Source organism: Aquarana catesbeiana, linkage group LG01, assembly GCF_042186555.1.
Source record: "Aquarana catesbeiana isolate 2022-GZ linkage group LG01, ASM4218655v1, whole genome shotgun sequence".
Taxonomy (NCBI): Eukaryota; Metazoa; Chordata; class Amphibia; order Anura; family Ranidae; genus Aquarana; species Aquarana catesbeiana.
The window spans coordinates 485988485-486132663 of NC_133324.1; positions in this window are offsets into that span (position 1 = coordinate 485988485).

A 144179-nucleotide genomic window follows, 5' to 3' on the forward strand; every position below is an offset into this window, starting at 1 on the left:
TTAGCTGAACACTGTGAGGAGGACGCACTACCCTAACTTGTAGCTTTAGCTGAACACTGTGCACTACACTAACTTGTAGTTTTAGCTGAACACTGTGAGGAGGACGCACTACCCTAACTTGTAGCTTTAGCTGACCACTGTGCAGAGGTCACACTAAACTAACTTGTAGCTTTAACTGAACACTGTCAGGAGGACGCACTACACTAACTGTAAATAGTCTAGCTGCCTGACTGTAGTACTAATAGGATCAAAAGAACACCAGCAATTTTCTTGAGGTAGCTGTAAATACTGTAACAAGACAAGCCTGCCTGTCAGTAGGAAGATAACAGGAACGGATCTAGCTAGACTGAATACAGTATATATATATATATATATATATATATATATATATATATATATATATCTATACAACACATGGGATGCACATATATACACAATACACTGTAAGTGCAGCTAACTCACTGACTGTCCTGCCTAATCTAGCTAACTCAAATGAAATGACACTGTCTCTCTGTCTATCTAAGCACGCTGGAACACACTACACAGGACTACCGTGCAGGCGGCCTTATATAGTGTGGGGCGTGATCTAAACCCCCTGAGCCATAATTGGCCAAAGCCACCATGGCTTTGGCTAATTACAGCTCTCTCTACTGAAGGCGCTGTGATTGGCCAAGCATGCGGGTCATAGTGCATGCTTGGCCAATCATCAGCCACCAATGCACTGCGATGCCGCAGTGAATTATGGGCCGTGACACGCCACACGAATTTGGTGCAAACGGCCCATAACATTCGCAATTCGGCGAACGATCGAACAGCCAATGTTCGAGTCGACCATGGGTTCGACTCGAACGCGAAGCTCATCCCTAATTCAGAGCATACCTTATAGTCAATATATAGTCAATATCTAAGACTGAGGAGAACTTTCAGCTTGGATGAGAACTAGGAGCGGGAGGCGAAGACACTTCAAATTTGTCTTCTACGAAGACTTGCCTTAAAAAAGCCTACCAGTGAGTGAAACAGAAGGCTCAAAAAAGTTTGATCCACTCCAAAAAAATTGCTAAGAGTGGACAACCTGTACGTCTTATTACCAGATTTGCAGGGGAACATAAGAAGGTTCGTAGAATCGTTAAAAAATATTGGTACTTACTTGCTACGGATGAAATTTTGTCTAAATATGTAGGGGAGAATATTCAAATCACCTACCATAAATCAAGATCCTTGAAAGATCATTTAGTACATAGCCATCTTAATCCTAGAATCAAAACCAAACGCAAAGGAAGCTATGCCTGTGGAAGATGTGACTTCTGCCAAATTTTTTTGCTGACTGTAAAACGGTGGGCGTGGTTTACTATATGAAGTGTGTATGTAACGCATTTTATGTGGGTAAAACCAAGAGGTCCCTTTTTTATAGGATAAGAGATCATGTCAAGTTATTATCTAAAAAAAAGAGGGAAACTCTGATCAGCAGGCACATGGGGCTTCACCATGCCTTTGAGGCCTCGAAACTGCAATTTTTTGCACTTGAACATGTACCAGATTTCAGTAGGGGTGATAATATAGACAAAACACTTATTCAACATGAATCAAAATGGATACACAATTTATCTGCTACTGTGCATCCAGGCCTGAATGAGTCTTTGATCTTTAAGCCTTTTTTGTAAGGATTTAGCCATTGTATATGGAGGAATTTAATATCTCTCTGTATTTATTAGTATCTTTGTATATTTCTTTATTTGTTTGTTTTTGTTCATTTCTTTATTGAGGTCTTAACAAACTTTATGTATAATTGGACTGAAATTGCTGTAAACATTTTGTATGTCTGACTACTCATGGTACCGTGTCAATAACAATAACCAAATTTATTTATCAAACTTGTTTCTTTATTTTGGATTCCCACAGTTGTGTTTTGGAATCCTTATTCCACATTTTGTGGATATTCTACATATTATTTTGTGGTTTAGCTACAGACTAGATGCAACACATGGACACCCAAGGCGTTTATCTATCTTGGTGAACATCAACCTAGCTGGTTTATCTTAGATCCCTGTTTGTATTTTCTTTTTTCCTAAGTGATTTTTCCATCTTTGCAACATTTGGCTTCCTTTTCCCCGTTCCCAGCTACCATAGGTTTCCACACTGCTTTAGAGGAAGTGGATGGATTAATCTATGTGATTCCTCACTTCCTCTTTTGCCTCCTGTTGCCGCCGTGATGTCATTTCCGGCACGCTTGGTCAGAGCAAAGAGTAATTTCCTGTGCGACTGGCTTCTTGGTAATCCAGCAAATTGTGTGTCCTCAGACCATTCTTTGGTGCCAATTTTTTGGCGCCAAATGGTCTGGAGGGGGGGTATAAGAGGAAGCAACTTTCATTCACTGTCAGGTTCAGTCCACAGAAGGAAGTAAGGCATGCAGCGCTTCAGTGAACAATAGGTAAATAGTAGTATAGATCGGGCTTTCTTTATCTCCATTTAAGATTTTTTGTTTGAAACATAGCTCCTGTTTTTTCTTCCTAAAGTGAAGTCCGGATTATGTCAATATGGACCAGAAGCTCTGAGGAAAGTTTCCAATACCTTGTTGAATCTATGCCACAAAAAATGAAGGCAGTTCTGAAGGCAAAAGGGGGTCCAACCCAGTAAGTACACCATTCCTACTGTGAAACACAGAGGTGGATTGCTCATGTTTTGGGGATGTGTGAGCTACAAAGGCACAAGAAATTTTGTCAAAATTTATGGCAAGATGAATGCAGTATGTTGTCAAAAAATACTGGAGCAACATTTGCATTCATCAGCCAGAAAGCTGCGCATGAGACGTACTTGGACATTCCAACATGACAATGATCCAAAACACAAGGCCAAGTCGACCTGTCATTGGTTACAGCAGAATAAATTGAAGGTTATGGATTGGCCATCTCAGTCTCCTGACCTCAATAACATTGAGCCACTCTGGGGAGATCTCAAATGTACAGTTCATGCAAGTCAGCCGAAGAATTTACAGGAACTGGAGGCTTTCTGCCAAGAGGAATGGGCAGCTTTACCATCTGAGAAGATAAAGAGCCTCATCCACAAATACCACAAAAGACTTCAAGCTGTCATTGATGTTAAAGGGGGCAATACACGGTATTAAAAAATAAAAGTGATCTTGCTCAATCAAATGTAATCATACATAGTAAAGGTACTTGAAACATGTGTAAGGTGCATAAACATAAATTGCATCAAAATAAAGTGCATAGTATTTATACAAACAAGAACAAGTAGTAAAATATTAATAAATATAAAGGTGCTCCACAAAGTTCTCTCTATCCGTGCAGTGAGAGTAAGAAAATAGAGAATCACAATTTTCTGAAGGGCACAGTTCAAATGGTGGAAAAATATAAAGTGGCTAAGTGAAGCAATACATAAGCTGTCAAAAGTTCATAGATGTCTTCACAGATGATCTCTTAATGACACCAGTCTCTCAGAACTCTCACCTTAATATGTGTTGAAACAAGCATCGCTAATTGGCATCCGATTGTAGATCTGTGTACAGCGTCGCAATGGATCCCAAATGTTACTCATCCAATCACCATGCTTTGGCAATTTCCTCTCTGCTCCCAATATTGCTCATATGTCTGTCAAAATGTGCTCCACCAAGGCACGAATGACCTGTGGGTCAGGAAAAGAGAGGAAGAGAGGAAAATAAGTCTTCAATGGTGTAGTATATTAGGGTAAATTAAACTATATTTATTAAAGGCTACAAGGTGGACTCTTACATAAAAACATTTAAAAATTGGCAAAAAACAGATGGAGCGGCATCTAGAGTGCCTTCTCACGTGACTTCCGGTTTACGTCTGCTCTCGGCCACTCCCTACACGTTACATCATGACCCGTGACTTCATCTGGGGAACTGGATTGGCTGTAAAATAGGTGAACGAATTAAATACCATTTAGGGATTGAAAACTGAATCCTATAGTGACCAAAAAAGGAACAACCAATTAGATAATTAAAAATGATTTAAAATATATGGGCCACATCAGTCGTATACCGCAGTACGTCCAAAAGGTACCTCAATGGGATAATAATTCCTGCACAAAGTATATGCACAAATAAAGGGGATAAGGTATATATATGTACAAAAAAACAAAAATGTAAATGTATGTATATATAAATCCACTGAGAGAAAAGTCTCTGTGCATAGTAATATAATTTCTATAGAATAAAATAAAATAAATATACTAATACAGATAAAATAGGAAGAGTGTGCTGGTCAATAAGATCTATTAAAAATAATAATTAAAAATTGCTAAGGAAACAGTTGAAGTCGAACTCTACGTTCATACCTCTAGGTGTTAATGTACACATAGTATGTATCCAATAAGACTCTTTCTGGCTTATAGTCCTTATCTTGTGACTGCCTCTCCATGACCCTTTGTATTTTTCTATACCCCAGAATTGGAGGTGTGTGGGATCCTGATTGTGTATTAATGCAAAATGTTTTGATACATTATGTTTGGGATATCCATTTTTAATATTTTGAATATGTTCTTTTATTCTGACTTCGAGGGCTCTCTTTGTTCTTCCAACATATTGGAGATTACAGCTACATTGTAGTACATAGACTACTCCTTCAGTGTGACATCTAGGACATCTAGGGATGAGCTTCGAGTTCGAGTCGAACTCATGTTCGACTCGAACATCGGCTGTTCGCAAGTTCGCCGAACAGCAAACAATTTGGGGTGTTCGCGGCAAATTCAAATGTCGCGGAACACCCTTTAAAAGTCTATGGGAGAAATCAAAAGTGCTAATTTTAAAGGCTTATATGCATGGTATTGTCATAAAAAGTGTTTGGGGACCTGGGTCCTGCCCCAGGGGACATGGATCAATGCAAAAAAAATTTTAAAAACGGACGTTTTTTCGGGAGCAGTGATTTTAATAATGCTTAAAGTGAAACAATAAAAGTGTAATATCCCTTTAAATTTCATAGCTGGGGGGTGTCTATAGTATACCTGTAAAGGGGCGCATGTTTCCCGTGTTTAGAACAGTCTGACAGCAAAATGACATTTCAAAGGAAAAAAAGTCATTTAAAACTACTCGCGGCTATTAATGCATTGCCGGTCCGACAAAACACATAGAAGTTCATTGATAAAAACGGCATGGGAATTCCCCACAGGGGAACCCTGAACCAAAATTTAAAAAAAAAATGACGTGGGGTGTCCCCCCTAAATTCCATACCAGGCTCTTCAGGTCTGGTATGGATATTAAGGGGAACTCCGCGCCAAAATTAAAAAAAAAACGGCGTGGGGTCCCCCCAAAAATCCATACCAGACCCTTATCCGAGCACGCAACCTGGCAGGCCGCAGGAAAAGAGGGGGGGAGGAGAGAGCGCCCCCCCTCCTGAACCATACCAGGCCACATGCCCTCAACATTGGGAGGGTGCTTTGGGGTAGCCCCCCAAAACACCTTGTCCCCATGTTGATGAGGACAAGGGCCTCATCCCCACAACCCTGGCCGGTGGTTGTGGGGGTCTGCGGGTGGGAGGCTTATCGAAATCTGGAAGCCCCCTTTAACAAGGGGACCCCCAGATCCCGGCCCTCCCCCCTGTGTGAAATGGTAAGGGGGTACTTTTTGTACCCCTACAATTTCACTAAAAAAGTGTCAAAAATGTTAAAAATGACAAAAGACAGTTTTTGACAATTCCTTTTTTTAAATGCTTCTTCTTTCTTCTTTCTTCTATCTTCCTTCATCTTCTTCTTCTTCTTCTGGTTCTTCTGGCTCTTCTGGTTCTTCCTCTGGTGTTCTCATCCAGCATCTCCTCCGTGGCGTCTTCTTCCCTTCTTCTCCTTGGGCCGCTCCGCATCCATGGCATGGAGGGAGGCTCCTGCTCTTCTCTTCATCTTCTTCTCTTCTTCATCTTCTTCTCCGGGCCGCTCCGCATCCATGCTGGCATGGAGGGAGGCTCCCGCTGTGTGGCGCTTCTCCTCTTCTGACGGTTCTTAAATAATGGGGGGCAAGGCCACCCGGTAAACTCGCCCCCTCTGAGAGGACTTCCCTGTGGCATTCCCCGTGATGCCACAGGGAAGTCCCGTCAAGTCATATTCATTCTGGTAATGACGTGCATCATTGTGGTATTGGTCCTGATAGTTTCTGATAGGGTCAAATCTGTTCTGGGTTGGTATCTGGGTTCTATCCGGTCCCCTGTATATATCATGGGGATATGCTGATCTACTGTATTCTCTCGGGTTGCTTTCATTGTTGTGCCAGTTGTTTTAAGGCCTTTTGAATGGTTTCTTAAATGGTTTCTTCCACTGTTTTTTTGGGGTATATTGTCCATAGTTGTTGGTGTTCCATTGCTCGTGTTGTGGGATTCTGGTTTCGTATTGTGGCCTTGTTGTTTCATTATATGGATCCCTATTATCCCATCTTGGTGGATTCTGTGCATGAGCCATTGTTGGATCTTGTATTCTGTCTTCTCTTTCTGGTGTAGAATATGTTGAGCTTGGTGGTAATTGGTCTGTTTTCTTTTGCCATTTGAAGACGTGTTCCGTTTTATAGTCTTCTATGTCTCGTTGATATTTCTTCATTTTCCTCTGTTGTACTTCAAGATCTTTAGCGATCAGGTCTTTATTTAATTGTGTGGCCAATTTCTTAAAATCTGAGGACTCTTTATAAAGTTCTAATTTCAGTTTGATTTCTTCAATTTGTTGTTCTATCATTCTAGTTTTCTTTTGTTTCCTTCCTAGTAGAAATTGTAGGCCTTCCACACTTTTGCTATTGAAGAATTCAAAGCATTCTTCCATTGATTCTTTATCAGTTAAGCCATCATTCGGTGGTAGTTCCCAACGTAATCTCCTAGGTACAATATTTTCCCTGATGTACCTTTCAAAGGTGTTAATATCCCACCATAGAGTGACTTTTTTCTCCATGTGGTGTCCTAGTTTTCTAACTAGGCTTTCTAAATCTGTGTTGCGTGTCTTATTCTGTGCATTGAAAATGTCATCTAGATTGACATTTCTGTTCTCCATGAATGTGAATACATCCATTGTAGCAGCAAAGGTAAATGAATGTGAATATCTAGAATAAAGGTGAAAGTGTCCTTCGCGCTACTATGAGTAAATACAGTGAATGTCTACAAGGTGAAATAATGTGTGATGATATCTATAAAGAAAGCAGCAAAATCTGAAAGTGTTCACATTACACCATTAGGTAATAATAGAAATTATATTGCTATGCACAGAGACTTTTCTCTCAGTGGATTTATATATATATACATACATTTACATTTTTGTTTTTATGTATAATTTTTCATTATCTAATTGGTTGTTCCTTTTTTAGTCACTATAGGATTCAGTTTTCAATCCCTATATGGTATTTAATTCATTCACCTATTTTACATAGTTTATTTTTATCTATCTTTGCCATATATGAGCATTAATTTGAGTTGCCGTTTATCCACAAGAAAATGGCTGCTAGCGGCATTCATAGACCACCAAAAAAATGGCTGCGCTGCTAGATGCGAGCAGACCACAAGAAAATGTCCGTCGTAGAACTTCCGGTCTAACGATTTATAAAGAATATCTCTCCAGCCAATCTAGTTCACGGTCGTGATGTAACGAGTAGGGAGTGGATGAGAGCAGATGTAAACCGGAAGTCACATTAGAAGGCGCTCTAGACGCCGTTCCATCTGTTTTTTGCTGATTTTTAAATATTTTTATGTAAGAGTCCACCTTGTAGCCTTTAATAAATATAGTTTAATTTACCCTAATATACTACACCATTGGAGGCTTGTTTTTTTCCTCTCTTTGCCACCGCGTCATTCGTGCTTCGGTGGAGCACATTTTGACAGACATGTGAGCAATATTGGGAGCAGAGAGGAAATTGCCAAAGCCATGGTGATTGGATGAGTAACATTTGGGCTCCATTCCGACGCTGTACACAGATCTACAATCGGATGCCAATTTGCGATGTTTGTTTCAACACACATTAAGGTGAGAGTTCTGAGAGACTGGTGTCATTAAGAGATCATCTGTGAAGACATCTATGAACTTTTGCTAGCTTATTTATTGCTTCACTTAGCCACTTTATATTTTTCCACCATTTGAACTGTGCCCTTCACAAAATTGTGATTCTCTATTTTCTTACTCTCACTGCACGGATAGAGAGAACTTTGCGGAGCACCTTTATATTTATTAATATTTTACTACTTGTTCTTGTTTTTATAAATACTATGCACTTTATTTTGATGCACTTTATGTTTATGCACCTTACACATGTTTCAAGTACCTTTACTATGTGTGATTACATTTGATTGCGCAAGATCACTTTTATTTATTATTATCTAATGGTGTAGTGTGAACACTTTCAGATTTTGCTGCTTTCTTTATAGATATCATCACACATTATTTCACCTTGTAGACATTCACTGTATTTACTCATAGTAGCGCGAAGGACACTTTCACCTTAATACGCGGTATTAAGAACTGGAGTATGTAAACTTTTGATCAGGGTCATTTGGGTAGTTTCTGTTTCCATTATGATTTAGAAAGAGCAAACACAGTTGATTGATAATAAATGGCTTCAGCCAAACACTAGCCATGAGTAAAAGAAAAGTGTTTGTGTTATCATTCATATTCTCTGAAAAATGGCCAAGAAATCATAAATTCTGCCAGGGTATGTAAACTTTTGAGCACAACTGTATCTGCAGCAACTGCGTGATGCTATCATGTCAATATGGACCAGAAGCCCTGAAGAAAGTTTCCGGGGTGGTCCAACCCGGTAATAGCAAGGTGTACCTAATAAAGTGGCTGGTGAGTGTTTATTGAAAGTGAACTAATAACCATAACCGTGGTAGTTAAAGATAAGTGAACCAACCTGTGCCAATCCAGATTTGACACAATTTACTTACACTGGACTGGGATACCAGTATACAACATCTAAGAGAGTATAAGAGCATTTAAGAGAGACAATAGAGTAGAAGAGGCAAAAGGCGGTCCAACCCGGTACCAGCAGGATGTGCCTAATAAAGTGGCCAGTAAATGTATATTAAACCCTTCTCCAGCTTACTTCATAATTTGTCAGTTCAGAATTTATATTTGTTCTCTCTATTGTAATATTTCTTATGAAGTTATTTCTAAAAAGTTGAAAGTTTGACAGAAGATATAAGGATATAAATAAACAATATTTCATCATTTAAAAATACCTTCAAAAGGGGCCCCACTGAAGCTAGCTGAGAACTATTTAAACTATTTGAGATATCCCACTTTATAAACACTTTAGTTCCAGAAAAATTATTAAATTAGCAGCACCTAACTGTAAGGTAATAAGCTTAAGGTAATTCCAACTTTAGTACTAATCTTAAAGTGAAGTTCAGGGTTTAAAAAAAAAAAAAAACACTTATACTCACCTAGCTGGATGCAGCATCAATCCGTACTGCCAGCTCTGCAGAGAGAACTAAGTGACCAAACACCGCTGATCGCTCAGTTCTCCCCTCCAGCACTCACTGGAGTGCTGAGCTGTAGAGGGTGCGGGAGGGACTTCTGGCTTCTGGGCAGATCCCAACCATCTTTTCAGAGCCTGGACTGGCTCTGGGACGTCAACCGACAGCGGGCTTTGGCCATACTTATCCTGTAATGCCAACCCTAATGGTAATGCTTGTGCTAACCCTCATTCTAACCCTAACATTAAGCTAAACGGTAACTCTAACCATAGAAATATTAATGACTCGAAGGGTTACTCTAAAATACACTGTAACCTTTTGTTAATAAACAAAGTCAAGTGATTGCCATGACAGTGGTCACATGTTGATAATGAGTTTTTATTTAAAGCTAATGTTATCAGTGCTGCATGGTCAGTAATTTTTTTTAGCAAAATCTAGTTTGAATAAATTAGCTGCTCACCCTGATTCCCTACCATTAAAACCAATGAGTGAAGAAACATTTGAAATAACTGATAGCTGGAAGTTATATTCACAATAAAAGGTATTCAATACAAATAACACATAGTTTAATTAGTGCTCTCAAGCTATTCACTGATATTTTTATGTAACTGTATTCCCCATAACACCTCACCTGGTGTACCTTTGTCCAAGTTTATTGCAACAAAACAGTACGTTTACAAGCCTATGTTATTAGAGCTGCAAAAATTATTTCATTTCTCTCTGCGTAACCCAATGTTAGGCCTCTATTTAACTACTTCAAAATCTTGGACATAAGAGATACTCCTTAAGAAAATATCAACACAGTTTCTGGAGCATATCTTTTACTCCCTGCTCCTTTCCCCCTGCCGCCACTCCTCCATCACTATTACCTGCAATTCCCAGCTGTAAAACAACAGCCGGGTGTTGCTACTGTATGTATTATGTAGCAAGAGCAGCTGCCAAAATGCACAGTAAAATGACACTTGCAGATAGTCTCCCATATGAAAGGACACTTACAGATAGTCTGTAAATGTTATTGAGTAGTACAGTGTAACAAGATGTTTTATCTGCATGTGAATAAGTTAAAGAAAAAAAAGTTATATAAAAAAATATATACGTATATATATTTCTATTTAACCTTACTTTTTTGGGAATGAGTAGGGGTACTATCTACTCTTACTCATTCACAAGGGGGGGACCAGTAAATGGGTGCCTTCTTATTGTTAAAGGGAGCTTTCAGAGTCCAATACCCTTTGCTCACAGACCACCACAACCACCGGGCCAGGGTTGTAGGGAAAGGGCTTGTCCTCATCAACATGGGGACAAGATATTTTGCCTGGCAATCTCCCCTAGTAAGGTACCCCCTCCATGTTGAGAGCATGTGGCCTGATATGTTTCCGGCATCGGGTGCACACTTATCCTGCATGCATGGATACAGGCAGTGGCATCGCTAAGGGGTGGCTTCTGGGGCTATAGCCCGAATCTGGGGCCCATAGCCCTGAGTCTCTTACCAGGTGCAGCAGTGCGGTACTCCAGCCGTGGCAGTCCAGGTTCCTGCTTGCCACTGACTGACATTCCAGCGGTGGTTGGTTGCTAGGACCGCCCAGAATCTAGCAACCAACCTCGTGACTCCGCCCCCAGCATTCAGCAGAGAGCGGAACTTTCCTGGCTTGCAGTCCTATCCTGGGCTGGCTGCTGCCACACCTCCCAGCTCACTGTCTCCTCAGTGGTTCATTGCTATCAACCAACTAACCAACCACAATTAGTCTAACTCCGCTCCCTCCCAGTGTGAAACCTTCTTATTTAGACCTGACCGCTGGCAGTTCACTGCCTCCCCCTTCACACGTTGTGAATTTAAAGAAGGTAAGACACTTTAGGAGACTTATATTTAATGTTAAAAGAGGAGCAGCTCTGGGGACCCTGATGTAAGGGGGGTCTCTCTGAGGTCCCTGATGTAAGGGGGCTCTCTGGGGACCCTGATGTAATGAGGGGGGCTCTGGGGACTCTGATGTAAGTGGGGAGAGGCTCTCTGGTGACCATGATATAAGGGGGGATTCTCACTCAGATATGTAACAATATTTTATATATATATATATATATATATATATATATATATATATATATATATATATATATACACAAACACACACACATGTATATTATATACATTTGTATGCCCGCCAAAGCGTATGACTTTCTTTACTTCGCTGCTATGGGCTCTAGCCCCAGATCTTTTGTAGACCTAGCAACGCCCCTGGATACAGGTTTGGTGTAGGTTTTTGGGGGGGCCTCACTTTTGTTTATTTTACAGGACAAGGACCTGGTATGAATTATAGGGAGGAACCTCGTGCCATTATTTTAATCACTTTGGCTCTCACACCTGTTTACCCCCTATGGACCAGACCATATTTTCACATTTCTGCTATGTGTTTATTCATGAGTCTATAACTTTGTAATTACTCATGATAAAGAATTTATATTGTTTTTGGGGGGACAAATGGGGCTTTCTTGTGACCCTCTGAGAACATTTTTTTTTCAAGTTTGATCAGTAATATTTTGAACACAAGTACCATTCCTGTGGGTAAAACATACATTTTATTCTGCTGCTTGTTCTATTTACTGGAACATTAAAACTAAAATGTTGGTACAAAGCATGTTAAAGTTTTTTATAAAAGAAATAAAGGTTTTTTTGCATATATTTAATTGCTCTCATAATACATCAGTAATTTAAAGTTCTTACTGATTTACAATAAAACAAATATACCCTAAACCACATATTTTTAACAGTAAATCCTTAAAGATAACAATGTACAGTCAGGTCCATAAATATTGGGACATCGACACAATTCTAATCTTTTTGGCTCAATACACCACCACAATGGAGTTGAAATGAAATGAACAAGACATGATTTAGCTGCAGACTTTCAGCTTTAATTTGAGGGTATTTACATCCAAATCAGGTGAACGGTGTAGGAATTACAACAGTTTGTATATGTGCCTCCCACTTTTTAAGGGACCAAAAGTAATGGGACAATTGGCTGCTCAGCTGTTCCATGGCCAGGTGTGTGTTATTCCCTTATTATCCCATTTACTAGGAGCAGATAAAAGGTCCAGAGTTCATTTCAAGTGTGCTATTTGCATTTGGAATCTGTTGCTGTCAACTCTCAATATGAGATCCAAAGAGTTGTCACTATCAGTGAAGCAAGCCATAATTAGGCTGAAAAAACAAAACAAACCCATCAGAGAGATAGCAAAAACATTAGGTGTAGCCAAATCAATTGTTTGGAACATCCTTAAAAAGAAAGAACGCACCGGTGAGCTCAGCAACACCAAAAGACCCGGAAGACCACGGAAAACAACTGTGGTGAATGACCGAAGAATTCTTTCCCTGGTGAAGAAAACACCCTTCACAACAGTTGGCCAGTTCAAGAACACTCTCCAGGAGGTAGGTGTATGTGTGTCAAATTCAACAATCAAGAGAAGACCTCACCAGAGGGAATACAGAGTGTTCACCACAAGATGTAAACCATTGGTGAGCCTCAAAAACAGGAAGGCCAGATTAGAGTTTGCCAAACAACATCTAAAAAAGCCTTCACAGTTCTGGAACAACATCCTATGGACAGATGAGATCAAGATCAACTTGTACCATAGTGATAGGAAGAGAAGAGTATGGAGAAGGAAAGGAACTGCTCATGATCCAAAGCATACCACCTCATCAGTGAAGCATGGTGGTGGTAGTGTCATGCTGTGGGCATGTATGGCTGCCAATGGAACTGGTTCTCTTGTATTTATTGATGATGTGACTGCTTTGTCAGCAGGATGAATTCTGAAGTGTTTCGGTCAATATTATCTGCTCATATTCAGCAAAATGCTTCAGAACTCATTGGACAGCGCTTTTCACAGTGCAGATGGACAATGACCTGAAGTATACTGGAAAGCAACCAAAGAGTTTTTTAAGGGAAAGAAGTGGAATGTTATGCAATTGCCAAGTCAATCACCTGACCTGAATTCACTTGAGCATGCATTTCACTCGCTGAAGACAAAACTGAAGGGAAAATGCCACAAGAACAAGCAGGAACTGAAGACAGTTGCAGTAGAGGCCTGGCAGAGCATCACCAGGGATGAAACCCAGCGTCTGGTGATGTCTATGCATTCCAGACTTCAGGCTGTAATTGACTGCAAAGGATTTGCAACCAAGTATTAAAAAGTGAAAGTTTGATGGATGATTGTTAATCTGTCCCATTACTTTGGGTCCCTAAAAAAGTGGGAGGCACATATACAAACTGTTGTAATTCCAACTCCATTCACCTGATTTGGATGTAAATACCCTCACATTAAAGCTGAAAGTCTGCAGTTAAAGCAAATCTTGTTTGTTTCATTTCAAATCCATTGTGGTGGTGTATAGAGCCAAAAAGATTCGAATTGTGTCGATGTCCCAATATTTATGGACCTGACTGTATATATGTGCTTCATAATATTGTTTTTCCAACAAATAATTTAAGATAGAAACATGGAACAAGAGATGAAACTACTGTTAAATAGTGCTTATACATGTTGAAATGCATGGGTTAAGTAGTAAAATAACAGCATGTCTTGATTAATTAAGACTCCTTTCACACTGGAGGTGATTTTCAGGTGCTTTAGTGCTACAAATAGCGCCTAAAAAAATGCCTCATCTGCAATCCCAGTGTGAAAGCCCGAGTGCTTTCACACTGGGGCGCTGCGCTGACAGGACTTCTTTGGGGCACTTTAGGAGCGGTGTATACACCGGACCAAAAGCACCCCTGCCTATTGAAATCAATGGGCAGCGCCGCCTAAGCACCTGCAAAGTGCTGATGCAGCAGAACTTTGAGGACAATTTTAACCATTTATTCGGCTGTTAGTGGGGGTTAAAAGCGCCCTGCTAGCGGCCGCAAAGCGCCTCTAAAACTACGGTAAAGCGCCGCTAAAACTAGTGCTGCTTCACCGCCGACGCCCCCGTGCTGCAGTGTGAAAGGGCTCTGAGTGTTAAAACTCTCTGTATACACAATAAACATTCCTCTGTCAATTACAGTTCTCTCTGACAGGGAACTCTAGAGATAAGACAGCTACTGTATTACTTTTGTTTTGGTTTACACTTGTTAAGCTGACTGCTCACTGTGATTGGCTGACAGAGTGATCATTCAATGAGGAAGGCTACTGACTGGCTCCCCAGGAGCTCATCTTTCTACAGACACCGGATCTCATGGGGCTGTGCATGGAAGGGAGCAGGGGGAGATAAGAAACTGCAGGACATACAGGAGATGCTTTGTGTACAGAGGGGGTTTTATGGACGTCTGTAAGAAACTGAAGGAAAGCAACTGGTTAAAAAAATAATCCAGCCACTTTGCTTGCATTGCCTGGTGTTGCACCAGCACCTGTTGCTTCCAAAAAAAACATTGAAAATGGAAGAAGGAAACTGTCATATATATTAGTGGGAGAAATATATATGCTGCTAATATATATGATGTTTGGCTCCTGCTGGAAACTGTTTAACGTCAGATGAACGCCTGAACAAGCAAACTTCAGTACAAACGTGTGTTCGGACCAGGAGCTCATCCTTAACAAACTTGTAACATTCTGATGAATGTAGTCTAGTTTACTTTATACATTGTGGGAATTTCTCATAAATAATTTTATAAAAATGGTTTTAAAGGAGTAAGATATTTCTGTCTTGTGTTACTCTTATGCTATGTACACACCATCGGACATTCCGACAACAAAACCGTGGATTTTTTTCCGACGGATGTTTGCACACTTGTCTTGCATACACACGGTCACACAAAGGTTGTCAGAAATTCCGATCGCCAAGAACGCGCTGACGTACAACGCTTACGACGGCACTATAAAAAGGAAGTTCAATAGCCAGTGCGCCACCCTTTGGGCTCCTTCTGCTAACCTTGTGTTAGTAGAAGTTTGGTGAGAGACGATTCGCGCTTTTCAGCCTTGTGCTTTTCAGTTGGTTTCTGCTTTTCAGGTTGTGCTTGCCGGTTTGTATCTGTTCTTCAGTGTGTGCTTGTGGGTTCGTTCCTGTCTTTCAGTGTGTGTTGTCAGTTCGTATCTGTTTTTCAGTGCGTTCTTGTCTGCTCATTCCTGATTTTCAGATCGTTCTTCTCAGGTTCTTTCTGATTTTCAGTGCATTCTTTTAGTTCGTTCTGACTAGCCGCCTGTTTTCTAGCCATGTTGCAGGTACGTACTCGTCGTAGAGTTCGTGCTGTGCAGGGGCTTGGTGTTGGAGTTCTTTCTTTGACCCAAGTCCAGTCCATGAACAGAGCGAGGAGAACTTCATGGACCAAGAATTGGTTGCTCCAGCATGACCAATTCTCTCACATGCCTTTGCTGTGGGAGATCCAGGAGAATAATCCTGATAATTTCAGGAATTATCTCCGGATGACAGACCCTGTTTTTCACCGTCTGCATGTGGCAAGCCATCACTCCCAAGCAGAGGCTTGTCACCACCTTGCGGTACTTGGCGACGGGGAGAAGTCTGCAGGACATCAAGTTCTCGGCATCTCCCCCCAGGCTCTGAGAATCATTATTCCAGAGACCTGTTCTGCCATCATTCAGGTCCTGCAGAAGGACTATATTAAGGTAAATTTTCTCCTTTGACATCACATTCTATGTATTTAATGTTTGCTAATGTATTGTATTTTTTTCATCATTCCCTAATTACCATGTTGTAATATGCTGTGAATGTCCTCTTTATCCTCATGCATGCTGGAAGCTTTTAAAGTTCCTTTTTTGTCCTTCATGCATATTTGCCTTCACTAACCTCCCCAGCATGCTATCCTGGGCCCATACGCACCTAGCCTAGTCACTTAACAATGTATTTTGTCAGCTTCATTGTAGTGCTTACCCTAAACACCCCCTAAAGTGTGTACAAATGTTATTGTTGTCCTTACATTTAGGCAGAGTGCAAAAGGCTTTTTTTTGGGGGGGGCAAAACTCATTTGGAACCCTCCCTCCCCTCAACCGCTAAGTCAGCCAATACCAATCCTCTGCTGACTTTGCCAAACCCATACACACTATACCTACCTCTTTTGTGGTCAGATTTATAGATTAATTCACCAAAGCATGAAGTGCAAGGGCCTGCCTGAATACTTTCAAATGGTACTGTTTAAAGTTTTGTTATACAGCGGGACAACCTTGTGGACCATACCTCTACCTTTCAACCCTTTTTCTTCTTTCTCTTTCCTTTTCTCCACCTTACGATTAAAGCTCATTATCAGAATTTATTTGTCCTATATACACTCTACTTGTAAACAATATGTATAGTAGGTATAAATCATTTAAATACCTACAAAAGTAACTAAGGAAATGATATATATCTTTAATTTAGGTTTACATGAACCCAATGTTTAATATTTGAAATTTCATGATATTTACCTATATAAACCCTACTGTAAAACAATGAGCTTACTTTATAGATCCTTGTAAACTTACTTTATGTATCTTTATAACATTGTATACTCAATAAACTTCTTTTGACAAGGAAAGTTTTGTTATACTATTATCCTGATAGGTAATTGCAGAATGTAAAAATGTGCTTCAACTTGCACAGTGTGTATTCATATTTTTGTATTATGACACTTCTTACCTGTCCAGTGGGCTGCCAATAGTGTAAGTAAGGAGGGGCTGGCCAAAGTAAAACACATTATTTATGCATTCAGCTCTCAATGAAGTGGAGAGGGTTACCTGTCCAAAACACCCCCCCCCCCCCTAAAATTTGTACAATGGGCCATACTATTGTACTTTTGTTATACTTTTGTCTTTAACCACCTCAATACTGGGCACTTTCACCCCCTTCCTTCCCAGACCAATTTTCAGCTTTCAGTGCTCTCTCACTTTGAATGACAATTACTCAGTCATGCTACACTGTACCCAAATGAAATTTTTATCATTTTGTTCACACAAATAGAGCTTTCTTTTGGTGGTATTTATTCACCACTTCATTTTTTATTTTTTGTGATATAAGCGAAAAAAGAGCGAATATTTTGAAAAAAACCCAAAATTTTCTTCTTTCTCTTTTAAAAGAAACCAAAAAAATTAAATTTTGTCGAAAATTTAGGCAAAAATGTATTCTACCACATGTCTTTGGTAAAAAAAATCCTGATAATTGTATGATCATTGGTTTGTGTGAAAGTTATAGAGTCTACAAGCCATGCTACGCATTATTTCAAATGTATCAATCCTAATGCACTGATGGCCTAATGCACTGATCTCAATTCTTGAGGCCCTAAAATGTCAGGACAGTACAATAACCCCCCAAAAGACCCCTTTTTGGAAAGAAGACAGTCTGAGGTATTTAGTAAGAGGCATAGTGAATTTTTTGAAGTTGAAATTTTTTTCCCACAATGCTTTGGAAAATTAAGAAATATAGATTTTTTTTTTTCTTCACTAAATTGTCATATTCACAAGTTATTTCTCACACACGGTGCAGGCATAATTGCAATTACACCCCAAAATACATTCTGCTATTCGTCCTGAGTATGGCGATACCCCATGTGTGAGACTTTTCCACAGCCTGGCCACATACAGAGGCCCAACATCCAATATAGCACCATCAGGCGTTCTAAAGGCATAAATTACACATTTCATTTCCTGAGTACCTATCACATTTTTGAAGGCCCTGGAGCACCAGGACAATGGAATTACCCACAAAATGACCCCATTTTGGAAAGAAAACAACCCAATGTATATTCTATGAGGCATACTGAGTCGTTTGAACATGTCATTTCTTTCCACAAGTTTTTGGAAAATGTGGAAAGAAAATGAAAACCTATTTTTTTTCTCACAAAGTTGTCAATTTAGAAGATCTTTCTAACACATAGCATGTACATAGCCAAAATGACACCCCAAAATACATTCTGCTATTCGTCCTGAGTATGGTGATACCCCATGTGTGAGACTTTTCCACAGCGTGGCCACATAGAGAGGCCCAACATCCAATATAGCACCATCAGGCGTTCTAAAGGCATAAATTACACATTTCATTTCCTGAGTACCTATCACATTTTTGAAGGCCCTGGAGCACCAGGACAATGGAATTACCCACAAAATGACCCCATTTTGGAAAGAAAACAACCCAATGTATATTCTATGAGGCATAATGAGTCTTTTGAACATGTCATTTCTTTCCACAAGTTTTTGAAAAATGTGGAAAGAAAATGAAAACCTATTATTTTCTCACAAAGTTGTCAATTTAGAAGATCTTTCTAACACATAGCATGCACATAGCCAAAATGACACCACAAAATACATTCTGCCACTGGTCCTGAGTATGGCGATACCCCATGTGTGAGACTTTTCCACAGCCTGGCCACATACAGAGGCCCAACATCCATATAGCACCATCAGACATTCTAAAGGCATAAATTACACATTTCATTTCCTGAGTACCTATCACATTTTTGAAGGCCCTGGAGCACCAGGACAATGGAATTACCCACAAAATGACCCCATTTTGAAAAGAAAACAACCCAATGTATATTCTATGAGGCATAATGAGTCTTTTGAACATGTCATTTCTTTCCACAAGTTTTTGGAAAATGTGGAAAGAAAATGAAAACCTATTTTTTTTCTCACAAAGTTGTCAATTTAGAAGATCTTTCTTACACATAGCATGTACATAGCCAAAATGACACCCCAAAATACATTCTGCTACTCATCCTGAGTATGGCGATACCCCATGTGTGAGACTTTTCCACAGCCTGGCCACATACAGAGGCCCAACATGCAAGTAGCACCTCCAGGCTTCTAACACATAGCATGTACACACCAAGAATTACACCCCAAAATAATTCTGCTGAGCAAAAGGTAAAAAAAAAGCTCACCTGTGGTTTTAGCAGGCAGGAATACCGTTCCAGAGCAGCCAAAGCATTTGTCCAGACAGCCAAAGGAAATGTCCAGGAATTGTCCAGGCAGCAGACAGATATGGAAAAGTATGAACATGGTTCAGTACAGTCCAAGGTTTAGCAGGCAGTTCAGGTAACAGGCATAGGCATGGCCAGTCCAGGTGGCAGGCAAAGGCATGGCAAGGTCATGTGGCAGGCAAAGGCATGGCAAGGTCATGTGGCAGGCAAAGGCATGGCCAGTTCAGGTGGCAGGCAGAGGCATGACCAGTTCAGGTGGCAGCAGGCAGCACTTTGTACATTGGGCCTTGGTCAGGTAAGACCTGAGGACAGGGGTAGAGGCTTCTTCCCACCCAAATCTCTACGAAGCCTCCGAGTCTCCAGACCCTAATCCGAGAAAGCTAAAAAAGAAAAATGTTTTCTCAACTCGGAAAACCTTTTCTGGAGCCCCTCACATATGTGAGACCCCTGTGCTGTACAGTGGCAGGGCAAATGATCAGTTCAGGAGGCATGCAAAAAGCATGGTAATTTAACAGTCCGGGTCAATTCACATTGAAGGCAGAAAGATGTTTGGCAGAGGCATAGTCGTTAACAGTCCGGGTCAATTTACGTTGAAGGCAGAAACATGTTTGGCAGAGGCATAGTCGTTAACAGTCCGGGTCATTCACAGAAATGGCAGATAGTGGAAAAAAATCATCTTCACTGTACTAATAGTGTAGTGAAGTATGATAGCTCTGATAGCACGTTCCAATACAGAGGCCTGGCTGGGAGGGACATTGGGGACAGTAGTATCGGGTGTCACGGCGAATTCCTCTACTTGCACATACACAACATTTTTTGGGGGGTTTGCGACCTGTTTGGGTAAGAGGGAGGATTTCTGGAAAGTGCCTTTCATGGAGTCTGGCTAACGAATCGGAGCGAATTAGTTGAGGGGCTTGGCCTTGGGGATAGAGAAGGGCTGTGACAACGTCTTCTTGGAATTTTAGATAGGTTAGGGAACTTTGCACTTAGAAAAAATGATATAGGAATTAAATAGGGCAAGTTGCATCAAATAAATGGCGACTTTCTTGTACCAAAATAGTGATCTCCTGGTGGCCAAGTAGGGCTGCATCATCTGGTCGTTCATATCCACCCCCCCCATGTATAGGTTGTACTCATGCACACATTTTGGCTTCTGTATGGGGCCTCCTCTTCTCTGAAGTTCCACCAAGGTGTCGTCATGTATTGTTGAAAGGATGTAGACATCTCTTTTTTTATCTCTCCACTTCACCGCTAGTACTTCTTCAGTCCGCATACTGGCCATTTCACCCTGCTTCAATTTCTTGGTGACCAATCTTTGTGGGAAGCCTTTGCAGTTGGTCCGTGCTGTCCCACAGGCCACAGTGTTCTGTAGGTACAAATGGCGGAAAAGTGGGAGACTAGTGTAGAAATTGTCTACATAAAGGTGGTAACCTTTCCCAAGTAATGGTTGGATCAGCTGCCAGACAATTTTGCCACTTGTTCCCATGTAGGTAGGGCATCCAGGGGGGTTTAGCTGTCTGTCTTTTCCCTCATAAATGATAAAATCATATGTGTAACCCGTGGCCCTGTCACACGCCTTATAAAATTTTACCCCACATCTGGCTCTTTTACTGGGGAGGTATTGTTTTATTCCCAGTCTTCCGGTGAAGTGCACCAGGGATTCATCCACACATATGTTTCTATCAGGGGTAAACATCTCCTTGAAGCTGGCGCAAAAAAAATTGATTAGGGGCCGAATTTGAATAACTTATCGTAACTGGGATGATTTCGAGGGAGGCATTGGGCATTGTTATTGAAGTGTAAAAATCTCATGATCATCTCATAACGGGTTCTGGGCATCAATGACAAATAGACCGGCATGTGGTGGATAGGTTGGGTAGACCAGTAGGAATGGAGTTCATTTTTTTTGTCAGCCCCATGTTGAGGGTTAGGCCAAGGAAAATTTTAAATTCTTCTACGGTGAGGGGTTTCCAAACAAAAGGACGGGCATATGAGGAACTGGGATTGTTGGCTATATGTTGGCTGGCGTATAGATTACATTGCTCCACAATGTAGGTTAGGAGATCATTGGTAAAAAATAAATGAAAATAATAAAGTGGGGTTACATTTTCCATCTGCATCTGAGGGCCTGGCTGGGCTGTGAAAAGGGGTATTACAGGTTCTACTGATGTATCGGGCAGCCATGTTGGATACAGTAGAACATCTGGGAGGCTAGTATGGGCACTGCCTCGTTGATGGGATCCGTTGCTAGCATCTGGCCTATCTTCTAGGAAGGTTGCAGAACTGCTGGTGGATGCCTGCATATCCCGGAGTGCTGCGCTGCTGGTGGATGCCTGCTGGTGGATGCCCTGGAGTGCTGCGCTACTGGTGGATGCCTGCATATCATCCTGGAGTGCTGGGCTGCTGGTGGATGCCTGCATATCATCCTGGAGTGCTGCGCTGCTGGTGGATGCCTGCTGGTGGATGCCCTGGAGTGCTGCGCTGCTGGTGAATGCCTCCTCCTGCTCATTTCTCCTGATTCTCCTTGTTAGGATTCTATCTTTCTCTGTTTCCAACTCGGAGCCACTGCTTTCCACTGGCTCATAGTCGCTATCCGAGTCTGACGGAGGGAATTCCCCGCTACTCTCGTCCGACATACTCTGGAGTATTTGGAGAGCCTCCTCTGCTCTGTAAGACCTTTTTGTCATGTTGGCGGGCAGATGTGTCAGATGGCAGGCGGTAGATGTGCCAGATGGTGGGCGGCTGTGCCAGATGGTGGGTGGCTAGATGTGCCTGATGTTGGCGGGCAGATGTGCCTGATCGTGGGCAGATGGCGGGTGGCAGATGTGCCTGATGATGGTGGGCGGCTGATGTGTCAGCTGTTGACGGGCTGATGTGCCAGCTGATGACGGGCTGATGTGCCAGCTGATGACGGGCTGATGTGTCACCTGATGACGGGCTGATGTGTTAGCTGTTGACGGTGTCAGATGGCGGGCGGCAGATGTGCCTGATGGCAGGCAGCAGATCTGCCTGATGGCGGGCGGCAGATGTGCCTGATGACTTACGGGCAGATGTGCCTGATGACTGGCGGGCAGATGTGCCTGATGACTGGCGGGCAGATGTGCCTGATGACTGGCGGGCAGATGTGCCTGATGACTGGCGGGCAGATGTGCCTGATGGCAGGCGGGCAGATGTGGCTGATGACTGGCGGGCAGATGTGCCTGATGGCAGGCGGGCAGATGTGCCTGATGGCAGGCGGGCAGATGTGGCTGATGACTGGCGGGCAGATGTGCCTGATGACTGGCGGCAGATGTGCCTGATGACTGGCGGGCAGATGTGCCTGATGATGACGGGCTGATGTGCCTGCTGTTGCCGGACAGATGTGCCTGCTAATGGCGGACAGATGTGCCAGTTGTTGACGGGCAGATGTTCACTGACAGGTGTTTTCACTGTTTTGGGGACACTGTGTTTTGGGGACACTGTGTTTTGGGGACACTAGCTGGGTGATCAGTGTGTAAACAGCAAACAAACAGCTATATAACTCACTGATCTCCCGGCTGCAGCACAGATCTCTCTTCCTCTCCTCACTGACAGGCTCTGTGTGAGGAGAGGAAGAGATGAGAGCAGTTACAATGCTCTCTATTTACATTACATGACGACTGTGATTGGACACAGTCGTCATTTGATCAGGAGGGCCAATCACAGGGCCCTCTTGTGTTGTGCTGTCTCTGGGGGGCACAGGCAGATCAGGATCGCGCCGCTGCGCGGGCACGTGGCGGCGCAATCTCCTGTCAACTGCCACCCCCTCCCCCTTGTTTACTATACGATGGCTGTGATTACACACAGCCATCGTGCGGATCAGGAGGGCAAATCACATTGCCCTCCTGCCGCTCCGAGATGCGGCGTGTCCGAGTGACATGCGCGCATCGGGATCGCGCGGCTGCACGCCCGCGTGATCCCGCTCCTTCTGAAGGACGTTCGGGAACGTCCAGTCAGAAGGAGGGAGCTCCCACCCGGCCGTATATGTGCAGTTGCCGGGTGGGAAGTGGTTAAATACTCCTTAAAATAAATGTTATACTGATGTTGGCCAAGAATGTTTGTGTCTAATCTGCTTGCAATGTTTATGTGCAAAGGTACTATTTTTTTTTTATTGTTTGACTTCACAGTTAGTTTCCTTCAGTTGTTGGACTTTCCCAACTATGCAGGGGCAATCGATGGGAAACACGTCCATATCGTCCCACCCCCCAACTCGGGGTCATACTAATAATTACTAGGGGTTTAATAGTATAGTGATGTTGGAGGTGGTGGAGTTGGAGGCGACATACAAGTTTTTGTATGTGGACGTGGGGAAGAATGGCCGGATGTCGGATGGTGGAGTCATCGCCCAGACGGAGTTCTACAGATGACTCCAGAATGGCAGCTTGGGCTTGCCACCTGTGGAAGACAATGGATCATGAGCATACTTCTGGAACGGAGTATGCTCGTAATCCGAGGTTCCACTGTATTAAGGGTCGAATGCTACTTAGTGTGACTGAACAATGTTTACTGTGAACTAATGATGTTTACTGTGAACGACGATTACTGTCCCAACGCCATTTTAAAATGTACAACGGTAAAGAAAAGCACATGGAGCAGCATACAAGTAATAATAATAATTAGAACACACGACAAAATACTTACTTTTTTGCAGCACTCTTTTGATCCTTCTGTACTTATCCTGCTCCCTCAATTTGAGGTCTGACCAGCGTTTCCTCAATTGCTCCTTGGATCATCATACCCCAAAATTCTTCTGCAGACTTTTCACAACTTTAGTCATGATTTTGGCCTTTCTCACATTTGGGTTGCTGTACGGTCCATATTTCCCGTCATAGTTGGCCCTCTTCAAGATGTCCACCATCTCCACCATCTCTACAAAGGACATATTTGAGGCCTTAAATCTCCTCCTGGATTGGGATGTTTGTGGCTCCGGGCTTTCCTCCTCCTCCTTGTTGCTGAGATTATCATGCACCTGTTGTCTCTCCACCATGTGCTCTCCCACTACGCCGAAAGAGAAGGAGCGGGGAGTATACTAGAAAGAAGGTCAGGGGCGGAGTTTCACGCATGCACAGTGTAGATAAAGCGTAACACGTATGAACTGTGAGCGGAGGACAGAGTAGCGTAAGCGCCAATCGTGCAAACGAAGGTACCATTTTAACTTGGGGCATCAGTGGGTAGTGGCCTATACTGCTAATAGATTGAGGCCTATATTGGGACAAGATTAGAGTTTAGCCTGATATTAGGATTTGTCTTGTGTTGTGTCTTGCAGAGAAAATGGATACATTTAATGACCATGACTTCCTCCCCAACTTTATTGATAAGTACAGAAAGCTGCCCTGTCTGTGGCAAGTGAAACACCCATTTTATAATAACAAAATAAAGAGGAAGGCAGCACTGAATCAACTGTTGGAATTGGTGAAGCCGGTGATTCCCAAGGCAGACATCACCTATTTGAAGTGCAAGATTGGTGGCCTGAGGAACATGTATAATAGGGAGCGCAAAAAGGTCCAGGATTCCATGAGATCAGGAGCAGCCGCAGATGACATATATGTCCCCAGGCTGTGGTACTATGACAGACTGTGGTTCTTGTCAGACCAGACTGAACCCAGGCCATCACTTTCCACACTTCCTTCCACCTCAGATGAGGCTTCAGACATACAACCTGGGCCTTCCACCCAGGAAGATGTGGAGGAGCCCAGCTTGAGCCAGGTATAGCATTGTTCAACATATTTCTTGTCAAAAATGTAATTATGTTAACTAGATGCTATTATTGATCACTAATTTCTGATTTAACAAAGTGGTTTACATATCACTAGACAATAGTAGCCAAAAATGATTGGGACAAGAATGAAAAATGCTGGGGTCAGAATGATAGTCTTTTCTATTTGATAACATTCAATTTGCAACAGTCATGAACTCAAAATTGTGTGTGATTGATGACCAAAAAACTAAAACTATGTCCCATTTTTATACACAGGAAAGTCTCAGCCTGGAGGAGGCCATGGAAAGTGGCAGCCAGGAGGAGGCGGGGGAAAGTGGCAACCAGGATGTGGTCATGCCCAGTAGCCCGACCGAATCCCAGGTTCCTACCCTCCACCTTCCATCAAAAAGGCCCAGGAAGGGGAGGAACGTGGAGGAGTCAGCGCTTGGCTTGACTCGACAGGCTACTGCCGTCCTCACAACCACCCCTTATGTCCAGGAGGCTTTTGCGTGTATGACGGGCAGTAAGATGCAGAAAATGGAGGTGAGTCAATGCCTCGTCAGTGAGAAGCTCATATTTCAGGTCCTAAATAAGGGGGTGAGGGGCGAACTCACCAAGAAAAGTCATGTATGTGAGTTGGACCATACTCCTCCTCCACCTCCTGCCACTCCAACACCACAGCCACAGCCTGGAAGGAAGCATGGAAGGAAGTCAAGAGAGTGATGGCCTGGGTTCGGTCTGGTCTGGCAAAAGACACAGGCTGTTGTAAGACCACAGCCTCGGGACATATATGTCATCTTCTGCTGCTCTCGAGCTCTCGGAGTCCTGGACGGTATTGTGCTCCCTATTAAATGGACTCCTCAGGTTACCAATTTGGCCTGTCAAATAATTGATGTCTGCCCTGGGGTACAAAGGCTTCACCAATTTCAACAGTTTATCCAGCGTTGCCTTCCTCTTTATTTTGTTATGACCCCTAATAAATCTCTATTTTTTTTTAAATCCTTGGCTATGTGTTTTAGTTCAAAAAGGATAGTTTGTTTGTGAGTAGGCAGTTACATTTCAAAAATACAATGCCAAATTAACAAGGGGCACCAACACCAACCAACCTCTTTGAGGTTAAAAAATACAAGATAATAATGGTGTTGTGGTAACTTGACACAAAGCGAAAAAAATATTATGGAGTTCACTTGAAAAATTTTTTTTAAAAATCAGGAGATCTTGATAAAAAAAAAAGTAGATCACTATTATAAACATTATTCTGGAGATCTGGCAAAAAAATAAAAAAGATTATTCAGGAGATCACGAGAAATAATAAAGAAATCAGTTTGTCAGAACTCTGTGTGAATATCAGCAGCAAAACAACTTCAGTATTCTAGCATTATAAAGAAGAAGAGAATGCGCTGCATTGAAATTTTTAAAAATCTGCAGCGTGACGAATGTGCTATCTCCAATACGAAAGCTAGTTTTACTAGACTGAGCGCTTCTGTCTTGTAGTTGATTCTGAGCATGCATGGAATTTTTGTGCCTCGGGCTTGTGTACACACACTTGCAATTTCCGTCAACAAAGTTTTTTGTCGGAAAATTTGAGAACCTGCTCTCAAACAGTTGTTGTCAGAAATTCCGACAGCAAATGTCCAATGGAGCATACACATGGTCGGAATTTCCGACAACACGCTCACATCGAACATTTCCCATCGGAAAACCCGATCATGTGTACGGCCCATTAGGCTGGCAATACATTACACAATTTCCTAATTCAATTTCCTTTAGATTTACCTTCAACTATGTAGTGCAAGGACCTGCCTGATTGCAAACAAATTGAAAGTGTTTAGGTTTGACCTCCTATCATATGGTCTTGGTAAATCTATAGGAAAATTGTACAAGAAGATTGTATAATGTATGGCCAACCTTAGTGTTTCACATTTATAATTCTATTCTATTTTGTTCATCATAATTTCTCATGAAATAGGCCAAATAAATGCACAACAATGCATTTGAGAATGTAGCAGAGGACAGAGCTAACACATTTGGCTTACATTTGGTCGGTTATTTAGGATTACAGGGAAGAAATGTTTCACACAAAATAAGACTAAAAACTTCCTTATATCTGTTTCTGTCTGTGAAAGCCTTGCTTTGACAAAGGTGCTGTGGAATATAGGTTAAAATATTTTTTTTATGAAAGGCAGGTATGTGTCAGTAGTATATACAGTACAAATTGCATCTTGTAACAGTAACAACAACAAAAACAACAAAAAAATGGGAAATGCCATAACTTATACAAAGCATCTAAAAGATGTTAACATTAATTGAGCATGGCCAGAACATTTTCTCCAAAATAACAGGATTTCCAGAACATGCCCTAAAACTGCAACAAGGGATTTAAAAGGAAAGGAGCAAGCCATTTTTTTATATCTGTCAACCCTTGCGCATAAGATTCTGGATGCCAAAGGTAATTGCTGTCAATTACCGCCTCTCCTTAGGAATACACCATTCCAAACCATTCGAGATTAAAGTGAAGTCATTCTTATTTTGCTAAATGAGCTGCTAATATAAAAACATACATGTTCTTGTGGTTAATTTTATGCTTTTTCACCTGTGAGCTTCTCAACTCATATTGCCCCAGTCACACTGCCTGACTCCAGGTATGTGGGTTCCCCATGTGCTTGCTGGGACATACACTATATTACCAAAAATATTGGGACGCCTGCCTCTATACACACATAAACTTTAATGGCATCCCAGTCTTAGACCGTAGGGTTTAATATTGAGTTGGACCACCCTTTGCAGCTATAACAGCTTCAACTCTTCTGGGAAGGCTGTCCACTAGGTTTAGGAGTGTGTCTATGGGAATGTTTGACCATTCTTACAGAAGTGCATTTGTAAGGTCAGGCACTGGATGGATGAGCAGGCCTAGCTTGCAGCCTCCGCCCTAATTTATCCCAAAGGTGTTCTATCGGGTTGAGGTCAGGACTCTGTGCAGGCCAGTCAAGTTCCTCCACCCCAAACTTGCTCATCCATGTCTTTATGGACATTGCTTTGTGCACTGGTCCAAATAATTTGGTGGAGGGGGGATTATGGTGTGGAGTTGTTTTTCTGAGGTTGGGCTTGGCCCCTTAGTTTCAGTGAAGGGAACTCCTAAGGTGTCAGCATACCAGGACATTTTGGACAATTTCATGCTCCCAACTTTGGGGGAACAGTTTTGGGATGGCTCCTTCCTGTTCCATGACTGCAAACCAGTGCACAAAGCAAGGTCCATAAAGGCATGGATTAGCGACTTTGGGGTAGAGGAACTTGACTGGCCTGCACAGTCCTGACCTCAACCCGATAGCACACATTTGGGATAAATTAGAGCGGAGATTGTGAGCCAGGCCTTCTCATCCAACATCAGTGCCTGACCTCACAAATGCGCTTCTGGAAGAATGGTCAAACATTTCAATATACACACTCCTAAACCTTGTGGACAGCCTTCCCAGAAGAGTTGAAGCTGTTATAGCTGGCTGCCCAACTCAACATTGAACCCTACGGACTAGGATGCCATTAAAATTCATGTGCGTGTAAAGGCAGGTGTCCCAATACTTTTGGTAATATAGTGTAGGTATTCAAGCTGGAGTCCCCACTACATGCACACTCCTGTTTAGAACTAGAATCTTATGTGCAGCCCTTCCCAACACTGAACACACAGGCGGAGTGAGGAGGAACAGAGCAAGAATCCATTCCTCCTTTACAATGTTTTTTGACAGAGGTTCCCAAGTCAGCATAGCTTTGGCTCTGTGTTCCTTTTGGGAACAGCTTCACATAATGTTGTAGTCCTAAATGGAGTTGGGCAGTGTGGTTGAGAGACAGTATGAGAGGAATCTCAGAAAATAAAAATTATAAAACCAATGGCAAAAGCATGTATGCTCTGCTGCTTTCAGCTCATTTAGCAAAAAAAAAAAATACTTTATTTTCACTTCAAGAAATGTGATTCACTCTAACTTATCTAATGAGGTTTTAACTTGGAAGTCCCAATCTTTTTTTCATAGCTCTCATTGACTCTTGGACATGGTCCATGAAACAGCACAATCAATTCCACCCAGACATAGGACCAGATACAGTGTATACTTGATTGGCCCATCACTGTACGACAGCCGCATACATGAAAGATCTTGCCCTTACCCAGTATTGACATGTACTTTAGCTACAATATCATAAGTGTGGCTCCCTTTTACTCCATTTATTTCAAGTTGTTAAGGTCAATGTCTCTTGTATTATACAGGTGGTTTATCGTGAAAGGGCATAGTTATTTGTGCTTCTTTCTCTGTAAACTTTAGCTCAGTCCCAAGATCTACCAATTGGACATCTAATTTATTTTACTTTATTGGACACAAGGGTGAGCATAAAGAAAGAAAAAAAACTGTTTGTATTTTTCTGACTGGACCCCTTTTAGGTCTTGTTTATTACAGGGGTCTCAGAGATGTTGCAAGCTTTATGACCATGTTCCACGAAAATACTTTAAAGATGACTTAAGGGTTTTAAAAGTATTTATTGTTTTTCCTATACAAATGCAGTGATTGACTATAATGAATTGTCTAATACAGCTTCAGAGTATGCAAATAATTTTGAGTGCATAGAAAGAAAACACATTTACTTTAAGCAATATTTGCATATAATGCATTCTGTATTTGGTTGAGCATCCTTAAATGCATTAAAAGTTCATTTAGATAAACAGAATTATTTATCAGTACTAAAATTGAATGATAATGCTTTGCAGTTGGTACTCAAGATTTTTTTGAAGCTAAAGTATAATAGTCTTATCCTCTGTTGGATAGAAGGAATACTACCAATCTCAGTTGTAGATGTTAATAGAAAAAAAATCTACAGATTCATTTTGTGTGTAGGCTTAAACATATCCGTTTCAAACAGTGTGAAGTCAAAGGAAACGGTTATGGAAATGTTCAGTACTTTTATCAAAGTGCCACTCAGTTAGGAGGCAGCTCTTACAACCTGGAAAGCCTTTTTACAATGCTGTTGTGAGATTCCCTGTTCCAATTGAATCTAATTTCTGTTTCTTCTTTATCACTGGATAGCATTTGAGCTCCCAATAATTCCCCCCTCCTTGATTTTCTTGTGAAAATCAGTCAGCATGCAAGTTGATGTACAGTGCCCCAAAATTTCATTTAATTTCATGTACCCTCATTTGGGATATACTCAGGCTCTGCTCTCAGTAGGCCAGTACTTTTTTTCTTTGTTTGGAATGCCTTTGTCTGCCTCAAGTGACTGTTGAGTTTTACTGAATTGAATGCCTGTTCAAATGAAAAGTTCCTCTTTCGTTGTAATTCTTTATTATTTTTTTTAATTAATTTTCCATTGCTATTAGCTTTTTCTCTAGTCTGATCATGATGCAAGAAAAATGTTTTGTGTTTATGAACCCGGTTTACTATGACTTTTTAACCCTACCCTCCCTTTCCCTGCAATGAAAAAAGAATCTTGAATATATGTGTTTTATATGTTATGTTCAGGATGTAAGAGTTTTTGGGCAATTGTATTAAAAGAGTGCTACTGTAATAAAGGAAACAAAATGTTTTTTTTTTTAATACAGAAAATGTTTAAAGGCACCAGCACCTCTGTTACATAATTAGATTTTCACATTTCTGCTATAGAAATTTCAAGTTAACAAGCAATGGAGTTGATTTATTAAAACTGGAGAGTGCTAAATCTGGTGCAGCTATACATAGTAGCCAATCATCTTCTAACTTCATATATCATATACAGTATGTTAACAAAGTAGAAACAAATTGCTAAAAACAAAAGTCCATATTAAAATGAAATCTGGCAAAGTTAAACTAAATAAAGTATATGAAATAGTCCAAATCCAATATGTGTCTTGAGTAGGGATGAGCCGAACACCCCCCGGTTCGGTTCGCACCAGAGCCTGTGAACGGACCAAAAGTTTGCGCAAACTTTAGAACCCCAATCAAGTCTATGGGACTCGAACGTTCAAAATCAAAAGTGCTAATTTTAAAGGCTATTATGCAAGTTATTGTCCTAAAAAAGGGTTTGGGGACCTGGGTCCTGTCCCAGGGGACATGTATCAATGCAAAAAAAAGTTTTAAAAATGGCTGTTTTTTCGGAAGCAGTGATTTTATTGGTGCTTAAAGTGAATAAAGAGTGAAATATTCCTTTAAATATCATACCTGGGGGGTGTCTATAGTATGCCTGTAAAGTGGCGCGTGTTTCCCGTGCTTAGAACAGTCCCTGCACAAAATGACATTTTTAAAGGAATAAAAGTCATTTAAAACTGCTTGCGGCTTTAATGTAATGTCGGCTTCTGGCAATATGGATGAAAATCAGTGAGACAAACGGCATGGGTACCCCCCCAGTCCATTACCAAGCCCTTTGGGTCTTGTATGGATATTAAGGGGAACCCCGAACCCAAATGAAAAAATAAGGTGTGGGGCCCCCAGGCCCTATATACTCTGAACAAACAAAAAAAGAAAGGGAAAACAAGTCCTGCTGAAACCAAAACCCACGATAGAGGGTGATCTATATACACCCTAGTACAATTTACCTAAATATGGTACTGTTGCTATAGCCAAAGAAACTATGCATATAAAATACTATATACTCTGAACAGCAGTGTACAGGCGGTGCAAACAAGACAGGGACTATAGGTTTGTTGTTAAGTAGAATCTGTTTGTAATTTTGAACTGGTACATTTTTAAAGTGTAGCTCCAGCCAAAAAATCTATTTTTAAGCTTTTTGGAAAACATAGGGAAGGGTTATCACCCCTGTAACATTTGTTTTGCTGTCTGTGCACCTCTTCAGAAGATTTCACCTCACTTTCTGTCCCAATGACAAATGTTTTTTGAAAATTTGGGGTTTTTAGTGAAACAAGGAATGGTGATAAAGCATCAGTGAAGAGTTGAGGAGACACGTTTTTCCCATATTAACTCTTACAGGACAGAATTTCCCTTCCTAGGGGTAGATTTCATCTCACTTCCTGTTGTCTCCTTCCGTTTGCAAGTAGGAGTTGTTTGTAAGTTGGATGTTTGAAAGTAGGGGCCTGCCCTATATACTCTGCAGAAATTGGGGCCTTAGGTGTTAGTGTTTGTGCCACAACACTGTAAGCCCTCACAGTTACTCTTGGTGGGTGCAGGAACGGGCCCTGCTGTGAAATATTAGATCAAGAATTGTAATTACATGCCATTGTTGAACAGTGGTAGAAAAATTGGGCCTTTGGTGGTGGTGGTGCTGGTGCCACAACACTGTAAGTCCTCACAGTTACTCTTGGTGGGTGCTGGAACGGGCCCTGCTGTGAAATATTTTATCAAGAATTGTAATTACATGCACCTGTTGAACAGGGGCAGAAAAATTGGGCCTTTGGTGGTGGTGGTGTTGCCACAACACTGTAAGCCCTCACAGTTACTCTTGGTGGGCGCAGGAATGGGCCTGCTGTGAAATATTAGATCAAGAATTGTAATTACATGTCCCTGTTTCACAGGGGCATAAAAATTGGGCCTTAGCCACTGCTGCCACAACACTGCAACCACTCACAGATGCTATAGTTGGAGCGCAGGAATGAGCCCTGCTGCAAACTATTGCAGCAAAAATTGTAATTATACGCCCCTGTTAAACAGGGGCAGAAAAATTGGGCCTTGGGCACTGGTGCTGGTGCCACAACACTGCAACCCCTCACAGATACTATAGTTGGAGCGCAGGAATGAGCCCTGCTGCAAAATATTGCATCAAAAATTGTAATTACACGCCCCTGTTAAACAGGGGAGGAAATATTGGGCCTTGGCCACTGGAGGCGGTGCCCAGAACCAAAAATGTTCTTACAAGCTATCAGCATGAAAATTGAGGAGGAAGAGCATAACAGGATAATCACTCAGCATCAACATAGGCAGTTTTGAAGGGATCTCACAAAAATCAATCGGTTACATCAGCATCAGGTGCTTGGTAGCTGGTGATCCAAGACTGATTCATTTTTATGAAGGTCAGCCGATCAACCGATTCGGTAGACAGGAGCACCCTGTGATTGGTTACAAAGCCTCCAGCAGCACTGAATGTGCATTCCGAAGGAACACTGGATGCAGGACAGGCCAGTAGCTCCACTAGTAGAATTTTGGAGGCGTGGTGGCGGAACAACCTTCAACACTACTGCACCCAACCTGCATCCTTCCCAGCTGCCAGAAGAGTCACCCAGTGCACGGTGAAAGATAGGTAATGTCCCTGTCCATGTCTGCTGGACCATGAGTCAGTGGTAATATGCACCTTACCACTGACCGCCCTGTTCAGCGAGGCCAAGACATTTCCCTCCACATGCCGGTAGAGAGCTGGAATCGCCTTCCATGAGAAAAAGTGGTGTTTGGGAACCTGCCACTGAGGAACCGCACATTCCACAAACTCACGGAAGGGTCTACCAACTGAAAAGGCAGCAATTAAAGTGGTAGCAATTTAGCCAAGCTAGCATTCAACCACTGGGCATGTGGATGGGTGGGAGCGAACTTCTTTCGGCGGTGCAGCAGCTGGGGCAGGGAAATTTGCCTGGTACAATCTGACGTCGGTGTACCGATAGCAGGTGGCCCGCAAGTACTTGGCTGTGACACACGTAATTCTACACCTTCATTCCTCTCAGTGCAGGTTTCAGAGAGGACTGAAGGTATAGTGTGGTTGGAGATCCCAGCTGATGAGGAGCAAGGAGAGGCCTGCTTTGTTCTTTGGTGTGGGTCTTTAGGTATGCTTGCCAACTAACTGCATGGCAGGTCGACATATGTCTGGTCAAGCATGTGGTACCCAAGCGGGTGATGTTTTGGCCATGCGAGATACGCTTGAGACATATGTTGCAAATAGCAGCAGTGGGATCTGATGCACTCGTCTCAAAATGCCCACACCAAAGAACTTTTGGAATAACACGCAGAGACAGCAGCGCCCTGCACATGAGGAGCTCTGCGGTGTGATGCAGTCGGTGTGCTGCCCTTAAGCTGGTCCCTGGAGGGCATCCTGCCTTGTAGGAGATGTGCCTCCTCCTCCACCTCCTCTCTCCTATCAGGCACCCATGTGGAGTCAGTGACCTCATCATCCCCTCCCTCCTCATCACTGGAGCAAACCTGGCAGTATTCTGCAGCTGGGGGAACATGATTGCCAGATTGCTGTCCTTCATGGGCACCCTCTCTCTCTGGGGTCACGTTATTGCCTTCCTCTAGCTGGGTACCATCATCAGAGCCTTCAAAATGCTGGGCATCCTCCTGGAGCATGTACCCAACACTGTGGTCAAACAGTTCGGGGGACTCCTCAGGAGGACATGGTGGGGCTAGGGAAGGAGTGACTGATGCCATTGAGTTGAAGGAAGAGGCCGCGTTGGCAGCTGCTTTGCCAGACAAAGTACCCAGAACCTGGGTGAGAGAGGATGAGGAGGATGAGGACGGCTTGGTCATCAACTCTACCAAGTGTTCCGCATGCTCAACACGGCCAGCTGCCGAATAAAAGGACAAGCGTGTCCCACAGCCACTTGCTGATGAGGATGCACCGTCTCCACGACCAGCACTGTTGCCTCTAGACACAGAGCCTGCTTGCCCTCTTTTATTGGCTTGTGACTGTCTGTCTCTCCTTGTTGGCCTTCCAGACATACTAATGGCCTGCAGTGAGTTGTAGCTGCACAAAGCTGGGATGTATATATACTGCAGATAGCAGAATCAACTGCCTGCCTGTAGTATTATTAGTATGAGAACACCAGCAATTGTCTTCAGGTAGCTTTAGGTGCATACTGTTCAGAGGACACAGTACACTAACTGTAAATACTGCAGCTGCCTGCCTGTGGTACTAATAGGATCAGAAGAACCCCAGCAATTTTCTTCAGGTAGCTTTAAGTGCACACTGTGCAGAGGACACAGTAGACTAACTGAAATACTGCAGCTGCCTGCCTGTGGTATTAATAGGATCAGAACAACAGCAATTGTCTTTAGGTAGCTTTAGGTGCACACTGTGCAGAGGACACAGTACACTAACTGTAAATACTTTAGCTGCCTGCCTGTGGTACTAATAGGATCAGAAGAACACCAGCAATTGTCTTCAGGTAGCTTTGGGTGCACACTGTGCAGAGGACACAGTGCACTAACTGTAAATACTTTAGCTGCCTGCCTGTGGTACTAATAGGATCAGAAGAACACCAGCAATTTTCTTCAGGTAGCTTTAGGGGCTCACTGTGCAGAGAACACAGTACACTAACTGTAAATACTGCAGCTGCCTGCCTGTGGTATTAATAGGACCAGAACAACAGCAATTGTCTTCAGGTAGCTTTAGGTGCACACTGTACAGAGGACACAGTACACTAACTGTAAATACTGCAGCTGCCTGCCTGTAGTACTAATAGGATCAGAACAACAGCAATTGTCTTCAGGTAGCTTTAGTTGCACACTGTGCAGAGGACACAGTACGCTAAATTTAAATACTGCAACTGCCTGCATGTGGTACTAATAGGATCAGAAGAACACCACCAATTTTCTTCAGGTAGCTTTAGGTGCACACTGTGCAGAGGACACAGTACACTAACTGTAAATATTGTAGCTGCCTGCCTGTGGTACTAATAGGATCAGAAGAACACCAGCAATTTTCTTTAGGTAGCTTTAGGTGCACACTGTGCAGAGGACACTGCACTAACTGTAAATACTGCAGCTGCCTGCCTGTGGTATTAATAGGATCCGAACAACAGCAATTCTCTTAAGGTAGCTTTAGGTGCACACTGTGCAGGGGACACAGTACACTAACTGTAAATACTGCAGCTGCATGCCTGTGGTACTAATAGGATCAGGAGAACACCACCAATTTTCTTCAGGTAGCTTTAGGTGCACACTGTGCAGAGGACACAGTACACTAACTGTAAATACTGTAGCTGCCTGCCTGTGGCACTAATAGGATCAGAAGAACACCAGCAATTTTCTTCAGGTAGCTTTAGGTGCACACTGTGCAGAGGACACAGTACACTAACTGTAAATACTGTAGCAGCCTGCCTGTGGCAATAATAGGATCAGAAGAACTCCAGCAATTTTCTTCAGGTAACTTTAGATGCACACTGCGCAAAGGACACAGTACACTAACTGTAAATACTGTAAATACTGTAAAAACACCTGCCTGCCTGTCAGCAGGAAGAGAATAACAGGATCGGATCTAGCTAAACTGAATACAGTGCATATATATATATATATATATATATATATATATACAACACCTAGGATGCATATATATATATATATACACTATACACTGTAAGTGCAGCTAACTGACTCGCCTGCCTACTCTATCTAACTTAAATCAAATGACACTGTCTCTCTGTCTATCTCTCTCCACTGCAACACACTTCACAAGGCCGCCACGCAGGCGGCCTTATATAGTGTGGGGCGTGTACTAAAGCCCCTGAGCCACCCTGGCTTTGGCCAATTACATCTGTCTGTACAGACGGCGCTGTGATTAGCCAAGCATGCGGGTCATAGTGCATGCTTGGCCAATCATCAACCAGCAATGCACTGCGATACTGCAGTGAATTATGGGCCGTGATGCGCCACTCGAATTTGGCGTGAACGGCACATAACGTTCACAATTTGATAACCGATTGAACAGGCGATGTTCGAGTCGAACATGGGTTCGACTCGAACTCGAAGCTCATCCCTAGTCTTGAGGAAAACACCACTGATAGTGTGCGGAGGTCGTGCTACTCCATAAATGTAGTCACCACACGAGCCATCGCGATTGTAAGAAATGCACTCTTACCAAACATTTTATCAGAAAATGTTTAAAGGCACCAGCACCCCTGTTACATAATTAGATTTTCACATTTCAGCTATATGAATTTCAAGTTACCAAACAACAGGGTTGATTTAATAAAACTGGAGAATGCAAAATCTGGTGCAGCGGTGCATGGTAGCCAATCAGCTTCTAACTTCAGCTTGTTCAAGGACGCTTTGACAATAAAAACCTGGAAGCTGATTGGTTTCTATACAGCGCTGCACCTGATTTTGCACTCTTCTAAGTTTAGTAAATCAATGTTTAAATGAGGAGGTTTCAACTTCTTCAAGAGTAGGGATGAGCCGAACACCCCTCAGTTCAGTTCACACCAGAACATGCCAACAGACAAAAAATTTGTGCGAACATGCAAACACCTTTAAAGTCTATGGGACACAAATGTGAAAAATCAAAAGTGCTCATTTTAAAGGCTTATATGCAAGTTTTTGCCATAAAAAGTGTTTGGGGACCCGGGTACTGGCCCAGGGGACATGCAATCAATCATATAATCATGTATCAATGCAAAAAAAACTTTTTAAAACAGCCGTTTTCTTAGGAGCAGCGATTTTAAGAATGCTTAAAGTGAAACAATAAAAATGAAATATTCCTTTAAATATCTTCCGAGGGGGAGAGGGCAGGGGCGGGGGTCCCCTTAGTCTGCCTGTAAAGTAGTGCATTTTTCCCATGTTTATAACAGTACCGCAGCAAAATTACATTTCTAAAGGAAAAAATGTCATTTAAAATTGTTCGCGGCTGTAATGTTTTGCTGGATCCCAGTGATATACATAAAAAAAATCATTGAAAAAATGGCGAGGGTTTCCCCCCAGTCCATTACAAGGCCTTCGGGTTGGAATGGATATTTAAAAAAAATGGTGTGGGGTCCCCCCCAAAATCCATACCATGTATTCCATATCCATTCACATAGAGGGGGGCAGAATCTGTTAAAGGGGGCTTCCAGATTCCAATAAGTCCCACGCCCATAGACCCTTACAACCACTGGCAAGGGTTGTGGGGATGAGGTCCTTGTCCCCATCAACATGGTGGGGAAAGGTGCTTTGGCAACCTCCCCATGTTGAGGGCAAGTGGCCTGGTACATTTCTCTCATCTCCCCTTTTCCTGTGGCCTGCCAGGTTGCATACTCGGATAAGGGTCTGGTATGGATTTTGGGGGGACCCCACGCCATTTTTTTTTACATTTTTGGCATGGAGTTCCCCTTAAAACCTATACCAGACCCAAAAGGTCTGGTATGGATGGGGGGGGACCCATGCCATTTTCTTTCTTAATTCTGTCATAGGGCTCCCCTTAACCACTTTAATACACTATATTATTTATTGTACACTGCACTATATACCCTGCACTGTATTATATATAATTACTACTCTGACTGCACTATATACTCTAAACTATATATACTATACACACTGCACTATATACTCTGAATTGCAGTATATATACTATACAGACTGCATTATTTACTCTGCAGAAAAAGTGGGCCTTAGGTACTGGTGGTGCCAGAACACGGTAACCCCTCACAGTTGGGTGCAGGAATGGGCCCTGCAGTTAAATATAATTTCAAAAATTTTAATTACATGCCCCTGTTAAACAGGGGCAGAACCATCGGGCTTTAGGTGTTGGTGGTGCCAGAACACTGTAACCCCTCACAGTTACTCTTGTTGGGTGCAGGAATGGGCCCTGCTGTTAAATATTATTTCAAAAATTGTAATTACATGCCCCTGTTATACAGGGACAGAAAAATTGGGCCTTGGATGGTGGTGGTGTCCTAAACCAAAAATATTGAATATTGAAAGCTAGCATCATCATAATTGAGGAGGAATAGGATAGGAAGCATAGGCAGTCTTCAAGAGATCCCAGATCCATAGCCAATTCAGTTACATCAGCATCAGGTGCTTGATAGTTGCTGATCCAGGACTGATTCGTTTTTATAAATGTGAGCCTATCAATGGAGTCTATTGACAGGCGGACTCTTTGATCTGTTACAAACCCTCCAGCAGCACTGAATGTGTGCTCAGAAAGCACGCTGAATGCAGGAAAGGCCAGTAGCTTAATTGCATATTGAGCAAGTTCTGGCCAGTGGTCCATCCTCAAGACCCAGTAATCCTGTGGATTCTCAGTTGGAAAGGTCTCCAAGTCTGCTCTTGCCCCTAGATATTCCTGCACCATATAATGCAGACGCTGCCGATGGTTGCTTGAACCTATCAGACCTTGGCTCTTAGGACTGAAAAAAAGTTTAAAGGCATCGGTCAGCTGATTACCTTCTCCATCGCTCTTCCTCTGACCGAACAAAGCCTCAGAAACACATTGTCCAGCACCAGGAAATGGTAACCTCCCAGGGTCTGGAAATGCATTACACAAACCTTACTTCAAGGCCTCTTGAAGATGTTTCATCCTCTGCTCCCTCTGCGAAGGCAGGGTGAGTTCTGCAACCTTTCCCTTGTAATGTTGATCAAGAAGGGTTGTCAGCCAGTAATGATCCCTCTCCTTCCTTGATACCACAAATCTAGGGTCCTTTCACGGGCTTTGCAGAATCAGGGAGGCCATGCAGCGTAAGTTTGCAGTAGCATTCGATTCTGAGTCCTCTGGGTCACTAAGGATCACATTATCCTTAACTACCTCTTCCCAGCCCAAAACGATCCCTTGAAGACTGCTGCATGTTATCCATGCTGACACAATCCTCCTCTTCTTCCTGTGTGTTTGGCGGGCCCACAGGAAGGCTATCTGGATAAAGGGGGCCTTGAGAGGAAAGGAAGTCCTCCTCTTTCTCCCGCTGTTCTGCCTCCAGTGCCTGGTAATGATACCACGAAGTGTGTGCTCCAACAAAAAGACTAGAGGGACAGTGTCACTGATGCATGCATTGTCGCTGATCACCATCCTTATGGCCTCCTCAGATGGTGACAGGACAGTGCATGCATTCTTGATCAGTAGCCACTGGGGTGGCAAAAAGAAGCCAAGCTTTCCTGACCCTGTCCTGGTGCCATACTCACACAGGTACTTATTGATGGCCCTCTGTTGTGTGTGCAACCGCTGCAGAAATGCCAACATTAAGTTCCACCTGGTGGGCATGTCACAAATGAGGCAATTGGTGGGCGGGTTGCATTCCCTATGAATGTCAGCCAGCTGAGAACTGGCATTTTATGACCGGCGGAAATGACCACAGACATTTGTAGCCTGGGTACCTGGTCAAGAAATGCTGCACCACCAAATTCAGGACATCTGCCAAACATGGAACATGGGTCAAGTGTCCCTGTCGGAGGGCAGAGAGTATTCAGACGCTGAACATGTGGATGGCTGGGACCGAATTTCTTTTTACAGTTAAGCAACTGGGGTAGTGAAATTTGCCTGCTGAATTCAACTTGTGGTCAGGGGTGAGCTTTGTGTTCAAATCGAACATCGCCTGTTCGGTTGTTCGCCGAATTACGAACGATATGGGCCGTTCATGCCAAATTCGAGTGGCGCGTCACGGGCCATAATTCACTGCAGCATCGCAGTGCATTGCTGGCTGATGATTGGCCAAGCATGCACTATGACCCACATGCTTGGCCAATCACAGTGCCGTCTGTACAGAGAGACGTAATTAGCCAAAGCCAGGGTGGCTTTCGCCAATTATGGCTCAGGGGGTTTAGTACATGTCCCACACTATATAAGGCCGCCTGCACGGCGGCCCTGTGTAGTGTGTTCTGGCGTTGAGAGAGCGATAGATAGACAGAGAGATAGACAAAGAGACAGTGTCATTTGATTTAAGTTTTAGCTGCACTTACAGTGTATTGTGTATAGATAAACATCCTAGGCAGCTGTAGTATTTACAAGTTAGTGTAGTGCGTCCTCTGCACAGTGTGCACCTAAAGCTACTTGAAGAAAATTAGTGGTGTTCTTCTGATCCTATTAGTACAGTACCACAGGCAGCTGCAGTATTTACAAGTTAGTTTAGTGCATCCTCTGCACAGTGTGCACCTAAAGCTACCTAAACAAAATTAGTGGTGTTCTTCTGATCCAATTAGTACAGTACCGCAGGCAGCTGCAGTATTTACAAGTTAGTGTAGTGCGTCCTCTGCACAGTGTGCACCTAAAGCTACCTGAAGAAAATTAATGGTGTTCTTCTGATCCTATTAGTACAGTACCCCAGGCAGCTGCAGTATTTGCAAGTTAGTGTAGTGCGTCCTCTGCACAGTGTGCACCTAAAGCTACCTGAAGAAAATTAGTGGTGTTCTTCTGATCCTATTAATACCACAGGTAGGCAGCTACAGTATTTACAGTTAGTATAGTGCGTCATCTGCACAGTGTACACCTAAAGCTACCTAGAGACAATTGCTGTTGTTCTGCTCCTATTAATACCACAGGCAGGCAGCTACAGTATTTACAGTTTGTGTACTGTGTCCTCTGCACAGTGTGCACCTAAAGCTACCTGAAGAAAATTAGTGGTGTTCTTCTGATCCTATTAATACCACAGGCAGGCAGCTACAGTATTTACAGTTAGTGTAGTGTGTCCTCTGCACAGTGTGCACCTAAAGCTACCTGGAGACAATTGCTGTTGTTCTGCTGCTATTAATACCACAGAAGAAAATGGGTTTTGCCTGGATCAACCACCAACAGTAAGAAAATATGTAGTAATAAAATCAGATATTCATCCAAATAAACCAATTAACGGATGCAGTTTGGGTTGCCCTATAGAGCATACAAAACAAATAGGAGAGAAAGATTCTCCCAAGAAGGCAACACCACCCAAACACTATCTGCAAAAACCAATAAATTTTATTAGTACTACAAAACACCACACAATAACAACAAAACTGGCAAAGATAGGGAATAAATCATGGACCCAGATTAAAATAGATAACGTTATCTTTAAAAACAACGGAGCCACGGCCAATCATACCCCATACACACGCCAATCACCACATCAAAATACTACTAAGGGGACGGTATTGTATTGGAAGCTTAAGTCCTTTGAAAATCAGAATATAGGTGGTATGACGGTTTGTGGGTGCAGGTGGATGAAGCAGAAATATTTGATAATCACTGGGGACTGATTCAGCACATCAGTTTGGATTGTACAGTCCGGGACTAAGCCCAAAAGGTAAGGCAACAGGGATGACCGGCAATACTTGACTAAATAGTCATTCTTATAGACACAGGAAATGCAAATAGATCAGCTGTAAGATAGCGGGGGGGGGAGCAATGGCAACCCAAGCTGTGTATAAAGCATAGATCGGAGTGATACTTCTCTCACTGGTTTTCTCTCACTGGTTTCTTCAGAGCTCTGAAGAAACCAGCGGTGATTGGCTGGTGAAATGCGTCAGCACGTGACGTCAGCACGTCACCTCGGAGCCGCGCGCTCACAGTGGATGAATGTTTGACCGGAAAAAGCACAGCTGACGACCGGCCTTCTTCCCTACTGCACGATCACGCATTGAGGTGCTGGGTACAGCGAGGACACCTCCAATCTGGCAGCTAGCTGTTTTGGACTGACACCTACAGCCATCACTTGGGGGTAGAGCTCCACGCTCTCAGAGCTGCTGAAGCCATCTATCCGGTGAGAGAAGTATCACTCCGATCTATGCTTTATATACAGCTTGAGTTGCCATTGCTCTCCCCCACTATCTCTGCCATATTACAGCTGATCTATTTGCATTTCCTGTGTCTATAAGAATAACTATTTAGTCAAGTATTGCCGGTCATCCCTGTTGCCTTACCTTTTGGGCTTAGTCCCGGACTGTACAATCCAAACTGATGTGCTGAATCAGTCCCCAGCGATTATCAAATATTTCTGCTTCATCCACCTGCACCCACAAACTGTCATACCACCTATATTCTGATTTTCAAAGGACTTAAGTCTCCAATACAGTACTGTCCCCTTAGTAGTATTTTGATGTGGTTATTGGCTTGTGTATGGGGTATGATTGGCCGCGGCTCCTTTGTTTTTAATGATAACGTTATCTATTTTAATCTGGGTCCATGATTTATTCCCTATCTTTGCCCGTTTTGTTGTTATTGTGTGGTGTTTTGTAGTACTAATACAATTTATTGGTTTTTGCAGATAGTGTTTGGGTGGTGTTGCCTTCTTGGGAGAATCTTTCTCTCCTAGTTGTTTTGTATTAATACCACAGGCAGGCAGATACAGTATTTACAGTTAGTGCACTGTGTCCTCTGCACAGTGTGCACCTAAAGATACCTGAAGAAAATTAGTGGTGTTCTTCTGATCCTCTTAATACCACAGGCAGGCAGCTACAGTATTTACAGTTAGTATAGTGCGTCATCTGCACAGTGTACACCTAAAGCTACCTGGAGACAATTGCTGTTGTTCTGCTCCTATTAATACCACAAGCAGGCAGCTACAGTATTTACAGTTAGTGTACTGTGTCCTCTGCACAGTGTGCACCTAAAGCTACCTGAAGAAAATTATTGGTGTTCTTCTGATCCTATTAATACCACAGGCAGGCAGCTACAGTATTTACAGTTAGTGTAGTGCGTCCTCTGCACAGTGTGCACCTAAAGCTACCTGGAGACAATTGGTGTTGTTCTGCTCCTATTAATACCACAGGTAGGCAGCTACAGTATTTACAGTTAGTGTACTGCGTCCTCTGCACAGTGTGCACCTAAAGCTACCTGAACACAATTGCTGTTGTTCTGCTCCTATTAATAAGACAATTGCTGGTGTTCTCATACTAATAATACTACAGGCAGACAGTTGATTCTGCTAGCTGCAGTATCAGTATATATATACATCCCAGTTTTGTGCAGCTACATCTCACTGCAGACCATTAGTATGTCTGGAAGGCCAACAAGGAGAGGCAGACAGTCACAAGCCAATAAAAAAGGGCAAGCAGGCTCTGTGTCGTCTAGAGGCAACAGTGCTGGTCGTGGAGATGGTGCATCCTCATCAGCACGTGGCCGTGGGACACGCTTGTCCTTTTTTTTGGCAGCTGGCCGTGTTGAGCCGCAACAAGTGGAAGACTTGGTAGAGTTGATGACCAAGCCGTCCTCATCCTCCTCATTCTCGCTCACCCAGGCTCAGGGTACTTTGTCTGGCAAAGCAGATGCCTACGCGGCCTCTTCCCTCGGCTCAATGGCATCAGTCACTCCTTCCCTAGCCTCACCATGTCCTCCTGAGGAGTCCCCCGAACTGTTTGACCACAATGTTGGGTACATGCTCACAGAGGATGTCCAGCGTATTGAAGGCACCGATGATGGTACCCAGCTAGAGGAAGGCAGCAAAGTGACCCCAGAGAGAGGGGGTGCCCAAGAAGGACAGTAATCTGGCAGTCATGCTCCCCCAGCTGCAGCATACTGCCAGGTTTGCTCCAATGATGAGGAGGAAGGGGATGATGAGGTCACTGACTCCACGTGTGTGCCTGATAGGAGCAAGGAGGAGGAGGCACATCACCAATGAGGCAGGATGCTCTCCAGGGGCCAGCTTAAGGGCAGCACACCGACTACATCACACCGCAGAGCTCCACATGTGCACGTTATTCCAAAAGTTCTTTAGTGTGGGCCTTTTTTGAGACAAGTGCATCAGATCCCACCGCTGCTATTTGCAACATATGTCTCAAGCGTATCTCTTGTGGCCAAAACATCTCCTACTAGGGCACCACATGCTTGACCAGACATATGTTGAACTGCCATGCAGTTCGTTGGCAAGCGTACCTAAAAGACCCACACCAAAGAACAAGGAGGACCTCTGCTTGCTCCTCACCAGCTGGGATCTCCAACCCCACTATACCTTCAGTCTTCTCTGACCTGCACTGAGAGGAATGAAGGTGTAGAATTAGGTGTGTCACAGCCAAGTACTTGGGGGCAATCTGCTATTGGTACACCGATGTCAGATTGTACCAGGCAAATTTCCCTGCCCCAGCTGCTGCACCGCCAAAAGAAGTTCACTCCCAGCCATCCACATGCCCAGCGGTTGAATGCTAGCTTGGCTAAATTGCTAGCACTTCAACTGCTGCCTTTTCAGTTGGTAGACTCTGCCCCCTTCCATGAGTTTGTGGAATGTGCGGTTCCTCAGTGGCAGGTTCCCAAACGCCACTTTTTCTCATGGAAGGCGATTCCGGCTCTCTACCGGCATGTGGAAGGCAATGTCTTGGCCTCGCTGGACAGGGCGGTCAGCGGTAAGGTGCATATTACCGCTAACTCATGGTCCAGCAGGCATGGACAGGGACGTTACCTATCTTTCACCGTGCACTGGGTGACTCTTCTGGCAGCTGGGAAGGATGCAGGACAGGGTGCAGTAGTGTTGGAGGTTGTTCTGCCACCACGCCTCCAAAATACTACTAGTGGTGATTCTGCCACACCTCTCTCCTTCACCCCCTCCTCTTCTTCTTCCTCCATGGCCTCTTCCTGTGCTGATTTGACTTCGGAACCAGCAGTGCTCTGTAGGCGTTCAAGGGGCTACGCAAGCACGCAGGCCAAAAGATACCATGCAGTGCTTGAGCTGGTGTGCTTGGGGGACAGGAGCCACACTGGGGCAGAGATTCTGTCAGCTCTGCAGGGGCAGGTTCAGAGGTGGTTGATGCCACGCCAGCTTAAGGCAGGTATGGTGGTTTGTGATAATGGCACCAACCTCCTCTCTGCCCTCTGACAGGGACAACTGACCCATGTGCCCTATTTGGCTCACATCCTTAACTTAGTGGTGCAGCGGTTCTTGGGCAGGTACCCAGGCTTACAGGATGTCCTGAGGCAGGTCAGGAAAGTCTGTGTGCATTTACGCAGGTCAGTGCTCTGCTGGCTGACCTCCAAAAGGAATTTAACCTGCCCAAGAACCTCCTAATCTGTGACATGCCCACCAGGTGGAACTCAACGTTGGCCATACTGCAGCAGCTGCACACGCAGCAGAGGGCCATCAAAGAGTACCTGTGTGACTATGGCACCAGGGCAGGGTCAGGGGAGCTTGTTTTTTTTTCCCCACGCCAGTGGGCCATGATCAGTGATGCATGCACTGTCCTGTCACCATTTGAGGAGGCCACAAAGATGATGAGCAGTGACAGTGCATGCATTAATGACACTGTCCCCCTTGTCCACCTGTTGGAGCACACGCTGCGTGGAATAATGGACAGGGCACTTGAGGCAGAACAGAGGCAGGAAGAGGAGGACTTCCTTAGCTCTCAAGGCCCCCTTTATCCAGACAGTGTTCCTGCGTGCCCGACGATCACACAGGAAGAGGATGAGGAGGAGGAGGAAGAGGAGGATTGTGTCAGCATGGAGGTGGAGCTTGGCACTCAGCATCTGCAGCAGTCTTTAAGGGATCATTTACAGTCCCAAGAATCCCATAGACTTGTACGTGGCTGGGAGGAGGTGGCTGAGGATCATGTCATCACTAGTGACCCAGAGGACTCCGGACCAAATGCCTCAGCAAACCTACGCTGCATGGCCTCCCTGATCCTGCAAAGCCTGCGGAAGGATCCTCGTATTTGTGGTATCAAGGAGAGGGATCAATACTGGCTGGCAACCCTCCTTGATCCACGTTACAAGGGTAAGGTTGCGGACCTTATCTTGCCGTCGCAGAGGGAGCAGAGGATGAAACATCTTCGGGAGGCCTTGCAGAAAGGTCTGTGCAACGCGTTCCCAGAGACTGTGAGGTTACAGACTCCTGTTCCTGGACAATGTGTTGCTGAGGCTTCGGTTAGTCAAAGAAGGAGGGGAGGAGAAGGTGGCCGTCTAAACGATGCGTTCAGACAATTTTTTAGTCCGCAGCCCCAAGGTATGATTGGTTCCAGCAACCATCGCCAGCGTCTGTTTTACATGATGCAGGAGTACCTAGGGGCAAATTCTGACTTGGACACCTTTCCCACCGAAAATCCTATGGGTTACTGGGTCTTGAAGATGGATCACTGTCCAGAGCTTGCATAGTATGCAATTGAGCTACTGTCCTGCATCCAGCGCTCTTTCAAAACGCACATTCAGTGCTGCTGGAGGTTTTGTAACCGATCACAGGGTGCGCCTGTCCACCGACTCGGACAATCGACTGACCTTCATAAAAATGAATTAGTCTTGGATCACCACCAGCTACCAAGCACCTGATGCTGATGTAACCGAATAATTTTTTTGAAATGTCAGATCCCTATGCTGAGTGACTATCCTCTTCCTCCTCAATGATCATGCTGATAGCTTGTAAGAATATTTTTGGTTCTGGGCGCCGCCACCAGTGGCTAAGGCCCAATTTTTCAGCCCCTGTTTAACAGGGACATGTAATTACAATTATTGATGCAATATTTTGCAAGGAGGTTTCGTTGCTGCACTCAATTACAGTATTTGTGAGGGGTTGCAGTGTTGTGGCACCAGCTCCAGTGCCTAAGGCCCAATTTTTCAGCCCCTGTTTAAAAGGGGCGTGTAATTACAATTTTTGAGGCAATACTTTGCATCAGGACTCGTTCCTGTGCTCCAACTAAAGTATTTGTGAGGGGTTGCAGTGTTGTGGCACCAGCACCAGTGCCTAAGACCCAATTTTTCAGCCCCTGTTTAACAGGGGCGTGTAATTACAATTTTTGATGCAATATTTTGCAGTAGGGCTCATTCCTGCGCTCCAACTAGAGTATCTGTGAGGGGTTGCAGTGTTGTGGCACCAGTGACTAAGGCCCAATTTTTCTGCCCCTGTTCAACAGGGACATGTAATTACAATTCTTGATCTAATATTTCACAGCAGGGCCCATTTCTGCACCCACCAAGAGAAACTGGGAGGCCTTACAGTGTTGTGGCACCAGCACCACCACCACCAAAGGCCCAATTTTTCTGCCCCTGTTCAACAGGTGCAAGTAATTACAATTCTTGGTGTAATATTTCACAGCAGGGCCCGTTACAGCTCCCACCAAGAGTAACTATGAGGACTTACAGTGTTGTGGCAACACCACCACCACCATCAAAGGCCCAATTTTTCTGCTCCTGTTCAACAGGGGCATGTAATTACACTTCTTGATCTAATATTTCACAGCAGGGCCTGTTTCTGCACCCACCAAGAGTAACTGTGAGGACTTACAGAGTTGTGGCACCAGCACCACCACCACCAAAGCCCAATTTTTCTGACCCTGTTCAACAGGGGCATGTAATTACAATTCTTGATCTAATATTTCACAGCAGAGCCCATTCCTGCGCCCACCAAGAGTAATGCCCTGTACACACAGTTGGACATTGACCGGACATTCCGACTACAAAATCCATGGATTTTTTTCGACGGATGTTGGCTCAAACTTGTCTTGCATACACACGGTCACACAAAGTTATCGGAAAATCCAATCGTTCTGAACGCGGTGACGTAAAATACGTACGTCGGGACTATAAATGGGGCAGTAGCCAATAGCTTTCATCTCTTAATTTATTCTGAGCATGTGTGGCACTTTGTGCGTCGGATTTGTATACACACGATCGGAATTTCTGACAACGGATTTTGTTGTGAGAAAATTTTATAGCAAGCTCTCAAACTTTGTGTGTCGGAAATTCTGATAGAAAATGTGTGATGGAGCCCACACACGGTCGCAATTTCCGACAACAAGGTCCTATCACACATTTTCCGTCGGAAAATCCGACCTTGTGTACAGGGCATAACTGTGAGGGCTTACATTGCTGTGGCAACACGAACACCTAAGGCCCCAATTTCTGCAGGGTATATAGGGCAGGCCCCTACTTTCAAACATCCAACTTACAAACGGAAGGAGACAACAGGAAGTGAGATGAAATCTACCCCTAGGAAGGGAAATTCTCTCCTGTAAAAGTTAATATGGGGAAAACGTGTCTCCTTTCCACCGATGCTTTATCACCAATCCTTGTTTCTCTAAAAACCCCAAATTGTCAAAAAACATTTGTCATTGGGACAGAAAGTGAGGTAAAATCTTCTGAAGAGGTGCACAGACAGCAAAACAAATGTCACAGGGGTGATAACCCTTCCCTATGTTTTCCAAAAAGCTTAAAAATAGTGGCTGGAGCTGCACTTTAAAAATGTACCAGTTCAAAATTACAAACAGATTCTACTTAACAACAAACCTACAGTCCCTGTCTTGTTTGCACCGCCTGTATATTGCTGTTCAGAGGGCCTGGGGCCCCACACCTTTCCTTTTTTTAATTTTGGTGCGGGGTTCCCCTTAATATCCATACAAGACCCAAAGGGCCTGGTAATGGACTGGGGGGGGGTACCCATGCCGTTTGTCTCACTGATTTTCATCCATATTACCGGGACAGGACATTACATTAAAGCCGTAAGCAGTTTTAAATTACTTTTATTACTTTAAAAATTTCATTTTGTGCAGGGACTGTTCTAAGCACGGGAAACACGCGCCACTTTACAGGCATACTATAGACACCCTCCAGGTACGATATTTAAAGGAATATTTCACCTTTTTTCACTTTAAGCATCATTAAAATCACTGCTCCCGAAAAAACAGCCATTTTTAAAACTTTTTTTTGCATTGATACATGTCCCCTGGGGCAGGACCCGGGTCCCCAAACACTTTTTAGGACAATACCATGCAAATTAGCCTTTAAAATTAGCACTTTTGATTTTGAACATTCAAGTCCCATAGACTTCAATGGGGTTCTAATGTTCGTACAAATTTTCAGTCCGTTCGCAGGTTCTGGTGCGAAACAAACCGGGGGGGGGGTTCGGCTCATCCCTACTGGTGGTATACTGCTATCAGATTGGCTGCAAGTACTAGTGATCCCTTTAGCATTACCTTCATTCCTCTCAGTGCAGGTTTTTGAGAGGACTGGAGGTATAGTAGGATTTGAGATCCCAGATGAGGAGCAAGGAGAAGTCTGCCTTTTTCTATCATGTGAGTCTTTCAGGTGCTGCTGCCAATGGACTGCATAGCAGGTCTTTATATTTCTGGTCAAGCATGTGTGCCCAAGCGGCTGCTGTTCTGGCCACACTTGATCCACTTCAGACATAGCTTGCAAACAGCAATGGTGCGATCTGCTACACAAGAAAAAGGCTCACACCAAGGAACTTTTCAAAGTCAGCGGGAGTCAGCAGCGCCCTGCACCTGCGGAGCTCTGCCATGTGATGCAATAGGGTGGCTGCCCTTAAGCTGCCCCCTGGAGGACATCTTGCCACGTTGAAGTTGTGCCTCCTCCTCCTCACTTTCTTCCTCTCTTCTCTCAGGCACCCAAGTAAGGTCAGTGACCTCATCATCCCCTCCCTCCTCGTCACTGCAGCAAACTTGGCAGTATGCTGCAGCTTGGGGAACATGACTGCCAGTTTCTTGTTCTTCTGTGGCACCCCCTCTCTCTCTAGGCTCACATTACTCCCTTCCTCAACCTGGGAACCAACGTCTGAGCCTTCAAATCCCTGTGCATCCTCCAGCAGCATGTAATGGACACTGTGGTCAAATAATTCTGTAGACTCCTCCGTGCATGATCGTGGGGCTATGGAAGGGGTAACTGTGGACAAAGAGCTGGTGGAATAGGCTGCTTTGGCAGCTGCATTGGAAAGCAAACTACTATGAGCCTGGGTGACAGAGGATGAGGAGGATGAGTACGTCTTTGTTATCCACTCCACCAACTTTTCTGCATGTTGTGGCTCAATAAAACGGACAGCAGCAGAAAAAAAAGACAAGCGTGCCTCACGGCCACCTGCAGGGGATTGGAACATGTCCACAACCACCACTGTTGACTGTAGACACAGAGGCCGCTTGCCCTCTTTTAGTGGCCTGTGAGTGTCTGCCTCTCCTTGGTGGTCTTCCGGACATGATGGGGATTTTTTTTTTTCACAGCACACTACACTGTATTGTATACTGTGTACACTGCCTGCACTGTATTCAAAACTGTACACCAGCTGCACTGTATTATATACTGTATACACCACCTGAAGTGTATTAGAAACTGTACACACTGTATTATATACTGTGTACACCGCATGCACTCTATTAGAAACTGTACACTGACTGCACTGTATTATACTGTATACTGTGTACACCTCCTGAAGTGTATTAGAAACTGTGCACACTGTATTATATACTGTGTACTCCATCTGACGTGTATTAGAAACTGTACACCGGGGTATAGAATACATCACTGCGCTAAAACCTAGTTTGAGTCAAGAGACATTACACTATCAGGGATGCTCACAGGTGTGATGCTGTGAGCGTCTAAGGGCTCCTCCCCGAGCGGACATGCTGCTAGACTGAGCTCCTGTGTTTAGAGCTGCTGAAGCCGCTGACGATGTTAACCAGAGGCTGATGCCTATTACCCACTGAGAAGTCCGGACGCTCATCGATCAGCTGATTGATTACCGGCTCTTGTCTCTCCCCGTGTCTGGGGGGGAGCAGCCGCAGCGGTTGGGTTGGAGGGCGGCATCAGCACACAGATTGAAAAACCGATGTTATGCGCCTGTGCTGTGAGAGAGCGGGGGTGGAAGATACCGGAGGAGCTTGGAGCCCGGAGCCCTGGAGGACGGTTGGTCTGACAGTACAACGGCGGCAGGGACAGGATGGGACGGCATCTTCTACACAAGCCTGGAGAAACCTCACACCGCTCAGCCTTGCCAGAGAGACGCCCGGGAGGGTGAATGCCGGGTAGATGAAAAGTAAGGACGCTCCTGTAAGAGCATTTAAAACTGCACCTTTAAAGCATGCTTATACACATTTCATATACTAAAAGCTAAGTACTGCTAAGGAGGCTGACCAAGTGGAGTAGGTTCAGGAGGAAGTGGACTATTGATATGACTGAGAAATTGTCCGCTTTGATCCTCTCTGGTCAATAGCAGTATAGCGGCGAAAAGACTCTGGGAAAAAAAAAATATATATAATAAAAAAAATTTTCCCTTTTTTTTTTTTGTTTGACTGAATATGACTAAATAGGAGTGAACTGATTGAACTGATCCACTAGCTTGCCTTATCTGTCCATTGCTTGTCAATTCCACATAAAAACCCCTCTTCTCTTTCCTTTGAGAAGACTTGCAAAGGAAGAGAGGGATTAAGTACACATTTGCAAGCCCCCACGCATACATCCATCTGCATACTCCCATGTAAAGTTAAAAAAGGGGGAGGAACACTCCATCGTGAACAGGAGCAGCCTGTCCAGGGGAGCAAAGGGGAAAAGGAAGGAAGGAAGAAAGAAGAAAAGGGGGGAGAAAGAAAAGGAAAAAAAAGGGGAAGAAAAAGAAGGAAGGAGAGTAAGAAGAAGGGGAAAAAGGATATAAGGACATATACGGCCAGCAGCTTCATCCCCTCTACCCCTTCTATCCTAGTTTAGTCTTACTACTCCACTGTATATCTACACAACTTTACATTACCGATCCGCCCTCCCCTGAAAATTATATAGGAGAAATTGATATTAGCAATGACCACACGCCGACAAGCTGCGCAGCAACCGGAAAAAGGAAACTGGAGTGAATCAGGAGGGATACGATTTCATCTCTCCCCCCGTGCAGAACAGAGATACTACATGGGAGGGCAAGAAGAGAGAGGTAGTGGGGCAATGGAAGCTAAGCAAGACAGTGGAAAGCAAATGGACCGAAAGTCATTGACATCAGGCCGTGGTGTACAACTAGCTGGACGAACCCACATAGCGCAAGGAAGAGGATCCCTGACAATAGGAAGAGGGAGGAAGCTAACTGAGAGAAAAATCCCTAATGTTAAACAACACTCTCCAAGCATGGGAAAAGATACATCAGAGTGGGGACAAGATAATTTGGGGCCTGAAGAGGGGGTGCCTAATATGGGAAGGGTGGAAAAGGGCCAAGAGGGGGGCGAAAATAAAGATGGAGATATGCAAAAAGTGGACACCCTGATATTAGAACATAGTCCCCCCGAACACGCAAATAGTAGGGCCCGGGACGCTTCATCTTTAAAAGCAGACCTGGCCTTGGTTGAGAGAGGAGCCCCATCTGCGGAGGGAGAATTAGTAGCGAGGGAGGAGAAACAAACATTGGCAGGTCCCAGCTATTTCATAGAGCCCCCATTGGAAGAAAGAGAGACGCAGCCCCCGGTATCAAGGGGAGATGCGGGAGATGCTGAGAGAGAAATTAGGGTAATTAAAGACCTACTGAGTGCCCTCCCTACAAAGACTGCTATCCAGCAATTAATCAATACAGTGGAGCAGGCTTTCCAGCAGGCGGTAGAGGACTTAAAAGAAGATACAAGGGCATTGGGGTATAGGGTGGAAAGTCTGGAAGAGAACCACAAGGTAATGATACAGGTGGTGACGGAAGTTCAAGACTTGATTAAAGAACATGAGGATGTCCTAAATTTATACAAGGATCAGTTAGACGACTACGAGAATAGAGACAGAAGACAGAACATCCGTATAAAAGGGTTACCTGAAACAATTCAAACAACTAACTTAACCTCAGTAGTCCAAAAAATTTTTTCTCAGATTATGGGGGCATCCGCACCCGAATGCATTGAGATAGAACGGATCCACCGAGTCCCCACATATTCTATTCAAAATAGGGAGAAATCCAGGGATGTTATATGCAGAGTACATAAATATACAATAAAGGAAACCATTATGAAAATGGCCCGCAGCAACCCTGAAATCTTAATTGACGGTATGACTCTATCGCTATACCCAGATTTAACATGCAGGACTCTGTACCAACGCCGGGCAGTTCGGTCTTTGCTTGAAGCCCTGCGTTTAAAAGAGGTGAACTATAGATGGGGGTTCCCATTCAGCCTGACGGCTTCTAGAAATGGTAGAACAGCAATACTACGTACCAAGGACGACCTACAGTCATTTGTGGAAATATTGGATCTTCCGGCAGTAGATTTTACAGATTGGAGGACACAAAAAAAGGGGACCCCCTGCAGCGGCCTGAACAATGGCATCAAGTCTCCCCTAAGGGCCAACGTAAAAATCGTCATGGGAGGCATAGTCCCACTTAAAAGGATAGATAGCCTAAATGTATAAAATATAAGGGACTCAACTCTAAATGAATGGAGTTAGGGAGTGGCATGAGTTGTGGACCCTGGTATATGAAATATGTACAATAGGTGACATATAGGTAATAGGTGTATGTAGAGGAAACCAGTTATTACTATGGAGGGAGGGGGGAAATATGCACTGATCTTATTAGTGTAAGATATAATATAGAATGTGGTTACAAGGTGCTCGTTAACATTAGAAGGGAGAGGAAAAGGGAAAAAAAAGAAAAAAAAAAGGACTTTTAGATGATATAGTTAAGACTTAGACACCGGGAAAATACAAGAGAAAGGAGCTCGGGGAGGAGGGAAATAGAGAGGGGTATCTAGAGTTATTCTGGACTCTTAGGCAGGTCCCGAAATAATGGGACTGGTTGAACTGGTATTAGTGAGGGGGTGGAGGGGACCAGGCACAGGGCGTGTGCATGGACCCCCCTACCAGTTAGATAGGATGCTTCAAATGGGGAGATATATTTGGGGGGCGTCTTGGGGGGGAGTACAAGATTGTGGGTATTTTTTTTGTTTGGGGGTTGTGTGGGTTTTTTTTTTTTTTCTCCCTGGCAAATGGCAGAAAACACAATATATTTCTTATCTTTTTTTTTTTTTTTCTTTTGAGAGATGGCTACACCATTAAAGATTGTATCATATAATGTGAAAGGATTGGGCTCACAACACAAAAGGGGCCAACTCTGGCATGAATTACAGTATTATGCAGCGGACATAGCATTTCTACAAGAAACGCACTTCAGAGAGAGGTCTACACCTAGTATGCCGGGACATATATTCAGCCATTGGTATCATGCAACACCACCGATTGCTAGGGCAAGGGGAGTTACAATAGCAATTAAGAAAACTTGCCCATGGGCACTGACGTCTGTCCAAGCAAACAGGGAAGGTCGTTTTTTATTTGTCAAAAGTGTAATACATGGCCAGGGATACACATTTGCTGCAATCTATGCTCCAAATATGGGGACAGTCAAGTTTCTTGCTGAAATGTTGAGGATGCTGGAGAAATTTAGGGAAGGATGTTTGATCCTGGGTGGAGATCTTAATATGGTGCTGGACCCAGGTCTGAATACAACATCAGGGAAAACCTCTATATCTTTTAGAGCCCTAAAGTATTTAAAACAACTTTTACACACTCAACATCTGGTTGATAGCTGGAGGGTATTGCATAATGAAGTAAAGGATTATAGTTATTATTCTAAAGCACATAAAATGTATTCGCGTATCAATGTATTTATGGTAGATCAATTCTATCTTGAAAATGTCCGAAATTGTACCATCGAGGCCATAACTATTTCAGATCACGCCCCAATAACGTTAACACTTTCCCCGATCCAGACAGCTTATATAGAACATACTTGGCGATTGAATGAATCATTACTAGATAATAAAAGGATAGCTGAGGAATTAACAGTTAAAATAAGGGACTATTTCGAGAGGAATACGCCGGGAGAGGTATCAGAGCAGTCAGTGTTGGTGGCCCATAAAGCAGTTATAAGAGGAGAATTAATAGCTTATGGATCCCATATTAAGAAAGAAAGGAAAAAAGAAATAAACAGAGCTATTGGAGAAAATTAATGTATTGGAGATCAAACATAAAAAAAACTTAGAACCCTCAGATATTCAACAACTAGGGAAACTCCGAACAGAACTCGCACAATGCCTAGATCGAAGAATAAACAATAGATATAGGTACTTTGCTCATAGGTTCTATGAGCAAGGGAATAAATGCGGGCGACTATTGGCTAAACAACTTAAAAAGCAACAGGAATCCAGACATGTCCATAACCTCTTAATTCATAACAGAAAGGTAGTAGAAACACAGGCCATAGCAAAAGAATTTCACAGATTCTACGAGACCTTATATAATATTCAGATACCGGAGACAGCCTAATTAGAAGATAAAGAGGATCAAAGAAGGGAGGTAATACGAGAGTATATTAAGGAATCATCAATGCCGACCCTATCGGAGACAATTAAAGAGAAATGGAACACCCAATCACAGTAGAAGAGTTGAGCAGAGCAATAGCAGCCTTACCGACAGGGAAAAGTCCTGGCCCGGATGGCCTGACAAATATTTACTACAAAAAAATTTCTTCGGAGCTGATAAAACCGATATGCAGTTATTTTAACTCAATTAATGAAGTTAACCCATTGCCCCCAGAAGCCCAGGTGGCGTACATAACTATAATCCCAAAGGAAGGGAAAGACCCTCAATACTGTGCCAATTATAGGCCTATTTCTCTGCTCAACTCAGATACTAAACTGCTTGCTAAAATCATAGCTCTGAGATTGCAAGAACATATAGGGGACTTAGTACACCCGGATCAGACAGGTTTTGTAAAAGGATGCGAGGCAAGGGATAATACCATCCGGGCACTTCACCTACTCCACTGGATACAACACGGCCCAGAGAAAGCCCCAAAGATCGTACTATCGATGGATGCAGAAAAAGCCTTCGATAGGGTGAACTGGGGCTTTATGAATGAAGTACTGAAGGGAGTGGGTCTAGGTGACTGTATGATGGGATGGATAATGGCCCTCTATGCGGACCCAAGAGCAAGGGTGAAAGTGAATGGTACAATTTCAGACTATTTTAACATATGAAACGGAACAAGGCAAGGGTGTCTGCTCTCCCCATTAATATTTGCCATAATATTAGAACCATTTCTCTGTAGGATTAGAGACAATGGGGAGATATTGGGAATAGGTGTTGGGGACGTGGAGCATAAGGTATCGGCTTATGCTGGTGATCTGCTGTTCTACCTCTCAGCACCTCAGACATCCTTAATGGCTCTCATGCAGGAAGCAGACAGATATGGTCTTCTATCTAATTTTAAAATTAATTATGAAAAATCAATACTCCTCCCCAGTCACGTCCCTCAAGAGATGGCAAGGACGCTGAGAAGGGAGTACCCCTTTGTGTGGAAGAAGGACTCATTGCTTTATTTGGGGGTGTATATTACCTTGGACCAAAAAATGTTATATGATCTCAATTATGCCTCCCTAATGGTAGGGCTAAAGGAGGATTTAAAAAAAATGGACAGGACAATATCTAACATGGTTTGGAAGAGTGAGTGCCATCAAAATGTGTATACTACCTAGAATTATTTACATGTTATATACAGTCCGAATTAAACTGCCAGGAATCTTTTTCAAACAGATACGGAAAGCTTTTGTAGCATTTGTGTGGAATGGTAAATGACCAAGGTTGACATATGACCTCCTGCGTAGAAGTAAGGCAGATGGAGGACTGGGCCTGCCCGATATAACAGTATACTATAAGGCAATGTCGCTGGTTCGTATTCTGAATTGGTGCCATGACTCCTCTAGTAAAATATGGGTCCCATTAGAAAAAGCTATAGCAGGGAGGAATTTGTCAGGAGCCCCCTGGATTCCGAGTGAGGCAAGAGGACTTTCGAAGTGGACGTCCCCCCTGACCTGGAATTCTTTGAAAACATGGGATAACTTGAATAAAACAGGAGAGTACTCCCCACAGGTGTCCCCTTTAGCTCCACTGGAGGGATTCCCATGGTTTCCACCGGGGGAGGGAGGGGGGGTTTCTGGGGGCATGGGGAAGTGATGGAGATGTCACTTGTGGCAAGTTTGCTCCGCGGGGAACCTTAGCAACTTACCCAGAGCTGGTTACAGCATTAGGGAACAGATCCATATCAGGATGGAGATACAACCAAATGACAAGTTTTTTTAAAAAGATGAAACCCTCATTAAGTCCAATAAGTTCAACTACTAGGTTTGAGAGCCAGTATGTATGCCTGGGGGGAAAATAAACATCTGCTGTCTCAGATGTATAGCCTGATATTGGGTACCCAAAAGAATACAGTCCCATACTTTATTAGGGAATGGGAAAGGGAGTTAAATAAGGTATTGTCAGACGAACAAATTTAAAAAATGATTAAATCAACCTATTTAACATCCATAAGTTCGTATGTTCAGGAAATGGCCTATAAATTCCTGACAAGGTGGTATAGGACACCAGTAAGACTAAACAAGATGTACCCGGCAGCGGATGCCCGGTGCTGGAGATGATGTGAACAAAGGGGTACATTTCTCCATTTGTGGCGGGAATGCCCCAAGAGCCAAGAATTTTGGGTAGCAATCGCTCCATGGATCGAGAGGCTGACCCCAAGATTTATAGAACGTACACCTTTGGATTTCCTGTTTCTTGGAACAACCAGCCCAATTAAAGCCTATAGGAAGAGCATTACACCACACCTATTAAATGCAGCTAAAATATTAATCCCCAGATTCTGGAAACAGACCGCTTGCCCAACACTAGAGGATTGGAAAAAGGAGGTGAACCGAATTATGGAAGCTGAAAGATGGATTCATGTAGTAAGGGACAAAAAAGGGGAATTCGAGAAAACATGGGCAGGCTGGACACAGTGTGTACATGAGATAGATTAAGAGGAAATATGGGAAAGGCGAGGGTAGCAATGACTCTATAAGAACCTTAGCATAACTGTACTGTATATGGTCTTAGCTATAAAGGAATAAGGTGTTAAAGTGTGAAATATGAACAGGATAGATATAAGCCGGGGCTCCCCCTTTTTTTTCTTTTCTTTTTTCTTTTTTTTTTTTCTCTCTTTGCTGCTGTCTCCCTCTTCCTCCCCTTTCCCTTTACCCCTTTAACTGGATGCCTAGTCCTGGTGAAGGGGGAGAGGGAGAGGGTGTGTTGAGTCAAGTGGAGGTGGAGAGTTTGGCACTTGAAGGTGGGGAGTAGTGGGTTGGGAAGTTTGTTTATTCATAACTAGGGTCCTTTTTTTTTTTTTTTTTAGGGACCTATACTGGCTTCAATTAATTTAACTTTCCCTCTCTTTTTTTTTTTGTTTTTGTTTTTTTCTGACACTTAGAATTGAGGAATTAGGCCAGGAAGGCCGATATACACAATATGGGTAAATAATAATAATCACAGGGAATGTACGGTGGGTTTTTTTTTTTTTTTTTTGTGTTGTTTGGGTTTGTTTAATGCGTTGACTTGTGGCTGTAGGTGTTTGGAGTGTCACTGAGGAGCTATATCATATAGACTGATATACACAATCATTGGGAACTATATTAATCACAGGGTATATGTATGTATGTATATATATGTGTGTATGTATATATATGTATATGTACATTTTTTTTGTGTTGTTTGGGTTTGTTTAATGCGTTGACTTGTGGCTGTAGGTGTTTGGAGTGTCACTGAGGAGCTATATCATATAGACTGATACACACAATCATTGGGAACTATATTAATCACAGGGTATATGTATGTATGTATATATATGTGTGTATGTATATATATGTATATGTATATATATATATATATATATATATATATATATATATATATATATATATATATATATATATATACTAGACTGTGTATATATACAGTATATATATATATATGAATACACCGCCTGAAGTGTATTATATACTGTACACCACCGAATGAACTGTATATATATATATATATATATATATATATATATATATACGCTACACTGCATGCAGAGTATATGTATATTTATGGTCGAAGACCTTCAACTGGGACAGATATGAACCACATAAACAGTCCACAAGACTCACAACGTAACATAGACCTGAAGTGTGCCCTGGTCTGCTGGCTGGTATATCAAAAAGGGAGCATACCCAAGATAAGTAATGGATGACTGTGGAGAGAAACATGCTGAGAAGTGCCCTTAAAAAGGGGAATGGGAGAGAGGGTATCACGCACCGGAACCGACATTGACCACAGGTGAGTGGTCTGCTTAAATACCCCCCGGGTTCCCCCCATAAATTCTGGCCACCATACTGACCTTCTTATTTATGGTCGAAGCCCTTCAACCGGAACAGATTTGAACCACATAAACATGCCCCAAGTCTCAAGACCTGAAGTGTGCCCTGGTCTGCTGGCCAGTATACCAAAAAAAGGTCAAAAATACTCACATAGGGAAGTAACTCTTTATTACATAGTTACCTAGTAGGTGATGTTGAAAAAAGACACAAGTCCATCAAGTCCAACCTATGTGTGTGATTTTATGTCAGTATTACATTGTATATCCCTGTATGTTGTGGTAGTTCAGGTGCTTATCTAATAGTTTTTTGAAACTGTTGATGCTCCCCGCTGAAACCACCACCTATGGAAGTGAATTTCATATCCTTGCCGCTCCTACAGTAAAGAACCCTCTACGCAGTTTAAGGTTAAACCTCTTTTCTTCTAATTTTAATGAGTGGCCACGTGTCTTATTAAACTCCCTTCCACGGAAATTTTTTATCCCTATTGTGGGTATGGTACTGTATGGTATGGTATGGTGGGTATGGTACCACTCTCAAGTGTCTCTTCTCCAGAGAGAATAAGTTCAGTGCTCATAAGCTTTCTTTATAACTAATATCCTCCAGTCCCTTTATTAGCTTTGTTGCCCTTCTCTGTACTCACTCCATTTCCAGTACATCCTTCCTGAGGACTGGTCCCCAGAACTGGACAGCATGCTCCAGGTGAGGCCGGACCAGAGTCTTGTAGAGTGGGAGAATTATTGATTTATCTCTTGAGTTAATCCCCTTTTTAATGCATGCCAATATTCTGTTTGCTATGTTAGCAGCAGCTTGGCACGCCATGCCATTGCTGAGCCTACTAGGACCCCCAGGTTTTCCATCCTTGATTCCTCCAGAGGTTCTCCCCTAGTGGGTAGATTGCATTCATATGTTTGCGACCCAAATGCATTATTTAACATTTTTCCACATTAAACCTCATTTGCCGTGTAGTTGCCCACCCCATTAATTTGTATAGATCTTCTTGCAAGGTTTCCACATCTTACAGAGAAGTTATTGCCCTGCTTAGCTTAGTATCATCCGCAAATACAGAGATTGAACTGTTTACCCCATCCTTCAGGTCATTTATGAACAAATTAAATAGAATTGGTCTCAGCACAGAACCCTAGGGGATCCCACTTTCCACCCCTGACCATTCCGAGTACTCCCCATTTATCACCACCCACTGAACTCTCCCTTGTAGCCAGTTTACATTCCATGTACGCACCCTATGGTCCATGCCAACGGACCTTACTTTCTACACTAAACGTTTATGGGGAACTGTGTCAAAATCCAGATACACCATGTCTATGGGCCTTCCTTTTATCTAGATGGAAGCTCACCTCCTCGTAGAATGTTAATAGATTGGTTTGGCAAGAAAAATTCTTTATGAATCCATGCTGATTACTGCTAATGATACCGTTTTCATTACTAAAATCTTGTATATAGTCCCTTATCATCCCCTCCAAGAGCTTACATACTATTGATGTTAAGCTAACTGGTCTGTAATTCCCAGGGATGTATTTTGGCCCTTTTTTAAATATTGGAGCTACATTGGCTTTTCTCCAATCAGCTGGTACCATTCCAGTCAGTAGACTGTCAGTAAAAATTAGTAACAATGGTCTGAAAATTACTTGACTGAGTTCCATAAGTACCCTCGGGTGCAAGCCATCTGGTCCCGGTGACTTATTAATGTTAGGTTTTCCAAGCCTATTTCTAATTCTGTCCTCTGTTAGCCATGAGGGTGCTTCCTGTGGTGTCATGAGGATAAACAGTGCAGTTTTGGTTACAGAAGCCCCCCAATTCCCTCGTGAAGACTGAGGAGAAAAATAGATTCAAAACCTTCGCCATCTCCCCATCCTTTGTAACCAGATTTCCTTTCTCATTCTTTATGGGGCCCATATGGTCTGTCCTCCCTTTTTTACTGTTTATATACTTAAAGAATTTCTTGGGATTTTTTGCTCTCCTCCCCTATGTGTCTTTTGTGTTCTATCTTAGCGGCCCTAATTGCACCCTTACATTTCTTGTTGCATTCTTTGTAATGTCTGAATGATAATGATGATGATTCCTCAGCCTTGTATTTTTTGAAGTCCTTCTCCTTTGCTTTAACCACTTGCCAACCAGCGAGCGCCGATTTACGTCGGCAGAATGGCAATGCAAGGCAAAAGGGCATACAGGTACGTCCCCTTTAAGAAACAGTGTCGCGAACGTGTGCACGCTGCAAGAGTCCGTGACCGTGTGTCCCGCGGACTCGATGTCTGCTGGGTGCCCGCGATCGTGTCACAAAGAGGAAGAACGGGGAGATGCTTTTGTAAACAAAGCATTTCCCCTTTCTGCCTAGTGACAGGACAGTGATCACAGCTCTCTGTCATCGAAAGCAGTGATCACTGTTCTGTGTGTTGAAGTCCAGCCCCCTCACAGTTAGAATCACTCCCTAGGACACACTTAACCTCTTCACTGCCCCCTAGTGGTTAACCCCTTCACTGCCAGTGAAATTTACACAGTAATCAATGCATTTTTATAGCATCGATCACTGTATAAATGACAATGGTCCCAAAATAGTGTAAAAAATGTCTGATGTGTCTGCCATAATGTCACAGTCCCAATAAAAATCACAGATCGCCGCCATTATTAATAAAAAAAAATAATAAAAATGCTATAAATCTATCCCCTATTTTGTAGATGCTATAACTTTTCCACAAACCAATCAATATACACTTATTGTGATTATTTTTACCAAAAATATGTAGAAGAACACATATCGGCCTAAACTGAGGAAAAAATGTTTTTTTATATATTTTTGGGGGATATTTATTATAGCAAAAAGTAAAAAATAATGCGTTTTTTTCAAAATTGTCGCTATTATTTTGTTTATAGCGCAAAAAATAAAAACAGCAGAGGCCATCAAATACCACCAAAAGAAAGCTCTATTTATGGGAAAAAAGGACGCCAAATTTGTTTGGGTACAACGTCGCACGAATGCGCAATTGTCAGTTAAAGCGACGCAGTGCCAAATCGCAAAAAGTGCTTTGGTCAGGAAGAGGGTACATTTTTCCGGGGCTGAAGTGGTTAATATGCATTTTTACACTGGAGTTAAGCCATCCAGGACTTTTGTTTGCGCTTTTAAATTTATTTCCCAATGTAATGCACTGGCTAATGCCCTTATTTATTAGGCTCTTAAAGCAAACCCATCTCTTCTCCGTGTTCTCTGTTCCTAAGATTTTATCCCAATTTATATCTTCTAGCAGGGTTCGTAGTTTAGGGAAGTTTGCTCTTTTGAAATTCAATGTCTTTGTATTCCCCTTATGTTTTCTATATGTGTGATTTATAATTGTCAGGAAAGGCATGTCTGTGCAGCAGGAATTGCATGACAGGCACGCATGGTCACTGCGTACACGCACACGCACAAGCGCACAGGCGCACGCACGCCTGTGGATAATGCTGGCACCAAAGGGGCTATTTAAACTGGGTGCACCAAGGACTTTTTGCTGTTTGGTCTGCAGCTTCTGTGTGTTCTGACCTGTTACCTGTGCTGACCTCTGATCTTGTTCCCACTAACTCTGCCTGCTTGATACCCTGAGCCCGGCTTGTTTTGGACTTCTCTTCTGCCTGCTGCTCTGCTTATCTGCCTGAACATTACTGACCCGGCCTGCCTGACCCTGCACCTGCTCATCCAGCCTGCCGCGGCTCAACTCTGCCAATCGCATATGGTTTCTGCTGCTGCTGCAATTCCAGCCTGCCACGACTCTGGCTTGCCTAACCATCACCAGCCAGCCTGCTGCACATCTGGCCATGGACAACCAGATATACTGACTACTGGACTGATCTCAGGCACTCCTACAGCACCGTGCTTCTGTGGTTGCTGTCTCACCTCCAGTGATCCACAAGCTGGTGAGGTACGAGAGGCTCTCCTCTACAGGCTCTCCTCTAGCGCACAAACCAGGTACATGACAATACTGAAGCTAATTGACCTGTTTCCTAAATTGCCCCTTATTTCCACATCAGGTCTGTATTCTTGGTAGTCAGTAGGGATGAGCCGAACACCCCCCTGTTCGGTTCGCACCAGAACATGCGAACAGGCAAAAAATTCATTCGAACACGCAAACACCGTTAAAGTCTATGGGACTCAAACATGAATAATCAAAAGTGCTATTTTTAAAGGCTTATATGCAAGTTATTGTCATAAAAAGTGTTTGTGGACCTGGATCCGGCCCCAGGGGACATGATTCGGGAGCAGTGATTTTAATAATGCTTAAAGTGAAACAATAAAAGTGTAATATTCCTTTAAATTTCATACCTGGGAGGTGTCTATAGTATGCCTGTAAATGGGCGCATGTTTCCTGTGTTTAGAACAGTCTGACAGCAAAATGACATTTCAAAGGAAAAAAAGTCATTTAAAACCACTTGCGGCTATTAATGAATTGTCGGTCCGACAATACACATAAAAGTTCATTGATAAAAATGGCATGGGATTTCCCCACAGGGGAACCCCGCGCCAAAATTAAAAAAAAAAATGGCGTGGGGTCCCCCCAAAAATCCATACCAGACCCTTATCCGAGCACGCAACCTGGCAGGCAGCAGGAAAAAAGGGGGGGATGAGAGAGCGCCCCCCCCTGGCCACATGCCCTCAACATTGGGAGGGTGCTTGGGGGTCCCCCCAAGCACCTTGTCCCCATGTTGATGGGGACAAGGGTCTCAACCCTTGCCCGGTGGTTGTGGGGGTCTGAGGGCGGGGGGCTTATCAGAATCTGGAAGCCCCCTTTAACAAGGGGACCCCCAGATCCCGGCCCCCCCTGTGTGAAATGGTAAGGGGGTACTTGTACCCCTACCATTTTACAAAAAAAGTGTCAAAAATGTTAAAAATGACAAGAGACAGTTTTTGACAATTCCTTTATTTAAAGTCTTCTTCTTTCCATCTTCTTTCTTCTATCCTCTTTCTTCTATCTTCCTTCGGTTTCTTCCTCCATCTTCTTCTTCCTCTGGTTCTTCCTCTGATCCTCTGCTTCTTGCTCCGGTGTTCTCATCCGGCATCTTCCTCTGCGGCGTCTTCTTCCCTTCTTCGTTCTCGGGCCGCTCCGCATCCATGATGGGAGGCTCCCACTGTGTGACACTTCTCGTCTTCTGACGCTTCTTAAATAACGGAGGGCGGGGGCCACCAGGTGACCCTGCCCCCTCTGACACACGGGGACTTGACGGGGAAGCAGAGGATTGGAGGAAGAACCAGAGGAAGAAGAAGATGGAGGAAGAAACTGAAGGAAGATAGAAGAAAGAAGATAGAAGAAAGAAGATGGAAAGAAGAAGACTTTAAAAAAAGGAATTGTCAAAAACGGTCTCATTTTGAACATTTTTGACACTTCTTTGTGAAATGGAGTACCCCCTTAACATTTCACACAGGGGGGGCGGGATCTGGGGGTCCCCTTGTTAAAGGGGGCTTCCAGATTCCGATAACCCCACAACCCGCAGACCCCCACAACCACCGGGCAAGGGTTGTAGGGATGAGGCCCTTGTCCCCATCAACATGGGGACAAGGTGCTTTGGGGGACCCCAAAGCACCCTCCCAATGTTGAGGGCATGTGGCCTGGTACAGTTCAGGAGTGGGGGGGCTCTCTCATCCCCCCTCTTTTCCTGCAGCCTGCCAGGTTGTGTGCTTGGAAAAGGGTCTGGTATGGATTTTTAGGGGGACCCCTACGCCATTTTCTTTTTAAATTTTGGTTCGGGGTTCCCCTGTGGGGAAATCCCATGCCATTTTTATCAATGAACTCTTATGTGTATTGTCGGACCGACAATTCATTAATAGCCGCGAGTAGTTTTAAATGACTTTTTTCCTTTGAAATGTCATTTTGCTGTCAGACTGTTCTAAACACGGGAAACATGCGCCCCTTTACAGGCATAAAAATAAATAAAGTGATGCGCTCGTATTATCTAATTGGTGTTATACTGCCTCTTGTGCTTAACATACACTTCTAAAATAAGTGAAACATTGTACACCAACTTTTTGTTTAAACAATAAACAGTGACAACTAAAAATAAATAGACACATATGTAAAAATATTTAGGAGATATTGTGTTCTGAACCAATTTATAAGGTTCCCTTATTAAACACTTCCAAGACCTTCTTCCAGTGAATACTAATATAAAAAATGTGATCAAAGTAAAATCCACCTCAAATAATAATAGTGATTAGTCCGCCAATTAAAGTTAAAATGATACCGCCTCTTCTTTTGAACCCAGGCTTAGTGAGTCTGTATCAGCGGTAGATCGGCTTATTTCTAATCAGCCGCCGGCATAGATAGGTTATTTGTCAGCTTCTACTGGTCTCCTCTTCTTTTGAAACCAGGCTTAGTGAGTCTGTTTCAGCGGTAGATCGGCTTATTTCTAATCAGCCGTCGGCATAGATAGGTTATTTGTCAGCTTCTACTGGTCTCCTCTTCTTTTGAAACCAGGCTTAGTGAGTCTGTATCAGCGGTAGAGCGGCTTATTTCTAATCAGCCGCCAGCATAGATTGGTTATTTCTAAGTTTCTACTGGTCTTCCCCCATATAAGAGATAAAATTTGTAGGTTAATGGTCAGTCACATTCAGCTCCGTGCTGCTCCGTGCACGTGTCATCACTGGGTTCAAAAGAAGAGGAGGTATCATTTTAACTTTAATTGGTGGACTAATCACTATTATTATTTGTGGTGGATTTTACTTTGATCACATTTTTATATTAGTATTCACTGGAAGAAGGTCTTGGAAGTGTGTAATAAGGGAACCATATAAATTGGTTCGGAACACAATATCTCCGAAATATTTTTACATATGTGTCTATTTATTTTTAGTTGTCACTGTTTATTGTTTAAACAAAAAGTTTGTATACAATGTTTCACTTATTTTAGAAGTGTATGATAAGCATGAGAGGCAGTATAACACCAATTAGATAATACGAGCGCATCACTTTATTTATTTTTATACAAAAACTGTGGGGTGTCACTAATTGATTGCAGCTGTATTACTTTTTCACAATCTATATATTTTTTCCACTTCAGCGCTTTAGTAATTACATGCCTTTACAGGCATACTATAGACAACACCCAGGTATGAAATTTAAAGGAATATTACACTTTTATTGTTTCACTTTAAGCATTATTAAAATCACTGCTCCCGCAAAAACGTCTGTTTTTAAAACTTTTTTTTACATTGATCCATGTCCCCTAGGGCAGGACCCAGGTACCCAAACACTTTTTATGACAATACCATGCATTTAAGCCTTTAAAATTTGCACTTTTGATTTCTCCCATAGACTTTTGAATTTGCCGCGAACACCCCAAATTGTTCGCTGTTCGGCGAAATGGCGAACAGCCGATGTTCGAAGCATCATCCTTAGTAATCAGTAGGCCTAGTAACGCTTTGTTTCTAGTTGGTGCGTCTACCATCTGACCCATGAAATTGACTGCAAGACATTTAGGAACTGGCGAGCCTTAGACGAATGCTTGGTTCCTTCTGCCCAGTCTATGTCTGGATAATTAAAATTCCCCATTATGATGACACTTCCCATCCTTACTGTTAATCCAAATTGTGATAGGAGATCCATATCCCCCTCCTCCCTCAGGTTAGGGGGCTTATAGCATACTCCAAATATGAATTTCCTTCATTCCCTTTGTGCTCTACCCATAAGAATTCCACCTCCTCCCTAGCTCCCTTAGTGATGTCATCTCTCACATTCACTTGTACATTATTCTTGATATACAGGCATACCCCTCCCCCTTTTTTACCCTCTCTATCCCTGCGATAAAGGGAATACCCTTGAATGATTGCCAGCCAATCATAAGATTTGTTGAACCAAGTCTCTGAAATTCCCACAAAATCAAAATCCTTCTCGTACACCAGTATCTCTAGCTCTTCCATCTTGTCCACCAGGCTTCTGGCATTGGTGAACATGCCACGTAGTTTAGACCGGTCACATACTGTCCTCTTATTGGGTGTTCTGAGATTGCAAATAGGACTTGTTACTATACTTACCTCAGGTTTATGTGTTTTAGTCAACCTACCACTAATGCCCCCAATACTACCCTCCGGAATATGTTCTATTCTATGACTATTCCTACCTCTGGACCCTATTGGTCCTGTGACATTTATTGAGCAAGCTTGGTGAAAGCAAAACAGGTAGATTTCCAACTGCTCACCTTTTAAAGACATGGTCAGGCACTCACGTGCTGAGATGCGGCCGAGGCCACTCCAATCTGAAAGGAGTGGCTGGAATAGAGGCCGGGCTCAAGGCCTAGGTTAACCAGGAGGATCCTAACATGCCTGATGCACTGGCTGCCACTCAGGGGGCTGGTCAGAAAAGGCAGCAAGGGATGGAGTTTGACTGGCTGAGTAGATGAGACAGTAACTGGTTGAGTATCGCTACTGGGCACCAAACATTGTTGGTCAGGAAGAGCTTGATGACGACCCCCAGGGCCGGATTGATGGGTTTAGACATTACAAGGTGTTAACAAAATGATCTTGACAGCGAGCCAGGTGGCGTGTGCAGAGTATCTGGCCGCCAGGTCCACTAAGGTAAACTCGCTAGGCCGCAAAAGTCGTAGAAGGCCAGGTAGATGGCCACTTGGATAACCAGGCTGAGCAGAAACCCAAACGGGGAACATGAAAGGATGGTCAACATGTCCCTGAAGATGGCACTTGTGATGGGTAAGAGTTTGCAGTTGGCTATGGGCTGATGCTTCTTGATGCCGCGTAGGATGGATTTTGACTGTATGGGCTGCAAACAAAGGTGGCTTTCCAGGATCCTGTAAGGACAAAATGAGGGATGCCGGTGTTCTGCCGAGAAAGGGCCCCCCGGGGGATAATGACTCCCCTGTACTGCGCAGGTGCAGCGCTTGCACAGTACGAACCACAACAGAGCCGCCAAAAATAGCCGAAGATGAACAGCTGTGAGTCAGCTGTACACAGCGTCTGCACAATGACGACGACATTGTACCAGATGCTGCCGCACACTCCCGATGCTTGTGCAACTCTGCAAGGGTGAGTGTATTACTGTTATCTCGTGTAAGGGGTGGATCCCTGTAGCCATTCTGTCGTGAAGGGGTTAATACATAAGCATAATAACAATATACTCTGCCAAGTATTGAAATCGCCCATCAACATTGCAAAACCCACCCTTCATTTGTTTAAACACGCCCCGCAAAGATGTGTAGTTTATTCTTAAAACCACCCCAAAGTTATCAGCTCTGCCCATCAATTTAAAATTCAGCCTCTTCTGTAGCCATCCGCCCCTTAAATGATATAACAGTAATACACCCGCCCCTTGCAGAGTAGCATGAGCATCGGAAGCGTGCGACAGCGCCTGGCACAATGTCGTGGTCATTGCACAGGCCTCGTGTACAGCTGACTCACAGCTGTTCAAAGAGGGCAAGCAGCCTCTGTGTCTACAGTCAACAGTGGTGGTCGTGGACATGGTGCATCCTCTGCAGGTGGCCAAGGGGCACGCTTGTCCTTTTTTTTCTGCTGCTGGCCGTGTTATTGAGCCACAACATGCAGAAGAGTTGGTGAGTGGATAACAAAGCCGTCCTCATCCTCCCCAACCCTTGTCACCCAGGCTCAGAGTAGTTTGTGAGAAAAAGGAAAAAAAGGTGTGCACCAGCCTTGTGCATTATCCTTTGGCTATATTTTATTAAAAGTAGGTAAAAGGAAAACTACTCACAAACATGGGTAGATAACTAGCAGTGTAAATAGTCCCCAATCACAGCAGTTGGTCTAAGACAGATGAACTCCAGATGGTCACAAAGGAGATCACAGGGGCCACTGCCGGCTGACGCGTTTCGAAGGAATACCTTCTCCCCCAGAGCCCAGCAGTGTTGCGTCCTTCAGCTGTCCATATATATACTCATATGCACCATCAATCAAGGACTTCCCAGAGGGGCCTAGAGGACCCTCCCACTACTGTGAGCGGCCTAAGGCCAACAGGTAACGCCCACTAGAGGTTATTACTAGCGTGATCCTTACTAGAAACAGATATACAACTGTATGATAATGATACACTGACCAGTTAAATGTTAATAAAAATGAATAGCGACTCTAGCAGGCAAGATAACTGTCAGGAAAGGGTCCGTCCGCTGGTAAGATATATCATTTGGTGTGCAGTACTGGGGTCCACCAGCAGGTGTCTCCTGGCAGTTTGGAACTGTCAGGGGAATCTTTCCCTGCTGGTGTTATTTCATCTTTTGGCCGCAGTACTGACATCCACCAGCGGATGGATCCTGGCAGTATGGAGCAGACAACACTCCCTGCGCTCAGGTGTTACATAAAAACAATTATTGTCAGTCCCATAAATATAATAAAAGTGTACACTGCGCTAAATTGAAAAAATATATGGTGCGGAGCAGCTACTTACAAGGTGACAACAACCAAAGAAACATGTGAAAATGAAATAAAAAGTAGCGCATAAATGGTGCCAAAAGTCTTCAATCAAAAAAACAACTGAAAAAAACAAATGTCCACAAATAATAAACATAACAGTGAAAAAACTTGTAAGTCTCTCAATATAAGTGAATAAAATCCTGTCGGTGAGTGGGAAACAAATGACATGGAATGTCCCACTGAAAACCATGCGTGGATGCAGGGGGACAGAAGTTAAAACGCAGGTGAATCAACAAATCATCCCCAAGTTGTATCTCTCAACAACATGCGACTTGGTAAAGGTGGCGTGTAAGAAACTCTTACCAGATATGATGGACTCCCTTGTCAGCGACAGGGAGTCACTCGAGCGGGTCGCCTTTCAGGGCCAGTGAACAGACATCACAGCTCTGCGAACCTTCTGGGTCAAACTCTGCGCGGATCTCCTGGGGTCGCCAGGTGGGTCCTCCCAAAGGATGACCGAGGTGCGGATCAGAGGGAACAATGTGTCACGTACAAAGGCTGGAGTGAAGGCTGGTTGAATCTCTCAGTAAGTATGTGGAGAAAAAATAAACAAGCTTCCAGCATCCTCCTTGTTGCCCATTTTTGATTTTATACTCTGTGATCACATTTTATTGTTATCTGGCGTTTTTAGCAATAAAAATCCTATTTTTGCTCATCTACACTATGTGGAGCTTGTTTATTTTTTCTCCACATACTTACTGAGAGATTCAACCAGCCTTCACTCCAGCCTTTGTACGTGACACATTGTTCCCTCTGATCCGCACCTCGGCCATCCTTTGGGAGGACCCACCTGGCGACCCCGGGAGATCCGCGCAGAGTTTGACCCAGAAGGTTCGCAGAGCTGTGATGTCTGTTCACTGGCCCTGAGAGGCAACCCGCTCGAGTGACTCCCTGTCGCTGACAAGGGAGTCCATCATATCTGGTAAGAGTTTCTTACACACCACCTTTACCAAGTCGCATGTTGTTGAGAGATACAACTTGGGGATGATTTGTTGATTCACCTGCGTTTTAACTTCTGTCTCCCTGCATCCACGCATGGTTTTCAGTGGGACATTCCATGTCATTTGTTTCCCACTCACCGACAGGATTTTATTCACTTATATTGAGAGACTTACGAGTTTTTTCACTGTTATGTTTATTATTTGTGGACATTTGTTTTTTTCAGTTGTTTTTTTGATTGAAGACTTTTGGCACCATTTATGCGCTACTTTTTATTTCAGTCCCATAAATACCCGGCAAGCCCTCACATGCTTGCCTTGGTATCTCTCTCCTTGAGCCCTGACCTTGTTTGCCTGTTTACCGATCCTGAGCCTGCATCCAACCTTGTTTCCGAGCTTATCCTGACCCGGTCCCTTCTGTGTTCCTGTACCCTTCAGCCCGATCCATCCCCTCTCTGTTCCGTTGGTTCCCTGTCCCTCATTTACTGATCTTCCTGTGTATGACCTTGGCTTGGCTAATGTTTACGCTTCTGGAATATCCCTTGTCCTGCTGACCTGCCGTGTATGACCCTGGCCTGGCTGACATCTGTGATTCTGGTACTGCCCCTTGCTGTATATATTGTTGTTGTTGGTGGGTTTGTTGGGTTGGTTGTGCACTGTTTGTATTTTCTGATTTATCATCTATTTTAATAAATATCATTATTCACTTTACATGCATTTTGGGTTATCTCTGTGCAATCCACACAGTCTGGTCTACTAAGTCTCCTGACAATATCGAAAGAGATCAGAGTATGCTGGCAATAGTGATTGGCATGAAAATGATTACCATGCAGGCACAAACAATTGCACTGAGAACACAAGAAGCAACTAATTACACAGAGGCAGGCCTCTGGCCTCCCACAAAGAGTCTCATAAGATAAAAATTAGATAAAAATTAGCTAAAAATCAGCATACATGCAGAGCGGGAGCAAATCGGCTGACTGCATGGAGAAAGACCAGACAAACGTGATGGCGTCACAGCCTCTAGCTCCACCCGACGCGTTTCCCCTAAACAGGCTTCCACTGGGAACGGAGACATGTCTCCGTTCCCAGTGGAAGCCTGTTTAGGGGACATGTCATTCGTTCCCAGTGGAAGCCTGTTTAGGGGAAACGCGTCGGGTGGAGCTAGAGGCTGTGACGCCATCACGTTTGTCTGGTCTTTCTCCATGCAGTCAGCCGGTTTGCTCCCGCTCTGCATGTATGCTGATTTTTAGCTAATTTTTATCTGGTTCCCATTTTTTATCTGAGTTCTGTTTGGTGTATATTTGGGAGTTTTTTGATTTGTAGTTCCTGATGTGCAGTGGAGTGTTGCTGTGAACATTTGCAGTGGAAAGAATTGTTTTAAAGTGACTGTGAAAAAGATTTTGAATAAATCTATAAAACACATTTGCACTATGGAGCCCTTTTCGTTTTATTCCCACTGAGGTGTATCTTCTGTATGGATGAACTAATATTTTGAAACTGGATACATTGTATCAGTGAGGATAGATCTGCCTGTGTATTGGAGCGCAGTGGCTGAGGAAATCTCCCAGGAAAACGCCCAGATCTGCCTGTGAATTGGAGCATAGTGGCTGAGGAAATCTCCCAGGAAAACGCCCAGGTGATAATCTAAGGCCGGCAGGCTAATGCAACATGCTCATCTGATCTCACTAACCTGAGATCCATCTGATCCGGTAAGCGGCCTTTTTTTACCATATTTGTGAAAAGGAGGAATATCGGTGTGTCTCTTTCTATAAAGAAGATTGGTGCTAATATCAACCTAGCATATTTCCATCAAGGACTGATCATTGTTTCTACATCTAAGATGTTCAAGGGGAATAAGTGTCCCACTGATAAACATTTTTAGCACTAATTTGGATATGTATGGTGTTCACCACATTGTTGCAAATTGATAGTCACAAGTAACATTGTTACTAGCAACATGTTTCAGGGTGCTCACTACATTGTTGCGGATTGATTTTCATAAGTAACATTGTAATTAATAACACATGTTTTGTTTCACTGTTGAACACGTGGTGTGAGTATAGGATTTAAATGTTCCTAATATAGAAAAATAAGTCAATTTCACGATTTTTTAAATATACGTCTATAGTAATAACGTTTTTCATGAGTTTTTGGCCGGATTGAAATGGCTTTAAGTGTGGTATACCAATAGTAGTCATAACTATCGGGATCACTTATATTTCATACACACTAAGATATGATGCGCGCTGGTTACACTATTTACTATGTGCAGAACAAGTCAACGAATATAAAAATGAATAGATATCACATGGATCAAAATGGTATAAGATCAAATATAAAAGTGAAAAAAATATATATCAATAATGATATAGGCAATATTAACAAAACTATCATTAAAAATACCATTTAAAAAAAAAAAAAAAAAAATATATATATATATATATATATATATATATATATATATATATATATATATATATATATTAGCTAGAGAGGAGATGTATATGAGGGAAGGGTGGGGAGGGGGAAGGAAATGGAGCAAAAAGGGGGTAGTCTATAAGGCTTATGGGACATATATCATACTACTATTGCTAAAAGGGTGGAGGGGAAATGCCATGTTCATGTTGTTCCTCGATTCTAGGCAATTTGTTGAATTTCGGGATCTTCATTGAGCCCTCCGGGGGTCAAACTTCCAAGGGTAAAGATCCAGTAGGCTTCATGTTTGCAAAGCCTCTGGTGTCTCTTACCCCTTTCGAGGTCACCTCCAATTGATTCTATCCCAAAGACCCTCATACCTGATGGGTCTCCCTGGTGAGCTTCTTAAAAATGCAGAGGGACCGGGTATTTGACTCTTTTGTTGATAATGTCACATTTAAGCTCCCCAATGCTCACTCTCATAGAATGGGATGTCCGGCCCACATAGAGACGACCATACGGGCAAATAATGCCATACACCACGCATACTGTCCCACAGTTGATGAAATGCTTCAACTGGTGGATCCTGCCATCTTTACCAAGCACTGACTTCTTCCTGTGCCACATGAACGTACATATATCACAATTTCTGACACTACATTTGTAACTTCCCTTTTGGTCGAAGATTGTTGACCAAGTATTGGTGGATTTACTAGAAGATTTTTTTACCATACTACCAAGCTTCTCAAGTCACGAGGCTTTCTATACAGAATGTTAAGTCTATCTGGAAAATATCTACTCAGAACAGGATCGTGTTTGAGTATACCCCAATTTTTCTTTAAAATACCTTGAATCTCGAAAGCCTTATTCGTCTATTGAGTAGAGAAACGAGCTTGGGATGTGTCAAAATTGGTGGTGGAAACCGATTGTTGGACATGTGCTGATGGATTGTCATATAAATCAGCATACTTGTTGAAAGCGGTCTCTATGAGAGTGAGCTTTTAACCCTTTTCCTGCAATTTCTTCCTAAGAAGCTCACTCTGTACAAGAAAATCTTCCTTCTTAGTGCATGTACGCTTTAAGGAACATTCTTAATCCATCTAGGGTGGTGATTGCTGTTATCATGCAAGAAGGAATTACCCCTGCTAGGTTTAAAATGGGTCTTGGAAAGGATGTTCCCATCAGAGTCACTCCTTGGTTCTAGGTAAAGGAAGACCAGACAGTCCTTGTTAATGACATGAGTGAATTCAATGCCAAAAGGATTGTCTCTACAGTAATCAAGGAAGTTATTCAGTTCCTGGTCCGTCCCATCCCAAATAATAAGAACATCATCAATATACCTGGAAAAGAGGACTAGGTTCGCCCCATACTGGTTATTGTTCCAAATGAACAGTTTCTCCCAATAACCCATAAATAAATTCCCATAGCTGGGGGCGAACCTAGCCCCCATAGTCGTGCCCTTGATCTGTAAATAATGTTCCCCAAGGAAAGAGAAATGATTGTGCGTAAGACAGTAATCTACACAACCTAAGGCGAATTTAGCCTGCAAAGAGTTCAGTTTACCGTCATCAGACAAATAGTAATTGATTGCCCTTAGACCATGTGTGTGATCTATAGATGTATAAAGGGAGGCCAGATCTAAGGAGAGACATCTATAGCTGCCATTCATAGTGAGATAGAATTTCCAGCATATGGCTAGAATCCCTTACAAATGAGGGGAGACCTATCACCATTTCTTGCAAGAAATGGTCAATGTAGCAATCCAAATTGCTAGAGAAGCTGTCTATCCATGCAATAATGGGTCTACTAGGAGGATCCACTTCACTCTTATGCACTTTAGGGATGTGATAAAAGTGCGGAGTGACTGCATGTCTATTATAGAGGAAGTAATACTCATTTTTGGAAGGTCTGCATCCAACAGAGCTCGAGCTAGGAGTGTTTTGAGTTCTTTTGTATACTCTATAATAGGGTCTCTTTTCAATTTTATGTAGGTGTCTGTGTCCCCCAATAATCTCTTTGCTTCAGCTATATAATCTTTCTTGTTCTGAATGACTAGGCTCCCGCCCTTATCTGCTTTCCTTATAATAACAATCTGATTCTGCTTCAGACTGTCAATGGACATCCCCAGAGGTTCAAGGCGCTTATTGTGCTTGTTCTTATTAGTAGTGCCATGGTGGAATTTTGTTTTAAATGACTCAAAAACAACATCATAAAAGGTAGAAATGAATCTGCCTTTAGCCCAATGAGGAAAGAAAGAGGACTTCAGTCTAAAGGAGGTATGAACTATAGCGTTCTCACTAGGGGGCCCAGGATTTAGCAATGGCATTTTGCCTTGTTGGGCCTCTATATAGAGTTCCTCTAGAATGTTAAGGGCAGAGTCATCATCAACACTGGTTTCAAGGGGCATTGATGATACTGACTCAGTTTCATTAGTTGCTATAGTACCCTTTCCAATCTCCTTAAATATATAATACTGTTGGATGGTGAGCTTCCGTTTATACTTGTTCATATCGATAAGTAGTTCGAATAAATTAGGTACACTGGGCGGAGCATAATTGAGACCCTTTCTGAGGAGGTCCAGCTCAGTGTCGGTAAACACGGAGCTGGACAGGTTGTAGATTTTAATAGTGGAATGAGTGTTTTCTACAACCTGCCTCTTTTTGTGTCTCTTTCCTCCTTTTTTTCCTTGTCTTGTTCCTCCTCCCTTTTTCTTGTTTTCTTTATTAGCGGGGTGAATAACAGAGGGTTCGCATTCTCGTTCTCCATTGCAATACCCTCCAATCTTGCAACTTCCGTCTCTAAAAAAATGAGTGGGGGTGTAATGTTGGCTATACTACCATTACTGAGATCAGACTCTAGATTCTCAAGGATGGTAGAGGGGTTGTGGGTCTGTACTCCACTAGATGGTTCAAGGCCTGATTGAATATTATTGACTGCAGATGTGTCAGATGACCTGGTCCTAGGATAGGATGTGTTACCTACAAGGACCTCAAGTGGTGTTCTCTGGCCCCCCTTAAAGGGAGTGAACTAGTAGCCCCTTCAATAAATAGAGTACAACCCAACATTGTTAGTATTAGGGATGAAGGGGTTGACAGTACCCCCCTTGAAGGAGCGACCTCCGGATGCTCCAACTAGCCGTTGCTGGAGAAAGTCCATGGCATCATGCCGGGCAGCAGGCAGAGTCACATCAGGTTGGGCATTAGGAAGGTCCATTTTTTTTAACTGGGCAAAATGCAGCTCGAGCTGAGCAGCGGGTACAGACACATCAGGCTGGGCAATAAGTATGTCAAGCTGGATAGCAGGCACCGGAACCTCAAGCTGAGTAGCAGGCACCTCAAGCTGAGTAGCAGGCACATCGAACTGGGCAACAGGCACATCGAACTGGGCAACAGGCATGGGCACTTCAAGCTGGGCAGCAGGCACGGGCACATCAACCGGGGCAGCAGGCACATAAAGCTGGGCAGCAGGCATGGGCACATCAAGCTGGGCAGCAGGCACATCAAGCTGGGCTGCAGGCACAGGCACGTCAAGCTGGGCAGCAGGCACAGGCACGTCAAGCTGGGCAGCAGGCACGGGCGCATCAAGCTGGGCAGCAGGCACGGGCAGTTCAAGCTGGGCAACAGGCACAGGCACTTCAAGCTGGGCAGCGGGCATGGTCACTTCAAGCTGGGTAGCAGACAGGGGCAAATCAGGCTGGGCAGCAGACAAGAACACATCAAGCTGGGCAGCAGACAGGAACACATCAGGCTGGGCAGCAGGCTCCGCAGGCCGGGAAACTGGCAACGCACCCTCAGACCAGGAAACGGGCACCGCAACCTCAGACCGGGAAATGGGCACTGCAACCTAAGACCATGAGATGGGCACCGCAACCTCAGACCGGGAAACAGGCACCGAGATTTCAGACTGGAACTCTGGCACTTCAGGCTGGAACTCTGGCACTTCAGGCTGGAGCACTGGCACTTCAGGCTGGAGCACTGGTACCGACACTTCAGGCTGGGATACTGGCACCGGAACTTCAGGCTGGGATACTGGCACCAGAACTTCAAACTGGGACAGATTGGTGGGTGTGGAGGCAGGCTGGGTTAATGGCAGGATCGTTTTGGTTGGAAAAAACTTTCATCTTTTCTTTGGCTTAGCCACTGAAGCTCTGTAGGTGACTGCAGGACCTTAGGTAAGGGGTGCAGCAGACTGTAAAGGAGGATTGAGATATGGCAGAGAAGAGGTAACAGTAGCTGGGGGAAGTTCTTGTGTGTTTGTAGGCAGCTGAGAAGAGGCAGGTGGGTTGAATGCAGGATAGGTAGAGGGAGCAGAGACTGGATATGAGTATTTGGTTGGGAGCAGCGTATACTGGGCTGAGACTGAGTTTGACATGGGTGATGGGGATCCATACATTTGGGTAGGCTGGTTTCTGATGGCAGGGGTGGTTTGTTTGGCTGGGGCTGATTGCGTCATGTCAGACCATGCTGAAAGTATATGTTGTACAAACTGTAGTTTTAAATCTCCCTGCCTAACAAAAGACTGAGCAGACACAATGCACTCAGCAATCACCTGTGGGGAACAGGCTGAGTAATGCTCACAAAAATTGGCGGGATCATCTTCAAAAAGCCACACTAGGGATACAACCTGATTCATATTAAAAGGAGGAGAGAAATCATCATGGCCCTCTGGAAAACAAGGCAGGGCCAGCTCAGTAGAGAGCTCGATCAAAGGCTGCACCTCCCCAAACAGTATATAACTCTGATCGACCAGGGAGTGAGCCAAACAGATAATTGCAAACAACTGGTCACTAGACCATCCTTTCAAAGCCTGGCAGCAACAATCACCACTTTCACATGCCAGCAGGGAAAAATAAATAACCTCATCGACATTTATGTTTGCAAACAAACTGAATCAAAATGGTTCCCCTGTGCAGCCACTTCTGGTCAGGGATGGCCCTGGTATTCTGTCATAAACCAGATGTGACCAGAACTGTGTGGCTGTGACAGAGTGAACCAAACATAAGTAGGTGAAAGTAAGTAATTTTATTAAGGTAAATGCATATAAATGTGAATACACCACCAATACAACAGAGTGAAAAAAAACAAACAACCAAACAGTGATAATAAACCAACCAGCAAATATAGCAAAAGGGAGTACCAGAATCATAGTCAAGCCAGGCCAGGGTCATAAACAGGAGATCAGCAGAAGGAGGGCCAGGAGTAAACAGACAGGGACAAGATGGAAGGGATCAGGCTGCCAGGCAAGGATCCAAGGATACAGGAGCACATACAAACAGGTACAGGATACAGGAATCAGGGATCAGGTTCAGGATCAGGATAACAGGTAAACAGGATTCAGGTCAGGGCACAAGGACAATACCAGGGCAAGGTGTGTGTGCACTTGCCGGGTATTTATACTATTACCTGCTATCAAGCTCAAGTGATGCCTGACTGCAGAAGGTAATATCTGCTCCACACTGCCAGGAGACACCTGCTGGTGGACCTCAGTACTGCATGCCAAATGATAGATATTACCAGCGGATGGAACCTTTCCTGACAGGAGCAGAAACAAACACAGCCTTGAGACTCTCAAAGGTCTTAATGGACCCCTGGAGACCAACTCTGTGGGTTACCGTCCTTTCTGGTCATATCAGTCAGGGGCTTGACCAGAAACGAGAAGTTACGAATAAACTTCCGATAATAGTTGGCAAAGCCAAGAAAATGCTGCGGAGGCCAGTGTAGGACTGCTGAAAGTTTCTCTGGGTCCATCGAAAAACCAGCAGTGGAAATTACATAACCCAGGAATTTAAACTGTTCACAATGGAATTCACACTTCTCCAATTTACAATAGAGATTGTTCTCTCTTAGTTCCTGAAGCACACGACAGACATCTGTGTGGTGGCTCTCCAGGGACTTGGACAATATGAGGATATCATCAAGATAAACCACCACACATAACTGCAACAAATCTCGGAGGACATCGTTAATAAATTCCTGGAAAACTGCCAGGGGGTAACAAAGGCCAAAAGGCATTACTCATAATGGCCTGTTCTGGTATTAAACGCAGTTTTCCACTCGTTCTCCACTCGCCCTTCTTAATCCTCATGAGATTGTATGCCCCTCTCAAATCAAGCTTTGTGAAAACCGTTTCTCCCTTGAGGCGGTCAAATAACTCCGTAATCAATGGAATCGGATAGTCATTCTTAATCGTGGAACGATTGAGACCCCTATAATCAATACAAGGTCTCAGTTCACCACTCTTCTTCTTCACGAAGAAGAAACTAGCAGGAGACGAGGATTTGCAGATGAAACCTTGAGAAAGTGCGTCTGCAACATACACCTCCATGGCCTCCATGGCAATCATATGACCGGTGTGGAGGCAAAATACCGGCTTGACCTTTGTCACAGACATTGCTAAAATCACAGTACTCCTCCGGCAGGGAGGAGAGTGAAGAGGTGCAGAGGACCTTGGCTACCTTCTGGAAGCATGTCTTACTGCATTGTAGCGACCAGGAGAGAACCTCAGCACAGAGCAAATCAAAAGAGGGGTTGTGCCTCTGTAACCAAGAATAACCAATAACCAGTGGAAATGTAGATGAGGAAATAACTTGGAATTGGATTATCTCATGGTGAAGATCCACTACGGCCATGGACAACGGAACAGTCTCATGAGTCACATGGGCAGGCTGTAGAGGTCTCCCGTCAAGAGCCTCAATGGCAAGTGGAGTGTCACACAGCTGCAGCTGAATTGAGTGCTTTGATACAAAGACAGCATCAATGAAGCCTGAAGCCTGCAGCCCCAGAGTCAATTAAAGCCTGTATCTCGACGAGGACTCAGCCCAAGAAAGGGCAACCGAAACCAGGGGCTTATCCTTCTGGATAACTGGGGATGAAACAATGGTCTGTCTGTGACAGGACCTCAAGGTTCAGGGGTTCCTTGGACAGGTAGGACAAGACTTCAAAAAGTGATCTGCCTGGGCACAATAAAGGCACAATGTCTCTCTCATCCTAAGGGTTCTCTCATCCGCAGAGAGACGCGTGAAGCCCAAGTGCATGGGTTCATCTTCACAGACCAACTCGGTACCAGGAGGCATGGGAGTTGAGGGAGGCAAGGGTGGGACTGCAAAGTTTGGAGACAAATGTACAGGAGGCTTCCGCAAGCGCTCCTTAAAAGGGAGTCTTTTTCTGAGTCTGGAGTCAATGAGGATGGCAATTGTCATCAACCTCTCCAGCCCAGTGGGTATATCTTGGGCTGCTATCTCATCCTTGATGGTATCCGAGAGACCACGAGAAAAAGCAGCCACGAGGGCCTCATTGTTCCAAGTAACCTCTGCTGCCAGAGTACAGAATTCAATGGCGTAATTGTCAACAGTTCTCGTACTCTGTTTGATGGACATGAGGCACTTGGCAGCAGAAGCAGAGTGTGTGGGAACGTCTAATAACCTTTTAAAAGAATTCACAAACTCAGGGTAACTTAAGACAACAGGTTTTTGCTTCTCCCATAGAGGGTTTGCCCAAGCCAAGGCTCTCTCAGAAAGCAAAGATATCACGAGACCTGCTTCTGTTCGTGGGAAACACCTGGGGCAGCATCTCAAAGTATATCTCAACCTGGTTGAGAAACCCTCTGCATTGGACTGGATCACCCCCAAATCACTGGGGAAGTGGAGCGGAACCAGACATACCTCTTATAGAGGTAATACTCAAGGCTGGTGCTTGCACAGAGAATGGAGCAGCAGCAGGGATGGCCTGCAACATAGGTTGTACCGGAGCAGCCACAGTGGGAGATTCCAGGTGAGCCATGCGACTCAGGAGCATTTGTAATGCCATGGCAAAACTGATCCATGCGGTGATCCTGCTCATCCAATCTGGAAAAAATATTACCAACAAGTGGATTGACTGCATCTTCTAAATTCATGACCTTCGCCTACTATCAGAAACCATGAATCAAACTGAGACAGAAGTACAGTTAAATTACACTTGTTTAATAATAATAAAAAAAAGTAAACAGAGTAAAAGTAGTCAAAACATAGCCAGAGTTCAGGAACTGGAACGGATAGTCAGACAAGCCAAAACGCCAGGGAGCCAGAGAGGGGCGTAGTAGAACAGCTAGCGGGATCTGGAGCAAGAAGGAATGTCAGCCAAGCAAGTCTTTAACAGGAACACAGGAGAGCGTCTCTAGAGATGTGAGCAAGGTGAAGGCAGAGATCATCTGGACTGGACTGCTTAAGTAGGCAGGACTGACAAGCAGGATATTATCAACAGGTGAGTCATTGTGGAGAGATAGGAGCTGGCAATTGGCTGACAGCTGAGCGGCCAGCTTTGAGAAGGGAGGGTTGAGCCCATCAGCACCCCCTTACATCAGAGTGTCCCCATCAGCACCCCCTTCCATCAGAGTGTCCCCATCAGCAACCCCTTACATCAGATTGTCCCCATCAGCACCCCCTTCACATCAAAGTGTACCCATCAGCACCCCCTTATATCAGAGTGTCCCCATCAGCACCCCCCTTATATCAGAGTGTCCCCATCAGAATCCCCTGCCATCAGAGTGTCCCCATCGGCACCCCTTTACATCAGAGTGTCCCCATCAGCACCCCTTCACATCAGAGTGTCCCCATCAGCACCTTCTTATATCAGAGTGTCCCCATCAGCACCCCCTTACATCAGAGTGTTCCCATCAGCAGCCCCTTACATCAGAGTGTCCCCATCAGCAGCCCCCTTACATCAGAGTGACCCCATCAGCAGCCCCCTTACATCAGAGTGTCCTCATCAGCACCCCCTTCTATCTGAGTGTCCCCATCAGCACCCCCTTCACATCAAAGTGTACCCATCAGCACCCCCCTTATATCAGAGTGTCCCTATCAGCATCCCCTGCCATCAGAGTGTCCCCATCAGTGCCCCTTTACATCAGAGTGTCCCCATCAGCACCCCCTTATATCAGAGTGTCCCCATCAGCACCCCCTTACATCAGAGTGTCCCCATCAGCAGCCCCTTACTTCAGAGTGTCCCCATCAGCGCGGCCCCCTTACACCAGAGTGTCCTCATCAGCAGCCCCCTTACATCAGAGTGTCCCCATCAGCACCCCCTTCACATCAAAGTGTACCCATCAGCACCGCCTTATATCAGAGTGTCCCCATCAGCACCCCCCTTATATCAGAGTGTCCCCATCAGAATCCCCTGCCATCAGAGTGTCCCCATCAGCACCCCTTTACATCAGAGTGTCCTAATCAGCACCCCCTTCACATCAGAGTGTCCCCATCAGCACCTTCTTATATCAGAGTGTCCCCATCAGCACCCCCTTACATCAGAGTGTTCCCATCAGCAGCTCCTTACATCAGAGTGTCCCCATCAGCAGCCCCCTTACATCAGAGTGACCCCATCAGCAGCCCCCTTACATCAGAGTGTCCTCATCAGCACCCCCTTCTATCTGAGTGTCCCCATCAGCACCCCCTTCACATCAAAGTGTACCCATCAGCACTCCCCTTATATCAGAGTGTCCACATCAGCACCCCCCTTATATCAGAGTGTCCCTATCAGCATCCCCTGCCATCAGAGTGTCCCCATCAGCACCCCTTTACATCAGAGTGTCCCCATCAGCACCCCCTTATATCAGAGTGTCTCCATCCACACCCCCTTACATCAGAGTGTCCCCATCAGCGGCCCCCTTACACCAGAGTGTCCCCATCAGCAGCCCCCTTACATAAGAGTGTCCCCATCAGAAGCCCTTTACATCAGAGTGTCCCCATCAGCAGCCCCCTTACATTAGAGTGTCCACACCAGCAGCCCCTTACATCAGAGTGTCCCCATCAGCAGCCCCTTACATCAGAGTGTCCCCATCAGTATCCCCTTACATCAGAGTGTCCTCATCAGCACCCCCTTCTATCAAAGTGTTCCCATCAGCACCCCCTTACATCTGAGTGTCCCCATCAGCACCACCCTTCACATCAAAGTGTCCCCATCAGCACCCCCCTTATATCAGAGTGTCCCCATCAGCAACCCCCTTATATCAGAGTGTCCCCATCAGCACCCCCTTATATCAGAGTGTCCCCATCAGCATCCCCTGCCATCAGAGTGTCCCCATCAGCACCCCTTTACATCAGAGTGTCCCCATCAGCACCCTCTTCACATCAGAGTGTCCCCATCAGCACCCCCTTAAATCAGAGTGTCCCCATCAGCACCCCATTACATCAGAGTGTCCCCATCAGCACCCCCTTACATCAGAGTGTCCCCATTAGTATCCCCTTGCATCAGAGTGTCCTCATCAGCACCCCCTTCTATCAGAGTGTCCCCATCAGCAGCCCCCTTACATCAGAGTATCCCCATCAGCAGCCCCTTACATCAGATTGTCCCCATCAGCAGCCCCTTAGATCAGAGTATCCCAATCAGCAGCCCCCTTACATCAGATTGTGCCTATCAGCAGCCCCCTTACATCAGAGTTTCTTCATTAGCAGCCCCCTTACACCAGAGTGTCCCTCTCAGCAGCCCCCTTACATCAGAGTGTCCTCATCAGCAGCCCCTTACATCAGAGTATCCCCATCAGCACCCCCTTCTTCCATCAGAGTGTTCCCATCAGCAGCCCCCTTACATCAGTGTGTCCCCATCAGCAGCCCCAATTTATTCATCAGAGTGTCCCCATCAGCAGCCCCTTACATAAGAGTGTCCCCATCAGCAGCCCCTTACATCAGAGTGTTCCCATCAGCAGCCCCTTACATCAGAGTGTCTCCATCAGCAGCCCCCTTACATCAGAGTGTCCCCATCAGCAGTCCCCTTACATCAGAGTGTCCCCATCAGCAGCCCCTTACATCAGAGTGTCCCCATCAGCAGCCCCCTTACATCAGAGTGACCCCATCAGCAGCCCCTTACATCAGTGTGCCCCCATCAGCAGCCCCTTACATCAGAGTGTCCCCATCAGCATCCCCTGCCATCAGAGTGTCTCCATCAGCAGCCCCCTTACATCATAGTGTCCCCATCAGCAGCCCCCTTACATCAGAGTGTCCCCATCAGCAGCCCCTTACATCAGAGTGTCCCCATCAGCAGCCCCCTTACATCAGAGTGACCCCATCAGCAGCCCCTTACATCAGTGTGCCCCCATCAGCAGCCCCTTACATCAGAGTGTCCCCATCAGCATCCCCTGCCATCAGAGTGTCCTCATCAGCAGTCCCCTTACATCAGAGTGTCCCCATCAGCAGCCCCTTGCATCAGAGTGTCCCCATCAGCAGCCCTTTACATCAGAGTTTCTCCCTCTCCTCCCCCTCCCACGTGTACTCACAATTCTGAAGGCAGCTTCTTGTTCCTCTCTCCAGTCATGTGATAAGTGACAAGTGATAAGGGGAGAGAGGAAGGAAAGTCTGCTGGCTGTCTATCTCCCCCTGTAGGCTGGAGGGAGCAGAAAGCCTAATCCTCTCTCCAGCAAGTGTCTACAGCTGCTCCTTGGTGACAGGAGTGAAATCGAGATCACTCACTGTCAGTGAGGAGTGGCTCCAGGACTGCGCCTGACCAGCCCACTGAACTATCAGCCCACCGGGAAACTCCTGGTAGTCCCGATGGCCAGTACATGCCTGATACCTATTCAGGAGTATCAAGGTGACCAATTTAAATAAGTAAAATAGTGATCAAAAACATACTGGTATATTGTGAATGACATCCCTTCAGATGGAATTATTCTCCTACAATTTTCCTACCTACAAAATCAGTATAAATGTGATGCAGCCTGTCTATGGCCATTACCTGTATGCAGTCCCATGGCTAACAGAGAGGATACTCATGGGCAACCAAAAGAGGAGTATCCCATACCTCACAGCATCTACAGAGCTGATTCATTTTCTCTTACTATATGCGTTGATTATTTCCTATAGGTGCCAGGTAATATAATGTAAAGTGTAAACAGCTTACACTGGTACTTATCAAATTGTGGTATGGGTCAGACTCAGCAATATACATCCATATTATGGTATGGTGAGGTCTCAAAAATAGTATGAATTAAAGAACAAAATCTGTCCAAAAACTTCCCCATCACAAAGCTTATAATAGCCATAATGCACACTCTCCAGCAATGCATAACCAACAAGCCTAGGTACTCAAAATACACCCCGGGTGTGTGTAAAGATCTATCAATTCCTAGCGTACAAGATAACTTAGTTGAATCATTCAAAATAAAGGTGCCTATTCAACTTTTTTAAAAGCTCACTAAAAATAATTTTACTTTTATTTTTATTTAATTATTGTATGTGAGTATAATAATACTTTGGGAGCTTTCTCTAAATCCAGCCTTTTAATTTCAGCACTGTTCAGATTTTCAAATTTGGGTCCCTCAAGTGAGAAATGGTAACTTGCAAAAGGCATTTAACCAGTGGCAGCTGGTGCTCCATTTTTTTTTGGGGGGGGGCAAACAATCCACCCAACCCCCCCGTTCAGTCGATCAAAACCACCAACCCACCCCCCGTTGATCTGTCAATCGGCAAACAAACCCCCTCGTCGCTGGCCTGTCCGCCCACCAGCCAAGCACTTACCCCATCCAGGTCACAGTAAGCTTCGGCGGCTTCCCCTGGTTCTCCTCCTCGGCAGCTTCCCCCCCTGCTTCTGCTCTTGGCCAATATGGTCGCTTCTCCTCTCCACCAATCAGGTCTTAAAACCCGCTTCCTGATTGGCTGGGAGGAGAAGCAGGAAGACAATAGCGAATATTAATTCGCTATTGTCACACAACTGGGTTGGCTCGGGGTGCAGAGCCCACCCTTTTTGAAGCCAATTAGTGCCTCAGGCTGTAATCATGTGCTTAAAAAAAAACCCATTAAAATTCCTTGAACCCCTAATGGAGTGCCCGCCACTACATTTAACCTTCCTTTTCTGTGCAATTCCTATAGCTCATGCTTATTTCTAAACCCGAACTTTGGGCAGACAGCAAAATACAAAGCTAAAATGCACATATGTAAATGGTTTTACTTTCCAAAAGGTTTCTAATTGTATCTAGACAGTCTTGGGATTCATGCATCCCTTACAGCCAGCAACTTGACCTGCAGACTACACTGCAGTAAATGAATACAGAATTATGTTGGACCAACTGAAGCTTGTGATAGAATATTGAAGGAGCACCAGTTCACTGATGAAGCTGTCCCTGTACTTGCTTCCTGTAACCATATACACCATGGTTTACTGACTGCGCTGTGCAAAGCAATGAATTCTTAATAAGCCCCCATCCAGTCTAAATGCTGTTGTGCAGAATATCATAGAGTAAAAGTAAAAGTTTTTTTCAGAGCTGCCCAGAATGCAGTTTTTAATTTTTTTTTACCCTCTTCTCACAAAGCCAGTCTTTTCCATACAACCTTAGCATCTCCCCATGATGAATGGGAAATTATTATATTTATCAATCTGCTAGTAAACGTTTCCATACAGTCTACAATGTAATGCCTTCTATAAATCACAGCAGAGCACATTTAACTACAGTAATATTTGCTCCACAGCATCCTGGCACCATTTACACTGTCCTCCTCAAAATATATGAAATTACTATAAATTACACTTTCTTTTCTAGCTATAACAATTCACTCTGCTGAATTGAACGCTTTCTAGAAGATGTACAGCATTCTGCAATGCTGCCTAGAACCTAGAATCCATAGCAACTGGTAATCTTGTAAATGATGTCATATCTACTAGAGATCAGACGAGAAGTACACAAAATTCTCTGTATATCTGTTTTTTTTTAATGACTAAAGGCTCTTTTGACTTTTCCGAACATAATCATTATATTGCTAGGTTATTTGTGAAAGTGGAAAACTAGGAATCTGTGTGTCATAGGTCATTGAAGGAGGCAGGATCTTTGGATTTTTGCCCCCTGAACGTTATCACTAAATTATTTTCTGTACATGTGCTACCAATCTTAAAGCTGAACTCCAGGTAAACAGCTAAATACAGAGATGAAATAAACACATAAGAGCCCTTTACCTGTAAAAGGATTTTCCTACATTCATTCTTGAAATTTAAAAAGCCCTTGAATGGGCAGGGTGCGATAATGTCACTCCCGTACATGCTCACAGGAGTCACTTTAACATGGCACAGAACAGGTGCGGTAATGTTCGGCTCAGTGTACATTACCACTGACAGGCAATGGAAACATTTATGACAGAGGAGACCATGAGGATCTCTTCTGTCATAAAAAACCCTGCCTCCCAAAAATGTAGAGTTTAATACCACCTTACCACTTCCCTACCGCACATAGTCACATGACGTCCTTGATTTTGTGCGGTGATATCTGAATGATGCCTGCAGCTAGAGGCATCATTCAGATATCATTATTTCCAACCGGCGATTCTGTGCACCATAAGAATGATCATAGTGGCAGTTCCACCGCTTGATCATTTTTATAGGCAACGGGAGGGGACGTCCCCCCTCCTGCCGCCATCCGGTACTTCTCCGGGCTCTCCCGTGTCATCAGGGGCCCGGAGAAAGAATTGGTCACCAGTCATCTCTATGACCGTTGGAGGCCCGGGCGCGATGTTACAACGTCGCGCCCGGATGTCAACAAAGCCGCCATGCGGCTGTCAGCATGAGATCGGTGAATTTTTTTTCACCCGATCTTATGCTTTCCAGCCTGGAGGAGAGATGTGGGGTCTTATTGACCCCGCATCTCTCCAAAAAGAGGACCTGTCACATAGATTCCTATTACAAGGGATGTTTACATTCCTTGTAATAGGAATAAAAATGTAAAAAAAAATAAAAATGTAAAAAAAAGTATAAAAATAAAAAAAATTAAGTAAAATAAAAATAATAAAAAAAAATTTAAAACGCCCCTGTCCTCGATAGCTTGCACTCAGAAGCGAACGCACACGCAAGTCCCGCTCACATATGTAAACGCCGTTCAAACCACACATGTGAGGTATCGCTGCGTGCGTTAGAGCGTGTGCAACAATTCTAGCACTAGACCTCCTCTGTAACTCTAAACTGATAACCTGTAAAAATTTTCAAAGCGTCACCTATGGAGATTTTTAAGTAATGAAGTTTGGTGCCATTCCATGAGTGTGCGCAATTTTCAAGCGTGACATGTTAGGTATATATTTACTTGGCGTAACATCATATTTCACATTATACAAAAAAATTGTGCTAACTTTACTGTTTTGTTATTTTTTACTTCATTTTTTTCCAAAAAAAAGGCATTTGAAAAATTATTGCGCAAATACCGTGTGTCTGCTAAAAAAACGTATATAATGTTTGGGTGTTCTGAGTAATTTTCTAGCAAAAAAATTATGATTGTTACATGTAGGAGAGAAGTGCCAGAATAGGCCAGGTATGGAAGTGGGTAATACAACTGGATATGGTCTTTGCCCTCAGACAGTGATTAGACAGTGAAGGATAAAGCAGCAGACTCATGAGCTCCTCTCTTTGTCTTTCTGCTCTCTCCTCCTATAAGCATGTTCTTTAGCACATGAGCACTGCAGGATATCTAGAAGTCTTCTTGATTTGCTACTCTCTCTCCCAGTCTGACTGCTGGTATACAGTGAAGTCAAATATAGGTACTTACTCTAGTTTTTTTTAGGGCTCATTTATACTTGCGACATGCTTTGCTGCCCCTCTGATAAGAGATTGGAGGTGGATCGCTTCCAGAGAGTGGTTGACAAGTGGCAGGGAGGTGAAATGTCAACTCCTCACTGCCTGTTTTTACCTTGAAATGCCTTTACCACCGCAGTGCAACTGCGTACATTACGCATAGTTGCAAGAAGGTTGTGGCGTGACCCTGTTATTTGAATGAGTCATGCTCGGCAATGGTACTGCCCAATGAACACAACATAGGGCACAATTTATGTGCATCTGTGGCATGTGTATAAACCCATCTGGCTACCAATGAAGCTTAGGGAGGGAAGTCAAGTGTCAGTAAAACTGCTACCTGACCATCTATTTTTACCACCCCCATCAGTCTGTGTAAATGAACCCTTTAAATACACTTAGTGAATTTTCAATAAACGCATACCTGTATGAATTGATGTTTTTGAATATCTTCCTAGAGTTCAGCTTCAACTAGGCTCATTTGCATAGAGAAAATCTGTTTTATTGTGATCTGTAGCTGCTACTTGGGATGCCATTTGGGGTGGCCAGGGCCCCCACATTCCTTAGGGCCCCAAGTAGTTGCATCCACCTACCCACAGCCACCCCTATACCTGAAGAGCTACACCATCTAAAGCTTTGGTTCTACAGCTTTAGCTCTGGCAAAATAGCATGACACAAGAGACCACTCTCCTGCGGGACAGTTAACCAAAAAAAAAAGACGGGGGAGCATTGTCAAAGATAATACTCTTAGGTGGTTGCCAAATTAACCCCATGGAGGGGTACAGAAATGGGAAAATACAAAGGAAATTGGATGCCTCTAAAAGCCCGTACACACGATCAGACTTTTTGACAACAAACATGCAAATTAGCTGTTTTGCGGCGACATCCGACCGTGTGTACACTCCATCAAACAAACTTTTTTGGTTTTCATTGCACCTTTGTTGGCTGTGCGAACGGACAAACTTTCCAGCAACAAAAGTCCGATGGAGCAAAGTCCGATTGTGTGAACACAAAGCCATCGGACTTTTGTACAAACTACAGTACCTGCCCGGGAGAATGTTTCTCAGCGACAGGGTACTGTACATCTCGTGCTGGCTGCAATAGGAAAAACACACTTACCTATTGCAGCCAGCGCGAGAGGGAATTCCCCTCTGGGAGCATACCAGACCCTTAGGGCTGGTATGGATTTTAAGGGGAACTTCAGCCAATCAGAGAAAGTTTTGCATTCATTTATAAAATACAAAGCTTCCTTTGAATGGCTGAGCAGCACTCAGCCCAACTCAATTTCAGGAATTCCTTGTCCCACTGCTGAAACACAGTGCTGTATACTGGATGTATCTGAGGCTACATACAGTTCATACAGCGCTAACAGCCACTACATGTGTTAATAAAGAAAATTGTTTGTTTGGATCAGTTTGGTCCAAACAAACTATTTAAAGTTCACTAAAACATGTTAGACTTTAAATACTTATTTACTATGATCATCAGTTCCATCTAGTGGTCACAGGGCAGTATTTTCCTGACATACTCTATTCTTATAAATGAAAAAAATTGAACTGTAGAGAAAATAGCCCAATAATGTTCATTTTTGCCCCCATTTGCAAAATAATAAATGTATATGGGTTTCACAGAATGAATAGCTCTGACTTTTTTTTATAAATACACCCCTTTGTTTACAATGCAGATGTCTCCTTTTTATTACTTCCTCTTCTGGTCAAATGTTCTTAAACTATAGTGTTAGGCTACTTTCTCTGTTGGTCGAATATTCTTTAAATCTTCTGGTCGAAAGTTCTTAAGGCTATTATTATTATTATACAGGATTTATATAGTGCCAGCAGTTTGCGCAGCTCTTAACAAAATGAAGGCAGACATTACAGTTACATTACAATTTGGTACAAGAGGAATCAGAGGGCCCTGCTCTTACAATCTAGGAGGGAGGGTCAATTGATACAAAAGGTAATAGCTGTGGGGGATGAGCTGATGGAGAAAGTAAAACAGTGTATGAGCTAGAAGCATGGTAAGATTCTTTAAAGAGAAGGGTTTTCAGGGATCGTCTAAAGATGGATAGATTAGGGGACAATTGGACAGATTGGGGTAGGGAGTTCCAAAGGATGGGAGAAGCTCTGGAGAAAGAGAGCAGCTTGGTTGGTATTTTGTTAGTACTTTGAAATGTATTCGTTGGGTGAGTGGAAGCCAGTGCAGGGATTGGCAGGGAGGGGTGGAGGACACTGAACGGTTGGTAAGTTGGATGAGTCTTGCAGCAGCATTCATTATGAACTGATGGGGGGGATAGTGTATGTAAAGGTAATCCAATGAGGAGTGAGTTGCAGTAGTCGAGGCGAGAGATGACCAGGGAGTGAATTAGAAGCTTGGTGGTGTCAGTGGTTAAAAAGGGACGTATTCTAGAGATGTTGCAGAGGCTAAGGCAGCATGATTTGGACAGGGATTGGATGTGGGCCTGAAAGGACAGTTCAGAGTCTAGGGTTACCCCTAGCACCCTGGAATGTGCGGACGGTCTGATAGTTGTGCCATTGATCTTGACAGAGAAGTCAGGGGAAGGAGCATGTGGGGGAGGAAATATTATGAGCTCAGTTTTAGATAGATTCAGTTTGAGGAAGTGGTTTGACATCCAGGCTGATATGTCTGTTAGTAAATCAGTGATGTGTGAGGAGACTGATGGGGTGAGCTGAGGGTAGAGAGATAGATTTGGGTATCATTGGCATATAAATGGTAGTTGAAGCCATGGGAGGCTATCAGATGACCCAAGGAGGATGTGTAGATCAAGAATAGTAAAGGTCCAAGGACAGAACCTTGGGGGACCCCAACGGTAAGAGGTGTTGGAGAGGAGGAAGTAGAGTTGTAAGTGACACTGAAGGTGCGGTGAGATAGGTAAGATATGAACCAATGGAGAGCACAGCCATGGACATCTTCAGATCAAATGTTTAGAAACGTTTAGAAATGTTACATTCGCCCTGCAAAAGGCAACAAGTAGAAACTAATATTTCATGCATATCACAAAAATTCTGGGTATTACAGCCATGGCCAAAAGTTTTGAGAATGACACAAATATTAATTTTCACAAAGCCCGCTGCTTTAGTTTTTATGATAGCAATATTCATATACACCAGAATGTTATTAAGAGTGATCAGATGAATTGCAATTAATTGCAAAGCCCCTCTTTGCCATGAAAATGAACTTAATCCCATAAAAAAATTTCCACTGCATTTGTGAAGAAGACTTCAGGGTGCCCAAGAAAGTTCAGCAAGTACCAGGACTGTCTCCTACAGTTGATTCAGCTGCAGGACTGGGGCACCACCAGTGCAGAGCTTGCTCTGGAATGGCAGCAGGCAGGTGTGAGTGCATGCACGGTGAGGTGAAGACTTTTAAAGGATTGCCTGGTGTCAAGAAGGACAGCAAAGAAGCCACTTCTCTCCAGGAAAAACATCAGGGACAGACTGATATCCTGCAAAAGGTACAGGGATTGGACTGCTGAGAACTGGGGTAAAGTCATTTTCTTTGATGAATCCCTTTTCTGATTGGGGCATCCGGAAAAAAATGGAGAAGAAAAGGTGAGCGCTACCATCAGTCCTGTGTCATGCCAACAGTAAAGCATCCTCAGACTTATGTGTGGTGTTGCCTTTCAGCCAAGGAAGTGGGCTCACACACAATTTTGCCTAAGAACACAGCCATGAATAAAGAATGATACAAAAACATCCTCCGAGAGCAACTTCTCCCAGCCATTCAAGAACAGTTTGGTGACGAACAATGTCTTTTCTAGGGATGAGCTTTCTGTTCGAGTCGAACATGAGTCATCGCAGTGCATTGCTGGCTGATGATTGGCCAAGCATGCACTATGACCCGCATGCTTTGGCCAATCACAGCGCAAAGAGAGCCATAATTGGCACATCAGCAAAGAAAGCAATAATTGGCCAAAGGCAGGGTGCCTTTGGCCAATTATGGCTCAGGGGGTTAAAGCGGTTGTATAGTCTTTTTTTTTACTTTTACCTACAGGTAAGCCTATAATAAGGCTTACCTGTAGGTAAAAAAAATATCTCCTAAACCTTTACGGTTTAGGAGATATGCCCCTTGCTATGCGCCGCTGACTGCAGCGGCGCATGCGCACAGGGGATTCTCGGCTGAAGCCCGGCAGCTGCCGGACCTTGCTGAGTAAGAAATCTCCCGCGCGCATGACATCGTGGCTCCAGCCACTCACAGCGATGGAACCGCGATACCCAGAAGACACGCCGAGGCAACATGACAGCTCCCTCGGCGTGGACCAGGTAAGATACTGACGCCTCGTTCTAAGGTAAGTATTTCATAATGAGCTAGTATGCGGTGCATACTAGCTCATTATGCCTTTTGCTTTACAGGGTTAAAAAAAAAAAAAAAAAAAGTTGCGGGTATACAACCGCTTTAAGTCCACGCCCCACACTATATAAGGCCCCCTGCACGTCAGCCTTGTGTAGTGTGTTCTTGGCGGAAAGATAAAGAGAGAGAGTGTCATTTCATTTACTTTGAGCAGGCAGTTGATTCAGTTAGCTGCAGTGTATTTAGTATATATACATCCCGGCTTTGTATATATATGGATATATATATATATATATATATATATATATATATATATATATATATATATATATATATATATATATATATATATCTACTGCATTCCAGTCTAGCCAAGCCTATATCTGACTGATATCTGACTGCAGGCCATTGCTGGTGTACATTTTCAAATACACTTTCAGGCAGGCAGGCAGGCAAGTGATTCAGTGATCTGCATTGTATTATATATATATATATATATATATATATATATATATATATACAGTCTCCAAAATATATATATCCACTGCATTCCAGCCTAGCCAAGCCTATATCTGACTGCAGGCCATTGCTGGTGTACATTTTAAAATACACTTTCAGGCAGGCAAGTGATTTAGTGATCTGCAGTGCATTAAATATATATATATATATATATATATATATATATATATATATATATATATACAGTCTCCAACATATATATATCCACTGCATTCCAGTCTAGCCAAGCCTATATCTGACAGCAGGCCATTGTTGGTGTACGTTTTCAAATACACTTTCAGGCAGGCAGGCAGACAGGCAGGCAGGCAGGTGATTCAGTGATCTGCAGTACATAAAATATATATACTGTCTCCTACATATATCCACTGCATTCTAGTCTAGCCAAGCCTATACCTGACTATAGGCCATTCCTGGTGTAAGTATTCTTAGACACTTTCAGGCAGGCAGGTGATTCAGTTATCTGCAGTGCATAAAGATATATAAAGTCACCGTTGCTGTTTGCAACATATGTCTGAAATGTATCAAGCATGGCCAAAACAGCAGCCGCTTGGGCACCACATGCTTGACCAGACATATGTTTAGCTCTAATGCAGTTCATTGGCAACAGTACTTAAAAGACCCACACCAAATAACAAGGCGGACCTCTCCTTGCTCTTCATCAGCTGGAAACTTCAACCCCACTATACCTTCAGTACTCTCAGAGACCTGCACTGAGAGAAACGAAGGTGTAGAATTAGGTGTCCCAAGCACTTGCGTGCAATCTGCTAGCGGTAAACCTAAATCTGATTGTAGCAGGCAAATTTCCCTACCCTAGTTGCTAAACCGTCAAAAGAAATTCGGTCCCAGCCATCCACATGCTCAGTGGCTGAATGCTAGTTTGTCTAAATTGCTAGCACTCCAATTGCTGCCTTTTCAGCTGGTAGACTCTGCCCCCTTTTGAGAATTTGTGGAATGTGCGGTACCTCAGTGGCAGGTTCCCAAACGCCATTTTTTTTCTTGGAAGGCCATTCCGGCTCTCTACCGGCATGTGGAAGGCAATGTCTTTGCCTTGTTGGACAGGGCAGTCAGCGGTAAGGTGCATATTACCGCTGACTCATGGTCCAGCAGGCATGGACAGGGAAGTTACCTTTCTTTTATGGCGCACTGGGTAACCCTGCTGGCAGCTGGGAAGGATGCAGGACAGGGTGCAGTAATGTTGGAGCTTGTTCCACCACCATGCCTCCAAAATGCTGGTAGTGGTGACTCTGCCACACCTCTCTCCTCCACCCCCTCCTCTTCTTCTACGTCTATGGCCTCTTCTTGTGCAGATTTTTCCTCGGAACCAGTGGTGCATTGTAGGAGTTCTAGGGGCTACGCAAGCACTCAGGCAAAAAAGATGCCATGCGGTGCTTGAGTTGGTCTGCTTAGGGGACAGGAGCCACACTGGAGCAGATATTCTGGCAGCTCTGCAGGGGCAGGTTCAGAGATGGTTGATGCCACGCCAGCTTCAGCCAGGAATGGTGGTCTGCAACAATGGCACCAACCTCCTCTCCGCCCTTGGACAGGGACACTTGACCCATGTTCCCTGTTTGGCTCACGTCCTTAATTTGGTGGTGCAGTGGTTCTTGTGCAGGTACCCAGGCTTACAGGATCTCCTGAGGCAGGCCAGGAAAGTCTGTGGGCATTTCCATCGGTCATATAATGCCAGTGCTCGGCTGGCTGACCTCCAAAAGGAATGCAACCTGTCCAAGAACCGCCTCATCTGTGACATGCCCACCAGGTGGAACTCAATGTTGGCAATGCTGCAGCGGCTGCACACGCAGCAGAGGGCCATCAATGAGTACCTGTGCGAGTATGGCACCAGGACAGGGTCAGGGGATCTTGGCTTTTTTTCGCCACGCCAGTGTCTAATGATCAAGGATGCATGCACTGTCCTGTCACCATTTGAAGAGGCCACAAGGATGGTGAGCAGTGACAGGGCATGCATCAGTGATACTGTCCCTCTTGTCTTCCTGTTGGAGCACACGCTGCGTGGAATAATGGACAGGGCACTTGAGGCAGAACAGAGGGAGGAAGAGGAGGACTTCCTTACCTCTCAAGGCCCCCTTTATCCAAACAGTATTCCTGCAGGCCTGCCTATCACACAGGAAGAGGAGGAGGAGGATGAGGATTGTGTCAGCATGGAGGTGGAGCCTAGAACTCAGCATCAGCAGCAGGCTTCAAGGGATCGTTTTCAGTCCCCAGAAATCCATGGTCTTGTACGTGGCTGGGAGGAGGTGGCTGCGGATCAGGTCGTCCTTAGTGACCCAGAGGACTCCGGACCGAATGCCTCAGCAAACCTACACTGCATAGCCTCCCTGATCCTGTAAAGCCTGCGAAAGGACCCTCGGATTCATGGTATCAAGGAGAGGGATCAGTACTGGCTGGCAACCCTTCTTGATCCACGTTACAAGGGTAAGGTTGTGGAACTTATCCAGCCTTCGCAGAGGGAGCAGAGGATGAAACATCTTTGGGAGGCCTTGCAGAAAGGTTTGTGCAATGCGTTTCCAGAGCCTGGGAGGTTACAATTTCCTGGTCCTCCTGGACAATGTGTTGCTGAGGCTTCGGTCAGTCACAGAAGGAGCAGTGGAGAAGGTGGCTGTCTGACCAATGCGTTCAGACAATTTTTTAGCCCGCAGCCCTAAGGTCTGATTGGTTCCAGCAACCATTGCCAGCGTCGGATTTACATGGTGCAGGAATACCTTGGGGCAAGATCAGACTTGGAGATCAGACTTTTTTTCCAACCAAAAATCCACTGGGTTGCTAGGTCTTGAGGATGGATCACTGGCCAGAGCTTGCACAGTATGCAATTGAGCTACTGGCCTGTCCTGCATCCAGCGTTCTATCTGAAAGCACATTCAGTGCTGCTGGAGGCTTTGTAACCGATCACAGAGTGCGCCTGTCCACAGACTCGGTTGATCGTCTCACCTTCATTAAAATGAATCAGTCTTGGATCACCAGCTACCAAGCACCTGATGCTGATGTAACCGATTAATTTTTTAATGAATGTGAGATCCCTTGAAGACTGCCTATGCTGATGCTGAGTGACTATCCTGTTATGCTGAGTGATTCCTCCTCAATGTTCATCATGTTGATAGCCTCTAAGAACATTTTTGGTTCTGGGCACCACCACCAGTGCCTAAAGCCCAATTTTTCTGCCCCTGTTTAACAGTGGCATGTATTTACAATTTTTGCTGTAATATTTTGCAGCAGGGCTCGTTCCTGAGCTCAACTAGAGTATCTGTGAGGAGTTGCAGTGTTGTGGCACCAGCACCAGTGCCTAAAGCCCAGTTTTTCTTCCCCTGTTTAACAGGGGCACGTAATTACAATTTTTGCTGTAATATTTCACAGCAGGGCCCGTTCCAGCCCCCACCAAGAGTAACTGTGAGGGCTTACAGTGTTCTGGTATCACCAACACCTAAGGCCCAAATTTCTGCAGGGTATATGGGGCAGGCCGTAAAGTATATACAAGCGGTCCCCTATTTTCAAACATCCAACTTACAAACGACTCCTACTTACAAACGGAGGGAAACAGCAGGAAGTGAGAGGAAATCCACCCCTAGGGAGGGAAATTCTCTCCTGTAAGAGTTAATATGGGAAAAAGGTGTCTCCACTGATGCTTTATCACCAATCCTCGTTTCCCTAAAAACCCCAAATTTTCAAAATCCAACTGTCATTTGGACAGAAAATGAGGTGAAATCTTCTGAACAGGGGCACAGACAGCAAAAAAAAATGTTACAGGGGTGATGATAAACCTTTCCTATGTTATCCAACTTAAAAATAGATTTTTTGGCTGGAGCTACACTTAAAAAATGTACCTGTTCCAAATTACAGACAGATTCAACTTAAGAACAAACCTACAGCCTGTCACGTACCTGGTAGGAGTCTGAAATGACGAGGTCAGCCTCTCTTGTATCTCCAATCCAAGCCCCACTGGAGATGAAACAGATGGTGGCAAGGATCAGGAGGAACACGAGTGCCTGTGAATGCTGCGTGCAGAATTTGCCGGAAGTGTTGCAGACTGGGAAGTGCAGGCAGGGTTTCTGGTGAAGAGCTGGAACCAGCACAGCTGAGAGGATGGACGGCCAGCACAGGTACTCAGAAACAGCGTGGAGCCAAACAGGAGACAGGAGCGAGGTCATCAGGTAAGCCGGGTTCAGTAACAGGCGGGCAGTGAGGTACCAAGGTATAAACAGGAACAAGGTCAAACAGGAAGCCAGATCATGAACCAGTAATCAGAGTAATCAGAGTCCAGAAACAGGGTCAGGAAGGCCAGGGTTTCAGCAACAGGAAGTCAAGTCAAACAAACAGGGTTTCAGAATCTCAGGACACAGCTGAAGATCAAGCAGCACCTGTCAGAAATCAGAGCAACCCTTAAATAGGCTGTCAGGTGCCAATTGTGGTCAGATGTGTGTACCTGCGCAAGGAAATCTGCCGATGCTCGTGAATGCACGCATGCGCACACGTGCATGTCGGGCGCATCCTGACAGTTCTCTTACATTGCCCCCCCCTTAAGGGCAGCCTCCGGATGCCCTTCAAGTGTCTTTTCTCTGGGTGGCGTTGAAAAAAGGCTTGCACTAGTTTGGGAGCATGCACATCTGAAGCTGGTTCCCAGGAATTTTCTTCCGACCCATAGCCTTTTCATTTAATGAGGAACTGTGTTTGGTTATGCCTTCTTCTACAGTCCAACACGGCTTCCACCTCAAATTCCTCATTCCCTTCGATGAGCAGCGGAGGAGGAATTTCAGAAACCCGATCTGGAAATGGATTTGGCACAGCTGGTTTCAACAAAGAAACATGGAATACAGGGTGGATCTTTAGATTCTTGGGTAACACCAACTCGAATGCTACTGCATTAATTTTCCTCTTGACTGGGAAGGGTCCCAAAAATTTTGGGCCAAGTTTTCTTGAAGGACAGCTCAGTTTCAAGTTTGTTGTGGAAAGCCAGACCTTGTCTCCAGGTTTAAGGTTCAGATTACCTCTCTTCTTCTCGTCGAAGAACTTTTTATTGCTTGCTTGAGTCTTGGAGATTGTATCTTGCAGTAATTGGTTATTAGTACTGAGGAAGTTTAATCTGTTTTGTACAGCAGGTACAGATGATTCAATGGCCAGCTCAGGTAAGAAAGAGGGGTGGTACCCATAATTGACAAAAAAGGGTGATTGCTTGGTTGCAGAGTGGATGGAATTATTGTATGAAAATTCTGCCAGTGGGAGAAGTGATAGCCAGTCATCTTGTGCAAAAGAGGAAATACACTGTAAGTACTGCTCGAGGGTTTGATTGGTTCTTTCAGTTTATCCATTAGTTTGTGGATGGTAGGCTGTGGAGAGGCGGAGTTCAATGTTCAGTGCTTGGCATAATGCCCTCCAAAATCTAGACGTAAACTGCACCCCACGATCAGAGATGATGCTATCAGGGACACCATGTAATCTTACAATCTCCTTGATGAAAGCTGAGGCGGTCTCTGTGGCCGAAGAAGTTCCTTGTTAGGGTACAAAATGGGCCATCTTGGTCAGGCGATCCACCACAACAAACACGGTGGTGAAGTTTTCGGATGGGGGGAGTTCCACGATGAAATCCATGGAGATCATGCTCCATGGTTTCTCAGGTACAGGGAGTGGCTCAAGTAGGCCCCAAGTTTTGGCTCTGTCCGTCTTATTCCGAAGGCATGTCACACAAGAGTTAACATATCTTTTGCAGTCTTGCATCAAGTCTGGCCATCAGAATGTACGAGAGATCACATCTCTCATCTTTTGCAAATTCCAAAGTGGCCCGCTAATGGGTGGTCATGACATCGCCTCAGGACAGCAACTCTGAATTGCTCAGGGATAAAGATTTGCTCCTTATGAAAGTACAGACCATCCCTCAATTGAAGAGCCAGATCTTTGGAAGGTGGTTGGTTTATCACATCTGCTTTTATCTGAGACATCAAATGCCTGAAGAAGCAAAACATTTTTGGCTGGTAGAATAGTATCAGGTTCTGAGGATACCACTGGGTCGCTGAACATGCGGGACAAGGCATCCGGTTTACCATTCTTTGAGCCAGGACGATAAGTTATATGGAACATAAAACGAGAGAAGAAAAGTGCCCACCTTGCCTGCCGGGGTCTTAGTCGTCTAGCTGTCCTCAAGTATTTGAGATTTTTATGGTCCGTGAAGATGAGGATGGGGTGAGCTGCTCCTTCCAGGAGGTAGCGCCATTCTTCAAGCGCAGCCTTGATAGCCAGCAATTCTCGGTCTCCAACATCATAGTTCCTTTCAGAAGGATTTAATTTCTTAGAGAAAAAGGCCACAGGATGGAGCAAAGATTTGGGACCTTGGCATTGAGACAAAATAGCGCCCAGTGCACTCTCAGAGGCATCCAACTCCAAAACGTAGGCTAAGGATGGATCAGGATGTTTCAAGATAGGAGCTGATGTGAATAAAGTTTTTAACTGTTCAAAAGCTGTTTGAGCTTCAGGGGTCCATCGGAAAGGAACATCCTGCTTTGTTAACTGAGTGATGGGAGTGATGATGCCAGAAAAGTTCTTGATAAATTTTCTGTAAAAGTTGGCAAATCCCACAAATCTCTGAACAGCTTTCCTGTCGACAGGGGCAGGCCATTCCAGGACAGAAATTACTTTCTGTGGGTCCATGGAGATACCGTCAGCAGAGATGACAAGTCCCAGGAAATGTATGGTTGGTTTTTCAAAGTCACATTTCTCAGCCTTTGCGTAAAGGCGGTGTTCCCTCAGCCGACCCAGTACTTTCTTTACATGAGTCCTATGGGATTCTAGAGTTTCAGAGAATATAAGGATGTCATCCAGATACACGATGACGAATAAATCAAGGATGTCCCGAAAAACGTTACTAACCAAATGTTGGAATGTGGCAGGGATGTTGCAGAGTCCGAATGGCTTGACTTGATATTCAAAATGCCCGAAGCGTGTTCGGAAGGCTGTCTTCCATTCATCTCCCTCCCTGATTCTGACAAGATTATAAGCACCTCTCAGATCCAATTTGGAGAACACTCATGCCCCACGCAACCTTTGAAAAAGTTCAGGGATCAGAGGCAGAGGGTACCGGTTTTTAACAGTGACCCTGTTAAGGTCACGATAGTCCACACAGGGCCTAAGGGTATGGTCTTTCTTTTCCACTAAGAAAATACCGGCCCCTGCTGGTGAAGTGGAGGGCCGGAGGAACTGTTTTTCAAGGCTTTCATCTATATAAATCCGCAGGGCTTCTAGTTCAGGCTCAGAGAGAAGATAAATTCGCCCAAATGGGATCTCGGCCCCTGATAAAAGTTCAATAGGACAATCATAAATTCTATGGGGAGGAAGAGTGTCCGCTCCTTTCTTGTTAAATACATCCAGATACTCGTGGTAGGCAGCAGGGACTAGATTAGAGGTTTCATGGTCAGGGAGGATACCCAGGAGGGGTGTGGTATTGAAAGTCTTTTCAGATAGGCAGTGAATTTGGCAGTAGTCAGAGGAGAAGGAGATGTCTCCGGTAAGCCAGTTAATGTGAGGATTATGTGCCTTCAACCATGGAATGCCAAGGATGACCGGGAACATGGGAGAAGCTATGATATCCAAACGGAGGAATTCATGGTGGCCGGAAGAAGTACGGCAGGAAATAGGTAAAGTCTCTTGGGTAACTGGGCCTGATTTAATGCCGGAACCGTCAGCCAGATGAACATGGAATTCCTGCTTCTTGGCACATACAGGCAGCTGGTGAAGAGAAGCAAATGCAGAGTCCATAAAACAACTACAGGCCCCAGAGTCTATGATTGCAAGTACAGGAACAGTCTTTTCAGAAAACTGGAGCACAATGGAAAGAGAGACATGAGACTGGTACCTCCCTGAGAGATGCATCATGTGAGGCTGACGGGAGAAAAACCTGCGGGTTTTTGCCGGGCAAGTCTGTATAAAGTGACCCGCCTCCCCGCAATAGAGACACAGATTGTCCTGTAATCGATGAAGGCATTCATCAGGAGAAAGGGGTGGTCTTCGAAAAAAACTTCTATGAGGAGTCTTATGCAGTTCCCTCCTTTTGGGGGATGTAATGGATGAGGATGCAGGAATGTCAGACCTTGAAGCCACAGAAGGGGTTCCTTTGGACCTTTCGGATTGCCTTTCACATAATCGCCGATCGATCTGAATGGTTAGATCGATCAGGTCTTCCAGGGATGCTGGAACTCCCACTCTGTCAAGCTCATCCTTTAAGGTGTCAGACAGTCCTAGTCGAAACTGGTGGCGAAGTGCGGAATGATTCCATTGGGTATCTGCACTCCATACACGGAAGTCAGTTACATATTCCACAGCAGGCCTTGGACCTTGCTGTAATTTGCCAAGCATGAATTCGGCAGTCTGCTGGTAGAAAGGGTCTACATAAAGCTGAGCCATGGCTGAGAAGAAAGAATCCGTAGTTGTCAGGACAGGGTCATGTTGTTCTCGGAGATGATGAGCCCAGGAAAGTGGTTCATCCAATAGTAATGTAATGATAAACCCCACCTTGATGTTTTCAGACGTGAAGATCCGGGGTAACAGGGAGAAATATAGTTCGCAGGAATTCCGGAATGTGCAAAACTTCTTGCGATTTCCGGAGAATCGCTCAGGCATAGGCACCCTGGGTTCAGGAGCGGAAGCAACCTCATGGAACAAGCCGGGCTCTGTTTGGGTATATGAATCAGAGACCAAAAGCGGAGCACAGGCCAATGCGACATTCTCATCATGGGGAAATCGCTCTTCCATGCGACTCAGATTTTCTTGTAACTTCTGCACAATATTGGATAGCACAGAAATAGATCTGTAAATGTCCTCTGGTGGAGAGGCCTCCCTTTCAGACTCCATTTGAGGCTGCTTGATACTGTCACGTACCTGGTAGGAGTCTGAAATGACGAGGTCAGCCTCTCTTGTATCTCCAATCCAAGCCCCACTGGAGATGGAACAGATTGTGGCAAGGATCAGGAGGAACACGAGCGCCTGTGAATGCTGCGTGCAGAACTTGCCGGAAGTGTTGCAGACTGGGAAGTGCAGGCAGGGTTTCTGGTGAAGAGCTGGAACCAGCAAAGCTGAGAGGATGGACGGCCAGCACAGGTACTCGGAAACAGCGTGGAGCCAAACAGGAGACAGGGGCGAGGTCATCAGGTAAGCCGGGTTCAGTAACGGGCGGGCAGCGAGGTACCAAGGTATAAACAGGAGCAAGGTCAAACAGGAAGCCAGATCATGAACCAGTAATCAGAGTAATAAGAGTCCAGAAACAGGGTAAGGAAGGCCAGGGTTTCAGCAACAGGAAGTCAAGTCAAACAAACGGGGTTTCAGAATCTCAGGACACAGCTGAAGATCAAGCAGCACCTGTCAGAAATCAGAGCAACCCTTAAATAGGCTGTCAGGTGCCAATTGTGGTCAGATGTGTGTTTCTGCACAAGGAAATCTGCCGATGCCCGTGAATGCGCGCACGTGTGCATGCCGGGCGCATCCTGACAGTTCTCTTACACAGTCCCTATCTTGTTTGTAACCCAGGGAATGCCTGTATACTGCTGGGAGCCCCATGCCTTTTCTTTTTTCAATTTGGGTGTGGGGTTCCACTTAATATCCATACAAGACCCAAAGGGCTTGGTAATGGGCTGGGAGGTTATCCATGCCATTTTTCTCAATAATTTTCATCCATAATGCTGGGACCCGACATTACATTACAGCCGCAAGCAGTTTTAAAAGACTTATAGTCCTTTAGAAATGCCATTTTGTGCAGGGACTGTTCTAAACATGGGAAACACGCGCCACTTTACAGGCACACTATAGACACCCCCCAGGTACAATATTTAAAGGAATATTTCACTTTTATTTTTTCACTTTAGGCATCATTAAAATCACTGCTCCCGAAAAAACGGTCGTCTTTAAAACTTTCTTTTGCATTGATACATGTACCCTGGGGCAGGACCCGGGTCCCCAAACACTTTTTATGACAATAACTTGCATATTAGCCTTTAAAATTCTCACTTTTGATTTCTCACGTTCGAGTCCCATAGACTTTAACGGTGTTCAAATGTTCGCGCAAACTTTCGGTCCATTCGCATGTTCTGGATGCGAACTGAACCGGGGGTGTTCGGCTCATCCCTAGTCTTTTCCAGCTTGATGGATCACCTTGCCATAAGGCAAAAGTGATAACTAAGGGGCTTGAGGAACAAAACATTGAAATTTTGGGTCCATTGCCAGGAAACTCCATAGACCTTAATCCCATTGAGAACTTGTGGGCAATCCTCAAGAGGCGGGTGAACAAAAAAAACCCTCTAATTCTGACAAACTCCAAGCATTGATTATGCAAGAATGGGCTGCCATCTGTCGGGTGTGGCCCAGAAGTTGAGTGACAGCATGTCTGGGCAAATTGCAGAGGTCTTGAAAAAGAAGGTTGACTCTTTGCATAAACTCAATGTGTTTGTCAATAAAAGCCTTTGACACTTATGACATTCTTGTAATTATAGTTCAGTATACCATAGTAACATCTGACAAAAAGATCTAAAAACACTGAAGCAGCAGACTGTGAAAATGAATATTTGTGCCATTCTCAAAACGTTTGGCCACAGCTGTATGTATGACGTTCAAGCAAATACTGAGACATTTGCACTGCATTTTTTTATTATAAATAGACCTCAAAGTGTGCCATGGTGCGGCAATGATTGGTTAATGTGGTGAAAGGAGAGCAAAACAATATGGTTTATCATGACCTTTTCACATCTTCCAGCATTAGCTTACCTTGTGGCTTTAGAATTAGATGACTTAAAAAAGCCACAAAAGTGGAAGTCTGTGCTAGAAGATTTCCCTCTCCTAGATACTGTGATTGCAGGTCTGAAAGTGGAGAAAGTAGCTTTAGAATGACCAGCATGTGTCACTGACTTTAGTTCCTTTTCGGATCTATGTCCAAATAATGAAGTGTCACCCACAGCTGCCAGGCCAGGGGAAAATGCCCCCTCCTCCCCTGTCCATCTCACATTTTTACATAAGTAGAAAAAGTCATTAAATATATGTTTTTTTGCATCGCAACAATTTTCTAAGTCGGATTAAATGGAGAAGGTAAGTAATGCTTAATAATATGTTAACTGAAAAACAGATTTATCTCAGACAGGCATTGCTACTAACCTATTATCTCCTTTGCTGTAAACTGCTTGCTTTTGCTAAAAAACTTGCATTCAACTAAAGATCAAGTTTTTCATCTGACCATTTTCTGCAAAGGGTACAACACAAATCATGTTTTATCACCTATGATTCCTCCACAGCTGTGCATCTTGGGTCCGTCCTCAGATTACCTCAATGTTTTTTCACATATTCTTTGAGTAGAGCACACTGTGTGTTGGATTCCAGCTTGTAAAAATACATCAAAATAAGTTCAAATCTCGCTTGGCATTGTAGACCAGTAAAGAGTTTGATTGAAACAGAAACGCTCTTTCTGTAACAAGCAAAATCTTCTCTAGCAACTGTTATGCTTTTTATGTGACATGCTTCCTTCCTAATTATCAAATTAACTTTTTACAAATGCAAACATCATCACATAAAATGTTATTGCTTTTCCATCAACTACACAAATAACAGTCTCTTTGTTGCATTGCTGGCTAACAAAGCGTATAAAATATTTACCCACCGTCACCACAAACAACAGGAGGAACAAAAGCTTAACAAAGGCTCATTTTTTCTAAGCCTTGAAGTGAGAAAAGAAAAAGATTTAACTCTACAAAACTTGCAGTTTCTCTCTTATTTTTTTCCCTGCATTTTCTAAGCCTAGGATAAAATCGACTGTTTTTCAATGATTTATAAAGGACACTTGAAGAATTTTCTGTGGCTTTGGTCATATTGACACCAAATGGGTCCCTTTAATCTTTCTGTCAATTATTGAAACAGACATCCTCATTTTAAAGGCTCCAAAGGAAATATTACTCATCCCTGGATTTGTACTTTATAGATCCCTTGCTCATGGGTGAATACATTAGGGCGAAGTAAGGAAAGCCTGAATTTGCTTGTTGTCTTAGGAATAGGAAGTAAACAATAGCAATAAAAAAACAACCAACATTGCCATTTGCTCAGGAGATATTGCAGGAAGCTGTTTGCTATAGGAACATAGGAACCAAATCTGACCATATACAGATTGATCATGCAAACATTCTCTTATGTCTGTAGGCACCGTTAATCAGGAAATGGAACCAAGTAGTCTTTTGTTTATCTCTAACCTGGACTTAATACTTGACAAACTGACTAATGAGTAACTGTCTTATACTGTTATCCTAGTCCAGGGGCGGACTGACAACACCCAGGGCCCCCGGACCAAATAAAGCAAGGGCCCCCTGTCAGGCCCAGCTCATGGTCCACCTCTGACCCCGCCCATGGCCCACCCCTGATCCCGCCTCTACATTTTGCACAAAGTACAATTTCTGCCTTTTTTTAAATGGAACCTGGAGGGAGGTCTCTCTCTAACAGTGTCCATTAGACAGTCTGTTAGAAAACGTCCCCTCCAGGCCCCATTAGAGTCTACAACAGAGTCTAATGGGACCTGGAGGGGGGTCTCTCTCTAACAGTGTCCATTAGAGAGTCTCTGTTAGAGAGAGATCCCCTCCCAGGACCCATTAGAGACTACAAAGGAGTATAATGGGACCTGGAGGGGGGCCTCTTTCTAACAGAGTGTACAGTGAACACCATCATTTACTCTGGTCCTCACTGGACCCCCTCCTTGTGCCATGACTCTCACCCCTGCCCTAACCTCTCACAAAGTAGAAATAAAATTGGCACCGAGTAGCACTCCTCTTACCTTAACTATGGCTACTGTAGCTGTGGCTGGTTCCCGCGTCCTCTGTGGCTGGCTGGCTCCTGCGTCCTCTGTGGCTGGCTCCCGCTTCCTCTGTGGCTGGCACCCTGCCGTGGATGGTCGGCTCCATCGTCCTCGGTGGCTGGCTCCTGCGTCCTCTGTGACTGGCTGGCTCCCACGTCCTTTGTGGCTGGCTGGCTCCCGCGTCCTCTGCGGCTGGCACCCTGCTGTGGCTGGCTGGCTCCCTGGTGTGGGTGCGTCACCGTGGGTGGGTGGGTTACAGTTGGCTGGTACCCTGGCCCTGCTTTGGCTGGCTGATGTGTCCTCTCCTCGTTCCACCGTACCGGGCACTGTTTGCCAAGGCGAGGGAGAGACTTGGAGGGAGTCGGCCGCCTTTGCCCTATACGGGACAGTAGAACTAGGAGGTTTGCAGCAGGCCCAGTGCACGGATGCGCGCGGTGCAACACATAATGACGTGGTGTGCATGTCCACTCTGTGTCCATTTGAGAGTCTATGTTAGAAATAGCACCCATCAATGCAGCCTCATCAGTGTCCATCAATGCAGCCTCGCCAGTGTCCCCTCAGTGCAGCCTCACCAGTGCCCCCTCCGTGCAGCCTCACCAGTGCCCCCTCCATGCAGCCTCACCAGTGGCCCCTCTGTGCAGCCTCACCAGTGTCCCCTCCGTGCAGCCTCGCCAGTGTCCCCTCCATGCAGCCTCGCCAGTGTCCCCTCCATGCAGCCTCACCAGTGTCCCCTCCATGCAGCCTGATCAGTGTCTCCTCAATGCAGCCTCCCCAGAGTCATCTCAGGGCAGCCTCACCAGTGTCCCCCTTCATGTAGCCCCTCTGTGCAGCCTCGCTAGTGTCCCCTCCATGCAGCCTTGCCAGTGTCCCCTCCATGCAGCCTCGTCAGTGTCCCCTCCATGCAGCCTCGTCAGTGTCCCCTCCATGCAGCCTCACCAGTGTCCCCTCCATGCAGCCTGATCAGTGTCCCCTCCATGCAGCCTGATCAGTGTCCCCTCCATGCAGCCTTGCCAGTGTCCCCTGCATGCAACCTCGTCAGTGTCCCCTCCATGCAGCCTCACCAGTGTCCCCTCCATGCAGCCTCACAAGTGTCCCCTCCATGCAGCCTCACCAGTGTCCCCTCCATGCAGCCTGATCAGTGTCCCCTCCATGCAGCCTGATCAGTGTCCCCTCCATGCAGCCTTGCCAGTGTCCCCTCCATGCAACCTTGTCAGTGTCCCCTCCATGCAGCCTCACCAGTGTCCCCTCCATGCAGCCTCACCAGTGTCCCCTCCATGCAGCCTCACCAGTGTCCCCTCCATGCAGCCTCACCAGTGTCCCCTCCATGCAGCCTGATCAGTGTCCCCTCCATGCAGCCTGATCAGTGTCCCCTCCATGCAGCCTGATCAGTGTCCCCTCCATGCAGCCTGATCAGTGTCCTTTCCATGCAGCCTCACTCAGATCAGTGTATGGGGGTTAGAGAGGAGAGCCACCAGGTAACACAGAGCGGGGATCTCCCTTTTACCCAGCGTCCGCTGTCATCAGATGTCCCGCCTCCTGTGTGATGTCTATCAAAAGAGCCAGTGCAGGAGGCGGGACATCCGATGACAGCGGAAGCTGGGTAAAAAGGAAATCACTGCTCTATGTGATCCAGCGACGCTCGCCCTCACCCCTCACCCTCCGAGGCAGCACAAAAGATTGTCGCCGGGGGCCCGCGGCCGCAAGTTTTTTGTCCCTGGACCCCAAGCTGGTTCCAGCAGGTGGCGCTGACGGGCCCCCTTCAGCGGTCGGGCCCTCGGTCCACGTCCGAATGGACCGACTGGTCAGTCCGCCCCTGTCCTAGTCCAGTGTAAGTGAATTGTGTGAAAACTGGATTTGCACAGATTGGTTCACCTATCTTTTACTACCAAAGGTATGGTTATAAGCTCACTTTCTATATACACTAACCGGCCACTTTATTATGTACACCTTGCTAGTAGGGGTTTGGACCCCCTTTTGCCTTCAGAACTGGCTTAATTCTTCATGGAATAGCTTCAACAAGGTCTTGGAGATTTTGGTCCATATTGACATGATAGCAGATACTGCAGAAGGCTGCACATCCATGATGCGTGTCTCCCGTTCCACCACATTCCAAAGGTGCTCTATTGGATTGAGATCTGGTGACTAGGGATGAGCTCGATGTTCGAATTGAACATATTCGAGTGCTGAGGAATTCCCCATAATGCAGGGCGAGATCACAGTGCATTAATGTCTGATGATTGGCCAAAGCATGCACCTGACCTGCATGCTTTGGCCAATCACAGCGCGCTTTCCTGCGAGAGCCATAATTGGCCAAAGGTCAGGGGGACTAAGTTCACGCCCCACACTATATTAGGCTGCTTACATAGTGGCCGTGTATAGTGTGTGACTGTGGACAGAGATAGATTGAGCTAGATTAGGCAGGTAGGTTAGTTGGTTAGTGGCATGCAGGCAGTGTATTTAATATATATATATATATATATATATATATATATATAGTCTAGTATATACATATATACTACTAGTGTAGACTCGATATTTAGTGTAGACTCTATATTCAGTCAGTGCAGGCAGTGTAGTATATATAACACAGAGTATTGAAGTGGTTAAGGGGAACCCTTTAATAAGGGGACTCCCAGATCCCGGCCCCCCCATGTGAATGGGTAAAAAAGTGTCCCGCGGTGTCCATCCATCTTTAATCACGGCACAGACGAACCTGAAAAATAGAAAAAAAAAGCCCCACCTCGATCGGAGGCGTCCCGCCGACTGCTGTCTCTTGACTGTGACAGCTGTTAAATAGGCAAGGGCGGGGTCACCCGGTGACTTAACCGGGTGACCCCGCCCCCTTCTAACGACATGTGATGTCAGAGGGGGTGGTTTCATCCATTCACCCGGACACTTTTTTTTAAATAAAGGAATTGTCAAAAACTGTCTCCTGTCGTTTTTACTTTCTTTACACTTTTTTGGGTGAATGGGTAGGGGGTATAATGTACCCCCTACCCATTCACATAGGGGTGAGCTGGGATCTGGGGGCCATCTCGTTAAAGGGGGCTTCCAGATTCTGATAAGCCCCCAACCCACAGACCCCTACAACCACCGGGCAAGGGTTATAAACATGGGGACAAGGTGCTTTGGGGTGGACTCCACAAACCCTCCCCATGTTGAGGGTAAGTGGCCTGGTATGGTTCAGGAGGGTCCCCCCTTTCCTGGCCTGCCATGGCTGCTTGCTCAGATAAGGGTCTGGTATGAATTTTGGGGGGACCCCATGCCATTTGTTTACATTTTGGCGTGGAGTTCCCCTTAATATCTATACCAGACCTGAAGGGCCTGGTATGGTCGGGGGGAGGGAACCACACGCCATTTTTTCAATGGTATTTTTATCTATATTGCCAGGAGCCGACAATACATTACAGCTGTGAGCAATTTTACATTACATTTTTTCCTTTAGAAATGTGTTTTTGCTGTGGTACTGTAATAAACATCGGAAAGAGGTGCTACTTTACAGGCAGACTAAGGGGACCCCCAGGCACGATATTTAAAAGAATATTTATTTTTTATTGTTTAACTTTAAGCATTATTAAAATCACTGCTCCTGAAAAAAGTAGTTTTAAAACTTTTTTTTGCATTGATACATGTCCCCTGGGGCAGTACCTGGGTCCCCATACACTTTTTATGGCAATAACTTGCATATAAGCCTTTAAATGGGCACTTTTGATTTTTCATGTTCGTGTCCCATAGACTTAAATAGTGTTTGCATGTTCGCACAAATTTTTTGTCTGTTCGCATGTTCTTGTGCGAACCGAACCAGGGGGTGTTCGACTCATCCCTACTGGTGACTGTGGAGGCCATTAGAGTACAGTGAATAGGGATGACGCCACAGGGAAGTCCCGTCAAGTCACTGTGCGTCAGGGGGGGCGGGGTCACCGGGTGGCCCCGCCCCCCATTATTTAAGAACCGTCAAAAGAGGAGAAGCGTCACACAGCGGGAGCCTCCCTCCATGCCATCATGGATGTGGAGCGGCCCGAAAAGAAGATGAAGACAAGGAAATGAAGACAAGAAGATGAGGAGAAGAAGATGAAGAGAAGAAGATGAAGAGAAGAGCGGGAGCCTCCCTCCATGCCATCATGGATGCGGAGCGGCCCGAGGAGAAGAAGGGAAGAAGACGCCGATGCCGCGGAGGAAGATGCCAGACGAGAACACCGGAGGAAGAACCAGAAGAAGAAGAAGATGGAGGAAGAAACCAAAGGAAGATAGAAGAAAGAAGAAAGAAGAAGCATTTAAATAAAGGAATTGTCAAAAACTGTCTCTTGTCATTTTTAACATTTTTGACAGTTTTTTAGTGAAATGGTAGGGCCCTTACCATTTCACACAGGGGGGAGGGCCAGGATCTGGGGGTCCCTTTGTTAAAGGGGGCTTCCAGATTCCGATAAGCCCCCCGCCCGCAGACCCCCACAACCACTGGCCAGGGTTGTGGGGATGAGGCCCTTGTCCTCATCAACATGGGGACAAGGTGTTTTGGGGGGCTACCCCAAAGGACCCTCCCAATGTTGAGGGCATGTGGCCTGGTGCGGTTCAGGAGGGGGGGTGCTCTCTCGTCCCCCCCTCTTTTCCTGCGGCCTGCCAGGTTGCATGCTCGGATAAGGGTCTGGTATGGATTTGTAGGTGAACCCCATGCTGTTTTTTTTTAATTTTGGCGCAGGGTTCCCCTTAAAATCCATACCAGACCTGAAGGGTCTGGTATAGCTTTTGAGGGGGACCCCACACCATTTTTTAAAAAATTTTGGCTGGGGTTCACCTTAATATCCATACCAGACCTGAAGGGCCTGGTATGGAGTTTAGGGGGACCCCCCACGTAATTTTTTTTTTTTTTTAATTTTGGTTCGGGGTTCCCCTGTGGGGAATTCCCATGCCGTTTTTATCAATGAACTTCTATGTGTATTGTCAGACCAGCAATGCATTAATAGCCGCAAGTAGTTTTAAATGACTTTTTTTCCTTTTAAATGTCATTTTGCTGTCAGACTGTTCTAAACACGGGAAACATGCGCCCCTTTACAGGTATACTATAGACACCCCCCAGGTATGAAATTTAAAGGGATATTACACTTTTATTGTTTCACTTTAAGCATTAATAAAATCACTGCTCCCGAAAAAACGGCCGTTTTTAAAACTTTTTTTTGCATTGATCCATGTCCCCTGGGGCAGGACCCAGGTCCCCAAACACTTTTTATGACAATAACATGCATATAAGCCTTTAAAATTAGCACTTTTGATTATTCATGTTCGTGTCCCATAGACTTTAACAGTGTTCGCGTGTTCAAACAAATTTTTTGCCGAGAAGGGAAAGGGAAAATTTTCTTGCTAAAGTGCAAATCTACATGTGACTTTCTAATATTCTTAAAGTGATATCATACCTAAATTACATCAAAATTGTATTTAAACATAGATTAAAATGTATCATAATATTTTGATTGGTTTAAAACCTCATGAATTCATAAAAGTGAATGACATATGTATGACTGCCTCAATTACAAATATTAAAACATATAGTATTATAAACATAGGTTGGCATGTAGTTATATAATAAATTGTGGTCTTCACACTTATAAATAATATATACAAACTGCTATTTTTTCAAAGTCTAACTCCAGTTTTTCATGAATGAATACAAGGCTTCCTCTGATTGGCAGAGGTGGATATTGTGACATCATTTGCCCACCCATTCATCTCAGCCAATCAGAGGAAGCCTTGTTTTCATTCATAAAAATACTAGGCTTTCTGATAATAGCTGAGCAGTACTCAGCCTGACTCAATTTTGTTCCCGCGGCAGACAGACAGGCCCTATACCATTGTTGGAAGCACAGTGCTGTATACAGTATGTAGCTGATGCTACATACAGCTTATACAGTGCTGGCAGTGGCTGCATTTCTTAGTAATGAAAACTATTTAAAGTAACACAAATCCTAGAGTTAGGTTTTAAAGTAAACCATAAAAAAGGCATTAAAATAACCTCTAAAGATGTAAAGATGATCCTGGGTCTTAGACATTGGATCGTTTAGTATAAAAAATGTTGCAGCCAGCAAATGTACCTTTTGTCAAGGCTGCTAGATGGAATTGCCTAAATGTCACATGTATAGTCTTATGCCCTGTACACACGGTCGGATTTTCCGACGGAAAATGTGCGATCGGAGCTTGTTGATGGAAATTCCAACCTTGTGTGGGCTCCATCGGACTTTTTCCATCGGATTTTCCGACACACAAAGTTTGAGAGCATGCTATAAAATTTTCCGACAACAAAATCCAATTGCGTCAATTCCAACCGCGTTTGGCCAATTCCGACACACAAAGTGCCACGCATGCTCAGAATAAATTCCGAGATGGAACAGCTCGGTCTGGTAAAATTAGCATTCGGAATGGATATAGCACTTTCGTCAGGCTGCAATGTTTTAAATAGTTTAAAGTGGATGCAAACCCAATGTCATCCTTTCTAAACTACTGCCATATGGGTTATCTATAAGGATATACATGCCTCCTGCATGTATCTTTACCTGTCAAATATCTCCCCTCTGTCTGTTATGAGAGCTGAAAAACTGCAGATTCTGTGGGTGGGTCTGTTGTCTGGAGCTTGGTAGGTGGAGTCGTGATGTCAGTAGACTCCCCACCCACCTCTACACTCCCCTTGTCAATATGCATTTTCTCCTGTGTATTTCTAACTGAACTTCTGCTATGATCTCTAACATCCAGTGGAAAGACAGGAAAGTAACCACATGACTTCAGCATGCCAAATCATGCTGACGTGTGGAACAACCAATCCTTGCAGAGCTGCTGAAGAAAGGAGTGGGGGAGGGAATTAAAAAATCATGCATGTGTCTTAGGCTGTCACTCACAGCAAGGGGGAGTATTTGACAAAATTTTTGTCAGTTTGTCAAGATTTTTCTCACTGAACAATAAAAGGGGATTGCTTAGAGATGGATTAATGTTGTGGGCTCAAATGATAGGAAATCTTATACTTTACAGTATGATAAAAAAAAAAAAAAACAATTTCGGGTTTACATCCACTTTAATGCAGTGCACTCTCTTCTTCTTTATAATGCTAGAAGAATGAAGTAGTTTTGCTGCTGATATTCACACAGACTTCTCACAAACTTCTTTCTTTATTATTTATCGTGATTTCATCAATATAATATTTGTATTTGTCACATCTGATTCAAATTATTTTTTGGTCTTTATTTTTTTGGTTAGTATTTTTTTCAAGCCTGATCTTTTTTTTTTTTTAAACTCCAGAATATTTTTTGGTGTGTTTTGCGTGTCAAGTTACCACAACACCATTATTATCTTGTATTATTTAATCTCAAGGAGGTTGCTTGGTGTTGGTGTCTCTTGGTAATTTCACATTGTATTTTTGAAATGTCCCTGCCTCCTCACAAACAAACTGTCCTTTTTGAAGGAAAACACACATAGGCAAGTATAATTGAAACAAAAAATCCTTTATTAAGGGATCAGAACCAAAGAGGGAGGCAACGCTGGATAAACAGCAGAAATTGGCAAAGCCTTTGGCCCCCAGGGCAGACATCAATTTTTTTTACTGCAAAATTGGTGGCCTGAGGAGTCCATATACTGTATAAAGGAGTGCAGTCTGGTCCAGAAGTCCAAGATATCATGAACAGCAGCAGATGACATCTGTGTCCCCAGGCTGTGGTCATACAAGAGCCTGCATCTTTTGTCAGACCAGACTGAACCCAGGTCGTCACTCTCTGGTCTTCCTTCCACGCTTCCTTCCATGCTGTGGCTCTGGTGGTGGAGTTGTGGCAGGAGGAGGAGGATGGTCCAACTCACACAGGTGGGTTTTGTGTGTGATTTCACCCCTCACCCCCTTAGTTAGTGTTTTGTAAAGAAGGTCCTCACACAGGAGGCGTTGGCCCTCCTGCATGCCCTGCAGTTTTGTGGCAGCCATGGAGGCAAAGGCCTCTTCAGGAGTGGGGAAGGCTCTGAGGGAAGCAGAAGCCTCCTGGATCAGCCTGAGAGCTGAATCCTGCACGTTACTCCCCTTCCTGGGTCTTTTGGTTGGAAGGCGAAGGGGAGGAACCTGTGATTCGGTCAGGCTCCTACTGGGCCCGGCTTTCTCCTGGCTGCCACTTAGTCCCGCCTCCTCCTGGCTGCCACTAACCCCCGCCTCCTCCTGGCTGCCACATTCCACAGCCTCCTCCTGGCTGAGGTCTTCCTGTGTATGAAAAAGGGACATCGTTTTAGTTTTTTCTTCATCAATCACACACAATTTTCACCTCATGACTGTTGCTAATTGAAAGTTAACAAATATAACAAACTTTCATTCTGAGCCCAGCATTTTTCATTCTTGTCCCAATTATTTTTGCCCACTACTGTGTATTGATATGTAAAACACTTTATGAAATCAGCAATTAGTGATCAATAATAACATCTAGTAAACATAATTTATTTATTGACCAGAAATCTGTAGAAGAATGCTATACCTGGCTCCATCTGGGCTCCTCCACTTCTTCCTGGCTGGAAGTCCCAAGTTGGACATCGGAAGCCTCAGCTGGGGTGGAAGGAAGAGTGGAAGAAAGGGTTGAGAGGGATTCCCTGACTCCAGTCTGGTCTGACAGAAATCACAGTCTCTCATAGTACCACAGCCTGGGGACATAAACGTCATCTGCTGCAGCTCCGGATCTCTGGGAATCCGTGACCTTCTTACGCTCCCTAAGATAAGTGCTCCTCAGGCCACCAATTTTGGCTTTTAAATAGGGGATGGTTGCTGTGGGGACCACCGGCTTCACCAACTCCAGCAGTTTCTCCAGCGCTGCCTGCCTCTTTGTTTATTGTTGTATTGGGGGTGTTTCACCTGCCACAGACAGGGCAACTCCCTGTATTTGTCTATGAACAGGGGGAGGAAGTTGTGGTCATTGAAGCCATCCATTGTATCTGCAATACACAAGACAAACCCTAATGTCAGGCGAAACTCTCCTAATCTTGTTTCAATATAGGCCTCAATCTAGAAGCAGTATAGGCCCAAGTTTATATCTTACCTTTGTTATCATGATCGGCGCCTCCGATATGCTTTCCTCCGCTCAGAGATCGTACGCGTGTTACGCTTTATATACACTGCACATGCGTGAAACTCCACCCGCCCCTGACGTTCTTTCTAGTCTATTCCCACCCCTTCTCATTCGGCGCAGTGGGGGGAGAGCACATGGCAGCAACAGCAACGAGGAGGAGGAAAACCCGGAGCCAGAAACGTCCTGATCCTGGAAGAGACGATTTAAGGCCTCAAATATGTCCTTTGGGGAGATGTTGGAGATGGTCGACATCCTGAAGGGGGCTGACTATGACGGGAAGTATGGACCTTACCCAAACCCCAATGTCAGAAAGGCCAAGATCATGGCAAAAGTTGTCAAGAGTCTGCACAGAAATTTTGGGGTATGACGATCGAAAGATCAACTCAGGAAGCGGTGGTCGGACCTCAAATTAAGGGAGCACGAGCAGTACAGAAGGATCAGGAGAGTGCTGCAAAAAAGTTAGTAGTTGTCCTGTGTTCCTATTCTTTATTTTTCTTACGTTCGTGCTGCTCCATGTGCTTTACTGTTGTACAGTTTAAAATGGCAACTTTCATGTTCATGGGCACATTGTTCGTTCGTATGAAACATTGTTCGTTCGGCATAGAAAACACCATTGTTTTGGCCATATGCATTTGAATACATTTTTGCTAGCCTACTTCTCTGAAAATAATTTTGGAGTCTAGATGGGTTTGTAAATAGAATGTAATGTAAACTAGATTCTGTGTAAGAAAAGGACACTCAGCAGCTGTTTACACATCTAAACACAGGAGCACTAGTGTGGGACACCAGAACACCCTTTTTATTAGGGGGCCCCACACAGGTGCTCCAGTGTATACTATAGGGGTGTCTCCATCTGTGAAGCTTGTACAAAACAGGTAAGTATTCAAGCTTGACAAAGGACAAAAAAATGTCTTCATTTTGAAACTCTACCAAAACAGACAACTGTACCCCACTTCCAAGCAATGTTTCATATTCCTATTTCTGCCATCAAATATCTGTGTGCTAAGTATACCTATTTTTTTTTTTACATAGGGGAGAAAAGACTCGGAGGACACCACTCATCCGAGGAGACCATGGACCCCCACCTCATGAGGAAGGTGAAATCCCCCAAAGCCAACAGGAGGAGGAGGAAGGAGACATGGTGGAAATAGTCACCACAACAGGTGAGTGTCTGCGACCACAGGCTCAGGTAAAAGATGGATGCCGGCAGATTTATAATACATGGTGTGTTTTTGTTTCTATATTTTTAGGTGATCGTGATGTTGTGGATCCAGGTCATTTCACCAGTGAAAGTGCACAGATCCTGATCGGGGAGATCATGGGGTGTAATAGGGACTTGGAAAACATCCAGAAAAAAACATCAATGATGTTAAAAACAAAATGAAGAACATCATTAATGTTTTAGGGAGAGTTTGAGACACCTCCAAATCCCTTCCTTTTTTGTGGTATTTGGAATGTAAACATTTTTAAAATTTTTTGCCATTTTATAGAAAAGCCAAATTTTGAAGATGCACACAGTGTGTCAACATGTGTTATCTGCCATCACGGGAGATCAATGTATGAGTTTTGGGGGTGCAACCCCTTCCTTAATAATAAAGTAGCTGAGAGGAATGGGTTGATCCCCCGTGATGGCAGCTAGCATATGTTGACATGTTGACACATGTTGACATTCGGAAATTTGTGTGCATCTTCAAAATTTGGCTTTTCCAGGGGTGACTTCACCCCATCTGAACGCAATATCAAACACAGTTTATAAATACTCATGTCTGATATTGCCTTCAATTTCTACAAAAGTTGAACTTTGTAAGTTCCAGATTTTTGTATTTCTTGTTTGTTTGAAACATGCCTGTTTTACCTTAAATAAACATTTCATTTTTTATTAATGTGACCGAAAAAATTGTTATACAACAAACATGTTGGTTTGTTTTAAAAACCTTTTAGAAATGCACACGTGATTGTGCTGGTATTAAAAAGATTGATACTCAAGAATGTGTGGATTATTTTTTCAATGCTCCCAAAATTTTGTTGTGGTAAAATTGGTGTTTTCAGTGACAATGGGGGTTATTTCTAAGGGCAAATCCACTTTGCACTACAAGTGCAGTTTCAGTGCAGGCTCAAGTGCACTTGTAGTGCAAAGTGTATTTTCCTTTAGTAAATAACACCCAACAGTGCTTTTTAATGTTACACAATCACACCATTTTCTGGACTCCCCACATTTCTGTCAGGGTCAGCTAAAAGAAACACAAGCAGTAAATGTCACCAAAGATTTTAGTAGTTAAAATGATTTTTTTATTGTAAAAATGTATCAGACATTGTCTGGCATATTGATGGCCCCCTACCCGCAAAGTAATCAAGGTATCTAAGACGGACCTCGCTGGCACTCAAGGGGGGCAAGCCAGGACGGCCACTTTCAACTGCCATCAGGGTTGGTTCATTTACATGAATTCCGGCCTCAGGCCCAACTGAGGCAGCATAGTTGGCAGAATTTCACTTTAAAAAGTTGTGGAGAACACAGCATGCCAGGATGATATGATTCAGTTTATACTCCGCCATGTGTATGGGTGTAAGAAATAGGCGGAACCGGCTGGCCATGATTCCAAACGTGTTCTCCACCACTCTTCTGGCTCTGGCCAGCCGGTAATTAAAAACCCTCTGGTCGGGGGTGAGAGTCCTCATAGGGAATGGCCGCGTAAGATGGTCCCCCAGCACAAATGCTTCATCCACAACGAAGATGAATGGGAGTCCTTCCACATTGTCTTCTGGAGGTGGCAAGTCCAAGCTGCCATTCTGGAGATGCCTGTAGAACTCCGTCTGGGCGATGACTCCACCATCAGACATCCGGCCATTCTTCCCCACGTCCACATACAGGAACTCATAAGTAGCCGACACCACTGCCAATATCACAATACTATTGAACCCCTTGTAGTTGTAATAGTATGACCCCGAGTTGGGTGGCGGTGTGATGTGGATGTGTTTCCCATCAATTGCCCCCCGCAGTTAGGAAAGTCCCACTGCTGGGCAAAGTGGGAGGCCACAGTCTGCCATTCCTGTGGGTTTGAAGGAAACTGTGGAGCCAAACAAGAAAAAGAAATTAATAATTTTGCACATAAACATGGAAAGCAGAATAGACACAAACATTCTTGGCCAACATCAGTATAACATTTATTTTAGGGAGTATTTAAAGACAAAGGTATAAGGTCCACTTATCAGATTCCTCCTCCCCCCTCTCATGGGCCATTTGTAAAATTTTATGGGGGGATATGTTTTGGACAGGTAACCCTCTTCACTTCATTGAGAGATGAATGCCTAAATAATGTGTCTTACTTTGGCCAGCCCCTCCTTACTTTACACTATTGGCAGCCCACTGGACAGGTAAGAAGTGTCATAATACAAAGAGATAAATACACACTGTACACATTTTAGCACAATTTTACATTCTGCTATTACCTATCAAGATAATAATAGGATACAAAAACTTCAAACAGTATAATTTGAAAGTATTCAGGCAGGCCCTTGCACTACATGCTTTGGGGAATTCATCCATAAATCTGACCACAAAAGAGGTGGGTATAGTGGGTATGGGTTTGGCAAAGTCAGCAGATAGAGGATTGTTATCAGCTGAGTTAGCAACTGGGCGGAGGGAGGGTTCCAAATGATTTTGGGACACCAAAAAAAAGCCTCTGCCACTCTGCCTGAATTTAAAGCACAAATCACATTTTTACACATTTTAGGGGTTGTTTAGGGTAAAGCACTACTATGGAGCTGACAAAATACATTGTTAAGTGACTACACAAGGTGAGTATAGGCCCAGGAGAGCATGTTGGGGAGGTAAGTGAAGGCAAATATGTATGAAGGACAAAAAAAATTACCTAAAAATCCAACATGCATGAGGACAAAGGGGACATTTACAGCATATTACAATCATGGTAATTAGGGAATGAGGAAAGAAATACAATATATTATCAAACATTAAATACAATAAAGTGTGATGTTAAAGGATAAAAATATTGCCTTAATATACTCCTTCTGCAGGACCTGGATGATGGCAGAACAGGTCTCTGGGATAATGATCCCCAGAGCCTGGGGGGAGATGCCTGTCGACAACTTGAGGTCCTGCAGGCTTCTCCCCGTTGCCAAGTACCGCAGGGTGGCAACTAGCCTCTGCTCCGGAGTGATGGCTTGCCTCATGCAGGTATCCTGCCTGCTGATATAAGGGGTCAGCAAAACCAACAAACGGTGAAATACGGGGTCCGTCATCCGGAGAAAGTTCCTGAAATCATCAGGATTATTCTCATGGATCTCACGGAGCAAAGGCATGTGACAGAACTGGTCACGCTGGAGAAACCAATTCTTGGTCCATGAACTCCTCCCCACCTTGTTCATGGACTGGACTTGTGTCAAGGTAAGGACCCCAACACCAAGCCCCCGCACAGCACGAACTCTACGAGGAGTACGTATACGCAACGTGGCTAGAAAAGGTCGGCTGCTCAGAACGAAGTAACAGAATGCACTGAAGAACAGCAAGGCCTGTAAAGAGCGACCTGAAAGTCAGTAACGAACTAACACAATGACAAGTCAATTGTACTCGCTGCACACACTGAAGACCAGATACAAACCCACAAGCACAAACTGAACAGCAGAAAACGATCTGAAAATCACGAGTCTGAAAAAGCACGAATCGTCTCTCACCAAACTTTTACTAACACGAGATTAGCAAAAGGAGCCAAAAGGGTGCCGCGCTTGGTTCTGAACTTCCCTTTTATAGTCTCGTTGTATGTGGTGTGCGTGACTGCATTCTTGGCGATCCGACAACTTTGTGCAACCGTGTGTACGCAAAATAAGTTTGAGTCAACATTTGTCGGAAAAAATCCATGGATTTTGTTGTCGGAATGTCCGATCAATGTCCGATCGTGTGTATGGGGCATTAAAGGTATAATTTTTTATTTTGACGTAATCATTTGGAACAGATCCTTATGATAGTCTAATTTGGGGCACAGTCTGATGTAGATGGTTTACCTTACACAACAACACTGTCATGAATCTGCAGTAATGTTTCATGCCCTGACTGTCTGCTTACCTCTCTGGTCTGTGTATCAGCTTTAGGGGCCATGCTCTCACACCCGTGTGTTTAAGTAGTCTTCTCTCAGCGTGGCTCCACCCCAGCCTCCAACAGGAAACACTATTTAACCCCGCGCACTGCAAGCCAGTCTTGCCCGAGCAACAATTATGTAAAGGCTTCCCTGGATGATTCTAGCCGTGTGCTCTTTGTTTAATTCCATGTACTGACTTTGGCTCCTTACCATTCCTTTCTGCTTGTTGCTAGGGATGAGCCCAATGTTCGAACATCGAGTGTTCGCTGAATAGCGAACATTATGGGATGTTTGCAGCAAATTTGAACGCCCCATAATGCACTGTGAGATCGCAGTGCATTGATGTCTGATGATTGATTTTTTTTAGACAGAAGCAGAAAGATGTGTCTCTGTGATAGTAAACATGTCTCAGCTGTCAAAATGACAGCCAGGATTTGCAGGTATATACAGACATGGAGCTCTGGGTAAGGAGGGAGGGAAAAGTCTAACACACACAAACAAATTAATTAGATTATGTTTTTGTTTGTGTACTGTATGTGGCACACCTAATAATCCAACACTGGTTAAATGAAACCTTAGTGCCCTATTATGTTGAAAAAAAATTGTAAATCCCCAATAATGAACTTTTCTTATTTGCTCCATTTTGGTCGTTTAGATATACCATAGACAGCATTTTGTTATATCAGAATGGCTCTTGATTCTGCCAGAAATTCAGTGAGCCTATACTCTGCAATGTTATCATCAATGCCCAGTTTTCTCTGTGAACTATGGAACACTTCCACCTCCAGCTCTTATAGCGCCGAGGAGAGGAATGGTAAGGTGTTCCTAAATCCTAACACTCTTCCTGTTTTGAGGGAACAAAGTATAGTGAGTGAGCAGTGTTACCCTAGGACAGAAAGTATGTTACTGGCATGATTGCCAGGTGAATAAAATGCCTGAAAAATTTAGAACTGGTAAGAAGCAATATACAGTATCTTATGTTTTTTTTTTGGTTTAGATATACTATAAATAAAATAAAAAACACAATCCAGTGCAGCCTGTTCTAATGTATTTTAATAGTATTATTAGAGAAGGTTAAAACAGCATTAATCCAAAACATTTATTATATTGTAAACTCTAATGAGCAGGGCCATCTGATTCCTCCTGTGTTTAATTGTATTGTAACTGTACTGTTTACCCTAATGTAAAGCATTGCGCAAACTGTTGGCGCTATATAAATCCTGTATAATAATATTTAAAATAATTATATTGCAGCTTACCAATTTTTAGATGTGATGTAGGTATTCGTTTTCTTTTTTAGGCTTTTTTTCTTTATTTTTGCTTGGTAATCTAGACATTAAGTCTGCTGTTTTCAAACAGAATAAACTCTTCTGTGGTTAGAAGGTTGAGACAAATAATTTACCACTGACAGACCTGATTACAATATTAATCTTTTATTTGATCGTGTAAAAACCTTTATCCCAAAAGAAAATAACCTGTTGCCATGACTGCTTTGGTAACTGGAGTTTGGTTTCAATTTGTTAGTGTATCTAAATCTGCTAGTACATCTACCACTACCCTCCCCCCAGACTGAAAATGCTTCTGTCTGTTGTGTCGCCTGTGCTCCTTCATCCAGATTGCGGGCACTCTAATACAGGAGGTGTGTTACTGGCCAGATTGTTAGATGAAAACAGAGAAAAAATACACTTTTGGTTAATAACATGTTTTCATAAAAAGGTAAGACAAGCTATCAAAATTATTATTCAGTTTAGTTTATTTTATTGGCATTTCGATTGACATAGGTCTGTCACGCCGAGAAGTCTCAGCAATATTTTGAGGAGTGCTAAATACACATACTGCATGGCTGACTTACATTAGTTGATCTAACGGCTTTGCAAAAATTGCTTCATTTCATTTCTCATTTCCTAAGATACATCAAACACTGTTTTGTAAACATGAAATGCTTTATCACTTACTGTCTACACGTTTGATTTATTATATCTTCAGTCTGAAAACCTTTGTTTCTCTGTCTCTCTGAAAAGCTATTTTATGTACTTCATGCATTTCCTCTATCAAGATAGGAAACAGTAAAAAGATACTAAATTATATTAATAATATATTCCAATACATGTAGGAATGTATGCTATACAGTGGCATAATATCTATGTGTGCAGTGTGTGTGGGGCACACCGGTCCCTGAGAAAAGGGGGGCTCACTGTACCCTGATACACACTGCACATATGGAGTATATAAATCTAAGTGGATAATATGTCCCTCACTGAGCACCATTATTTGACTAGAGGGACCCCAAGAGGAGGTAGCAGTTAGGGCACTATTTTTCTTTTTTCAACTGTTCGTTAGGTCCGGCTGCCCACAGCCTGGTAGATTGATATACTAATAGAGCTGCTTTGCTCTTGTTTCCTTAGTAAGTCCTGAGGGTAGAGGGCAGGGCTATGTGTCTGAGAGCAGGATTGGAGCCATTAGGTGGCTGGCGACGGCCGACACAAACACAGGGTCAGGACGGAGGCAAGAGGAGCAGCTGCCCCAGGCGTAGTCTTTTCATGTGGGAGGAGGGGTGCCACATGACTACCTTCACTTTCTATATATGTTCACAACAGAAGAGGAGTGGGCTGCTTCTGTTTTGTGTCATTGAGCTCACATCAGGCTGTAGGTGTATGTACAGGTGTGGGGAGACTGCATATATGCAGGTGTGAGAGGGCTGTGTGTGTACAGGTGTAGAAGGGGCTCAATGTAAACAGGTGTGTATATAGTTGTGGGGGGCTATGTGTCAAAGGGGGGGTTGTATGTGTACAGGTGCAGGAGACCTTAATGTGTACAGGTGTATGTACTGGTGTGTGTGTGTGTATGTGTGTGTGGGGGGGTGTTGCAAGTGTACAGGTGTGGGGGTCTGCATGTGTACAGGTGTGGGGGAAACCATGTGTGTACAGGTGTGGGGGTCTGCGTGTATACAGGTGCAGTGGTGCTGCATGTACATATACAGGTGTAGGGAGCTGTTTGTGTACAGGTCTGGGGAGGCTTTGTGTATACAGGTGAGGAGGAACTTGTTTGTGTACAGATGTGAGGGGGTGTTGCGTGTATACAGGTGTAGGGGGAACTGTTTGTGTATAGGTGTGGAGGGGGCTGCAATTGTACAGGTGAGTGGGGCTTTGTGTCTACTGGTGTGGGGGTGGACTGTGTGTATAGGTGGGGGTTAGAGCTGTTTGTACAGGTGTGGGGAGGAAGGGGGCTGTGTTTGTACGGGTGTTTTTGGAGGGTTGTGTGTGTAGAGGTGTGAGAGGGAAACGATGTGAGTACAGGTGGAAGCAGGGAGCTGTGTGTGTACAGGTGTGGGGAAGCTATGTGTGTATATAAGTGGGGGGGGGCTAAGTGTGTGAGTACAGGTGTGGGGGGTGGGAGCCGCATGTGTGTGTACAAGTGTGGAGGTGGCTGTGCGTGTACAGGACAGTGTGTCCAGGTGGTGGCTGTATGTGTACAGTGGGAAGCAGGGGCTGACCATGTCCAGACAACACACACCAAACGACCTATGTGAAAAGTGGAGGGATGTTCTGCAACGTGTAGGGAACATTTTAAAGCAAGACTATAGATTTTACTTTATACATATGGGGCAGGGGGTGACAAAAAGAGTAGTGCTGGACACCCAGGGGCAATTGCCCAAGCTCAGGAGATGCATCCAGTCTGAGGAGAAGCACCAAGATTACTGAGAGGTCTGGCCAGGGTAGCAAAGAACAGGAGAACTGAGTGGAGATCAAGGCTTCCTCTGTGAAAGAGATCCTGCAGAACCTCAATGATCACAAGGTAATCTTATACAGTGAGGTTTATACAACACAGTCTATGTGGAAGTCCCCTGATCCCCTACTGTTGGACTACAGTATTGTATTTTGTGCAACAACTAATGTACATCAGTATTCAGTACAGATATATTCTTCAACCAGTAGATGGCAATGTTTATAAGTTTTTAGCTGCATCTATGCCACAGGTGTCAAACTGGCGGCCCTCCAGCTGTTGTGGATCTAGTCCCATGAGGCATTGCAAGTTACAAGCATGGCAGAGACAGGCAGAGGCATGATGAAACGTGCAGTTCTGCAACAGGTAGAGGGCCGCCAGTTTGACACCCATGATCTATTGTATGCTCTATGTCTTTTCCCTAGATAAGTTCCTTTTTCCTGTTCCACTTATGCAGATAAGCTACATGTGGACTATGCACTGTCTGTTCTGTAGGGCTATATACAGAATTTCTAACAGGTTATGGGCCCAGACACCCAACCAGAGAAAAGCTGAGAATACAGCCATAGTCCAGTCATGGCCAGCTACAGCAGATAAATGCAATATACAGCAACAGAAAGAGGACTGCAACAGAAATAAAAGAAAATGGCCAGTAACACAGCTGCAACAAAGCTTTTATTTGCAAATCTTAAAAATCAGAACTACCAAAAGAAATTCAAGATGAAAATGCTGCTAATAAGAGAAGGTATGTGGAAATGTATAAATGAAGTCAAGCCAGAACACCCTTCAGATGAGTGGATAGAGAAATACCATAAAGCGCAGAGCACAATCTCTCTTAGCATAGAAGATCAAATCTTGCATATACTGTATGTGAGTGTGAAACTGATAATGGAATGTGGGAAGGATTACAAAAAGTGCATGAACGAGCTAATCTCAGCAATAAACTGTATTTGATTAGAAAGCTATACAAAACCAAGCTGATGAAAGGCCAGAATATGTAGGATTACATAAGGCACACCTTGAGAGTCATTGGAGAAAAAATAAAAGATTTTTATGTCACAGCACTAGTACTTGGAGGCTTACCAGAAAGTTATGAAATGATTGTCACAGCATTTGATGCACGTCCAGATGATGAACTGACATTGGAATATTCAAATAATAAAAATCAATTGGTGCAATCCACGTGTACAGTCCCTGACAAAAGTCTTGTCGCTTGTGTACAAATTGACCTGAAGTGCCGCAAAAATATATTTCTAATCAAGATTTTGTTACAAGAAATGGGTCATTTTAATCCCAACAGCTTTTGTAATAATGTTTCAGTGCAAAACGAAACTGACAAAAAGTATTCTAATATTCACAGCTTGGTAAAGCCCATTGAGTACATTTTTGCCAAGACATAAGTGTTGTCGCCTTGTTATATGAGCTTCACCTGTGACTAATAATGGATCAATTAGGTCTCAGGTGTGTATAAAAAGAACACCAGTACACTAGACCTTCTCAACTGCAACTAGACCTCTGCAAACATGCCTAAGATTCACCCGGAGACTAAAGTGTTGATTATCAAGAGGCTGAAGACCAGATCCACTGCTGATGTGGCAGACACCTTCAGTGTGTCTCAGCGTCAAGTTCAGAGGATAAAAAAAGATTTGAAGAGACTGGAGACATTTTGGACAAGGCCAGGTCAGGCCGACCCCGCAAGACAAATGCTCGAGAGGACCGTTTGTTGGCTCGAAAATCCAAGGCCAGCCCATTTTTCACTGCAGCAGAGCTCCACGAGACCTGGTCACCTGAAGTCCCTGTGTCAACCAGAACAGTTTGTCGGATTCTGTCTCGAAATGGCCTCCATGGTCGAATCAGTGCCCATAAGCCAGCACTAAACAAAAGACAATTGAAAAACTGTGTGGCATTTGCCAAGGGCCACAGCCTGCTAAAAGGATGGACTCTGGAAAAGTGGCAGAAGGTGGATTTTTCAGATGAATCTTCTGTTGAATTACACCACAGTCGCCGCAAATATTGCAGGAGACCTACTGGAACCCGCATGGAGCCGAGATTTACCCAGAAAACAGTGAAGTTTGGTGGAGGCAAAATCATGGTCTGGGGTTACATCCAGTGTAGGGGTGTGCGAGGGATCTGCAGGGTGGAAGGCAACATCAATAGTCTAAAATACCAAGAAATCTTAGCTACCTCTTATATTCCCAACCATAAAAAAGGCCAAATTTTGCAGCAGGATGGTGCTCCATTGCATACTTCCATCTCCACATCAAAGTTCCTTAAGGCAAAGAAGATCAAAATGCTCCGGGATTGGCCAGCCCAGTTACCAGACATGAACATCATTGAGCATATGTGGTGTAGGATGAAAGATGAAGCATGGAAGACGAAACCAAAGAATATTGATGAACTCTGGGAGGCATGCAAGACTGTTTTCTTTGCTATTCCTGATGACTTCATCAATAAATTATATGAATCCTTGCCAAACTGCATGGATGCTGTCCTTCAAGCTCATGGAAGTCATACAAGATATTAAATTTGGATCTCATAGCACCACTACTTAATTTGCTGACATATTGTTGGATTTTCAGTAAAGTTGTTCAATTTCTGTATAGGCGACAAAATTTTTGTCTTGCCAAAATTTGACCTGTCTGTCTTGATTAAATGATAAATCTTTTTTCCACGAAACTAATTTATTTCAGTGCATTAAACATCATTTGGGAGGGCTTTAGCTTTTCATATGAGCTATTTCTAACACCAATTGATTAATTAAAAGTCAGGTTAATAGCAGGAGTTTCTACAAAATAGAGAAGCAACAAGACTTGGGACTGTATATCAAACAAACATCCTAAGCCAAGCAACATATATTTACAGGATGTTGAGTGTAAAAGAATATATATAAAATACAAAATAGTAGCTGCTATCACTCAAAAGTGTTTTCACTACACTCAAACAAATATTAAATCAATCACAAACAGTGCTGCGCTACTAAATAATAATTGCATAAATAGATAATTTGCTCATCAATCAATCAATATTAATAGTAATCAAACTTAACATAAATAATTAAAGATGGACACGATGTGACGTCAGCGCGTAGGCTCTGCCCCTATACGTGTTATGTCAGGGTGTAGACTTCTTCAGTAAAAGGCTACTCCCTGACGTAACGCATATAGGGGACAGGGCTTGCATGCTGATATCACATTGCAGCCATTTTGTACCTTATGATTTTACGCTTGCACAGCTTGCACAGCTCTTAGTGCCATTTTTGTGAGTATAATACTCGATTTTTTATGGGAATAAATATTTATTATACGGAGAGCACTAGATTTTGCCATTCTTTTCTATATTTCTGTTGACCGGTAAAAGACATCAGGGTTCATTGAGCCGGATAGAGGAAGCGTAAGAGACGGAGGACTACAAGTGTCAGCACCACGACAGCTTCATTTGATATCCCCACAGGGAAATTGCTGTCTTTGACCCGCTGGTGAAACAGGGGTCAAAGTGTGAGGTAAGCAGCCTAAGATACAGATGGAGGAGAGCATGAGCAATTTTGGATCTGTCTGCACAGAGCGGTGGAGCATTTTACCTATGTTTCACGTGTCACCATTTTATAGACTGTAATTCTTTATGTTTAGTTTGATTATTATTAATATTTATTGATTGATGAGCACATTATCTATTTATGCAATTATTATTTAGTAGTGCAGAAGCTCACAAAACAAGGCAATGTAGTGACCTTCCAAAATAACTGTTGTGCCATCACAAAAGGGGATATCTTACTTGCAAAGGCTAAAATTACAGATGACCTCTATCAGCTGAACTGCAATAATGCTTAATACTGCCAAAGAGTAAAAACATTCAAACTGCATTCACATGGCAAAGACGACATGGGCACAGACGTCCTGACAGAATAAAGAAATTACCTGAGAATAACTATGAAAGTAGAATAAAAATTAGTCTATGTGATCTAACAGTGAAATGCACCAGCTGTATAAAAGGAAAAATGACAAGAAAATACTTTCCAAAGCAGAGTAGCAGCACCGCTAAGAAACCTCTGGACTTAATTCATTCAGATCTTTGCAGTCCAATGGAAAAATTTACTCCAGGAAAGAAGAATTTTCTCACTTTATAGATGATTACTCCAGGTATACTACATTATATATGTTACACAACAAAAGTAAAGTACCAGAGAAACTTGAACAGTATTTGGCTCAAGTAAGCAACACATTTGGCAAAATGCTGAGTGTACTGCACACAGACAATGGAACTGATTATACAGATGATAACACACAGGCGTTTTTCAGAAATCATGGCATACAGGCCTGTGCTGGCCATCGGGACTACCGGGAGTTTCCCGGTGGGCCGATTGGCAGCGGGCCACTACACTTCTCTGACTGTCAGTGTCTCTCTCCGAGTCTCCATTGTCATTAACGCCGGGCGGCTCCGCTCCTGCACTCGGCGTCACACAAACACAGGCATCATCACGCTAGCTGCCACTATTCACTCCCCCACTCCCCCAGGTACTCCCCCTAACAATATAGCCTTGGGCGGCCTCTTTGTCCCGGCGCCGTGACGTCACTCACGGCCGGAGGGTGGAGGCGGCCCGGGGACATAGGAGGAGGCGGAGCCAGGGCGTAGCATTGCAAGCAAGCCTGCAAGACTGCAAACAAGAAGAGCCGAGGCCGAGCCAGCGCCGCTGTGGAGGAGGATTCGGAATTTCTTGCAGGCAGCCAGCAAGTACAGAGTACAGTGACAGACAGTCAGACCAAGTCTATAGTGTGATTCATTCAGGTTTTCTCTAATCTCTCGACATCACCTCTTAGCGAGCTTAAAAAGATATTGCCAAATTGAGAAAGAAAAGAAAATGGTTTTATACTCCTGATCTGAGGAGATTTCTGCAGATCACAGCCAGCCCAGCAGTCTGCCACGGACCCATTTATGCTGTTTCGGACCCCCTATAATTAAGGGGTCAATTGGATCTGGTAAGCGCAATCTCTTTCCACATTTACCGCACAGATTTAAGTTTGTTACCAGTTTCCCCAGAAGAGAGTTATCTGCTATTTTCACCATTTCACATTTAAGGACTTTTGTTATTTCTTAGGATTTATTAGATTATTCAATACTTCATGATTAATAATATTCTTTTGCGCTGCACTTATTTTATCTATTGTATGTCACTGAGGTTGGTGTTATCCTCCTAGTGTTCAGCCTGCATATTGTTGTTTCACATTTGGTTTGCGCTGATTGTTTTTTCATTTTAACTGGTCAATTATTAATTTAATGCCACTGGTCAATTATTAATTTAATGCCACTGGCCACGGTAACTGATGAATAATTTAATGCCACTGGTCAATTATTAATTTAATGCCACTGGTCAATTATTAATTTAATGCCACTGGTCAATTATTAATTTAATGCTACTAGTCAATTATTAATTTAATGCCACTGGTCAATTATTAATTTAATGCCACTGGTCAATTATTAATTTAATGCCACTGGCCACGGTAACTGATGAATAATTTAATGCCACTGGTCAATTATTAATTTAATGCCACTGGTCAATTATTAATTTAATGCTACTGGTCAATTATTAATTTAATGCCACTGGTCAATTATTAATTTAATGCTACTGGTCAATTATTAATTTAATGCCACTGGTCAATTATTAATTTAATGCCACTGGCCACGGTAACTGATGAATAATTTAATGCCACTGGTCACGGTAACTGATTAGTAATTTAATGTCACTGGTCATGGTAATTGATGGATAATTTAATGCCACTGGTCACGATAACTGATTAGTAATTTAATGTCACTGGTCATGGTAATTGATGAATAATTTAATGTCACTGGTCACGGTAATTGATGAATAATTTATTGCCACTGGACACGATGGTGTGTTTGCAAAATTAAAGTGGGCCGGTCTGGATGAAGTCCAGGGCCAAATTTTTGTCCCAGTCCAGCCCTGATGGCATATAACAAACTACTGTACCATGCAACCCAAAAGAAAACAGGGTTGCAGACAGAATGAGTCATACTCTATGTGAGAGTGGAAGAACCATGCTGTTTAATGCAGATATTCCAACCACATACTGGAGGGAGGCAATTATGACCGCATGCTATCTCAAAAATCCACTACCAGGAAAATCAACTGAGAAAACTCCATGTGAATTGTGGAATAGAAAAGCCCCAAATTTGAAGCATCTAAAAAGTTTTGGAATCAAAGCCTATGTGTACATCCCAAAAGAAAAACATACAAAATGGGATGCTTGTGCAAGGGAAGGTGTACTTGTGGGGTAACCAGTAAATCTCAAAAGGGATATAGAATTCTACACCAAGACACAAACAGGGTAACCATCAGTAGAAGTGTAATTGCTGATGAAACTTCAGTGTGTTAAAAATTTCATGAACTAACATAAACACTTCAAACTGAAGGAAATTCCACATCAGTGTCACATGAATATAAGCAACAAAGTGACACAAAAATAGAAATGTACGCAGACAATCCAAATGCTGTAAAAGAAGAAACCAGGCCACAAGAGGCTTCAATCAAGTAATCCACCAGAAGCAATAAAGGCATCCCAGCTAAATGTCTGTCCTATGCTATGCTCCTAAAGCTCATTTGGCTGTACTTCTACTGTGGCTCACAGGAGTGCAGTTTGTTCTGCACTTCTGTGACTCATTTTCAACACACAGCAGGCTGATGTCACAGAGCCGGTCCAGGCTCAGTCAAGATCCTAACAGTCAAGTCGCAATCCATCCACATGCCTGGACTTGCACCGGGCTCAGCCTCCCAGTGAGCCGCTGAGAGCTTGCACTGGCCACTCCCACCCCCTCAACAGCCCAGCACAGAGTGCAGGGGGGGATCAAGCAGAGAGAGGTGACTGACAGTCACCAGCTCTCTGTTCAGGGAGCTGTGAGAACCAAGCGATAAAACACCACTGATCACTCGGTTCTCACAGCTCCCTGAGCAGAGAGCTGGTGACTGTCAGTGTTAGAGCCAGTGGGGGACAGATGCAGCATCGGATAGATGCTGCATCCATCTAGGTAAGTATGAATAAAAAATATATTTATATTCCCATACTTTTCTTTTAAAACCAGAGGCAGATTCATGGGTTGAGATGCAAAGACTTCCAACTTATGAGAAACAAAAGTGAATCACAGCATTTGACAAAACCACTTACAAGAAACAGATTTATAGACCCGAGATCCAAAATGGGACTACTATAAGAAGTAATAGTTGAGTGGGGGTGTTGGAATACAGAACTGTATTTTGTGAGACAACTACTGTACATCAGTTTTCAGTAGAGATATATTCTTTAACCAGTAGATGACAGTGTTTATAAGGTTGTAGCTGCATCTGTGGTATGCTCTATGTCTTTTCTCTGTAATAAAGTGTTTCTTGTCTGCAGTTAAGCAGCAAAGCTCATGTGGGTTGTGCGCTGTCTGTTCTGTAGGGCTATATACAGAATTTCTAACACCTACATATAGGAGGGGTTTCTGGTATGATCACAGCATAATTTCAGGGGCTGATTTAGAGTCAGAATATACTTCCCTAACTGTATGTAGAGTGTAGTTTCTGCATTTTTTATACCAGTGCAGCTCTGGGAAGTCTTGGGACTACCAAGCCCCCCCAAGCCCAAACATCACCTGCACCACTCCCCCCGCCGTGAACCCCAGCTTGTCAGATTACTGGAGCAGAAGCTGAAGGCTGCAGGAGGGAAAGGAGGGATGCCACTCCCAGCATGGATTAATTGGGTGTATGGGGGGTGATCTGATTTATGGGGGGGACATATATGGACCCCCCAAGCCCCATGCAGCACCTGAAGCCGGCGGGAGCGGCAGAGGAGGGATGCCGGCTTTTGATGGTAGCTACGGGGGATGGAATTTGGGGGGTCGGATCAGGTGGAGGGAGGGTACTCAGTGCTGGGGGTGAAGAAGGGGGGTAAAGGGAATAGGGAAGGAGAATGGGGGTAGTTTTAGGTGGAAGGGAGTGGCGGGGGTGGAGAGGCTTGAGACGGGGAAGCGCCAGCATGGAGGGGGGGCGGTCACATTTGGGGTTAATAACTCTGATCAGTGGGTTGTAATTAGCTGATAAGAGTTATAGAATTGTTCAGCAGAGTTTGTTGAACAATTCTGCTATAAGTTTATGGTCATTGAAGTGACCATGAGCTTATAGGAGAGGGAGAAAAGAGGTCCGTACAGTGTACAGACTTGGCCACCTGGGGGCAGTGTTGTAGGTCCGTACGCCATATGGACCTGGCAGCGAAAGGCTTAAAGCCACATCCAATATTTTTTTTTTTTTTTAAACAATAGATTTTTATTGGTGTATTTGCAGAATATACAAAATTCAGAATGCAAGTAGATTATACATTTCACACATGTGCAATTTGTTTGACATTCATGAACTTATTACTTTAGAAATGAAAACAGCTTAACTGGTAAAGGTACTAAGAAATGTTAACATTGTGTCATTGTGCATTTCTCGAGTCTGTCACCCCTAGTGGGTACATACTGTAACAGACTTTTTGCATAGAATTTCAAAGTTAACCATGAGAGGACCTTACTGAGGGTCCACTCCAACATATTATTATATAAGTTCTTTGTGAGCTTTTTGTTAACCTATATACTAAGTAACTTAGATCGACTAAAATACATTTGTTATACTTTCTCATTTTCCTAATATGAGGTAAGTTGTGTTTTGTTGCTGTAGTGTGTGCTAACTATAATACCAATTCTTGTTTGACCATACTCAACAGTGTGTTATACCACTAGACATTAGATGGTTATATTTCAGTAGTGGAGAAGCTGGGGTAACTGTATCTGTCATCCATGTGAGGAGGCATATTTAGAGGAACTCCAAGCCTCCCAGTGTTTGTGGAAGCTTGGGGCTCTGCTTTCTTTATATGCTAACATTTTTTCCATAGTGAATTGTGCGTTCACTCTGGAAACTATTTCTGCAAACTCAGGAGGTGTTGACGTTCGCCACCCTTTAGCTATTGCTATACGTGTTGCAAATAAAACATGTATTACAACTTTTCTCATCAAGGGAGGATAATTTTCGATACCTAGACTCAGAAGAGCAAGAGCAGGGCTAATGTCACAGTTAGAGCTGGTGATAATTCTAATTAGTTTCTGTATCTTTAACCAGAAAGGTTTGATAATTGCACAGTTCCAAAATATATGGAGGATATTGCCAATAGCTTGACAGTTTCTCCAACAAAGAGGTGTGTTACTAGGATCCATTTTATTTAGTCTATACGGAGTTATGTACCATCTATGTAAGAGTTTTTGTGCATTGTCCCAGTGATCTACACATGCTGAAGATTTATGATTGTATTTTATCGCTTCATGCCATTGGGACAAAGAGAATTCTTTTTGCAATTCAAATTCCCATTTTAGCATATTGGGGGACTTGGATTGCAAGTAAAGGGGGGTGGTAAATTTGTAAAAGAGCGATATTCCCTTTCTAGTTTTGGAGGATTTGCTTAAGAGGAAGTCCCACAGAACCTGTGGTATAGTTATTTGTCGTGGAGGGTTTTTGCTTTTGTAGTGCTGTATTTGATATGTTCTATATTTATCTATCGCATTTTGATGTTGTGGAGCAGGTGTGGCGAAGTTGTAACCCGAGGCTTTCCATGTTTGGACTGAGAAGTTTGGGATTAGGTGTTCATAAGATGCTAGTGGGATATTTAGTTTTTTAATTGGGGTGTCTGTAAGGTGGTTATGCACTAAGGAGGACCAGGCATCTATTGTTGCTTGTATAGTTAAGTAAGGTGGGGTTTCTGGTCTGTAGTGTATACATGCTGCTGTTGCCAACGCTGGGAGGTCATGGCCTGGTGTTACTGTGCGTTCAATATTTGACCAACGGTTGTCAGTTTGACAGGAGAACCAGTATTTCATTTGATCCAGTAGTGCAGCTTTATAGTATGTCTGTGCATTCGGTAGTCCTACCCCCCCTAGATGTTTAGGTTTATATAAGTGGGCCAGTGCTATTCTGGGTTTTTTTCCTCCCCATATGTACGTTTTCAGGCACTTCTCCAGTTGTTTAAAAAATTTCTGGGGAATTGGTATGGGTAGTGCTCTAAAATGGTATAGTAGTTTTGGTAATATTTGCATTTGGTATGCAGCTATTCTCCCCAACCAGGATAGATGTAGTTTGTTAATTTGAAGTAGTTCCTCTTCTATTTTGATTAGTAATGGAGGGAAGTTTTGTGAGTATATTTTGGAGGAAGAGGAAGTTAGCTGCACCCCAAGATAAGTGATGGAAGGGGGGTCCCAGTTGCAGGGAAAAATACTTTTTAATCTTGTTTTGGTATTGTTTGGTATATGGAGAGAAAGTGCATAGCTTTTGGTTGTATTAACTTTGTAGAAAGAGATTTTTCCAAATGTATGTAATAGTGTTTTGACAATGGGTAAAGAAGTTGCTGGTTTTGATAGGGAAAGAATTATGTCGTCAGCAAACAGACCTATTTTGTGGTTGACAGAGCCGACTTTAATGCCTTCTATTTTGTCATTTGCTCTGATAGACTCTGCTAGTGGTTCTATGACCAGAGAAAAGATAATTGGGCACAGTGGGCATCCTTGTCGGGTACCATTGGTTAGTGCAAAAGGATCAGATAGCAAACTAGAGGTGAAGACTCTTGCAGATGGATCTGAGTACAAAGACATAATTGCTGAATGTATTAGTCCTGATAGGCCAAATTTGAGTAATGTCCTGGACAGGTATCCCCAATGGACCCTGTCGAAGGCTTTTTCTGCGTCTAATGCTAAAAAGATGCTGGGCTGCCTGCTTAGTTCTGATATATGCAGGAGGTCAAGCATCCTTCTTGTTCCATCTGGTGCCTGTCTGCCCTTCACAAAGCCTACTTGGTCGAGTCCTATAAGGGAGGGGGTTATTTCCATAAGTCTGTTTGCTAATATTTTTGCGTATATCTTTAAGTCGGAATTTAGTAGGGAAATAGGCCTGAAGTTTTGTGGGTCTGAAATATCTTTACCAGGTTTAGGGATAGTAATAATGATAGCTTGGAGCATTTCTTTTGGGAAGGCGCCGTCAGAGGCTGCTATATTGAAAATTTTTACCAGTTCAGGGGCGAGGATGGCGGAGAAAGCCTTGTAATATTCTGTGGAGAATCCGTCTGCTCCTGGCGATTTGTGCATGGGTAGAGATCGGATAGTGGATTCAACCTCAGTGAGTGTGATGGGGGCATTAATTTTTTGTAGAGTAGTTTTGTCAATCGAGGGAAGATGAACATTCTGCAAGAATTGTTCAATCTCTGTGTCCGAGGGCTGGTAAGTGTTTGGGTCATTTTTGAGATTGTATAAGGATTCATAATAATCTTTAAAGGCGTTGGCGATATCTTTGGGATTTTGGTATATTATTTTTGTTTTGTGATGTCTGATATTTTTGAGATTAGATCTTGCCTGTTTCTTTTTGAGCTGGGAGGCTAGGATTTTACCTGCTTTGTTGTTTTGGGAGTAGTAGGAGAGTTTGAGTTTTTTAAAAAAGGTATCATAGTCCGCTCTAATTTCTTGTCTTACTGTTTCTCGACATTCATTGAGATTTTTGAGAATTTCCCTTGAGGAGGTAGCAGAATTTTTGTGTTGCGCTTCTAAATCTGCTATCTTCTCAAGTAATTTTGTCATGCGCTGCTGTTTCTTTTTCTTTTCCCTAGAGGCTACCTGAATGAGGGCGCCTCTAGCGAATGCTTTGTGCGCACACCAGATAGTCATAGGCGAGCAATCTTCAGTAGTATTGAAATGAAAAAATTCTTTAATTTTTGCTGCAATTTCGTCCCTAATTTCGGGGTGTGATAGAAGAAATGTGTTGTTACGCCACAGTGGTTTGTGGGAGTGTTTATTGACATCCACAATCTCAATAGTCACTGGGGCGTGGTCAGACCATGTGATACTGTGGATGTCAGCCCTTACTACATTTTGCAGAATATACAGATCGGTGAGGAAGAAATCTATTCTAGAATAGCTCTTGTGTACAGCTGAATAAAATGTGAGTCTCTCTCGGTGGTTCTAAGACAGCGCCAGGGGTCATAGAGCCTCTCTTCGTGGCACAGCGAGTCTAGAGAGGGACGCTTCTTAGAAGCCATCGAGGACACGTCTAACTCTGAGCTCATAATCAAGTTAAAATCACCACATATTATTAAGTTGCCTTTTTGCACCTTTTTTGCCTTACCTATCACTTTGCGAACAAACCTGAGAGTTCTAACATTAGGTGCATACAAGTTGACTATCGTATACGTGACATGGTTCAGTTCTGCGATTACAATCAGAAATCGACCTTGGGGATCAACATGTTCCTGCAAAAGAGAGAAGGTTAGTGTGTCCTTGAAAGCAATCATCACTCTGTTCTTTTTTGTCGTATTCTTGGCCATATATACGTGCGGAAATTTGGGATGTGTACATTTCGGGGAGTTATCATTGTTGAAATGAGTTTCTTGTACGCATAGAATGTCACACTTCTCTTCCAATGCGGACTTCCAAAGAGCTCTTCTCTTGTAGGGACTATTCAAACCTCTCACATTGTATGACATCAGTTTAAGATTCATTCTTGTGGAAAGTTGCGCAGCAGTGCCATCTAGTGGTAATTCCAGGGATTGGAGTGGAGCTGTTGAGCATGGTCAAGATGCATGGGATTTGAGAAAGCAATGTCCTCATAGCCTTGTGAGGGAACAGTGTAACTGAACAAACTTGAACTTTTGGTAAGTAATGAAGCGTAGGCCGCAGGTATTGCGGGTAGTAGGTCACGGGAATCATCTCGTAACTAATGTAGGGGGTTTAAAAAGGTAAACCCTTAATCAGCCGAACATCGGGTGGTGGATTGTAAAGGGCAACTTCCTAGAGGGTTGCATAGTACCAAAATTAGCCAGATGGTAATCATGAGAGGAGAGTACTCACTGAAAGGAAATATCTTCTAGTAATATAGCTTTAGGCAGAATGTTGCTGATATTTCTTAGTTGTACGTTGGTTGTTGCGTCTGGTATATTGTGGTTTAGGGTCCTCAGGTATTGCGTCTGCTGGGAGTAGGCGCCATTTTCGGAGAAGGTCCAGGCCCTTTTCGATTGATGTTATCGCATGGGATTCATTGTTCATTTCAACCAGAAGTTTTGCAGGAAACCCCCATTTGTAGAGGATCTTATTGTTGCGCAAGATCTTAGTGATAGGTACTAAGTTGTGTCTGGCTGACAGGGTGGCTTGTGACAGGTCTGCATAAAGTGCGATACCAGCGTAAGGATCAGGAAGAGAGGGTTGCTGTCTTGCAAATCGCATGAGTTGGTCCTTTATGTGGTAGAAGTGGATTCTTGCAATCACATCTCTAGGTGATTGTTCAGGCAGGAAGGATGGTTTTGGCAGTCTGTGTGCCCTGTCGATAGTGATGTCTGCTGGGCTAAGAGAAGGGAGGACAGTCATCATGAGCTTTTGCAGGTAGGTAGTAATCTCTGCGGGTTTGACCGTCTCAGGGATCCCCCTGAATTTGACATTGTTCCTTCTGGCCCGATCTTCCATATCCGCCATTTTGAGGCGCATAGCCCTGATTTCATCTTCTACCTCAAAGTGGGCATCTACCAGTTCATTGTGTGCCAGGGTGAACTCCTCCATTTTATTCTCTACATATTCCACTCTGTTGCTGATAGCTGAGATTTCCCTTTTTGTGTTATTCATAAACATAGCCATATCAGATTGAAGAGCTCCCCTTAGTGTCTGCAGCATCTCTTTCATTGTGGTATCAATGATGGGTTGACCTGAGGTGGGGAATGCATCTAGCTGCTCTGCCTGTGTGGATGATTCATCCATTTCATTCCCTGCTGCTTCTGCCTCATCCTCATTTCCCCCTCCTTCCCCAATCCTCCTTTTTTGTTTAACAGGGCTGCAGAATGGGGAGGTTGATAAGGGGTTATCATTTATGTGTGACTCACCCGAGGATGGCGTCGGATTGTTGTTTGTCTGTGCTGTGGAGCTGGCAGAATGGCTCCCGGCGCCGGCGCCATCTTGGATTTTTCGGCCCTCAGCGAGGCGGAAGAATTCCGTCAATTTTCGGGGTGCCTCTCTCTCCTTGCGTTTAAACATTGTGCCCGCTGTTTTCCCCTCTCTCTCCTCTCTCAATTTCTGTGCTTGGTCGCTGTTTTTGGTGCGCTGTGAGCCGCTGAGATCACCCGGTGTATCAGAGCTCTCTTCTCACACGTCCATGAGCTCTGGCTGCCGGCTCCGCCCCCCCAGCCACATCCAATATTTAGCGCAATGTAAACCACGCCCACTTTGGCAAATTTTATTTTTACCTAGGTCTATCATGGCCCAATTTATGATCCTGCACACAGGCCCACTGTTTTAACATGGACGTATGAACTCCCTGCTGTAAATAATATTTTTCCACTTGAGCTCCAGAAGATTCTACCCCCTTCATGACAAGACCAATTTTTTGCTATTCTGCACTGTGCTATTTTGACTGGTAATTGCGCAGTCATGCAACAAAATTTATATAATTTTTTTTTCACACAAATAGAGCTTTCTTTTGGTGGTATTTGATCACCACTGGGATTTTTATATTTTGTGATATAAAAAAATGAAAATTTTGAAAAAAAAAACAATATTTTTACTTTCTGTTGTAAAACATATCCAATAAAAAATTTATGTATTTTACTACACGTTTTTTAATAAAGAAAATTCCCAAAATGTGTGCATTGATTGATTTGTGTGAAAGTTATAGCACCTACAAACTATGGTAAATATACTGAATTTTTTTTTTTTTTTTTTTTGGACTGCGATAGTGCGGGGGGCGATCTGAGACTAGCTGACACTGGGGGGAACTGACTAACTGCCACTGACATTAATACTGTAATCAGTGATAACACTATACACTGTCAATGTACTAATGACACTGGCTGGGAAATGGTTAAGATATAGGGTGATCAAGGGCTTAAATGCATGCTTAACTAAGTGTAATGTGTATAAAGTGTGCTGCTTTTAGTAATATATCTCTCAGTTTCTCATCCCTTCTTTGCAGGGATGTGAAACTGACAGATCGCTCCCTCTGTACAGAGCTCAGTTGTTTACCAACACAGAGCTCTGGGCTGTGATTGCACTGGCAATTAGCCGGGACTTGCTGACAGGCTCTCATTGTTTGCAATTACAGTGGATGCGGGGCGGGAGGCGCATATGCCACTGGGCATACAGCGATGTACTAGTATGTCACTTTGCCTACAGTGGCCACTCGCCCGCTGACATTGGGGGTGGGCAGTCACCATAGGCATGCGCACAGGGTGTGCTGGGTGTGCCTGGGCACACCCTAATCACCCCATGTGCATTAGTATTATCCAGGAGCAGCACCAGGTGGGTGGTTGGGGGTGCCAGTGGCCAGTGTAAATGCCCCATTATATTAAAGTCGAGGTTCAACTTTAAGAACACCTTACACCCGTATTTAGGGTATACCGTAATATGCTCTCAATCAACTGTCTCCCACCATCAGAGCCCCCTTTCTGTGACAGCAGGTGGCGTTCATGTGTGTTTGAACTTTGGGGTGCACACCCTAATGCAATAGGCTGCGCACACCTATGGCAGTCACCAAGTGGTTATTAGTATTCACTCAGAAATCCATTGCCCATATAGATACATAAGACTGCAGGATAGGTACATCTATAGATATTACACAAACCAGGACTTGAAAGACAACAATTAATAATGAAAAAACTGCAATGCTAGTTGCTATACAGAAAGTATGATAAAGCCTACGATGTGCACCCCCCCTCACCACAAAACTGGGAAAGAAAAGGCATGAAGGAACAAGATCAGAGAGAAAGGCACTCCAAGAGGATGAAACCTAAGATATAAAAACACAATACTGTAACAAAAAATATAACATTAGTGGTAGTCAAATACATTAAAAAATAAACAAACAACAAAGAAAAAAGAGAGTCCAAAAATTTAGAAGCAGAAACCCAGGAGGATGCTATGCTGTCAGGTTGAAAAGGTAGCATCAAGAAGATAGGTACTCAACAAATTAATACAGAGTAGACACTCAGAATTTGGTAAACTTACCACAGAAGTGATGAATAAGAAAATGCCTGGACAACCTCCACAAAGTGATCTAATTGGCAGCATGAAGACAGGTAAGAGAATACATGATTCCACAAGGTAGTCCCTCAAGGTTACAAACAGACTAAGTAACTAGATACAAAGAAAACTGTAGAAGCAGAACTATTTAAAGACTGACATCAATTTCAAGTTATCTTGGGGAAGAGTATAAGTAGACAAAAGGAGAGGTCACATTGAGAAGGGCAGACTATAAGTGGAGTGTTAAATGTGGGAGCCATTTAAGGATTTTAAAAAGTAGGAGGTTACTGCAAACAATGGAACGTAAACAGGACACCACTTACAGGATACAAACATCCCATTTAAGCCTTAGAAGGCTTGGAACGTGGCCAATGTTCCATCTTTTGCTTGGGTGATGCCAACTGCCATTGATTTTTGGGAGGCAGAATCAAAGTCTTAATTGGGGAGTTACGACATGGGTAGATCAAAGAAGAATGTAAAGTTCTGCAGGTCAGAAGGAGACTGCAAGATGTACAGTGGGGATGGAAAGTATTCAGACCCCCTTAAATTTTTCCTTGTCAAAAGAAGTTTATTGAGTATACAATGTTATAAAGATACATAAAGATACATAAAGTAAGTTTACAAGGATCTATAAAGTAAGCTCATTGTTTTACAGTAGGGTTTATATAGGTAAATATCATGAAATTTCAAATATTAAACATTGGGTTCACGTAAACCTAAATTAAAGATATATATCATTTCCTTAGTTACTTTTGTAGGTATTTAAATGATTTATACCTACTATACATATTGTTTACAAGTAGAGTGTATATAGGTCAAATAAATTCTGATAATGAGCTTTAATCGTAAGGTGGAGAAAAGGAAAGAGAAAGAAGAAAAAAGGGTTGAAAGGTAGAGGTATGGTCCACAAGGTTGTCCCGCTCGTCAGTTTATTATTCTTTTTAGTTCTCTTTGAAGCCTTAGAATGGGTGTCTCTGTAAGTCATTTAATCTGTTACCATGGCAACAGGACAGAGTCATTGAAATTTGACAGGAACTGTTGTTTTATCCAAGGATGCCAAAGTTTTTCAAATTTTGGAATTTGATTTTGATCGATGGCTACCATCTTAGCATGGGACATTGTATTATTCATTCTGTGAATTGTTTCTGCTAGTACCAATGTAGGAGATTTCCATGCCTTGGCCACTGTTTGTTTTGCAGCCGTTATTAGTTGGATCATAAGTTTGAATTGAGAGAGTGTTAACCATTCCGGTTTTAGATTAAGTAAAGTTAAATATGGATCTGGTTGTATTATTTTTTTAAATATTTTAGATGCAATCACGAAGACTTCCTTCCAGAAGGTTTGGATTACTGGGCACGTCCACCATATGTGTAAATATGTGCCTATTTCTGGGCATCCTCGAAAACAAAGAGTTGAGATATTAGGTGAATATTTTGCCACTCTAGCGGGTACAAGGTACCAGCGAGTTAGGACTTTATAATTTGTCTCCAGTGCTAAGATGTTGGGTGAAGATGACTTAGATGTGAGCCATATATTAGACCAGTCCGTGTCTTCTAAAGTTCGTCCCAGGTCCTCCTCCCACCTCTGAACGTAAGAGGGTCTATTAAGATTTGCTACTCCATATAATTGATTATAAAGTGATGAAATTGTACCTTTAGCAAATGGATCTTTTGTACAGATTGATTCAAAAATGGATAATTGGGATAATGGTGTATCCCCCTTTAGGAATGGTGTATAGAAATTTTTGATTTGGAGATATCTAAATATCTCAGAGTTTGGTAGATCATATTTTTCTCTAAGTGATGGGAATGAAAGGAATGATTTAGATGCTATGAAGTCATTTAGTGTCTGAATGCCTGATGTTGTCCAAGCTTTAAAAGAATTTGGGTAGATCCATGCCGGATAAAAGGCCGGATTTCTGATAAAAGAGAGGAGAGGATTGTGCGGAGATTGTAACTGATATTTGGTTTTTAGTTTATCCCAGAGAGATAAGAAGTGTTTAGTTATGGGATTATGAATTTTAAAGCGGTCTTTAGGATCAAGCCATAATAAATTTGATATTAATAGAGGGTCATTTTCTGAAGCCTCTATAAATACCCATAATGGGATTTCCTGTTTTGCATGGTATTTGGACAGACTGGCCAAATGTGCTGCTCTGTAGTAGTTAGTAAAATTAGGGTATCCCAGGCCTCCTTTATTTTTGGGAAGATGTAGTGTGTGTATAGGTATACGTGGTTTAAAAGAGCCCCATATAAACGAAGTTGCTCTTTTTTGTACTATTCTCAAAAAATAGAAAGGAATTGGAATAGGGAGGACTCTGAATAGATAAAGCAATTTGGGTAGAATAGTCATTTTGATTGCATTAATCTTCCCTATCCAGGATAAAGGAAGTTGCGACCATTGTTTTATTAGATTTGTGATCTGTCTTAATACAGGAGGATAATTGGTTGAGAATAAGTCAGAATGAGATGCTGTTAAATGAATTCCAAGATATGGGATTGATTTTTCTGCCCATGTGAATGGGAGTGCAGCCCTAGCTGGGATCAATTCCATGTTTGTGAGTGAAATATTAAGCACTAGGCATTTCTTAGGATTAATCATAAGGCCGGATAGGGCTGCAAATCCATCAAGAGCTGGTATTAAGTTAGGACCAGAGACCTGTGGTGATGATAGAAAAAGTAATATATCGTCTGCAAATATACATAATTTGTGTGTAATACCTCCTACTTCAATGCCAGTTATAGTTTGGTTTGTTCTGATGTATTGGGCCATGGGTTCGAGTATAAGGGCAAATAATAAGGGAGATAATGGGCAACCCTGTCGGGTACCTCTTTCGATATTAAAGGCTTCAGATTTGTATCCAGCATATTTTATATAGGCTTTGGGTTTATTATATAATGCTTTGATCCATGTTAAAAAGTGGGGTCCAAAACCCCATTTTTGTAATGAATATTGCATATATTGCCAGGATACTGTGTCAAATGCCCTCTTAATATCGAGAGATAGAAAACATAAAGGGATTTTCCGTTTTTTAGCAATATGTGCCAATAACACTGCCCTGCGTATATTATCGCCTGCCTGTCTATTTGGCATGAAGCCTACTTGATCTCTATGTATTAATTTTCCTATAATGCTATTGAGGCGTTTTGCTATTATTTTTGCTAATAATTTAATATCGAGGTTTAACAGAGAGATAGGCCGATAATTCACACAGGAAGTATCATCAGAAAGGGGTTTTGGGATCATACAAACAATTGCCATTAGTGTTTCTTGCCGAAAAGAATGTCCATCTAGAAGTTTGTTAAAAGTTTCAGTGAGAATGGGAGAGAGTATTTCTGAGAATGTTTTATAGTATAAAGCCGAGTAGCCGTCTGGGCCTGGTCTTTTGTTAAGTTTTAGGTCTTTTATGGCGTTAGCAACTTCATCTATAGTTATAGGCTCATCCAAACTGCTTTTTTGATTCTGAGATAACTCAGGTAAGGTTATTTTTGAGAAGAAGGATTCAGCTTCTGTAGGAATTAATTCATTGTTTGTCTTGTATAAAGTTGCGAGATGTGAGTGAAATTTATGGACTATTTTAACTGGATTACAAGTGTAAACATTTTTTGATAATTTCAAACGTATTGGTTTGAAAGATTTATTAGTTGAATTTAATGCCCGAGCCAAATATGTACCTGGTTTGTTTGTATTCATGTAGAAATTGTGTTTGGAGCGTTTGAGGGATTTATCAACTGACTCAGTGAGAAATAGATCGTATTCCAATCTAGATTTTTCCAGATGAGATTTTGTACTCTGAGATGGATTATCTTGAAATGATATGTAGGCTGCATTAAAATTGAGTTCTAGTCTTCTTGCTAGATTTTTGCGTTCCCGTTTAAATAGTGCCATTTGTCTTTGTATTGTACCACGCAAGACAGG